The 131,740-nt window shown below is 31.6% G+C and overlaps 3 protein-coding genes and 2 long non-coding RNA genes across 6 annotated transcripts; 2 read left to right on the forward strand and 3 right to left on the reverse strand.

Annotated features, from left to right (window-relative positions):
- Positions 1–31,810: 31,810 nt before the first annotated feature.
- Positions 31,811–57,384, reverse strand: LOC137819259 (MADS-box protein SOC1). 2 transcript variants are annotated; one of them, XM_068623053.1, is made up of 9 exons: positions 57,241–57,384; positions 56,618–56,691; positions 56,286–56,479; positions 42,874–42,958; positions 35,965–36,026; positions 35,756–35,855; positions 35,625–35,666; positions 32,641–32,682; positions 31,811–32,333 (listed from the first exon to the last, which is right to left on the reverse strand). In XM_068623053.1, the coding sequence occupies exons 3-9, from the start codon at positions 56,465–56,467 to the stop codon at positions 32,184–32,186; spliced, it is 663 nt and encodes a 220-aa protein (XP_068479154.1). In that variant the 5' UTR covers positions 56,468–56,479; positions 56,618–56,691; positions 57,241–57,384; the 3' UTR covers positions 31,811–32,183. The 2 variants fall into 2 exon arrangements, with proteins under 2 accessions (XP_068479154.1, XP_068479153.1); XM_068623052.1 differs by having other exon boundaries at positions 56,928–57,349.
- Positions 57,385–83,300: 25,916 nt separating this feature from the next.
- On the forward strand, positions 83,301–83,819 carry LOC137805614 (uncharacterized). The gene has a single exon (XM_090296140.1). The coding sequence runs from the start codon at positions 83,301–83,303 to the stop codon at positions 83,817–83,819; it is 519 nt and encodes a 172-aa protein (XP_090152266.1).
- Positions 83,820–87,177: 3,358 nt separating this feature from the next.
- LOC137819140 (uncharacterized) lies at positions 87,178–88,788 on the forward strand. The gene is made up of 3 exons (XR_011082235.2): positions 87,178–87,337; positions 87,489–87,563; positions 88,726–88,788. It is a non-coding gene; the product is annotated as an uncharacterized LOC137819140 (long non-coding RNA).
- Positions 88,789–92,714: 3,926 nt separating this feature from the next.
- Positions 92,715–93,377, reverse strand: LOC137817950 (uncharacterized). The gene has a single exon (XM_068621175.1). It carries the CDS (start codon positions 93,375–93,377, stop codon positions 92,715–92,717), a length of 663 nt encoding a protein of 220 aa, XP_068477276.1.
- Positions 93,378–95,372: 1,995 nt separating this feature from the next.
- LOC150024754 (uncharacterized) lies at positions 95,373–97,744 on the reverse strand. The gene is made up of 3 exons (XR_016516142.1): positions 97,570–97,744; positions 97,401–97,464; positions 95,373–95,710 (listed from the first exon to the last, which is right to left on the reverse strand). It is a non-coding gene; the product is annotated as an uncharacterized LOC150024754 (long non-coding RNA).
- Between the last annotated feature and the right edge of the window lie 33,996 nt (positions 97,745–131,740).

Raw genomic sequence — 131,740 nt, forward strand, 5'->3', positions numbered from 1 at the left:
TCTTTTCATGTTTGATATCGTGTTGCTTGCAATAAACTTCGAACAATCCACAATACTCACCACCATTGTCAGTACGCATTTCAGCTTCTTGCTTGACTGTATCTCAACCAAAACATGAAATTCTTTGAATTTTTCTAGAACTTGGTTCTTGTTCTTCAAAATATAAACCCAGTGGGCCACTAAATGAGTTTACCTTCAATGGGCCACAAACATCAGAATGCACCAATTCAAGCAACTTTGACTTCTTTGAGGGAGGATGCTTCTTGAAGGATATTCTGGTCTGCTTACTTATAAGTGTCTAATTTCAGTAATATTTCATATTAAAATATAGGCGCTTATGAGGATTTATTGCTAATATACATATAAAATAATCCTTAATTTATGAATTTATACCTTTTTACATTTTTATGAGCTTTATTTGAATAAGAGCATTTTATTCCCAAATTTGGTGTTAATTGCAGATTTCTAGGGAGGATTGGAGATTTGGAGTAAAGGAGAATAATTTGAGCTAAAAAGAGAAAGCTGGAAGGTCCCAAAATGGAAAAAGATGCAAAGAAAGATAGGGCATTTTTTATGTTTTATCATTTAGCCCATTAGCACGACACAGGAAGCAACCTAACCCTAGAAAACTAGGATAAATAGAGGGCTAGAGGTTTAACCCTAGGTGCCAGATTGAGAGGAAAACACCATAGAGTGAATTGTAACCCAATTGGGATAATCGAAGGTTCTACCCTTTGTGATTGGGAGTAATCTGCTCAAACTTGTTAGAATATATGGCCTTAAACGAGAGGGAGGGTGAATTGTTTAAGAAATATTTTCGCAGACTTTTAACCTTAGAATGAAAATACTTTGAAAGAACCTTGATTAAGGATTCAGTTTTTCCAAAACAAACAGCAAAAGCACAAAGCTGGAAAAACAATCGGTTGTTTTAGCGAAACAATCGGTTGTTTATACCAGTTCCAAAATAACAAAACTGAATTAAAGAGATAGGGATAGAGAAATTGTACATAGTTGTTTATACTGGTTCACTCCAAACAAGAGCTACGTCCAGTCTTCTCAGAAACCCTGAGGATATCCACTAAGCAATCACCACTTGATCACTTACACCACAACCAACACTAAGATTGCTGATCTTGAACACCTCAAGAACACACAGCCAATCTCAGCAACACACACAAACAAATTGTTCAGCAGTTTACAAAGATTACCCTTGTTACAGATGAATATCTGAAATCAATACAAGTAGAATCCCTATTCAGCACCTTGATCAATCTCTCAACTCTTTAGCAATCTCAGAATATTTTGAAAAACTCTTAGATCAAAAACTTTGTTTCAAGATTCTTCATATATCAAAACTGTTTTTCAGAATATATCTAAGAATATAGTTTGTTATCAAATCTTAACAAACTCTTAATTGCATTTAAAATTGATTGGTCAAAGCATTTAATGACTGGAGCGTATTCAGTTAAAGCATTTAAAGCTCAGTCAAAGAAAACAATTTTTCTGTTATGGTTTTAAAACAAACAATCGATTGTTTCCTCGAATCAATCGGTTGTTTTGTTACTTAACAAAATACACCATTCAAAAACAGTTTTCAAACTTTCTCAAAACACCTAAGTGTAAACAATCGGTTGTTTCGACAAAACAATCGGTTGTTTCAACTTAGTTTGAAAATCATTTTGCTTTGATAAAGTTGAGATGCTAATTGCTTTGAGATTTAATCTAAGTGTTGATTACAACATTGAACTACCCCAGAACAAGGCTAAAACCAGCACAGCAGCAACAAGCAAAGCAGAGGCTTCATCATCCTTCAAAGGATTTGGATTCTTCAAAACATTGAACACCACTTGGTTCAACAAAACTCTTATGTATTGAGGTGATATGTTATATATTAATATTCAATTCTTGATTGATTATTGATATTATTGTTTTACTTTTAACTTTTCGTGACAAATTGAGAATCCTAAATCTGACCGGGAGGTATTTTTAGGGTTTGGACCTAAACAATAATACTTAACATATTTGAGTGTTAGGAATAGACTTGAAATGTTAATTGCTATTAACGTCTGAGCTTCGTTCTAAGTTGTTCTTATAATTATGCGAGAGATCGATAGTTAGGGAACATTCTTAAGGATTTTATATGCGAGGAATCGATATAAATGATTTTTATACGGGCATCAATTTCAATCAAAAAACTTAATATTGACATGCTAATCAAAATACATGAGAGTGAGAGAGATGAAACCTAATCCCTATGTTTCCAACTTGAAGCAACCAACTCTTTGTCTATTTTCTTATTGATTATCACCAACACAACCACTTTCAATACACTTTTAATTGTTTTGTTTTATATTTAGCGATTATTGTACTTGATAATTCACTGTTCCTTGTGGGATCGATATTCGTCCTTAGGGACAATTATTACTTCTGACAAACGCGGTGCACTTGTCGTAAAAAGTCATCACTTACCAGCCACGCAATGAGAACATTTCTCTAACTCTTCACTATTCAATCCCAGAAGCACATCCTTTTTAGCTAAACAATCCATCCCCTTCTCCCTGATATGAGTAAGCCTTCGGTATCACAAAGAAGCATCCATGTCCATGGCGTTCACATTGTCTTTAGAAACAAATGCTTTTTTCCAATACAGTTTACAAATTCTCTCTCCTTTGGCCATAATTCGATTACCTTTGGAGAGTTTCCACTTTCCTGAACCAAAGTGATTTTCATAACTGTTGGAGATGGATGAAGCTTCTTCTCAGCAAGTCTTAGTATGTGTTTGATGTAGAAAATTGTATTGTTTGATTTGAAGTTAGTAATGATGTTATTAGTGGTCATAATAGGTTAGAGTTAGTTTAAGGTGATCTTTTGTTGCATGACCTACTTCATGCCCCTAACCAAGGTGGTAAGATGAAGCACAAAAAGTTTTTTTCAAATTTCTTCTATCAACTACCTTAAGTTTTCTCAAAATCAGGTTACTGCACAAAAATAAATCTGTTGATTTATAAAACAATAGATTTATTTATGCACTGGTGCTATTTTATTAAAGCTTTTTCAAAATTTTGTTAGGGCACCAAAAAGTTTGTTGTTGTCCTTTATTACTGATTAAGATGAGTTGAAAGTGGATTGAAAGTCATCTTATGCTTTTTCAAAAACAAATCATTTATTTTAACTTCAACTTGTTGTTTTTATAACAACTTTCAACTAGTTTTTGAAAAACTATTATAAATTGTTTTCTATATAAAGAGAGGCACATCTCACATGAAAAATGATTGAGTGATCACGTTTTTTTAACACATATCAAAGAGTTTTCATTGAGAGTAAAAGCTTTGAATATTTTCTTAAAAGGTTTTCTTAAAGGAATTCAAGTGTGTCTGTTCATTGGGTGCACCTTGGTCAAGGTTGAGGTGTTGTCACTGTTGTGCTGCAAAAAAGTGGTTGTTGTTTTCGGGTTCTTGTACACTCTTTTCAGGTGTTTTCTTTTCTCATTCATTCTCATGTAAAGGTGGTTGTATAGAGACTTCTTGATAGGGTTTCTTGGAGTGTTTTTGCGGTTGAAATAGAGTTTTTAAGCTCTGTGTGTGCCTTGTTCTTAAAGGGTTCAAGAACCACAAGGATTTAGTAATTTGTTTTGAATTGTTTAGTGGATTTCACCTTAGTGTGAGGTGAGATTGGATGTAGCTCTTGATGAGTGAATCAATATAAACTGTGTGTCCATCTTTCTTCTCAATCCCTACACTCGTTTTTTGCATAATTTGATAATCTTTCAGAAAATAAATTTGTTCTTTCCGGACTTGTTCATACAGTTCTTGAAAGATTCTGAATAAATTCTTTGTTGTTTGTGAATATCTCAATCTGTGTGTTGGTTGTTTAAAGAGAGTAATAAAACTTTAAACTAACTTTGTTCAAGATTCATATTCTCTTCAAGATTGCTTGTTAAAGATTCAAAGTTTAATTTCTGAATATAAATCTTGCTGCAGCAAAAGAGCCTACACTGTTATGAAAAAACTATCTTTTAATCTCAAGCTAATCTGATTAAGGTTCTGGATTTCAAAAAGTAATCGGAAAATAAATATATTCTTTTTAAAATAAATCTATTCTTTTTAAAATCAATCTATTCTTTTTCTCAGGATTACTGGAAAACAGTTTCTGTTTGTGAAAATTTTTAAAAGTTCAATTCACCCCCCTTTTGAACTTAGACACTAATAGACCCAACAATAACCACTATCATCAAACATATGCACAAAGATCAAATTAAAGCGAATATCTGGAGCATGTTTGACTCCTCTAAGCAATAACTACATTTCCATATTGGTCTGCAAGCAAACATCACCAATACCAACTACTTTAGACACACCATCATTACCCAACTTCAACACTCCAAAATCACAATAAGTGTAAGAGGAGAAGAACTCATTCCTTGGTGTAACATGCAGTGTAGCACCACTATCAATTATCCACATGCTCTCATCTGATACAAAATTAATTGAGTCATGGTCACGGAGAATAATAATATCATCATCACAGGTAGCAGTAGTAACACGATCATCATTGTCATGATGTTTCTCCTTCTTCTTCCCTTTCTTATCCTTGTTCTCTCTTTTCCATAGAAAACAATTTCTCTGAATATGCCTTGTTTTGTGACAATAATGACACTCCACATTTTTGTATCTAGACTTGGACTTACTTCTGTTGTTTTGTCTACTCCATTTCAGTTCCTTTCTCTGACTTCTCCCCCTATTTTCAGTGACAAGTACCTCAGAATGAGAAGAAGTACCATGGGCCTTCCTTCTCATCTTTTAATTAAGAACACTACTCTTGACATTTTCCAAGGAGAAAACACCATCAGGGGATGAATTTGTAATTGAAACCTGAAATGTTTCCCAAGAATTTGGTAGAGTATTCAATAGCCATAATCTCAACTCTGTTGAATCAAGTGTGTTCAAGCTTTGAAGAATCCAAATCCTTGGAGTTTGATGGAAGGCTGGATGTGCTTGTTGTTGTTGAGGTGTATTAGAATAGGATATGGGGTAGATTATTTGTGTTAATCCACTCTTGATTGAATCCAAAGCTTAAGCGTTCTCAAACCTTTTTAATTGAAAGTGTTTTTCAAACTAAGTGAAAAACAACCTGTTGTTTTGTCGAAACAACCGATTGTTTTATACTTAGGTGTTTTAAGAAAGGTTGAAAATTGTTTTTGATGGTTGACTTGCTATCAACCCAAAACAACCGATTGATTCGAGCATTCAACCGATTGTTTGTTTTGGGATCATAACAGAAAATTATTTTGTGTTTTGACTGAGCTTTAAATGATTTTATAACTGAATACGCTCCAATTTTAAATGCTTTGACCAGTCTTTGAAAGCAATAAATAGTTTGTTAAGCTTTTATAACAAACAACTAAGATTAAATCATAGAAAAACAGATTTGAGTTTTTTCACTGATTTAGTTTTTGAAGAGTTGAAAGATTGCTTGAGATTGTTTTTGATCAAGAGAGAGTGGAATAGGATTTTCATCTTGTATTGATTTCAGATCATTCTGTAACAAGTGTAATCCTTGAATACTTTGTGTAAAATCTGTTGTGTAAGGCTGAGAAGTGTTGTGTGTTCTTGAGGTTGTCAAGATCAGCATTCTTGGTAGTGTATGTGATGGAAGAGGCCCAAGCACAAGCCCACATGCAAGCCCACCAAAGGGTAGATTTGGGCCAACCATAGAGTTATGGCCAAGAGAATCCAAGAAGACGTTCTTTTACATGTTCAAATGCCATAAACTCTAGTGTAGAGTAGACTTTAATTTCTTGTCAAAATTAGCATAGGAACTTTATTTGTAACTTTCTTAGAATTAATTTTGGCACCTAAAACACCAACCTAGGTAAACTTAGAGTTTCTAAAAAAACCTCTAAATTTACCAAGGCCGGTCTAGAAAGCCCATGGAGGGGGTGAGCATAAAAACTAGACACACCTCTCCCCATGTGCTCATTTGTGCACCCATGTGCCATGTGCACCCATGTGCTTCACATTTACATTTCATTTGGCTAGCATTAGGGTTGCATTATGGTCCTCCTTAGCCTATAAAAGGAGGAGCCTACACCTTGTATTTTCAAGTTTAATTGAGTAAGGTTATGCTGCCATTTTTGTGCACAAGCTTTACTTCTCCTAGAAATCTAGGCTCTAAACTTCAATCCTTTCACCTTCTCCCTTGAGCTGGCCGAACCACTCAAACACCATACTCATCATGCACCTACAAGACCAACACAACTCCTAGGAGGGTCTTGATCATCTCACCCATTGCTTCCGCACCTTATTTTCTACTTTGATTCAAGAAGAACACATGAAAATGCCATCATTTGGTATCATGAGCTTTGGTTCTTCAAGATGAGTAGCTCCTTGTCTTTTAAATTTTCAGTTCTTCTTTATTTCATATTGTCATTTAAATTCCATACTTGTCTTGCTGTTTTTTACTTTTAAATTGTTCTTGGTGTGCTTATGGAAGATCCAACCGAAGCACAATTGTTCAATTGATCTTGAACAAATTCTGTGCAGCTTGTGATAGGATTCCTTACACCATTGAGTGGCTGTTTTCTTTTAGGAATTTGAGTCCTTATTGCTTTCTTAATTTTGCTTCATTTTATGCTTTGAGTCTTTATTTTCTGAATCTATAAATGTTGTGTCAAGTCATGTGAATCCATATTTGTCAACAATTCTTAGTAGTCCTATTATTGGCTTGATTGTTTCTTGCTTTTGGGTCTCTTTAAATTGTTTGAATCTGCTGTTCTTTGCTCCTTTGGTGCCTTTTTAATTTTTAGTTTGAGTTCATATTGTGTTTAGATCATACACAATTCTATTTCACAAATTTCCATTGTGTCTAAACTTTGGTATCTTGCTGTTTTTGTTTCCAGTTTTCAGATTCCCCTGTTTACACCTTCTCTGTTTTGGCTGTTTTAACCCAGAAAAATATTTCCACCCATAGGAAAATTCTAATTTTCTGGAAAATGCAAGTTTAAAGAGTTATAGAAAAGACAAAAAAAGAATTAGGTCAAAAGAAGCAACAGAAAAAAAATGATAAATCTTTTAAGATCAGAGTGCAAATCTGAAGCGCTCCAGCTGGCCTAACCGAACACCAATTTTGCAAAATTTATTAAAAAAAAATGGTGCATCCGTTTTGAGTGAATCCAAAGCCAGATTTTAGATAAGATCCTGAATATCTTTCATAACAAATTTCAGAGCCAAATTCTAAAAATACAGCTCAGCATAAATCGGGGAACAAACACGTTTTCTGGCCCACAACATTTTCCAGTGGTGCTGTTTTTTTATTTGGTCATCTAATCTAGTGCTTTTCTTTAGGAATTCTTTTGTGTGCCAACCTTTAATTGAGTACCTTTATTTGTTTGCTTTACTTAATTGACTCTCTTTCTAGTTGTCACAATCTAAATCCTTTTGGTGGTACTGTTTTATTCAATTAAATTTGTTTCTTGCTTTTGTTCTTTGACCTCTAATTTGGGTGCTGGAATTTAATTCTTCTTTGGTGCTTATGTGAATGGGAACTTGATTTGGTTAAGGTTTAGCCCTTTGCTAGGTGCTGGAAATTGGAGGATTAAAGGCCATCATTCTAAGGAGAAGACAAGGCCAAAGCCGAAACAAGCATTCTTGAGAAAACACTACAAACACTTGGAAGATCAACAAGCAAAGACAATAAGGAAGTGCACTAACCAAAAGAGGATCAACAAAGGGAGTTCTCTTATTTCCTTTGCAACTTGGTTTATTGTTAATTACCTTGTTAATTACGTTTAGACGGTGAGTGTGTCTTCAAGGGCTCAAAGTGTCCAAGAAGCCTCACCTAGGGCCGAATAGTATAGCATTCTTGATTAGTAATTGTTACTTGTTTGTAATTGCCTTTTCTTTTGCTTAGTTAGTGACGCTTTGCATGGTTATTTTGTTAAGTTTGTGTTAAACCGACTAGCTTTGTTGATTAGTAGCTTGCATTGTTTTCTTTCATTGAAAATTTGATTTCTCAACTTAATTGTGTTCTAAGTGGTTTACTAAGAGAAAGTTTTGTGTGAAGACATTGAGGGATAGTTTTTGGCTAAGGCAAAGGCTTGGTATTTAAGTAGTCCTTTGTGACTCACCTCCCTTACCTGGAAAACTACCTTCTTTGACTTTCCTAAGTTTTCTCAAGGTAAAATACTTGTATACACAAAGCTTTAGCCATGTCTTCTTCTTCTCATTCTACAAAGTCTATTGGAAGTGAATTAAAATCTTTAAAAACTCTTTTGAAAGAAGTTTCACAAATTGTGCAATCAATTGCTTATAGACAATTAGAGAGTGAGACTAAACTTAATGTTTTGACTAAAGCAAAGGATGAGAAGTCTCACATTCTAAAAAAATTACCTTCTCATGCATATATCTCTAAAGATCAAGATTCTTTTGGGGAGGGAAGCATTAGAGTAAATGATTATTATCAAGCACCCCCTAGAAGACATAGAAGAGATAGAAAAGAACAAGAAAACCCAAGAGGGGTTAGGGTAGACCAACCCCATTTCCATGGAAAAGAAAATATAGAAGCATGCGTAGATTGGGAAATGAGGGTAGAAAAATTGTTTGCTTCCCATAAAGAAAGAAAGGAAAGAAAAACACAAAAGAAGAGAGGGGAAGTCGAAAGGGAAGCTAAAGAAAAAGAAGAAAAAGAAAAGCATGAGAAGACCCTTGAAGAACAAAAGGCGTGGGAGAAGAGTGTTCCTTCCCACAAGGTCATTCCACAAGACCAAAGATTTAAAAATACCTTTGAAAATATGTGTCTTGTTGAACAACCTCAAAGCCTTACCTTTTGTAAAGGAACACTTGCAAGCCTAAGTGAAAAAGAAGAGTCTTTAAAAGAAGCTTGCATAGATAAAAATGAAATAGATTATTTCTCATATGTGCTAGGATATCACCAAGTGAATGTCAAGTTTTTTATAAGCATCTACAAAAACAATTTTTTATGTGAAGTAGTGCCTAAAGAAACTTGTCATGTCTTATTGAGACAACCATTGCAAAGTGTACAAATCCTTATAAACAATGGTTGTCACAACGAGACTATCCTTACACATAAGAGAAAAAGTCTTCATGAAGGAGAACTCATGGGACAAATTAGAGTTGATAAAACTCTAGAGCTCTTAAAAGGAAAACTTTTGTCCCCCATGAGAAAAGAAGTTCAAAGACATTACCTTAGGTACAATTCTTGTTTTCAAAATACGCCCAAGGCAATGTCTCATAAACTCTATACTCCTTCACCTTTTGCAAATGATCCTTGGGAAGATATAAATTTCCTATTAAAACTCCCTAGGACAACAAAAGGTTGTGATTCAATCTTCATGGTTATGGATAAACTCTTCTCTAGAGAAGTGATACATCTTCATGGTTTATCTTCAAGCATAGTGTTGAATAGAGTTCCAAATTTCGCAAACCATGATTTGAGGATTTCCTTTGGAAAACTTGCAACTAAATTGCACACTTTAAATTCTTATCATCCTCAAACGCATGGTCAAAATATATTTGAAAATCTAGCTCTTTCTACTATGCCTAGAATAATCATGAAGTGCACACACAACTCTAGAGGTGAGCAAACATACCATAAAGTAGTTCACAAAACTACTTATATTTCTACTTTTAAAGTTATGTGTGGGTTCAATCATCTTTCTCCTTTTAAGTTGTTACCATCTTCTATAGGATTTATGCCTAAAGAGAAAGTAACCACAAATGAACATTTTAAAATACATAAGATGATTAGAGACCACACACAACCATTAAAAGAGAAACTTTGTCCAAGGTTGCCAAAACCAAAACAAAAACAAAAATGGCAACTAGTAAAATTAATTTGCAAACTAACACCTATGCCTTATTTGATTATTTCTATAGGTGGACGTTTGATCCAGGAGGACAAGCTTTGGCGAAGCAAAAGGTTGCTATCCGAGATCAAGTCTGTAGATCTGAGGATAGATCTTCTCAAGAAGGAGGAGATGATGGACACCATCCAGCCACATCCATTCCCCTAGCCATGAAGAAGAAGAAGCAATGGATTTGAGGACAAATCCTTTTCAAGAGGGAGGGGATGATGGAAGAGGCCCAAGCACAAGCCCACATGCAAGCCCACCAAAGGGTAGATTTGGGCCAACCATAGAGTTATGGCCAAGAGAATCCAAGAAGACGTTCTTTTACATGTTCAAATGCCATAAACTCTAGTGTAGAGTAGACTTTAATTTCTTGTCAAAATTAGCATAGGAACTTTATTTGTAACTTTCTTAGAATTAATTTTGGCACCTAAAACACCAACCTAGGTAAACTTAGAGTTTCTAAAAAAACCTCTAAATTTACCAAGGCCGGTCTAGAAAGCCCATGGAGGGGGTGAGCATAAAAACTAGACACACCCCTCCCCATGTGCTCATTTGTGCACCCATGTGCCATGTGCACCCATGTGCTTCACATTTACATTTCATTTGGCTAGCATTAGGGTTGCATTATGGTCCTCCTTAGCCTATAAAAGGAGGAGCCTACACCTTGTATTTTCAAGTTTAATTGAGTAAGGTTATGCTGCCATTTTTGTGCACAAGCTTTACTTCTCCTAGAAATCTAGGCTCTAAACTTCAATCCTTTCACCTTCTCCCTTGAGCTGGCCGAACCACTCAAACACCATACTCATCATGCACCTACAAGACCAACACAACTCCTAGGAGGGTCTTGATCATCTCACCCATTGCTTCCACACCTTATTTTCTACTTTGATTCAAGAAGAACACATGAAAATGCCATCAGTATGTGTTGAGCCAAAGGAAGTGTGTGTCTTGAGGGGATCAATGTCACTTCTTTGGTGGTGTTTGTAAGTAATCTAGGTTTGATTGCTTAGTGGATTCCCCTAGTGGTTTCTGGGAAGACTAGATGTAGCTCTTAGTTTAAGAGTGAACCAGTATAAACTGTGTGTGCAATCTCTCTATCCTTGAACTCTTTAATTTCAGTTTATATTTGTTAACTGGTATAAACAACCGATTGTTTCTGCGAAACAACCGATTATTTTTCTGGTGCTGTGCTAAATTGCTTTGTGTTTTTGGCAAACTGAATTTTGAATCAAGTTTTCTCAAAGTAATTTCATTCTAGACTAAAATGTTTACGAAAACACTCTTTAAACCATTCAACCCCCCTCTAGTTTAAAGCCATACATTCTAACAAACACTTCATCATCAAACTTTTTTTTTTATCAGCAAAGAATATAATAAAATAAAAGAGATACTTCAGGGGTATCTCAACCCGTATACAGAACCACGATACCCAAACCAACAAAGTTACAGGTTTCTTAAAAAATAAAAGCACTCATTCAGAGTCAATGAGCCAAAAGCCTACACATTAAGGTTCCCCGAATATCACAAAACAGCATTCATTATGGCACTTTTGCAATAAAACCAAGATATGAAAAGAAAGTTCATGTACCTACTACCTACGAATGCCCTTCCAGTAACACTTCAAACCTCCCTTTCTCACCATCATGATGCACCCAATTTGTTCCAAGCTTCTTTGACCATATCAATAACTCAAATCTAGCTTAGTGTCTCCCTTCCACATATAAGTTTACTGATATGCAGTATCTTGGCATTGTTCAACTACCATGAACCAGCAACGGATTTAAGTGTCCAATCCTTTACATGGCCATCTTGATGCCCATTTCTGACAATTGATCTTGGAGCCCCTGAAAATCATTTAAGTGATCTGAAATAGAAATCCCTTCCTTGTACCTCAAATTCATCATGGAATTCAACAAATATAATTTATTGTTTCATGTACTAGAAGCATACAAAGTCTCAATTTTCTTCCACAAGGATTTTGCATCTTCCTCATTAGCAATGTAATTATAAACATTGTCTTCAAAATACTGACAAATAAAACCACAAACCTGTTGATGCTCAAACTTCCATTCCTCATCAGTCTTGTCTTTTGGCTTTTCAGTAGCAAACACAGGCAGATGCAATTTCTTCACAAATAACAAATCCTTCATTTTTCCCCTCCATAAGTGATGATTAGTGTCGTTCAAAGAGATCATCTTATTTATTTTCCTCCATCATTCAAGCAATCAAATAGCTCCAACCAAGGAGCGCTAATACCACTCTGATGGGAAATTCAATACAGTAAAATAATAACTCAACCAGAACAATAAGTAGCGAATAATAATTTCCCTAACTTGCAAGAATCTGTGAGGAGTAATAACAAATAATGGCAGCAACAAAAACACACTGAAGGAAGACACACAAATTTAACGTGGAAAACCTTCTCAATGTGAGAAGTAAAAACCACGAGCACACGTCAATCAATCAAACTCCACTATGATCAAAATTAAGGTTACAAGAGAATCTCAAATCACAACACAAATTATGCTCAATAATTAGTTAAATAGCAGGACAACAGAAATGAAATAGGGAACAAGAAACCAGAAAATTCACAAAATTGCAGCTACTGTATGCGGCCTATAGGCCACTGTTCCGATGACTTTTCAACAATCCGAACGGTCAAATTGAAGCACCACAAGTTACAAACCTGCTGACAAAATCGCAAAATCGCATCCCGATCCAACGGTGGACGAAAGTGAAGCGGCGATCGGAAAAAAGTTTATGTCCTAAAAAAATGATGTTACCTTGTGAGACGAATTTCTCATTGCTCAAACAACTTCTCAAAGATCTGAACATTCAAATTGAAGTACAACAAGTTATGAACCTAGTGACAAAATCATCATATTTATTATTTAAGCGGTTAAATATATTTTTTGGTTTCTGGTTCAAATTTTAAAGCATTCAAATATTTAAAAATATTGAAATATGTATAAAATAATTGTTAATTTTTTAAAAATATTATTAGTTTTGTTTGAAAAATTATTATTGTTTTGATTGAATACTGATATAACTAAGTTGATGAAGTGAAATCTTATTTCATACTGATACAATTTTATTTTAATTATTTTCATACTACAAGACTTTTTTTATGATCTAAAATTAAAAAAAAAATTATATTATAATACAACGATAAAAATATATTTAACCGTCTTATTTTACTTATGCAGTATATATGCTTTTGATATGAGTTGCATTCGAGGTCTTTAAAATTAATTTCTTAGTCAACTCCTAAAATCTATAAACACACATAATGTTTGGTCCATCCCAATTTCACACCAGTTTGTCTTTTATTTAATGTTTTTTCCTTCGACACGACTCTTAATTGAGGTGACTCGATATTTGATTTTAAGTTGCTAAAGAAGTTTTTGGAATCCTTTATCATTAAATTTTCTACCATTGTTAATGATAAATCATGTAACAAATTACATGTTTATAAAGAACTTTCGAATTTATTTAGTAGTGATTATGAATGAGATTTACCCTAAATTCTATGATAAAGTTTTAGTTACCACTATTTTAGATTCTAAAAGTTGATAACTAAAATTGTGACTAATTAAATATTAATTTTAAAATTATTTAATAAATTTTTATTAATAATAAATATTATTTTAAATACTAATAAATTTTTAATTTATAAAATAATATTCAATTAAGTTGTAACTAAATTTTTTTTAATTAATTTTTATTTAATAATTTTGTTGTATTGATATTTAGTTTTCGAAACTTATTATGAGATAATGTGATTATTGACAATAAATTATTTATACTCTTAAAAAAATAAAAAATATCATTAAAAATTCACAACAAACATCATTGGGCTAAAGAATTAAGATATTGAAAATAGGTCCATCATGAAACATACCCACATTCTGGCCACTATGGGCCAATGGGCTGGATTAACATGAGTTCAAATTCTACCAGCATTGAGAGAGGGGCATTTCATTCTGGGTAAATGCTTCCTACACCAAATCATTTTTAACCTGCACCCAACATATTTTTTAATTTTCAAAAATATCCTTAATTCCGGAAATAAAAATCCAGAATTGAAAATAATATATTCCAGAAAAATAAATTCAGAAGTGGTTATTGAGTTTCGGAAATAAAAATTCAGAAACAAAAATTAAAATTCTATTTTGGATAAAAAAATCCAGAATTGAAAATAATACATTTCGAAAAAAAAAATCCAGAAAAGAGATTATTATGTTTCAAAAATGAAAATTCGGAAACAAAAATGAAAAACCCATTCCGAATAAAAAAATCCTTAATATAAAATTTCGTTCTAGAAAAAATAATCTGGAACACATTTCGGAAAAAAATTTTAAGGACAGTTTCGTCTTTTCCGCTGGAATCGGGTGCAGTGATATGGTGCAGGAAGCAATTGCCTTCATTCTGCAATCCCATTATTTGAATATGCACCACATAAGGGTTATGGCCAAAATAGCCCAAGTCAATTTATATACAATTTTACTTTCATTTTTCTCTCACCTTTCATGATCTAGTTTATTATGTTCTTCCTCTCAAACTCTTTAAAGTGTAATATACAGTTAAAACATTTTAAACTGTAATATTAAATAATATACATATTAACTTTTTTAGAATAAAATGATTGAGAGAAAAATAATAATAAATACTAGTACTAAATTTTCGTAAACGGAAAAGATGATGATGAAACTTAATAAATATTTCACAAAAAATGAAATATAAAAAAGTTGATTGAAATAACATTCTAAAGTCAAAACTTATGAATAAACTAATTTTAATTTGTAGACAAATTAATTTAACATTTCTTCATATTTCTTTCCTATAAGTGTTATAAAAAAAAAACTCGTTCAAAAGTCACAGCTCATATTGTATAACCTGACTTATTTTTATTCCTCTGAATAACTATGATACTTTTTAAGAATCCATCATCGATAATTTATTTCTTAATTTCTATCTATAACTCATAAAAAATTAAGAATAATTTTAAATTTAACTAAATATTTATTAATCTGTAATTTTTTATAATTTTTTTATAAAATATATGTCAATAGCTATAGTAGTATAACAAAACATACTTATATATACATACTGATTTATTTCTTGATTTTATACTTAGTTAATATTTAATAAAATCTTATAAATTACTTAAATTTAATTATGTGTTTATAAAATATTAGTAATTACTATTCATTAATAAATTATAAACCAATGTTAAATATATATTTTGATGAAAGAGCATAAAATTAATATAATAATTAATGGTATTAATCAACCAGATACAAAAATGACACTTACTATTTTATTTTAACTTAATAAAAATAAAAAATAAGATTAATATATAGTATAATTTATAATATAAAAAATAATAATTGAGACTTCGAATGAATTCAAATAAAGAACTACGAGGCTATGTAATTAATGAAAAACTAAATTAATAATTACCCTAAAATATATTTTATCAATAAAAAAAGTTAAAATATAAAAAAAAAAATCATACAAACTCGTTGATATTTATTAACAAATAATCTTATTAAACATTTTTAAATTAATAGGTTGACTTTATGTTTAGCATTTAATTAATTGTTTTCAAATATCATCTAGCTTTTTAATTACTTTACTTGTGTTTCAACTTTTATCTAACTTTTGTATTACTATGATATGGTTCAAGGTAGTTTTAATTTTTTTAACTACTATCATGGAGCATAGCCAAATTGATAAGAAGAGGTAGAAGCTAATTAAAATCACTTCTTCATGCAACAATAAAAGAATGTTACAAAGTATTAAAGATTAAACCCTATAAACTAATTGAAGATGTTTGTCAAATATTCTATAATTAGATATAGTCTCAACTAATATAATTTTTTTTTTATAAAGCTCTCATATTAGGCATTACTATGAAAATTGACATCTCAACTAAGCTAACAACTCAAGTAACAACAATCATCTGTCATCACATGAAAAAATTATTATTAAAGAAAAAAAGAAAATAAATACAAGTAAATATGAAAGACTAGACCAAAACTCATATATTAACAAAATCGGTACATAAATAGTCTATATTTATTCATAAATAGGGGATCGAATGAGCAAAAGGGATTTGTTGGTGGCCCTTTTGATATGTCATTAGTCAGTTATGCTATCATGCCACTTTATGAATTTAGAAGGGTGAGGATTGAAGCAAATTGACGTAAGTTAAATAAGTTTGGAATCCTTCATCCCCAAATTGAGTGTGTCATGCTTAACATCGAATTGTTGCCAGTATGCAACATTAGTTATAAGACTTTGCTCGCGTGTAAAATACGATCATCACATAATGTTAAAAATAACAAACATCCCAAGAAAACACACTTTGGGTCTAGCTTTGTTAAGCCAATATGATCCATCTTTATCAGCTTCTTCCATCCCAGTATAGACAACAACAAACTTACCCAAAATCCCTATCTTGTACCCCAAACTTCAAAGAGCACCACTGTGATGCATAACACATTGCTCCATATATTCCTAAATCAAATAAAATGATGCTTACAAGAGACCGACGCTGCCACACAATTATAAACTTATCAAATAAGTACTGCAGCAACTAGCATCAAGCACCACAACGAACCCAAACCGCACACCTATGATTTCTTAATCTTCCTTCTTATTCCAAGCATCAAAGCCTTCTGTGCAACTCTTTAAAACACCTTTAACAATTGAGCATCATCATTCCCCTCAACTCTAAAGGATTTTAACAGGGCCAAACTGTAACAGCATTAGAAAACTATCTTACCACCAATCCTTCCTTGAAAACCAAAGGGGAGTCATAGTCTAGGAGGTAGCTAAAAGAGAGAAAACAGCCACAAGAGGCACCCCCACCGATCCTGCAAAGAAAAACCAGGACTATATATATATATATATATATATATATATATATATATATATATATATAAGCTTAACCACACTGACCACCGAGACTCCCCTTGACAGCACCAAAGCACCGCCCCATATAACACCAAAGACAGAGGCCTTCACGGCATTAACGCCTTAGAAAAACCTTAACATGCTTCAACAAGCTATGAAAGTTGTGATGGCCTTCAGGGACCAGATTTCATATTTGCAAGAGGCAGATAATTGACATCTTTGTCATCATAATTTCATCATAAAGACATTACAACTGAGGGGACAGAGAGTTAACTACTATGGAGACTAAACAACTGCAAACTCCATTAAGGAAAACAACTCAAGAACTGGATCTTCAGCCCGAACAAATCCAATGTAAGGATCCTTAAGGCAGATTTTACCTCTCATAAGCTAAAAGAAGAGCCAGATTCCTTTAACTTCAGCTGCTCCATGTCCATCTACAACCATCTCCAGCACTCCAAACCTTTACCAAACAGTCCATGGTTATTCACAACCGAGGCTCGTGTGTTCCCAATCGATATTCCACTCTAGCATACAATTCTACATAGCAACATTACAACATTCATAACAACACACCATACCAGCATCAAGTTACAGCTTTCCCTTGGATACACTCCATAACCGCATTCCACTTTGATCTTTGTAGACTAGCAAGCTTACAAGTGACTTGGCACTTGACCACACCACAAATACTCCAGAGATGCATGTACCTACAACTTCAAAACTGATACTCTTACTCCCCTGCACCAGCACACCTAACATGATAAAGACTAAAATCATCTATAAACTTTAGTGTCATTGCTTTAGGGTCCCAGGTGTTTCAGATGATTAACGGGGAATGCATATCAGAACCACCTTTTCATCCTGCATAAACAAAGAGAACATAACAGATTATCCATCATGACACCAACCACCACCCTTATAACACCTAAAGCATACTATGGCGCAACACTAGTGCCTTAGAATTTTGTGGTTGTCCCTAACAGAACCAGACCAAGGTATAGGTTCCAACCGCTGCCAAAACTACGTATACTTTCAAAGAGTGCACAAACGCTTTCCACACCCCTGCCTTTTAGGATTATGTTTGCAAATCAGATTGGGCTTCACTTTTCCACTGCTGGATTGATAAATTACTTCAACTAACAGAGCCTCCTAATCAAAATCTGCCTCTTAGACAGAGTCATTCAATACTGATTGTATCTATGAACTGCATCAAATGTTTCCTCATAAGGCACCAACATTTGCAGCCCATCAACACCAAATGATACACCTTTTATGACTCCCGATACAAATAGAGCATCCACAACTTTTGTTCTATAAAAACTCTACATCTGACTACCACAAACTAGTAGGAGATACCATCCCACATCAACATTCAACAACTCAAAACAGCACCTAACTATCTGGTAGCAACAGATTCCAACACCAGATGATGGTCCTCTTCATCTACAAACAGAATACCTCTCCAATCAGCATACATGTTCTACTGATCTTCACCTACCTTCACCTACAAACTTTAGAGGAGTATTAAGGAAATAATGATTATCAAATTATACGCAATTGTAATATGGTATTGTACGCTACTGTACGTAATTATTTGAAAAATGATAGAATTCATTATTAGTAGACCACTACATAATTGTAATATGGACAGAAAAAGTCTGCATTCACTTATATATATTTCCTATAGATGGACTGATGTAAATACACACAAGATAATAAAAATATCTAACCCAACCAATTTGAGTACAATCATGTGTGTTGTTTTAACTACAGAAACAGACCAAGGTATAGGTTCCAACCGCTGCCAAAACTACGTATACTTTGAAAGAGTGCACAAACGCTCCCTACACCCCTGCCTTTTAGGATTATATTTGCAAATCAGATTGGGCTTCACTTTTCCACTGTTGGATTGATAAATTACTTCAACTAACAGAGCCTCCTAATCAAAATCCACCTCTTAGACAAAGTCATTCAACAGTGATTGTATCTATGAACTGCATCAAATGTTTCCTCATAAGGCACCAACATTTACAGCCCATCAACACCAAATGATACACCTTTTATGACTCTCGATACAAATAGAGTAGCCACAACTTTTGTTCTATAAAAGCTCTACATCTGACTACCATAAACCAGTAGGAGATACCATCCCACATTAACATTCAACAACTCAAAACAGTACCTAACTATCTGGCAACAACAGATTCCAGCACCAGATGATGGTCCTTTTCATCTACAAACAGAATACCTCTCCAATCAGCATACATGTTCTACTGATCTTCACCTACTTTCACCTACCAACTTTAGGGGAGTATTAAGGAAATAATGATTATCAAATTATACGCAATTATTGTACGCACTTGTAATATGGTATTGTACTTTACTGTACGTAATTAATTTGAAAAATGATAGAATTCATTATTTGTGGACCACTACATAATTGTATTTTGGAGAGAAAAAGTCTGCATTCACTTATATATTTCCTATAGATGGACTGATGTAAATACACACAAGATAATAAAAATATCTAACCCAACCAATTTGAGTACAATCATGTGTGTTGTTTTAACTACAGAAACAGACCAAGGTATAGGTTCCAACCGTTGCCAAAACTACGTATACTTTCAAAGAGTGCACAAACGCTCCTCACACCCCTGCCTTTCAGGATTATGTTTGCAAATCAGATTGAGCTTCACTTTTCCACTACAGAATTGATAAATTACTTCAACTAACAGAGCCTCCTAATCAAAATCCGCCTTACACAGAGTCATTCAATACTGATTGTATCTATGAACTGCATCAAATGTTTCCTCATAAGGCACCAACATTTACAGCCCATCAACACCAAATGATACACCTTTTATGACTCTCGATACAAATAGAGTAGCCACAACTTTTGTTCTATAAAAACTCTACATCTAACTACCATAAACCAGTAGGAGATACCATCCCACATTAACATTCAACAACTCAAAACAGTACCTAACTATGTGGCAGCAATAGATTCCAGCACCAGATGATGGTCTTCTTCATCTACAAACAGAATACCTCTCCAATCAGCATACCTGTTCTACTGATCTTCACCTACTTTCACCTACCAACTTTAGGGGAGTATTAAAGAAATAATGATTATCAAATTATACGCAATTATTGTACGCAATTGTAATATAGTATTGTACGTTATTGTACGTAATTAATTTGAAAAATGATATAATTAATTATTAATGGACCACTACATAATTGTAATTTGGAGAGAAAAAGTGTACATTCACTTATATATATTTATTTTCTATAGATGGACCGATGTAAATACACACAAGATAATAAAAATATCTAACCCAACCAATTTGAGTACAATCATGTGTGTTTTTTTAACTACATGGTTAATTTTGGATAATGGCCCTAATAGCCCCGCATCATGAGCAAAATCTTCTTGTACAAGCTATAGGATAATCTCTTATAGAGAAAAATTTAACTGAAGGAGTCCATGTACCATATCCTAACTCAATCTCATTAATCAGGTCATTCAATTTCCATTTATCATACCAACAAAAAATATAAAGTCTTCTAATTTCAGAATTCCCTTTGTAAGGATAAGAGAATGAGTGCTCATACAGAGAAGATTAAAGAAGATTATTATTGAAAAATTATTTACAAAGAGGAGATAAAACATAATATATAAAAGAGAGAAAGACCCACTAAAACAAACTAACAGCTCTATCGCTTAATATCCCCCCTTAAACTTATGGTGGAAATAAGTTCAACCATGAGTTTATTTCTGAATTTCAGAAACATAGCACCAGATACTGGTTTTGTCAACAAATCAGCAATCTGATATTGAGAAGGAAGATGAACAACAGAGAGGCGTTGTTGTTGAACATGATCACGCACAAAAAAGAGATCAAGCTCAAAGTGCTTCGTTTTAGAGTGGAAAACTGGATTAGAGGCAAGGAGAATAGCTCCAGCATTGTCACAATATATCTGTGGTATGGAATCTGGAAGGTGAAGCTCAGTGAATAAGGACTGAAGCCAAGTGATATCAGCAAGAGCATCTGCAACACTTCTGTATTCTGCTTCAGTGCTACTTCTAGAGACAACCTTTTGTTTTTGAGACAACCACGAAACCAGATTGCGACCAATATAAATACAGTAACCTGATGTTGACTTCCTGTCATCGAGATCAGAGCCCCAATCAGAGTCACTAAAGGCGATGATGGAGAAGTCAGTGATGGGACGAAGGAGAGTGCATAAATTGACAAACTTTGTTAACTGAAAAAGAAAGTTCAAGACGAGTTAGAGTGATATACTGAAGAGCTTCGACAATGGAACGATACAGAGTTGGATTTTCAACCGCTCCATCAATGGTTAACCGTGAAGTGGACACCATTGGTGTAGGTTGTTGGTTGGCGTCCAGCATTGCAGCACGTTGGAGAAGATCTCGTATGTATTTTGTTTGAGACAAATGGAGAGATCCATCAGCAAGCCAAGCTACCTCAATACCCAGAAAATAGTGAAGTTTTCCTAGATCTTTCAAAGCAAAGTTGTCACTTAACTGTGCAATGAAACAGTCAATTAAATTAGATGAGGTGCCAGTAACGATGATATCATCAACATAAATAAGAATAATGAGAGTTCCATTAGGTGTAAAACGAAGAAAAAGAGAAGAATCACTTTTAGAGGAATGAAAACCCAAACTAATAAGAGTGTGTGAGAGTTTAAGAAACCAAGACCGTGGGGCTTGTTTTAAGCCATAAATCGCCTTATGAAGCTTGCAAACAAGAGTGGAGTCAGGGGAGGAGAAACCGGGAGGTTGTTGCATGTAGACATCTTCAGCAAGATCTCCCCATTCAAGAAAGCATTATTTATATCAAGTTGATGTATAGGCCAGCGTGCAGACAAAACCATAGTGAGAACAACTCTTATAGTAGTTGGCTTGACAACAGGACTGAATGTGTCAGTGAAATCAAAACCTTCAGTTTGATGAAAACCCTTGGCAACCAGTCTTGCTTTATGCCTTTGTAGGGTACCATTAGCATTAAACTTACGTTTAAAAACCCACTTACAACCAATAAGATTTGCTCCAGCAGGTAAGGGAGTAAGCGTCCAGGTTTTGTTGTCTAGAAGGGCTGCATACTCTACTTTCATGGCATGTAAACATGGAGGTTGTTGCATTGCTTGTTTGTATGTGGTTGGTTCTAGATCTGATTGAGTAGTTGAGGTGGAAAGAACTTTGGGTTTGTAGATGCCAGCCTTAGCATGAGTTGTCATCAGATGCATATTAGTACTAGTTGGAGGTGGTGCAGATGAAGAAGGGACAGTGCTTGTAGAGAAAGGTGAAGAACTAGCAGAAACATGTGAAGTACTAGCAGAAAGATTATCAAGAGTAGTACTAGTAACATTATCATGAGCAATGTCAGTTACAGAAGGAGAAAGGGAAACAACAGTTAAAGGATTAGTGAAGGAAACATGAGGAGAAGAAGCAGGAGAAATAGTAGGAAGAAAAGGATTATCAGATAAAGAATAAGGAAACAAGTACTCATTAAAAAGCTCATGACGAGATAAAATAAGTTTTCCAAAAGGTTGTAAACAAATATAGCCTTTTTTACGAGTACTATAACCTAAGAACAAACACAAGGAAGAGCGAAAATCAAACTTAAGCTGATTATATGGTCTTAAAAGCAGATAGCAAGCACAACCGAAAACCTTTAAAAAAGTGTAATCTGGTTTATGTAAAAACAACGTTTCGTAAGGGCTTTTATTGAGTAAAACAGGTGTAGGTAGATTGTTAATAATGTGAACAGCAAAAGAGAAAGATTCTCCCCAAAATTTGAGAGGCAAAGATGCACCAGCAAGTAAAGAAAGACCCATGTCAACAATATGTCTGTGTTTGCACTCAATTGAGCCATTTTTTTCATGTGAGTGTGGACAAATGAGACGATGATGAATACCATGAGATGCAAGGTAAGTTTTAAGAGATAAGAATTCTTTTGCATTATCAGTCTGAATTGATTTTAAAATGTGACCAGTTTGAGTTTCAACATACAACTTAAATTGAATAAAGACATTCATAACTTGGGATTTTGAGTGCAAAAGATAAAGCCATGTATAACGTGAAAAAGCATCAAGAAAGGCAATATAATATTTGGATCCATTAGAAGAGGAAACAGGAGAAGGTCCCCAAATGTCAATAAAAACCAATTGAAGCGGTATAGTGCAAATGGTAAGAGAATCAGTAAAAGGAAGCTGATGAGATTTAGCTATAGCACATGTTTGACAAAAGAAATCACGTTTGTGGCCAGTAACATTACATAGTTTCATCACATTATGAACAATTCTAGAGGAAGCATGTCCTAGCCTAGAGTGCCACAACTGAAAAGTAGAAGATGTAGGATTGAAAGTGGTATTGGAAACAGAGGGTTTGAGAGAACATTGCATTGTGGGAAACACATATAAGCCATCTTTAACTTTTCCTTGGAGGATTATTTCCTTGGTGTCCTGATTTTTAACAAAACAGTGGTTAGGATAAAACTCAAAATAGACACTATTATCTTTTGCAAATTGAGAGACACTCATGAGATTCTTATTTATAGAAGGTACATGCAGCAAATTATGTAAGCGTAATGTGGTCATAGTGGTAGGATTAGTAAATTATGCAGAGCCAATGTGATTTATATGCATACCTGTGCCATTACCCAGTTGAACCATTTCAAATCTAGTGTAAGGAGTTTTGGAAGAGAAGATATTACTGTCATGGGTTATATGATGTGTAGCACCACTGTCCGGGTACCAAAGAGGGTCACTAAGGGTAGAGAGAGTACCCAACAAAGATGGCTCACCAGAGTCATTATCTGAAGAATAAAATTGAGAAGAATTAGCACTAATATGGGAAGAAAGATTAGTGTCAAACCGATGCCAACACTCCAGAGCCGTATGTCCAAACTTCTGACATAGTTGGCACTGAATGCGAGCAGAGAAAGACGAATTGGGCACGAAAGTAGCAGTCCAAGAATTCTTGAGAGGAGGACGAGGGCCATTAAAACGTTTATTGTTGTTGTGTCTGAAAGGTGGACGTGAACCACGATTCTGAGAAAAATGGAACCCATTCATGGGTCTAGAAATAGGGTTGGATGAAGACCGAGTAGTCGCAAGATGAGCTTGAGGCAAAATGTGATCTTGAGTTTTATACCGTTCAAGGCGTTCTTCATGAGCCATCAACAAAGCTTCAATATCTTCCACCGTGTAGGGATCAAGACGAGAAGTGACCGCGGTGATGAAGGATTCATACTCCTCGGATAAACCGTAAAAAATGGCTTCAAGATGTTCTTCATTAGTGAGAGAGGAGCCAGTAGCAGCAAGGGTATCTACAATCTTCTTGATGTCAAGAAGATATGTAGAGATGGATCGGTCACGCTTGGGAGCCTTCAATTGCGTCTTTAATTTGACAATTTTAGCACAGGTCTAAGATGCATAATAAACCTGTAATTTCCCCCAAATTTCGGATGCGGAGCATAACCCTACCATTTTGGTCAAGATCGGTGTGGTCATGGAGCCAAAAAGCCACGCAACCAGAAGATGGTCTTGTTGTTGATAAACCAGAAACGCGGGATTAACCTTTTTGGCGGTAGCATCGTCGGTGGTGAGAAAACGCGGTGGAGGAGGAGCAGATCCGTCAAGAAAATGAAAAGGTTGAAGTCCACTGACATGAGCAAGAATTTGTTGTTTCCATATGAGATAGTTATCATCGTCGAGTTTTAAGAAGAGAGGAACCGGAAAGGTATGCCATTGTGTGGAGGAAAAAGAATAAGGAGGCATGGTGGTTTGAGAAGAGGCAGCAGAAGAAGATGTTACGGACATGGTGATGAGGACGAAAACAGAGGAAGAAAAAGAGGGGTAGAGGGAAAAAAAATCAATGCTCTTGATACCATGTAAGGATAAGAGAATGAGTGCTCATACAGAGAAGATTATTATTGAAAAAGTATTTACAAAGAGGAGATAAAACATAATATATAAAAGAGAGAAAGACCCACTAAAACAAACTAACGGCTCTATTAACAAACTAACAACTCTATTGCTTAATACCTTTAATCACAAAAAATGCACCTTCATCCAAGTTATTATTGAATCCAACCTATATTCCTGAAGTTAATTCTTGAAATCCTGAAAACTTAATCTTCTCTTATGTCTTCAATAAATCGATATTTGCTGCAGAAGGTCCCCAAAATATAAGGAAGAGTCGTAAAGATTGGTCAACATATCATTCTTTGTGCCTTTTATTTTTCTAAATTCTCTGTCGGTTTAATATGATTCCACAACACCCTTCTTCATGTTTAGTTCCTACTCTTAGAAGCAAAACAACATTTCTTTCAAAACAAATATCATCATCCCCATTTCAGTGGTTAAAAATGTATAAATTTACAAATTAAGAATTATTTGATATGTAAATTAGCAATAAATCATCATAAGTGTCTATATTAGAAACCTTGTAAAAACAGTTACTCATTTTCCTTCCTCGTGAAATGTCAAATTTTCTTATATATTTGACTATACAAAGAAAAAGTAAATGCATTTTATATATTCAAGATACTAAATGTCCATATTTTTGAATTAAGCAAAATGATTGTTGCAACTACAAATGAAATGAAGATGTAAAGGAGTTAGTCGTTATGAACTATTTTGTTGTGCGGCCAAGTATTATGGGCCTCTTGCTTTTTGGATTAGCTTCTCAAGTAAGGGTGTTATATAAAGGTGTCTTAAATTTCTTGAGCAGCAATGTTTATTTATTTTTTTATATGGATTGGAGTATCCATAAATACTCCATTAATTATTTTTCATTACCCATAAAAAAAATGAAATATGAAGAAAAGATAGAACATTGGGCAGTGCTAAAGTATCTTAAAAGAAGGAAATAAAGTTAGAGTATTCAAGCAATTATGATGCTGATAAAAAATAAAAAAAACAATTATGAAACAAGAAAACTTTACTGTCATTATTTAATAGTCTTCCCTTTTTATTTCTTATTTTCTTTCCTTTCAATTTTATTTCATCACCACCTTCATATTCCACCTATCAAACTCCCTATCGTTTCTCCCTTTCTTTCAATGAAAATGTGCCACAATTTCTACATCAACTTTCACTACAATAATAATAATAAAATAAAAATTAATTTTAGAAACCAAAATAATAATTATTATACTAACTAAATCTTATAAACTAAAAAATTATTAATATCTCACATAGTTTCTATTATTAATAAGAATTTATAAAATAGTTTCTAAATTAATATTTAACTATTAACTATTAAGGTTTTAATTACTAACTACTTTATATTTTAAATTAATTTTATTAATCTTTTAGATACTAATTTAAAATCTAAAATATTAATAACTAAAATCTTGATAACTAATTTAGAAATTAATTTATAAATTTTTATTAATAATAAAAATGATTTTAGATATCAATAATATTTTAGGATATGAATTAATGTCTAATTTAGTTAATATAATAATTAATTATTTTTTTATTTAAATTTGATTGTTATTTGATTCTCTTGTAGTTGTTATGTTTTGTGTGTATAATATGTTAAGAAGTTACTTGTGACCAATAAATAGTTAAGCTAAAGTTTCAAAAACTTTGAGTTTCTCACATTGTTGTTTTCTGCCAAATCTATATGGTGGTAAAAAAATTGCATGGTGATGTTCATGTTAGAGTAACCTTCATATTGGTGGTTGCAAGTTACTCTCTTGGTATGCGTATGCTTCTTCTTCTCTTCCTTCATTTCATTCATACCATTTTGGTTATTTGGTTGAATGGTTGTGTCACTTTCAAGTTTTTTTTTTTTTTCGAAAATAAATCAATTTTTCTTGTTTCTTAACATGCTGTATTTGATGGTTGTGACTGTTCAATATTTTTATTGCTGAGTTCAATAATTAGTCTCTCATTTTCTTCATTTCTAGACCTCCCTTCAAAATCTTAGGTTTATATTATTACAATTCTTTTATCAAATAAAAATAAATAAATAAATATGAAATATTTTAAATATGTTTCAACTTTTTATTACAAGGAAACAAATTATGTAACTCTAAAATAATAATAAAATCATAAAAAAAAACATGACTTAGCAGCCATAAAAAAACTCCTGCATGACCATCAACCTGCCCTACTAGATGCATATTTTAGGTTTTAATTATATTATCACAATGTTTAGTTTCTTTATTGCCAAAACTTGTTATTTTCTCAATAATTAATTACTCCTCTTAACATTCTTGTCCTTGTTTGGACATTCTTGAAAATTAGGAAGATATAAATTATTTTTTTACTGAAAAATCACAACTTATTAAAAATACGGATGCTGTGAATTCCAACCAAAGGAAATAAAACTACATAGTTCATACAGTTAATAATCCAACTTATTGTACATAAATTTAAAAAACAAAATTGTACTTTATTTTGACGGAAAATATCAATACATCATGAGTTCATATTTATTGCACCTTGATACTTCAATCGATGCAATTTAATTTGAAGGAGGATTATAAGAGAAAAAGAAATTGTAGATTTTTTATAAGGGTTGGTGTTCCGTTTTATTTAATTCATTGTTGAAAAAAAAGAGAAAAATAAATATGAAAAAATAAAATTTAAAATAATAGATTAAAAAAAGTTAAATTATTCAACTTTATAGAAATTAAAAAATGTGAAAATACTTATTCTAATGATTTGAATGAAAGAAAGTTAATAAGGAAAAATAAATAATATTATCGCAGTGTAAACAAAGTTTTTTAAGTCCATTATGCTTTAAAAAATTTACTATATTTTTATTATCAAAATTATTTAAAAAATTAAAACAAAAAGTGAAATGGGTACATCGCACTTGTTTTATAAACTCTTGGAAAATTGTTTTACAACACACAGAATCTCTCCAACTATTTTTTTAAAGTAAAGGATAATAGTTTATATATTATTTTTCCTTCACTAAAAAAAATCATTAAATATAAACTATTTTTAAAGATAAAAAATACATATTTATTATTTTAATTAAATTAAATATTATTTTATAAACTATTTTTTTTAATATTTAAAGAAATTTTTATTATTTATAAAAATTATAAATTAATTATTAAATTAATATCTAATTAACTAAACCACTTTTAACTACCAATTACAATTTTGTTACAAAATCCATTATGTGACATTGATTTTCATCATCAACTGTGATCACAATATTTTCTTTTTTAAATAGGGTGAATACATCTTCATTCTTCTAAAATCTTTTATCATAATGAGGTTTAGTTGAATAAAATCTTCTAAATCTTATTTCTGAAATAAATTTTGAAGCTTTATTATATAAACAGAGGAAAGAAAACTTGTAACGACAAAGTTTCTCAAGTTTGTCAAAAAGCATGTAACAAGGAGGGTTTTCGAAGTTTGTATAGAAAACTTGTGATGTATTCCAGTGAAATTCTTTTTGAAACGGTTGTTGGAAAGACCAAAGGTAAAGAACTATATAAATTCATGTCTTTAGTTATGTGTGATCATGGGTGATTTTTTTACCCACACAACACAGTTTTTTTATAGAAGAATAACTTCTTCTTTTTTACCAACAAATAACAATAAAATTAAATAAGTTTATTTCAGAATAATCCAACCCTTATAAAAAGAAATTGAATTTTTCAAAAATATCTTTTCATATACTTATCAATCAGCCCATTATTCCTACCGTGAAAAGCTTCTCTTGTATGGATTTCTTAACTATTGTATATGGATTGGTGTCCCATTTTCAATTTTATTTATTTTTTGCTGATAAAAAAAATACCTCCTACTACTTTTTTTTATAATAATGAGGAAGCATACCAAGGTTGGTCCAATTGCTAAATCTTGTATTCTGTAACAGTGTTAGTTCAAATTTAATGTTCGGTGTGAGGATTTTAATCATACATTTCTAACTATCCCTCTAAGCACTTTTGGAGTCATTAAATTTGTTCTAATATGGTGACTCTTCCAAATTGATGCTTAACCTTCATATTGTTTTTTTCCTGTAATTCCATAGTTTCTACGGATATCATGGATATAATAGAGATCCGAAAATAAAACCATTTTATTCTTAAAAAATAAATTCCTAAATTCTACAATTTAATTTTTTTTTCTATTTACACCTATTAATCGTGGAATTCGAAATCTAATTTAAAATATTCTTTTATTTAAAAAAAAATACATTCTAGTTATAGAAAATGGAAAGTATTTTCAAATTCAAAAATACCTTCTACAATCCATAATCTAAAATGTATTTTTAAAAAAGAAAATTATTGCTGATAAAAAAAAATTATTATAAATTATAGAATCAAAAAACTATTTGTAATCTACTAGTTGTATAATTCAGAGTTTATCCAGGTCATCCATTTCAAAATATAAAAATATTAATATAAAGTATTTCTAGTATTTTAAGAAGTATAAGGATACAACCTCATTGGGATAAAATATAGATATTTTGCAATTAGGCAGCATTTGATTGTTAGTCTAGCCTGTTTTTGACTCATAATCACATATTGAATTAGTATCAAATTATCATGCAGGGCAAATGCTATATGGCTGTTAAAAAACATTGTAACTTCTTTTTTAAATGGATTGGAATACCCTAATGCTTCTTTTTACTGATTAAAAAAAACTATCAGTCATAACTCGAAGGTCAAATCTCATAACTTTATCAGTATTATGATTTCAAAAAGGGCATTAGTTAACCAACAACCTTAACATAGAATTCCAGTTAAGAACAAAAATTTCTTAGGATTTGTGTATAGAATCAACTAAGTCTTTCATTGATAACTTATGCTCAGCATTCAGTTCTAGTATCTTATAGTCTTTTAGAAAAAACTAGGTTAGCAGTAAGCATGTGGAATACTTTCCACCACTTTGATTTTTATTTTTTTTATCAGTAAAGAATAAATAAAATAAAATGAGATACTTTAGGGGTATCCCAACCCTTATACAAAACTCCAAAAACAAGTTTTCTAGCACTCTACCAACTAAGGATCTAACAAACATTGCACTACAGATCAAGATAAAATCCCAGTACAAGATATAGAAACCCAACTAATACAGTTACATCAACCTCCAAAGAGGTCACACCCTCAATCAAAGACATACATCCAACAACTAAACAAGGTTTTTGCCATCATGAAACACCATAATCAAGTGTCAAACTCGACAAACCAATACAAGACACAACATCTAACAATTAAACCACTTGATAAAAAACCAGATCTCCAATTATGTTAAATGTAACTATTATTATTAGAAAATCAATAAATAAAAATAATTTTAAAAATAAAAAATAATTAATTATTATATTAATTATTTTAAAAATTAAAAAAATTATTAATATCTAAATTAATTTTTATTATTGATAAATAATTTTTAAATTGATATCTAATTAGTTATTAATTATTTAAATTGTAAAGTTAGTAACTAAAACATTAGTAATTAATTAGATAATAATTTAAAAATTAATTTAAATACTAATATTTTTTTTTAATTTTTAAAATAATATTTAATCTAGTCGTATACTACTTATTTATATCGTTAAGCTACATGTTTTGGTATACGTACTCATTATTTTTTAAATAATTGGTAACAGACGAAGAAATTTTATTCTTGACTGAAGGCAATGATGCTTTAAAAGGAAAAATATGATGATAAACAAAATTCACTACTTAAATACCAATACAAAAATTGAAGGAAAAATACTTTTTCTGTTTGGTGAATGAGGGCTGTAAATACTTGTGGAAGGCTTCCTCCATGAATAAAAAACCTAAAATGTAACTTCATTTGTTCTTACCATGTAAATCCTTTAAAATGTAGAACTGCTTCAGAAATGAAACTAAGACTAGGGATTCAGATGGAGGTGGAATCAAATAGTAAAAACTGGAGTAAAGGATTCCTTTGTGGGTGGAATCTTGAAAGTATGCACAAAGTGATAACTATTAACTAAATTACTATTTCATTTGCAGTTAGGGTTGGATTATAGGTAATTCCTCAAATTTGATCTGTCAGAGTACTGCATAGATTTTATATGATGAGAGAAACATGTGAATGAGTGTGAATCCTTAATTTTCATCAAACTGGGAAACAAAAAACAAGCAATGAAAAGATGAAAAGAGAAAAATACATGCAGAAAAATTTTAATTTCTTCTTTAGCATTATGAAAACTACCAAATGAATATGCAAAGCGAAAAATACTGAAAGGAGGTGAAATTTGGGATACAAATTAGGTTAGGCTGGTAGGAGATTTTGCTGGAGCTGAAACAAGCATTGGACCAAAAAATAAAATGGTTTTGAGGCAATAAAGAAAAAACCCTGTAACCCAAACTAAATCATTTAAGGTTTTAGGACAACTCTGATGCAACTTATATTTTTAAATTAGATATCTTATACGTAAAAATAAAATAAAAAAGTTCTATAATGAGTCATTGAATTTGCATTTTTTTAAAGTTTTTTTTATGGAGCTGAATTGTTTTGAAGACTCAATGATAAGTTGTTGCACATATTTAGGAAGTTTTCCTGATTTGAAAATTTAATAGATTGAACTCAAGAAGAAATTAAAAATTAATGTATTCGACAAACATATAAGGGATTGTCTAAAATGTGTACATAATCTATCTTTGACCTCGATTTTTAAATCCATTGAGATAGCATCATTAGGTCACCACATCCAAAGTATTATTTGCAGCTTTGTCAAAAAATTTTCCATAAAATATGTTTCAAAAGGTTAAAAAAGAAAGGTGTATATAACTTATCTTTGACATCACCTCTTAAACAATATGAGTCTAATATGAGACTATATTAGACGTATTGGACAAGTCCTATAATCATAATCAGTACATATTACTTAAAGTTAGAGTTCCTACTGAGAACCAATAGAAAAGAAACTTAGTATTCAACTTACTTTATCTTCATATAAGGATTCTTTTGCTAATTTTACTACATTATACCTTACCAGAACTTGTACCATAGCTATAAGAAAACTCATGAATGAAGGAAAGTCATATATAAGTATCAATACAAAGTAGACCATAGGTTTGAGGATACTGTGAAGTAACACAAATCACTCCCACACTACAATTACCACTATCACTTCAAATTATATATCATCCTACAACATCCTCCCAATAATTTTCTTGAGACTTCATAAAGAAAGTATTAAATAAAAATGCAAAAACATTTAACACTTTCGAAACAGAAAAAATATTTAATACTTTCCTCATTAGAAGGATTATCAGAAAGATATTGTAAGAAGATTTAGAATTATTCTATTATCTTTTCAAGAGCATGTAGGATACATATACATTGATGATACAATTAGACTTACCCTTTTCATAGCCAGGGATTAAACAATCTTCTGCTAAACCTGATGAGAGAGGCGTCTTGTTCTTGTATCTGGAAGTCCAATGAATAATTCAGTCTCCACATCTGAACTTGGGCTACTTTCTGCACAGTATTGGGGTTGAGTTTCATTCTGATCCTTTGTTGGTAGCTGTAGATGGATGCCATGCTGCAGAGAATTTCTGTTTTAAGTTACTGAAATATTTGTGAAGCAATTATCCAACAAGATATGCAAACTATGGTGGATTGTTTCATGTATTTGACATCAAAACTCATAAGTTCAACATTTCCACAGGGACGACTAAGAGCATATTTGAATTGAGAAAATATTTTATTTTTCATGGATAATCACACAAAAATCATGTTATTCTATTATTGTTACAATTTTAAGAATAGAAAAAAAATACATTTTCTCAAATAAAACCAGTTTTAAAATATTCTCCAAATGAACTAATTCCAAATTGCAGTAACTTTACCTCCTCAGAGAGCCTGGCATTTTCATCAATTAGGGCTTTTTCCTGAATTAAATTACAAACACTTTAGTCAGAATCTCTTTGATGTAATTCTTGCAGGGTATTTTTTCAACTATCAGAACTTATGGAAAAGGAATTGAAGCTTGATAAACAGAATGATGCAGAAGTAGCCAATCACAACCTCACAACCTCTTGATCAAAGGATGGAAAGATAGTGATGCTTCTAAGACAAACCTTCAGGTTGATAATTGGTCACAAAATATAGGTATATGAATATGACCAAAAATACTTCTTTTACATGTAGAAATATCTTTCTATCAAGTGCATCATTCCAGCAGTCTAAGACACGCAGATCACATTGTGGACTTTTGCACTAAAATAATGTAATTTTTATCCATTATTTATAAGAATAACCAAAATAATTTAAAATTACATTAGTAAGTTGTGTTTCAGTAAAGAAACTTCATACATAAAGTCATGTTCCAAAGTCATGTTCCAGTTCCACGATTTCTGAGAGAGAATTTTTTCAACTAAAATCATGGTTCAACTACATGACTTTGTTGTTCATTGGACTTATGAAGAAGTCCTGCACCATGAGCACGAGTTTAATTATCAGTGTGAAAGATAACATTGAACATAAAAGTTGTGATGCTAAACCATGATTTTAGTTCAAAATCATTCTGAATCAGAAGTTGTGAAGCTAGAACATCTTTTTATAGTATGTAGTCATTCTATTGAAACACGACCTATCCAAATCCATAATTTTTAAAAATTGTCAGATAAAATTGTACTGTTTTGGTGCAAAAGTCCACATTGTGTACGATCAACTTATGATGTATAACATTATCTAGGATAACTTAGAGCATGAGTTTGACATATCTGTTTTTACGTAATAGGTGTATGAGTAGCTGTTGAGAAGGGAGGATTTTTGAGATGGCATATCCATGGAAAATACCACCAAATGTAAGGGTGGGAACCTTGGAGGTGCAATCATAGTTCTTGTATTTTGTTTTCTTCATTTTTTTTTTCAGCAATAAACAATATATACATATGAACCATCTCAAGGGTGATCCAACCTATTTTAAAAAAAAACAAAGACAACCTAACAACACAACACCTTACAGACAACTACTCAAAATGAACCTTGCAAAAAAAATTGCCGCAAACAAGCTAAACCAAAAAAAGACAGACCAAAGGATCAAGACACCAATCAAAAAAAGAAAAACAAACCGAGGGGAATTTAGAAGTTGAATTTAGAAGTGGTCCAAGATCAAATCTTCAATTGAGCCAAAAAAAAAAATCTCAGAATAATCCAAAACTCTACCTTTAAAAATAATCTTATTCCTATAATTTCAAATCTCACTAACCACCGCAACCCAAATATTCCACATCCCTAAGTTGACTGACTCAGGAGCATTACACAACCTGAACTACAAAAAATGAGAGTAAGCGTAAAGGGGGGCAATCGAAAAAATGCCTAACCTCGCATAACAAAGATTTCACACTAGCCAGGTTATTCTACAGTCAAAAGACAAATTATTTAACTCTTCCTCTTTTACCCCACAAAAGCAATAGAAAACGCTTCCGACCGCAATCGCGCGTCTATTTAAATTAACCTTAGTGGCAATTTTATTTTCCAGTACCCTCCAAGCGGTAACCTGAACTGAAGGCAAAGCCTTAATCCTCCCAAACAATTTAAACATCCTCGACCAGTCCCCATCATGAACACCTATTAGAATCCCATAAGCCAAATTAACTGAGAACTCTTGAAACTTATCGTCTTTCCAAACCCACCTATCAACTTTCTCCAAGACAAGGCACGAGCCATGCACTACCTTGAGAAGTTGTTTAACCCGAACCTTCTCCCAATCAAAAAGACTTTTTCTCCACGCCAAGGACCACTCCCAAACATTGTTTGTCCGAAACCCACAACATTCCAACAACACATCTTTCTCGACACATAGAGAAAAAAGCCTTGGGAACTTATTCTTCAAGGAATCATTACCTACCCACTGATCCTACCAGAACTTGATAAACTTCCCATTGCCAACTTCCCACTTTAAGCAGTCTCCGAAGTTACTACCCCATTTCTCCAGCTTCCAAATCATCTTCAAATCTTTCCACCAAAGGGAAGCATTGTAGTTACACATGTCCTCCTTCAAATTTCTTGAGCCTCCATATTTAAATTCTAAAACCTCATTCCACAAACCTCCCTCATTAGACCCCAACCGCCAAATCCATTTACTCAGCAAAGCCGAGTTGAAATCCTTAATGTTAACTACTCCAAACCCGCCACCTTTTTGAAATTTGCAAACCTTTTTCCATGAAATCCAAGTGATCTTCCTCTCTTTAGAACCCACCCCGATAAAGTTCTTCTAAATACATACAATCTTTTTTATCACAACCGCAGGCAAGATAAACATTGACTTGTATAATCTATAAGTGTATACGGCATCCTAAGTATTCCTATTTCAATGCATTATTTTTTGCCAGTAAAAAAAGTGCATGTTTATTTAAATATGCAGAACTACTTTCTGAATTACAATACAAAATTACATGTTTTAAAACATAAATTGAGAAGAAAAAAACTGTAGAAGTACTTATAATCTCTCAATCTTAATCTAAACATTTGTTTTTATCCATGCACTAACTCTTACAACAGTGCCTTGTGCTGCACTAACTTTTAAGGCCAACTTTCCAGTAGCATACACCATAATTTCCCAAACCATACCTAAATCCATTTTCCCCCTTCACTAAGCTGTAATTACAAATGTACTGAGTTCTACTCTTATCAGTATTTTTTTTATCAGCAAAAGAAATATAATAAATAATACTAAGGATTATCTAATTCTTTTACAAAATAAAGAAAAGAAAAAGAAAAATATTAGACAAAACCTCTACCATATGAGGAAAAACCCCTCTACCCTTCTCAGTGAGTCAAAACAGGCTATAACTTGCAACATTTTGAAGAAATGCAGACATCTTACCTTTTCTTTCAGTTGCTGAATTTGTTCCATGAAAACCTGGAGCTGAAGAACGAAAGTTGAGATTTAAATATCAATTTACATAGAAATTTTAATAGTAAAAATGGTACACTCTTGTTAATCATTGTTCTAACCTTTCTTGCTCGAACATTAATTAAACTCCTCTCCAACTGTTGTTCTATTCGTTGCAATTCCTCAATGGAGCCAGACCCTAAACCTTCTCCCAAGAATTTCCTGAAGGAATGAAATTACAAATGCACCATATTTTTCCATTGTGAGTGAGTGAAAATAAACATTGAATATAAACAATTCGTCAAGGTGAATAGAATTTAAAACTTTTAACCGTTTTGCAGCTTCAAGAAGTTCAATCTTCTTCATCATGTTTGCTGCTTCTTGCTTCAGATGCTGCAACATATTAGCCAATTCATTCAAATCTCAGGACTTATACAGTCAGCAAGTAGAATTAACGAACTTCAGTTAACCAGTTTAATGTTTTTTATTACTTCTCATGAATCTAAGTAAATTAATTTAGAAATCAATGCATCAAGAGAATTTAGGATATGAGATTTAACTAATCTTTTAATAAAAGTAGGTAGAAATTATAATCTACTTATATAAACTATGTTGAACACAATAGTTATTTAGCAACGAATCTCATAAACCTAACAACTGTTATGATAAATTTTAGTACTATGTTAGAACTAAGGTTATCATCTAATTCAATTTCACAGAACCAATTGATAGATGAAAATTTTACTGTCATTATAATTGTGACTTTTTATTCATTGTCACTCACAACCTCCAATTCCATTGAAGACAAACTGGAATATAATTAGGTAAAGCTTCCTACCATATTCTACAAGAATCAGAGGCAATTTTTAATAGGGGTCTAGGCATTATGATTTCTATTCTCAGTATAAGTTTTTTTATCAGTAAAAAAAATAAAATATGAAGCATTTACGAAATGTATCAATCCTATTACACAAGAAAAAGGATTATGAATCCTGCATAAGTCAAAAAAACAGCTTCAAAGCCAAACATCAAGCAATGTTGGTGTGAACCACCCAAAAGTAGAACTAAATTTGCAAAAGCCCTTTTACTAACTAATATATTTATTTTATTAACAATGAATAAATAAATCAAAGGGGGAAATGCTAAATGGTTAGTGTTATTCACCTATCTCACCAACACCAGTCCCAGGCACTGTCCCCCTAACCATGCTTGAAATGTCACAGAATCCCTCCAACATAAACAATAAACTAAGCATACACTTCTTGTAAGGGCAAAGGAACAAACACCCTTTGAAAATGAGCTCACACAACTTCAACTGCCACGATTGTTTTGCATTTTTATCCATTTCTAAAACATTTATATGATGTCACTAGAAATAGCATTTTGGTTAAAAATACAAAAAAGCATTAGCCCTTAACAAAAACAACAAATGTCATCAATACCAAGCTTCCTAACAGGTAACAATTTCTAACCGTCTCAAACAAAGGTGATACAAACTAGATCTGCACATTGGTTATATATTTTTTATCAAAAAAATAATGAATAAATGTGCAGTATTTTGAGGATGTTCCAACTCCATTACTTTTATGATTTATACATAACCTCCAAAAAGTCTTACATACACCAATGGAGATTTATCTAATCTCCTAAAAGCTACCAGCTAACCAAGTCCCTTCTCAATTCTTAACAAAACAAGCATATTTGCTGAGATACCAACACATAGATTAATCCAAAAACAAATACAGAGACTTGGACTGTTGCCTGCAGTGAAGACCATAGTATTATGCAGACATAGCAGCAAACACACACTGCTGTTTTACAGCAGGCCCCTCATCCTGGCTGTACACATTGAAGAAATATGTGGGAACAATTTTGTACTTTTATCTAAAAAAATGCTTTATCTCTTCAACAATAAGGCAGTGAACTTTGAAAAGTAAAGTATAATATTAACCATTAATTAAAAATTAGTTATTGATTTTTTTAACTAATTTTCTCAACTATATATATATATATATATATATATATATAAAGCATTTATTGATTTTAATGATGACTAATGTATATTGAAGAAGTAATTAATTGTTTAGGTTTAGTTGAATCTTCTTTTTTTTTCACCACAAAACTCTATTTTTTTTTTTTTTTTTGCTTAAAGTACAATTTGTACTTCCTTTAGTATTAGAGGAAGAAATCGCCTAAAAAAGGGAAAAAGTAAAGACTCGAATTTTTTAAAAGAAACCCACAACCCTCATTGTCTCTTCCTTTCCCTCTGTTGCAAAATCTCCTCACTTGTGCATTTTCTCTTTCATTATGTGTCTTCAACTTCTACATCATCTGGTTGCACCAACTGGTAATCAAGTTTAAGGTGAGGTGTTATTCTTCGCTTTATGTTTCTTTTATCCTCTTTGCTGATAAAAAAATGTTTCCTTTATCCTAAATCCATTTTCTACCTTCAAAATGATTGGTGGGTAACTGTATTTTTAAAATTTGTTTTGAGTACAGAAGTAGAGATTTTTAGTAGTGGGTATGTAAGCAAATGATAATAAGAAGAAGAATGTGTTCTAGATTTTCTGATGGGTTCTTATAATTTTTAGAGGATTTTATTTAATTAACCTCATCATTTCTTCTTTCTAATGTTTAGACGAATAGGGTTTCCAAAGTTGTAAGTGCATAACTTACATTTAGTGTCCATTTCATTTATTATTTCTTTTATAGGAGGAACAAACTTCTTAAAATATGAAATATTATTATTATTATTATTATTATTATTATTATTATTAAGTGGGCTATCGATAATTATGTTAACTAATATCACTTTTCTATTGAAGTTGGAGTTCTATAGCTTTTATCTATTTTCAATGTGTGGAATAATTTTATTATGAAGGGATTACCTTCTGGGTATACTATTGTTTTAAATTATAGGTTTTATTGGCTGGTCTTTGAAGGACTTGTAATAGTTGGATTGTCTTTTGAAAAACATGGTTGAGACCTCAGGAATATTTTGAAAATGATGGATTCAACTTCATGGTTATTTTAAGGAAATCCATGATGATTTATATGTTATGTTTTCCATCATCGAGTGATTTAAGGGCTCATATATGTAAAGAATTTATTCATTTTGCACTATTGAATGAAAATATCCTTTGGCTTTCTAGTGAATTAGTAATTTGAAAGACCCTAAGTACATCAATGGACATTGCAGGAGGCATTCCCCTGGTTTAAGAATTCCTACCTGTGAATGTACTTTAATTAAGGTCCTATTTGGTTGAGTGAGAAGAGAGGAGGAGATGAATTTTTTATATATTTTGTTTGGTTAGAAAAAGGAATGTGAGGAGAAATAATTTTATCCTTATTTAGTTCCCAAAGGGAGATGCTTTGGTGAAACTTACAAAAAGGAATTACATAATATGTATTGTTGTGTCGAGATTATTCCCAATTAGGGCTTGAATAGTTTTTCATGTAAAACCTATTATTATTATTATTATATTATGTTTCATAAATAAATCTTAGTTTCATATTATTTTTTGGGAATTATGAGTAAGATTTGAAAAATGGAAGCTTTCATTTTTGTGGAATGAATTGTTTTAGGTTTAGGTTTTTTTCAATTAACTTGTCTTTATGTTATGCCAGTTCTTGCACTTAGTTGTTTCACCCTCTGTGTGTTTTATTTATTTTAGTCTCACTGAATCTCTTTTTTTTTTTTTTTTTATCAGCAGTCTCACTGAATCTCTATGGCAAGTGGTATTACTCTTTCCTCCAAATTCACTGGTTCCTAACTAGAATTTTCTCCAGATTTGCAAACTCACTCAGAATTTAGTTCTTTTTTGTAGGTTTTCATTTTTTATTACAACTAGTATGTGGTTAACTTTAGTGTATTGTTATGCAAGATTTAGATAACAATAAACCTCTAAAAAACGTGACAGATACATGAAGGTGGAAAGGTGATCAAGATGTGTTATTATGTCAAATCAACATATGAATTTATCAATAAAAATTATAGAGGGGAAAACACTATTTTTTATGCTATGATTTGGAAAATTAAAGTGACCCCTAAAGCTGCACACGGTCTGTGGAGGGTGTGTTTGAATAGGATTGCCTCAAGAGAAGAGTTGTACCAAAGGGTGTTGTGTGATGTGTGAAGTGGAAGAAGAATCCATCAATCACTTTTTTTTTTATTGACAAGAATGAATATAATAAAATGAGTATTTTAGGATTCTTCAATTTTTATAAAAAAATAAAAGGACTAGTGAGTCACCATTCACAAAATACACTATATTTCCTATATACTTTTTACAATATACTTGTGCAAAAAGACTACACTGCACAAACCAGGGTCTAACAAAAGAAGCTAATCTCATCAAGAATCCTTCACAGCCCCACTTGTTAATTGGAACTTCAAAATATCTATATGAACAAAAGGATTCAACAGATGTGTTGTCCTAGAGATGCCTAACATAAAAGAGAATCCTCACAAGGTAAAGCCTTGCATCAGTGGGTTCCAACCCTCTGAGCTATGCTCCAACAGAGCTAGTTTATCTAAAAGAGAATTTATAATTTAACATCATAGAAACTCATCATCTACGCCTATGCTTAGAGATATGACTTATGCATCAATTGTGTTTTCCTTCAAAATAGCAAAACCACACCTTCCCCTAGCCATGATACTAGATTAAAGCAATAAATAAGTCATATATATAGCAGTAATAAAAAGACAATTATGAAAAACTTATTTTCAAAATGATATGACTCCCACATATCAACCACTTGTTTTTTGAGTGCAAAAGAGCCTGGTCTGTTTTGGAATAGGTGTAGTAGATGGAAATGAATTTCAACAGTGAATCATAATCAGGTAGAACAAAACTTTCTCCATTTTAGTTTGACCTTGTTGTTAGGTAGAACAAAAAATATGACCTGGAAGATTATGTGAATGGTAGTGGTGCAAGGTATTTTGGGAACAAAGGAATAAGTTTATATTTGATAATGAAACAATTGACAATGAGAATATTTTCAGACAATCACAATTGAAAGCTTGAGTCTGGATTACAAACAAAATTTCATGGGTATCCTTCTTATACTCGTTTGAGTATTAGAAAGTAGATTTAAGTCTAATTCTATAAAAATTATTTGTAAAATAAGGTTTTCATTCACATATATACTATAATTTGATCATATTTCTAATCAATTTAGATTTTCAACACTCTCCCTCACGCTAAGAATTTGACATCTTGATATACTCATCAGTGGTTAAATAGTGGGTGACACGATAAGTCCAACAAATCATATTAGAATTAGTTATTACAAAGTGATTTAGACCTAACTCAATTCTACAAAATCAGTTTGAAAAGTGAGGATTCCACTCATTTATGTACTATAATTTGGTTGCATATCTACTAGATATAAGATATGCAATAACTTAGAAAGTGAATTTTAAATCTAAATCAACTTCACAAAATCAAAATATAAGATGAGATTTGCACTCAATTATATATTTTATTTTAATCATATCTCTAAACAATGTAAATCTCTAATACATCTCTCACATCGAGGATTGGACATTTTGAGCATGAGATTAAGTATTTGCAAGTAGAATAATAGTTGTTTAGTAGCAAATGACATTATACACCTACTAACTTCTTAGGATAAAGTCTATTTTAACATATCACTAATTAATTTCAAATATCAAACATATCCCCTTTGTGTGGAGAATAAGTGACTTAATATCGAGTGATATGATAAACTCAATAAACTTTATTAAAATAGATTTTAATAACATATTAAAAAAAGTATATGAGGACACTAGTTATGAGGACATTCCAACATAAAACATGTTTTGCTTTGATTTGATGATATGTATTCAATCTTAGAATGTTAATATACTCTTTTGCTTCCTTCCTTTAGCTATTGTGTTTATCATTGATCAATGTTAACTTAGAAGTGAAGTTTGCATGATGCTTCTACTTATTTAGATATATATTTTTGAACTGGTTATATTGAAGTAGGTTTTACTCATTTTAGGAGAGATTTCACCAAAAGTTTGTATGCTCTCATCTTTAGATTGAAATTGTATTTCTAGTAGAATCTCAATGTTAGGCTTGCCAGACCGTTGTTGAAGCTTTTGTATTGGCCACATCCTAAAGAGAGAGTCACTTCAAAACAGCCATTTTGTTTAGATTCAGCATCCCATTATTTTTTTTTTGTTTAAGTAGCAGAACACATAATCGCCCCCAATAGTAATGGTATGGTGTCAATAGCACCACTTATTAGCAAGGAAAGAAAAATCAGTTAGTTTGATTGTTTTTAATAGGCAAAAATAATATTATAAATGATAACAAAAGTACATAGTGTACTCTAACCTTTATAAAAAAAACTATACATATAGATAAAACGTTCTCCTAATATTGTTGTTGTCAGTACTAAAGCTTATTATACAAAATTATAGACTAACAACATATTTCATGCATGGACAAGAGGAAGTCATTTTAACATAAAAAAAAATGACCTCTAAGATAATTTGAGCATTGAAATTTGTTCGGTTATTTCATTATTAGAAAATCATTAAATAGAAATCAACTTTAGATACTACAAATAATTAGTTGTTATATCGATAAAATTAGATACTATTTAAGAGACTAAAAGAATTATTGGTATCTAAATTATTTTCTACTATTGATAAATAGTTTCTAAATTGATATCTAGTTATTTATCAAGATTTTAGCTACCAATTATTTAGATTCTGAAGTTGGCAGTTTTTTTTTTTTTTTATCAGCCATAAAAAATCAATAAAACTTTGATAATTAGATACCAATTTAGAAACTATCTATCAATAATAGAAACTAATTTAGATATCAATAGTTTTCTTAGTCTCTAAAATAATCTAATTTAGTTAATATAGTAACTAATTATTTTTTGTCTCTAAAATTAGTTTCTATTTAATAATTTTTTTGAACTTATCCATTAATTTTTGGCAGTGATATGATTTTGGGTAAATAAGTTAGCTTGGTATGGTACACCAAAGGCTTCTATGTTTTAGTCTTAAAACCTATTTGGATAAAAGCTAGAAGTGGTTTCAAAAGTTGTTCTAGAAGAAATGTAGAACTTTTTAACTCAAAAGGGATTCTTAGAAGAAATCCAACAACCGAAAACACATTGTTGAAAGCTAAAACTAAAAGCATACAGATTTTATGAACATGAGTGGAATCATATGACAAAATGTAAATAGCAGATAAGGAATAGGTTAATGAACCTGCACATTTTGTTCAACTGATCTGAATGTAGTTGAGGTTTCACTTTTTGTATGCCTGCGATATCGTTCAATTGTCTCCTGCACGCTGTATCATTAAAGCCAAAAATTGAAAAAATAGATTAGCACATAATCATTATCTTCCAAGGCTAAATTCTCTTTGATAACAATCTAAGAAAATGAAAAGAGTAAAGGAAAAGTTATAGATTTAGTAGTTATAATTTCAATGTAATTTAAATAGGAGAAACAAAATAAAGATCAAACAGAAAAGTGGTAAATTCATATTGACTTTCATTGATATAATATTTCATGTAAGCTTTTCTATTCTTTAAAAATTAATTATCTTCCTGTCTCCCTCGCCAATTTTTCTCAATAACTTGGTAGCAAGAAAATCTATTGATTGTGATTTAAGAGATTAAATAAATTATTTGATATTTAAAATCATACAAATTTTAGTAGATTATTTCTGTGACACTATCTCACCTAAATATAAGATTTTTCCACATTTATTGAGGCTTTTTTTAATCTTAGATATGATAATAATAGAATTTTTGTCCTATTTTTAAACATTTTTTGAAAACATAAACCCTAATTATTTAGGATAATTTGACACTAATGAATTCTTTTGTTGTGACCTATTTTATGTATGATTTATGGATTTTTGTAGGTCTTTATAGTTTTATGGATTTTTGTAGGTTAGTGTTAAGTTCTGACATTTTTTATATAAGAATTGAGATACCTCTCATTTTATTTTATTTATTCTTTGTTGATAAAAAAAATTAAAGTTTAATGTCTATGGTTTTGTTGAATTTCCATAAACTTAATTATTCTTGTGAATGGTATGGATTTCTATTTAAAAACTTCTGCAGTTTTTTTTATATCCATGTGTGTCAACAAGTATCCACAAATGTTTTTAAAACAGGTTATAAAATAAATAAATAAAACAAATTATTTTGTATTCTTTGAACAAACAAAAGCAAATATCATTATGGATTTGTGTAGATTAAAAAGCTGTTAAAAATAATTAATTTAACCACTTTTATTATGTTTTGTCACAGTAATAAGTTTCCTATTAAATCAGTATACAAATATTTATATTCAAAGTTATCGATTAATGAAGATTATAACTTTAAATATATTGTTTAAATGTAAAGACAGGAACAAGAAAATACTAATACATGAGACTACTATAAGATATGTACATAAATACAATACAAGAATATAATAAACTAAAATCAATTAGTTATAATAATTTGTATTGGCTTTACTCTTTTGAATTCAAACTTTATCATTTATAGTTTTTATTAATTGCAGTAGTTATTTTGAATTTTCTTATTCAATAAATTCAGTTTACTTTTTCTGAATTCAAACCTTATCATTTATTTGCATTAATTCTTATTGATTGTTGTAGTTATTATGTAATTTCTTATTTAACAATCCTCTTCTTACATATACTTAATTTTTTTCATTAAATATTTAACATTTTAGCTACATTATAGAACAACTTATTATTTTCATTAATGGCCTATAAAACTAGAATTAAACTTTGTTTGTATCTCGGACCATTTAACATAATATCAACAGTAATTGTGAGAACACACTTTGCTTTATGGAATTTTACATAATAGAATAATAGATAAAAATAAATTTCACGGGAAAAACTAAAAAATAAAAAATTGCTTTTAGTTTTTTAAGTATATAAAATCCTTTAATTGTTACTAATTTCATAAAATCCTTTCAAATCTCATATTCTATAAATCCTTTAAAATCCAAAATATAAAATATTTTTAATATTTAAAAAATTTGTTATATTCTTATAAAATCTCTTAAAATTTAAATGAATTATTTTTTGTTAAAAAAGTCTTTTTTTTAAATCTCAGTTAAAGTACAACCTAAATTTGAAGTGCTGTATTGTTAATTCAACTTTTTCTTGTAGACCGTACTCTAAGACATGTCAGCAACTTCTAAATATTTTAAACTTTTTTTCTTTTTTTGTCTTTTATGTAGCATATTAATTCTCTCACCTCATCCTTAACATTAATCTTCTTTATTATTCATTTGTTTAAGACTCCTTTATTTTCATCTTCTGAAGAAGCTAGGTAATATAGTTTCGTTAAACAATGTCAAGACATGATGCTTCTTTTTTTTGTGTATTTGCATTGTAAGTGTCAATTAATAGTGTGATAATAACTATTTAATATTAGTTGGATGTTAATCTAGTTAGGATTTCAATTAGTATAGTGATGCACATTTTACTTTTAGGAAAAAGAAAGTGGATTTTTTACAACAGTAGTTACTATAGGATTTTTTTTACTTCATATATTAATGAACTCACATTAGAAATACTGATTTATTATAAGAAATAAATGTGTAATAAGGTTATACAGGAATCATAACTTTTTGTGTAATAAGATTGGAACATTCCTATAATGCTCCACATTTATTTATTCTTTTTTCTTATAAAAAAAAATATATAACTCCTTTAATGGAGTATCTTCAAGTCTTACATCTATTGGAATTAAAAGCTAAGGTTTGTAACGTTTGATTAGAAAGACTGGATGTTACCTAGTCAAATATTTTAATGCATTTCAAACCTAAAATAATGACTTAAAAAAAAATTATTTTTGTGAAGCATGAAGAGTTCTTGTTTAGTAGGTGGAGAGAGGATGACTATTTTTCTTTTAAAGCTACCAAAATATTCATCAATCAACAATTACAAGTCCCACCTTGGACCAAAACCTCTTTTAGGTATGGAGATGGAGATTAGCTATGGAAAAGGGGGGATTGTGAAAAACAATGTAGAGGAAAAATATGAATCATGGAGAGATTTCAATAGTAGGTCAAATATTACGCAAGAATCAAGGTGGTGAAAGGATATTAGATTAGCAACGAGGGATAGGTAGTTTGAGAGCAACATAGAATGGAAGATAAGATAGATGGATATAGGTGATGGTACTCTCAAAGAAAGTTATCCAATACTTTATAACAATTCCACAAAATAAAAAAGTTAAAATTGCATAAATGGGAAGATGAAATAATCATAGATGGGAATGGAATTTGGGATGGAGAAGATGGTGGTTTTAATCGGACGAAACCCAATTAAATGTTGTGTTTGAACAAATTGAACATACTCTTCTGGATAAGGGAAGTGAGGACAAATAGGAGTGGAAATGAGTGGTTGATTTAAAGGTGAAGTGGTTGATCATATTGAAGTGTTTTTCCTAACACAGGTTAAGGTTTGGTCTTGGATCGCTTCAAAGATACCGTCAGCGAGCTTCTCATTCTCTGACTGGTGTCTAGAACCCTTGGTATGTATGTATTCAATTTAATGTCTCTTTAAGGGTTGATTCTTGATCTTTTGTTGTATAAGGAAATGCACTATTTGTCCCTTTTCACTTTGTATGAGGGTTAGATCACCCCTTAAGTGACCGATTTAATTTATGTGCTTCTTGCTGATAAAAAAGAAATAGTGGAAAGGAGTAGAAACAAGATATATACAATTAGATTATCTTATGACAAATTAAATCAAAGCATTGATGGTGATATGGAGGATGACTTTTCTGAATTTTGGAAAACTAAGATCTTACCATCATCTCAACATGGAAGCTTATACAAAATAGGATGCCCATAAAGGGCAATGTGAGCATGAGAGGGGTAGAACTAACCAATAGGCTTTGTGTGATGTGTGAATTGGAGGATGAAAATGTAAATAATTTATTTTTCACATGTAAAGTCTCATGGAGGGTCTAGAAGCTATGTAACATGGCTTGGGGTGAGTATGGTCCAGCATGTGAAACCAAAAGAAAATTTCCATCAATTTTATCTAATGCAGTTAAATAGAAAACATAATAGAGCATGGAGGTGCATATGGATGGCAGTAGCATGGGTTATATGGAATCATAAAAATAAGATAAATTTTATGAATGGGAAAGGTTGATATGTTGGAAATATTTACTTTGTCACAATTAAAGACATTGGGTTGGATAATCAACAAATACCCATGAGTGCAATGTAGCTACTCAGATTGGTGTTTAAATCATAATGATTGTCTACGTTTAAGTTAGCCTAATTGTTTCAAATCTCTAATTGTTTAAGTTAGCCTAACATTGGGATTGTTGAAAGATATAGAGGTTTCAGAGGGATATATGGAACATAAGGGAGGAAACGGGCTAAAAAGATCAGGGTTATAAAAGATCAAGGGATATTAGTCAGATTATGGAGTCAAGTTTAGTATAATACTAACCTTGTAGGTCATGAATGGTGGCATAAAAGGTCATTAAATAATGACTTAAGCATGAAGGAATAGAGTGCAAGAAGGCCAACGACATTTGGTGGTTGGTACAAGGGTACAAATTTCAATGTGGATGGAATTGATAATAGGATAAATGACAAGCAGAATGGAGATTGGAAGCTTCCAGCAAAATATTTACATATGGAATGATCAAGCACTAAAGTAGCAAGAACAAATGCTCAATTTGCAACCAAATAACACATAAAATGCAAAATTCATATTGATCGATATGACAACAAAATGTAACATAGGAAACTATGTTAGACCGATTTTGTGGAATGTTTGTATGTTGATTAGGAATTGAATTGATTTGATGAGATATATGAATGAACAAAGATGAATGACCCATGTATGGAAGAAGGGGCTGACTAGTTCACAAACTTTTTTGTATACAGATTGGAGCATCCCTTAAATGCTCCATTTTATTAAATTTATTTTTTGTTGATAAAAAAACATCATAAGGACTAGTTACATTCCACCTTGGTGACCTGGAAATATCTTCATAACAGTGTGCCAATGGATTCAATGCTACAACAATATGGGATTAACCTATACTCTATATGCACTTTTTGCAAATCTTCTCTTGAAACTTTAAACCATCTTTTCTTCTCCTGTTAGCATGACTGCAAAATTCTAGACTTGGTCACGTTCCAATCTAATTCTATTTGTTCTTCCATGGAGAATTATCAATTTTATGCAGATAGTATGCAACCCACAACTAGAGGGCAACATGTATCAATATCACGTGGATGATTTGGAAGATACACAACAATGTTAAACATAATCCCATTAAATTTTGTTTAACTATGCTTTGACTATTGTGGAAACTAGATGCACGTTTGCATGTAACCTAGAGCTTGTATGTTTTCGATAAAGTGAGTTTATATAAGAGTTACTCCTTCGGTTGGGTTGTTTCTTGTTCTAAGTTTCTGTTGTTCTTTTTGCCCCTTGTTGTGGGTGCAAAGAGATTGTATTGGGTTTGATTTTGAGTCTGTTTGGGTTTGTACAGGTTAAATTTGATTTTGTACGGGTTAGTTCTGATTTTGTAAGTTTTTGAAATTGTACGAGCTGTACGGGTTTTTAGTGGTAAATCTGTTTGTGTCTCTATTTGTTGGTTTGGGAGACCAAAGAAATTGTCTCATTTTTTTTAGGTATGTATAAGGGTTGAATCACCTCTTAAGTGGTTCCTGTTATTCAATCTTTATTGCTGATAAAAAAAAAAAATGTTTGCATGTAACCTATCAAGGGGGATTATGGGAAACAACATATAGGAATTCATCTTGAAAAGGCAACTAAGGTCACAAGGTGATCAAATGTAACATCGATGGAGTTGCAAGAGGAGCACCTAGACCTATTATACTTTTACTGCTATTTACGGTGGCAACAATGGCGAATACATAATAGGATCCAATACTTTTATTGGCAATGTGTTTTCCTTCATAGCTAAACTAATGGCAGTCATCCTCGCCATTGAATCAACTCTTAACAGAGGTTGGTTCTATCTTTGGATTGAAGCATACTCTACATTAGTCACTCGAGCATTTAAGAATCAAAACATTGTGCCTTAGGGTATTAGAAACAAATTATTATAGGGATACATCTTACAATCACACACACATATATAGAAAAGAAAACAAGTGCACAGATAGATTGGCTAACATTGATATTGATGCTCAAGTTAAGTTTTTTTGGATTCCCTCATTTATCTCCTTCCAGTGGAATTGATTTATTTAAAAATATGTTTGGTTCACTGAAATTTAGATTTTCTTAAATTGTTGTTGCTTGAATTATGTGTTCACATTGGTATAGTCCTCTCATACTTTCTTGTTTCTTCTTTTTCTTTATTTAATATATCACCATCTTAATTTCTGAGCATTAAGCTCAAAGATGAAATATTATATTAGAAAAAACATAGGTGTAAGATTACTCACAACTTAACTTAGAATAAATTTACTAAATAGTTTCAAATTATCAAACAAAGGAAATATACTTTATCAATATATTAATAGGGTGAATAGTCTGAGACTTGTCTTATTCTTATCCCTTCTTTGGTTCAACTAAGTGTTTGGTTTTAATGTTATAAAAAGCATAAACAATGAATCAAACAATGTTTAAAAGAAAACAAATACAAAAAGCAAACACACTATAACAAAAAAAGTACTTAACAAAAAAGTACTTGAAGACAAATTAAAGTTAAAATGAGTCCAACTATTTCTATATGACAAAATCACTTATACATGTCTACGTTTAAAGAAAAACAATGATTTTTTAACATTTCATTTTTCTCTGACATCTAATATTTATCATTTCTCTCTTTCTCTTCTTCTATCATTTCATAATACTGGTGTTCGAATATTATTTTTGTTTAAGTACTTTGAATTTTGAAGTTTGAAGATGATTTTGTTTTTACATTATTTTAAAAGAAGTTATTAAATGAATTAGCATTTGAGTCCACTAAAATAGAGTGTTGTAAAAGGTATATATTATATATTAGAAATTTACATATGTAACTTTCATAATCTTGGTGGTTAATATTGGATACTAATTTAAAAATTACTTTATAAATTTTCATTAATAATAAAAACTACTTTAAATACTAATAGTATTTTAGTTTATAAAATAGTATCAAGTAAATTTAATATTAAATTATTTTTTGTCTCTAAAATTATTTATACGAGATCAACCCTAAGATGTGGTATAACTATATCACAATGAAGATGCTACTCATAGCATTGCTAATTAAATTTAGATAAAATTTGAAAAACCATACAATTTGGTAAGTGTTGATTATATCTAGAAGATGAGCTAGTAAGATAGAAGTAGAGGTGTTGTGGCATGGTATTATAATCAAGTTGTCCATACCCATGGAAGGTTTGAATTTCAGCTTAATTTGAGAGTTATTAAGACTCAAATAGTCTTAGAACCAAATACAAATACATTGACTTAAATACTTGATCATAAATTCTTTAACTTCAAACTAATTATTATATTACCTTACAAGAAGAACTAATTATTGTTATATTTAGATATTTCTCTAGTCCTTATAATGCATATCTGCTTTTAATTTTAGTCTAATACCTTTTTAATAGCTTTTGTACTGTTCACTTTTTTAATGTTATTTTAATGACTTTGAGAAAATCACCCAAAACGTATTTTTTTTTAAGTTAATAGATATACTGAAGCATCATTGTCCATAATTTACCTATCATGTGCTACATATAAAGATATTTAAAAAGAGAAAAAGAAGTATAAACCCATACGAGTGAAGAATTTTAAGTTAAACCAAGGATTAATTGCATAAGTCATCCAAATAATCAAAGCTTGTGAAAATACCTTCATATTGAAAGTCAGAAACCCTAATTATAAATATAGAAGGAGAAGGGGAACATAGTTTATTTAACCATATCACAATTTTTTTCAATTTGTAAAATTGCAAAAGTCATATGTTTTTAGTAGTTTTATTTTTTGGAAGAGTTTGATTCAACTTTAACACATCATTTCATATGTGAGCAAGCCATGAGCATATCACACCAAATTTTGTTATGAAACACATAATAATAGCTACTAAACTCAGAACTTAGGTTCTGAAAGTCAGATTATAACTCAAATTTCTCTCTAGATCTTTCTAGTGAAACAATTTTATTGGAATCATGTTGCAAAGTTCATCAACGTCTAATGGAACACTTGATCTCTTTTCTTATTCTTGATCCTCCTTCTATGAGTAACTAAACATTTGTATTTAGGGAATGAGGAGTCCCAACCCTAACTTGTGTAATCTGAAGTTTTGTTACTGATTCAAGTTCACTTACTTTTGTTGGTTACTTATTTCTAGTTCCAATTTTCCTATAAATTGATTATTCATGGGAGACATGGTAAATTTAGGAATAGAGATTAGCAATTATGGGATCATTTGGATTCTCAAACTTAATACCTGCTTAATTAGGATTTTGTAAGGAATTAAGGTTTCTAATTGAAAGAAAGTGTAGATGTATCAAGAACTTAAACTTTAATCACATTTAATGTAATCTTCAATTTAATTATTTTAATTTGAATTGGAATGAATGTTAAGGGTCCTTAGGTGAAGGTTAGGGAAAATCATATCCTAATGCCTCATTTTTTTTTAAAGGTTGGAGTGCTAATTCCCAAAAGAAAACTGAAAAGTAAGGTAAAAGAGATCTCTATAAGAATTCATTCTCATTCTTGAGTTTTGCTAGTGAATCTATTATTGCTTTGTGTGGATAACTATTATTTACTTTGTTGTTCATAATAATGATTAAATTTAATCTTTCAAGGTTTAGCTCAAATAAAATTAAGTTTGTTTCTTGGATATTAATCGATTTTTTTTCTTGTAGTTTATCACTTTATACTATAACGACTGGTACACCTTTAATATGTTCATGTTGAACCAGAGTTGAATCCAAAGTAAAATATTTCTAAAAACTACTATATGATCAACAACACAAACAATGACGCTTTAAATTCTGTTAATCTTTATGCATTCAAATAAATTAATGTTATGATTGGGTGAAAAACAAAAGCTTCCCCTTGTTAAAAGGAAACTATGCTTGCTAAATGGCAAGAAAGGTTAATTTCTAGAAAATAATTCAAAAAAAATCTTTTTTTTTACTTTTCTTTTAATTTTTAATTTTATTTTTGGAGTGTCTTGTGGCAGTTTTATTAGGGTTCTTCATGATAGGCAAAAACCCTAGACTGATCAAGGATGGTTCAAGAACTTCATTGAAGCTATTCTAACCAAGGTTTCATACTTACAACTAATTCCCTTTAAATCATAGTTCATAATGTCTTCATATCAACCCAAATGTGTCAAGACTTAGAAGAAATCAACTTAATTCTAACCAAATATAATTTCAAACTTTCAACTTTATTTCATTTTATATTAAAAAGAGATTAAATTTAACAAAATAAATAAATACTAAAGTAAAAACCTCTTTCTTTCTTATTAATTAATCACTATTCAAATACAATTAACATATATTACTAAAAAAATAATCAAAGGGCATATTTATAATCTTTATTACATTATAATTTCTACAAATTCTTTTACTGATAAAAAGAATAACTTTAACAAATTTTTTATCATATAATCCAATTCACTACCACTTTTCGCACACTTTCTTTTATATTTAAACAATTTCATTTTTCACTTAAGATGTTAACTTTTGTGAAGGTGAAGGACAATTACATCTGACAAATTGTAATGGCTGTAAGGGAACCCTGTGGTAGTGCAGTTTAGGGCAGTGTTGTAGTGGAAGGATTAAGTGTTAAAGCTGAACTATTGCATTTAATTAAATACTTCATTGTATCAGAGGTGATATCATGACAAAGAAAGAAAATAACGGCCAGTTTCATTTCAGAATACTGTTTTTTATTCTTTCACGTATATATTTAGTTTACAAGAAAAGAAACAGAAAGAGTAAAAATGGAGAATGAATAAATTAAATTTTAGTTTTTTAAGTAGAATAGAGATAAGTAAAAAATAAAGAGAAATGTTTTAAAATTTAGGTAGTTTAATAGAAAGTAAAAAATAAAGAGAAAGTAAAAAATAATAGAAATATGTATTTTTCTCCTATCTTATCTCTTTCTGTCCTCTCCTCTCTACAAACTAAAGGATCGTATGCCAAATTTTTTAAGAGAATTATCAAACAATTATACAAAAGAAATTATGAAGATATCTTCTTTGGCTATTTACTTTAGCAATTCTTTTTTATAATCAAAGTAAAAATAAAGTAAACTTTTTATAAGATACAAATATAAAAATTTCCTTTAATTTTGAATATAGTGCTAGAGTCTTAGTACATTTAAAACCCTTTAATAATTTTCATGAGAGAAAAATGTTGTTATTCTTTTAGTCAATAAATATTATTAAATCCATGCATCAAAATAGAAGACTAAAAGAAAATGCATTGGACCCCTTATTTTCTTAATTATAGGGTTAAAAGAAACCCTAGTCTTTTGAGTTAAGTTGAAGACATTAAATTGTACTTTAGTTTATTCTATTTTTATTAATATTGTTTACCAATTTCAACTTGTTTAGAGAAGAAGGGAGTTTATTTACTAGTACTGGGTAACCAAAGAGCAAACTGCATATAAAAAAAACAACACATAAGCCTATTTATAATTTTTCGCCATATCTAAATTTTGAAATGCTGCAAAAAGAAGACAGAAGCAGAAAATAAAATTCAAAGTCTTGACGTTTTAAGGAAAAAAAAAAGATGGTTGGAAGTCTAACAGTAAAGAAAATGTAAAACAAATGGTTGTAAACAATTAAAGGACCACAGAAACATAAAAGAGAATGTAAGCTTTAAGTAAACAAATAGTTTAATGAAAACATTTTTAGTATTTGAGCATTTTTATGAAATCGACCTTTAATAAGATATTCTTTCTTGCTCCCAAATGAATGTGGTAAAGTATTTTACTTGGAAAAGAGTATAATCAACTAAAATCCTTAATCTACAATAAAAGAGGTTGAACTATGCATGCTATCTAGAGAGTTTATGTTATATGCTCATTAATAGTATAGTTTGCAAGGTGTTATAGAAGCTTTTTTTTGTTTGGAGTGGATACTAACACCATGATAATTTAAAATTTCGTGATGAAAACTTGCAACTTCAAGTGACTGTGGGTTAGGTAATCTATGGAGTGTTAATGTGCATGAAGTTTGGTGGTATATTTTTGTACTGTTTTATTTGACTTGACTAAGAGGAAGAGGAAGTGGAGGTACATTGGTGCAGATATGGTTGGAGATATGATCTGATTTTCTATGGCATCGAAATTAGGAGTTAATGACCAAAAGTAGAATCATTCTTAATCAGAGCTTTTGCTCGATCAGAGATCTTGTTATGGAGGAGTATTGTGAATCTCTAAAGAAATTTCTCTTAATTTTTCAAATACTTCTAATGTTAGAATTTTATATATCTAATCGATGGATTTTCTGGTGTTAGTCATACTGTTCCACTTGTTAACTTGTGTAGGATGGATAATGTTGTGGATGGTTTTTTTTGAATAACTTTTATGATTTTTTGCTGAGTTTTTCTATTTTTTTGGGTTATGTAGATATATAATTTGTCTTTTTTAATAGGATTGATGTATTCTTAAAATATTCCTTATTTATTTTCTCATACAAAAATTAGAATTTCAATTTCAGTGGAAAAAAGAAGAAGTGATCCAAACATATTATAAAGATACATGAACACGCCTCGTTTTTTCTTGTGCCAAAAGATGTAAAATTTGTTATTTAGGTATAAGAAGTGCCGTTTTCAATTGATTTTCTCATTCTTCCTGTAAGAAGGAACAGAAGAAATATTGATAGGTTCACTTGAATGCATGTCTTCTCACATCATTTTGTGTTTCGGTCCGTTTTTTAATTTCCTTAATTAGCTTTTCAAAAAGGGTTAATTAAGGGAGACCACCACCACCACCCCCCTCTGCCCTCTCAAAAAAACGAAAACAGACACAATTGAAATTAAAAAACAAGTAAATTTCAGAAAACCACAATTTGTAGGAACAAGCATAGCAAAGTTTTATATTCATATTCAAGTTTTTTCGTGTTGTTTGTTAACTCTTTCTCCAAAGACAGTTTGCAGACAATTCAATTATTTTATGCAGCATTTCATTATGCTTTTTAAGCATACACTCCTTAACTTAGTTTATTAGGAAATGTTCGAACTTACACAAAACTATACATATATTGCTCCAAAGCTGGCAGCACAATTTTCAAGTGCTCCAACAAAGACTAGAAAACCTTCTTGTCTATCCATACTAAGGGAAAACAAAATTTTCTATATCCCTTAAGGTTGTATGCTCAAAACACTGTCACTTCAAAGTTGTTATACCAAACCTCACATATGAGTCTTAGTTACATTGTTGTCTGCTACTTGATTACTAAATAAACTAGATCTTAAGTTGAACATTTGCAGTTTCAAATAAACAAATATATATATATATATATATGAGGGCTATGATAATTCATATATAAAAGGAATTGTAGTATTTAATGTTATGAATGCACCCGCATGATGATTCTTACAAAAAACCTTTCTATACATTGATTCTTCGACCAATAAGAATAATAATATACACCTTAGAATGTGTGAACTCGTTATAATAAATCACACTGCACATTATTTCATGGAGCAACACTAGCTCCAAGCAGATAGAGTTACATTTTCCTTTTTATTTTATCTTTGGAACATCACATTAAGGTTTTCCTCACTTTGTTCGATGATAAAAAAGTGGGGTCTCCGACCCTACTAATTAATTCTAAATAAAATACTTATTGATCAGTCGATATTACAAGAGGAATCAAATCATCCTGCACAAGAATATCTTTATCTCTCTCTCTCCATCCCATGAACATTGTAAATGTCAGTTTTCAGTACATATGAAACATCACTAATCACTAACCTACATGTACAAGCTCCTTCTTTGCCCGTTACTGAGGGAACAAGGTTCCTTTATTCATTCCACCCTTTCATCATAGTGTTTGGTTGAGGAGGTGTGAACTATTGCTTAATTATGTTAAAATTACTCATCAAGGTATATATAACCTCCTCATTGGTTCGATTTTAACTTAGAAAATACCTGCAGCCTAATAGAAGCCATATATAAAGTTCCATTCATCTAAAAATTTGTTAAGATCTAAACAAGGACATGAGATTAGGAATGATTATTAGGTTCATTGCAGATGTAAAACATTGTCAACTACAATCAAATTTGTCTTTTAATGTCAAGTAATTATATCTGTACAATAACCAGTTAGTATAGACTGTCAATGACACTTACCATCTCTCTTTATCTTCTTTTTTATCATATTAGGGTGTGTATTAGCATGTTGGTTCATGCATTATTTCAAGTTCCATAAAAATCTCTTTGCTTGGCTCACTGGTGTATTCGTGTTTAGAACAGCTACATAACAGTATATATGGTGTAAAAGAACATACATGCATATGTATTTTATAGGTATGCATGAAATTTACAAGGTCACAGATCAAAAGGAACTGGTCTTGGTTTCAAGAGGGGTGCTAAAATTACTGGAAGCAGAAGCATTCACACATTAATTTAAGAAGAAGAAAAGGGAAAGTTGAAGGAGGAGAAATAATGGTACCTGGAGCTAGCAAATTCATAGAGCTTCCCTCTTGGAGAGAAGATGATGAGAGCAACCTCAGCATCACACAGAACTGATAGCTCAAAAGCCTTCTTCAGCAACCCATTTCGCCTCTTCGAGAAAGTTACTTGCCGGCTTGTGGCGTTCTCTATACGCTTCATTTGAGTCTTTCCTCTCACCATCTCTTCTACTTTCTGCTCATAGAATCATTAGTACCCCAAAATAGATATGAAACTATAAAATTACTTTCATTCACACTCACATACATAAAACAAAATTAGTTTATCCACACACATGTTATATTATATCCATATAAGGTAAAGAAATTAAACCTTGCGATGATGGGGAAATGGAAAGATTTGCAGCAAATATGAGCCCTCCAAGTTGGCCTTGAAGACACAGATAGCTATAGCAGATAGAAAAAATGCAACAGATCAGAAGTGCTATTAGTCAAAGGGTTCATCAAATTCCAAAAAAAATTATGAAGGATGGAGGTTACAAAGAAATGGGAAGTGAAAGAAAAAGTAGAAGAACACAAACTATAAAATGAAAGAAAAATGAGTATATTTAAGCTTCTTCCCAGCAAAGGATCTAAACACCCCAATAAGGAAAAGCTTTTTTTTTTTCTGCTTAGATACTTACCAGCAAGAAAAGCAAGTTGGAACACAAGAAGGTCTCTCTGGGTAAGTAAAGGAAAAAGTTGAGGTACCAAAAAGAAGAAGATTTGCACCAAATTGGCAAAATTAAGGGAAATATTTTTAGCCAAGTGAGGGTGCTAGGAATAGTAAAGGCTTGAGCCTAGAAAAGGAAAGGGGAAGAAGAGAGAAAATGGAGGCAAGAAGCCAAAGAAAGTAAGAAGCCCAAAAGAGAAAGCACAGAAACTGCAGATAAATAATAGAAAGAGAAGAAAAGTGAGTGCTACATAATTGAGATACGTTGAAGAGTTGGATTTGACCTATCTTTAGCCAAGAGAGAAAGCACAGAGACAGACCAGCTTTCCTTATTCATCCACCTTGTGTTCCCAACACCATATTAAGAAACAAATTATTTTATAGATGCTTATTGAAAACCAAAAACTTCATCCCTTCCTTGTTTTAGTAAAACAAGACGCCAACTTCCCCAAAAAGAAATTTCCACATCAATGAAAAATATATGAAAATGATGCTGCAATTTTTCTATAAAAGGACATGTAAAATATATGCATATAAAGGACGACAGGGAACAAAAAATAATATATTTATATCATCACCCTTTCCAAATCATCTCTCCCTAATGCAAGGTTCAAATTGCTTCATTGGTCATCATGTTTGTACGTATATGCATAATAAAAAATAAAGTGCACAAGAAAAAAAATTATTCGATACCTTCAAAAAAAGTGGCTTATACTTTTCACAGCTTGTTATTGTCAAGCTTATCGAGGCATTTTCATTTAATAAATAGTTAAATATAAAGAAAATTATTTTTTTTCTCTGATCTAAACTTTAGATCATTCAGATGTTTATAGTACAAAAATTATTATAATGAGTTTTTTTATATATAAAATTGGTTCAATTTGTGATTTTACTTCATCAACCCATTGAGGTGTTAACGGTGGTTCAAAGAAAAATTTATGCTTGGTTAACCAGTTAAGAAAATGATGCAAATTTCTTTTACTCTGATTGGTGTTTGGAACATCGGGTATGTATGAAAATTGTGAATTAAATTTGTTCACTTTCCTTTGGTTAGACTCTTTTTTTATCAGCAATAAAGATTAAATAAATAAGAAACCTTTATACAAAATTATACTTATCTCGTGACAAAGATCTAAGCCAAAATCCAACCAAACATCCTTTGGATTGACTCTCTAGCCCCTTCTAAGAAGGAAAGAGTTGTGTGTTTTGCATATTGGTCTTTAGCTTTGTTTGAAGGTTTCGTCCTAGTTTTTGGTTTAAGTAACTCTAAGGAGAAGCTTTTGTTTTTCTCTTTGGTTTTTGGGTTGATGGAATGGGATACACTGTTGTTGTGTTAGTGTAAAGACGGGCTGTTAAGATCTTTAAATTCCTCTATTTGTTGGAGTTTTGAGTTTGCAATTTGTTTATGGTTTTGTTCTTTTGAATTTTGATGTGTTGGTATACTCTGACGATTGCCAATGATGGGTTCCTATTTAGGCTATATTCTTGGGTTTTTTGTTATAGTTCACAGATTTTGTTGGGAGATTGATTTAGATTGTGATGTAAAAGTTTATCATTTCTTTTATACAAGGGTTGAATTACCTCTGAAGTGATCTATATTTATTTATTATTTCTTATTGATAAAAAAAACTTCATGCATCCATTGGAAGTAGTTATAGTGTGCATCCATCTGCCATTAAAACAACAATAAATTTTAAAAAAAGTTAACAATCTTTAGAAAAAATTAACAATCATTTTACATACATAATTATCCATTTCAATCATTTTTATACTACAACTATTTAGATAATCTAAAGTTTAAAGCAGAAAAAAAAAATCAATGTCATGTTATATACTACAGGACAAAAACATATTTAGTCATTTAATAAAAAAATTAAATAATTACTCGTTTACATTCCAACCCCACCAGAAACATGTTCACACATTCTTTTTATAATGAAAAATGAACTCGTATTTACGTAAACATTCTGATAATACTGGGTAGTCAGTCATAAAGAAACACTCACCATGAATGCTAAAAGAATGAAAATTGTTCTGATATTTATAAATTATAGTTATGTTGATTGATATTTAGGAAGTGTGAAATGAAAAGGAAAGTGGGGTGGTGGTTGAAGGAACTGTGGTGGCACAGCATCACAGTTAAAAATAGGGAAAACGGTACAATGTTAGAAACACGTCAACTTCGTCCGTACAACATGGTACACAAACTGACCAATAAGACCTCGAAAACTAAGAAACCTGTCATCAAATGTAATTATTACCATTATGTTGCATTGACACACTACTCGTGTGGTTTTTTTTCTCTCTCCTTTTTTCTTATCAAAACCTTTCTTTAATTATATACATAAATGACTGCTTCCTTCATTGTAACTGCTATAAATACTTATATAAACTCGGGTTCAAAACTCCAACTGAATACGACATGTTTAAACAAAATTTGTTTTAGTCGTACATAATTCCATTCATCTCAAAATTCTAAACGGCGTTTTCATTCGTTATTTTAAATATTTTTTTTATCTTTATATTGTTTTAAGTAACATTTAATTAGTCAAAAAAAAAGTATATATTTAATATTTATTTTCTAAACGACGTTTTCATTCGTTATTTTAAATATTTTTTATCTTTATATTGTTTTAAGTAACATTTAATTAGTCAAGAAAAAGTATATATTTAATATTTAATTTTTTTTTAACTTCATGAATGTTCCAATCCTTATATTTAATATTTAAAATAATTTTTAAGTATATAAATTGAATGGTAATGATTTAATTATATACATATTTTATTAGTTTTTAATTGCAAATAGATTCTAAATTAGTTTTAAATTAAATTAATTATTGAATTTAAAGTAATTAGTAGCTAAAACCTAAGAGTTAATATTAGATATCAATTTAGAAATTATTTTATAAATTTTTATTAATAATATAAACTACTTTAAATATAAAAAAATAGTTTATAAAATAGTATCTAACTTTGTTAATATAATGACTAATTATTTTTTTATTTGAATTAGTTAATATTTAATGATTTTCTTGTATTGTTTCTTTTCTTTCAAAATTTGATCACACCATACAACAGTTGATGACTTAGGGATCACTTCTATCCAATCAAATTTTCAAACAAACTAAGTTTGTATATATTATAAAAATTCTTGTTCTCCTTGTTTTCATATGATTATGTCATTAACCTAGGTGAGGTCAATTGAGAAAAGTGATTCTCTCAACTTGTGTTACCATATACGGAAGTTTAGTGATGTTTGGATACCTTGTTTTAGGTCCATAGATCTTGGAATAATCTTGTTGCTTTGTTTTGCGAATAAGCATTTCAGGTAAGGGAAGCTAGTTTTAACTTTTCAATAGTACCCTAGGCTAGAGAACCAAGATGTGAAGGTGACATGGTAACAAGTTCAAAATTTCTTGTGTAGGGTTTATTTTGTTAAGTGATATAGATGTTATTTGATGAAAATGATTTAAATTTTAAACAATTTGAGAAGTGGTTGACTATTTAGATTGATTATGATATGCATTTTGAATTTTAAATCTTGGTTTTATTTTTCAAATTGTGATTTACATGAGATATATTTATGTATATATAAATCAAGACATTATAAATATGAGATAACTTTCTTTTTTGAAGTGTTTCTACCTCAAATTCACTCGGCGCCAGCTGCTTGCGCTCAAGCGCATCTCCCTGACTCAAGCTCCAAATTCCTACGCTCAAGTGCATCTCCCTAAGCTCCAGGTCTAGCTCTCTATGCTCAACGTTAGCTCTCTAGGCTCAAGCCAAATTCTCAACACTAGCCTTTTTTACTCAGCTACCTCTTGTTTCTTTTATATAGCTCATAACATTTTATTGAATCTTCTGAAAATGTATCATTTTGTAAATTGTAAATGATTACAACTTTCTATATGGTAAAAAATGATTCAACTCATTCAATTTAAGTGTTTAGAACAAGTAAATTTGACACCATCAAAATGTAAAATGAATATTAGCTTGTATATTTAATTGATTTGTGAAATTTTAAATGTTATGTATTGTATGAAAATGGTTATTGAGATTGATGGAATTGGTATGGAGTTTAGGTCATACATTTGGGATAATCTGTAAGTCATTGTTTGATTTGTGTTTTAACTATGAACGTTAATGTTGTAACAAAGATCTTCTAACTTTACTGATGGTCTGTGTCACATATACTAAGATATCAGGTGGTAAGAAGCTGATAAGGGAGTTCTTAGACCACATGTAGATACACAGTGTTGGATGTGATGAATTTACCATAATATCATGATTTTTGGATTCACTTGTAAATTTAAGTATTGGACTGGATGAGATGTTAGTCTTTAGTTGGGCATACTTAATACGAATCTTTCAGAATACAACATTAATAAGAGACATGCAAATATGTTAAGTAGTTTTAATGAGACATTTGCTTTTGTTAGTAACTACTTTAAAGAAGTGCATGCAAAGCGGGTCAGCATTAATGAGGTCGCACAAACGTGTAGCAGAGTTAATGAAGTGCAAATTCTTTGCCAACTGGAAATTAATGAAGGGTCCTTTGTTGGGCACAAGGGTTGGGCCGAATTTGATGAGTCCCACCAGGCCCATTTGAGCGACGTGGGTAGGGTTGAAACGGGTAGTGATGCAAGCCTAGGTTTCTTTTTCATTTGTAGATCTTCTTCTTCATTGTGAGGAGGTTAGGCCAACACTTAGTTTCTAGAGTGAGGTTAGGCCAACCCTATTAGAAGGACTCTAGAAATTTTTCTAGCAAGAATACAACTTTAGAGAGAACTTTAAACAAGTAAAAGTGTCTCAATTGGAAAACATTTCATTACTCAAATCAAAGTTAAAAATCATGTACAAGAGACTCCAATTTATAGGAAAAAGTCTCTCACAACCTCTCAAATGAGAGTGTGACAAGTGTCACCACCTTATTGGTGCAAATCCTCTCCATTGAGAAGAAGACATGTGGAGTATCATGCCTTCCTTGCATACATTTCTATTTGCACCCCTATTTTACTATTTTACATTGTACTTTCTTTTCTATTTACATATTTCTCTACTTTGGCCCAAAATATAAGACTCAGAACTTCCTAACTACTCTATAAGATTTTTACAATGCCAAGAAGAAGAAAAAGACTTTACAATATCTTCAATAAGTCTCGATCTTCATCTATCTTCTTAACCGAAAGTTTCGAGACCGGATAGTTTTCATCAGGTAGGGTTGGTGCATCTGCTAGCCCATCTTTGGAGGTTGAGGTCGTGGCACACGACGGTCAGTGCAGTGTCTCTTCGAGTTTCTACTGACAGATCGAAACACGTCGATAGAGTAGTGTGCGACGAAGCGGACAAGAGCAGGGCCTGGGCGGCGGGAAGAGTGGAAGTTACGAAGGAGATGAAGGGCGAGGTGCGAGAGGGTGGTGGCTCGATGGGCTGTGGTGGAGATTGTTCAAGTGTGAGGGTTTAAGCAAGTTTCGCTTTCAAGGTCAGGGATCTTGCATGTGTTATGAAGGCCAACAAAGATAAACATGCCTTGTGTTTTTATGCAAGGAAGGTGGCTGATATGGATGGAGAAGTTCATAGTCTAGCGGCTTCTTTGTTCGAAGGCAAATTTCACGTAGATGTGAGGGTGGAGAAATTTGTCTCTCCAGTTCAACACACTGATCCAAGGTTAGAGGCTTTGTTCATAAATTCTTTAACTTCGGATAGTGTAATGGAGAATTGTAACAAGCTTTTCCGGATGAAAAATTAAATTGTTGAGGCATCTAGAATTTGGAAAATTGGCAAGGAACTTGGTTTTACTTTCTCTCACAAAGAGGATATAGTTCTAAGCAGTTTAATTTCTATGGAGAACCGTTTTAGTGACAAGGTGAGGGATCAAAGAAGGGAGCATCTTGTATCAGATGACAAAGATAATTAGTATGAATGTTAGGAGGCTAGGAGGTAGCGTTAAGAGGAGGTATTTAAAGGATTTGATTAGGAAGGAACAGGTAGACATGGTATGTTTACAAGAGACTAAATGCGCAATTCTTAGCAAGGAGACTTGTTACTCTCTTTGGGGGACTAATGAGATAGACTGGGTTGAAATTGGTGCTAGTAATAATGTTGGTGCAATTATTATGATGTGGAGAAAGAGCGGCTTTCAAATGTCCAGAGTTTTTAATGGTGTTAATTTTTCCATTATAGAAGGGATTGGAGGGTTGGGATTGGGGTACATGTTACCATTGTAAATGTTTATTAAACGTTGAGGGAAAAGAGGTCAGTTTGGGAGGAGATGAGTGAGTACAGGAAGAATCAAATTTTTAAGGCTTGGTGTGTTTTTCGGAACTTTAATTCTATAAGAAGACAAGAGGAGAGGAAGAGTTTGATGTCCGTGTCTGATTACAGCAGAGAGAAAAAAGGGTTTAACGCATTCATAGAAAAGTCTGAATTGGTTGATGTACCGATGTTCGACAGAAAATTCACTTGGTACAAGACGAATGGGTTAGTAAAGAGCAGGATTGACAGGGTTCTTATTTAATAGGAATGGCTAGAAGTTTGGCCACATAGCAAACAATTTGTTTTAAGTAGAGTTGTGTCTGACCATTGTGCCATTGTTCTAAAAAATTTGAGCGAGATTGGGGTCCGAAACCATTTAGGTGTTTGGCAAAGTGATAACAGGTTCAAAGAATTTATTAGAACTAAATGGTCCAGTTATGAGGTGTTGAGAGGAGGGTTGTTTGTATTCAAGGAAAAATTCAAAAAGCTTAAAGCGGATTTAAAAGTTTGGAACAAAGAAGTGTTTGGGAATATTCTCAAAGTTGGAGTAGAACTACAAAAGAGAATTAGTGAGCTAGATGAAAGAGACGAGGAAGACGAGTTAGATGAATTGGGGAGGGAAGAGATGAGGATTCTCTTGGCAGAACAAAACGGGAATTCTTTCAAACATGAGGCGATTATGCATCAGAAAGCTCGACTTAAGTGGATGAAACAGGGCTACCTCAATACAAAAAAATTTCACTCAATAGAAAAGTGGAGGTGGTTCGGGAACAATTTACACGGTCTTGTGGAGAATGGCCAATGGTGTGCCGATAAGGATGTGGTGAAGGACAAGGTCCGAGAATTTTTTTTGTTCTATGTTTGCCAGGGATGAAGCTTTTCAGGTTAAGATGGAAAATGTCATTTTTAATGGCATTTATGGGGAAGACAACGAGATGTTGGTTGGGGAGTTTTCCAAAGATGAAATAAAGGACGTTGTTTGGAATTGTGACAATTCGAAGAGTCTGGGTCCGGATGGTTTTAATTTTGGGTTCTTAAAGTTTAGTTGGAATTTCATTAAGGAGGATATTATGTCAGCAATGAATGACTTTGCAACCAAAGGTGTTTGGCCTAGGGGGTCAAATGCGTCTTTCTTATGCCTGATTCCTAAAGTTGACAACCCTCAGCAGCTCAATGACTTTAGACCTATTTCTTTGGTTGGATGTTTGTATAAAATTATTTCGAAAGCACTATCTCTCATATTGAAAAAGGGTGATTTGCAAAGTTATTGATGTTAGGCAGTTCGCTTTCCTTGAAGGACAGGGTTTATTGGATGGTGTGCTTGTGGACAATGAAGTCCTTGAGGAAATGAAGAAAAAGAAAAGAAGTTGTGCTTTCTTAAAGGTTGATTACGAGAAGGCCTATGACTCTATTAGTTGGGAGTTTATTATTATATGTTGGGAAGAGTTGGGTTCTATGATAAATGGATTAATTGGATTAAGTCTTGTTTAGAATTTGTCTTAGTGTCAATTCTCGTCAATGGGAGCCCCACTAAGGAGTTTATTCTGAGAAAGGGGTTGCGACAAGGGGATTTGTTAGCACTTTTTTGTTCCTTATTGCGGCTGAAGGCTTGGCTGGTGTGTTGAGGATGGCAGACGATAAATGTTTGATTAACAACTTGGAAATTGGGGATAAGAAAGTTAAGGTTAATTTGCTGTAGTATGCAGATGATACTTTGTTTTTCTGTGAAGGTAACACTAAGAGTGTTTTCAACATTAAGGCGACATTAAATTGTTTCGAATTGTGTTTGAGGCTTAAAGTGAATTTTATGAAGAGTAGAGTTGGAGGGTTGAGGGTTGATCATACTACGATGCAACAATTCACGACTATTATTAATTGTGAGGTAATGACAACACCTTTTAAATACTTGGGAATGGTGGTTGGGGGATGTCACAAGAAGGGTGTTTTCTGGGTGGGGTGATTGAGAGATTGAAGACTAGGTTGGGAAGATGGAAAAGCAGGATCCTTTCTTTGGCTAGGAGGATCTGCCTTATTAGGTTTGTGTTGTCATCAATTCCACTATTTTACCTATCCCTATATAAAGTGCCTATAGTAGTGTTAAAGGAGTTAGAAAGAATTCAGAGGCAATTCCTTTAGGGGTGGGGGCCGGAGGAGAGGAAAATTGCTTGGGCTTCGTGGAAGAAAGTCTGTTAGTCTCGAGAGCCCGACGGTCTTGGTATTATTGATTTGAAAGCTTTCAATATTGCACTTTTAGGGAAATGGATTTGGCGTCTGGGGACAGACAAAGGCAACTTGTGGAAGGATGTTATTGAGTCTTGATACGGAGGGTGGATAAGTCTGAGAGAACAAAGGAGTCCTACTAAGGTATCCCTTTGATGGAAAGATTTGAAGGAGGTTTGGGCTTTGGAGAGTTAGGAAAGGAGGGTTGAAGATCGTTTCAAGTGGAAGATTGGTAATGGGAAGTCAATCAGTTTTTAGAAGACAATTGGGCGGGGCGTGGCAACTTGAAGAGTGTTTTTCCAAGATTGTGTTCTTTGAGCATTCTGCCTAAGTCTAACTTGGTTGAGTTTGGGAATTGGGTTGATGGAGTCTAGAAGTGGAATTTAGTTTGGAGAAGGAACCTGTTTGAGTGGGAAAAGACTTTGGAGAGGCAACTTCTTCAGGAGCTCCAAGGTCTGAGGTTGGAATTGGATCTGGATGATGGTTGGGTCTGGAAGAACAATGAGTTTTCTTTGTACATGGATAATTGTGCTTATGTTTTCTTAAGGGGCGAGCCTAAAGGGGGGATCAATACCGAGTTTGTTAAGTTTCGGAAGACTACGGCTTTGCCTTCGGCCTAAGTCACGTTTATAGGGTATTGGTAAATAAGTTAGCCACCAAGGGAAATTTGGTAAGGATAGGGGTAGAGCTCGAGAATGTTTTATGTATTATGTGTGGGGTGGAAGAGGACTCATGCCACCATTTGTTTTTCGAGTGCAGAATAGCTTGGCTTGTCTAGAGTCAGTGTTACACTTGGTTAGGTTTGATGTCCGTAGACCATTTTGATTCTTTCTTTCATTTCTTACAATTTAGGATGTGTAATGCATCTGAATCTGTTAATGCGATTTGGGGAACTATCTGGACCGCTGCAGTAAGTGAGATTTGGAGGCTGAGGAATAAGGTAATTTTTAAAGGAGGAGTGGTGGATGTTTCAAAAGTGTTTGCACTTATTCAATAAAGGCTTGGTCTTCGGTTGCCTCCAAGGTACCTTCAACGTGTTTTTCTTATTCTAACTGGTGTATTGATCCTTTAGTTTGCATGTATCAGATTTAGAGTTGTTCTTGAGTTTTGCCTTCCTTAGTTGGATGTTGACTGGTGTGCTCCCCACTGTTGTTAGGAGTTTTTGGTTTTTTGTTTGGTTTGTGTTATTGTTTTGTATAAGGGTTTAACCACCCTTGACGTGGTTCATATTTATTTATTATTTCTTATTAATAAAAAAATATAATAAATAATAATATTTGAAGGATTACATAAACTAACTTTCAAATTAATTAGATAATAAGTATATTTAATTCTCTTTCAGAAATTCATTAATAACAAATTCTCTCTCTTTTCTCTTATTTTAATATACAAAAGAGTAATAAGAAAATAAACAGCCCACACAAAACAAAATATTTTAATATATATATATATATATATATATATATATTACATAAATTTACATTATAATAATATTATAATTAAATATGTTCATAATATTAATATTATAATGGATATTATTTAAAATGATTAAATATAAAATATAATATAACATCACGAGTTTATTTATTAATTTTTATTGTATTTATTCATATTTTAAATATTTTTTAATGATATAAAATTTAATATTTTGATAGTATACATGTTACTTCTTTAAAATAATAATTAATTTTTATAGATAAATATGTAATAAATAATAAAATTTATATTTCTACCATTAATTTTAAATGCATAACTTTAATTTCTATTCAGCATGTATTCTAAATAGTATAATTATATCTAAATATTTATTTAAATTTTGATTTTAATCAAAATATAGATTTATTTAGTATTTTTTATAGCTTCAAACTTATAATAGAAATATATTTAACTTTTTATTTATTCGAATTGAATAGGAATATATTTAATTTTTATTTATTTCAATTGAAAATATAAGGTATTGTTGTTTTGATTAATATTTTTAATGCTAAATAAATATAATACTTTTTATTCATAGTCTTTTCTTTTTTGTAAAAGCTTACTATACCTGTAAAAAATTAAGTAAAAAAGTTATATAAACATATGTTTTATTATTTTACATAATTATCTATAAAAATTACTATTTGAAAGAATTTAATTTTAAATATTAAAATATAAATAAATATTAAAGACGTTAATAATTTAAATAAACTTATAATATTATTTTTTAAACAACAGATTATCTGTCATAGCCCGTGAGATTAAATAAGTCTTCAACACGATCGATGAATCACTAAATTCAAATCATCTCTTGAAACGTGTCAGCATATGAATATTTTAACTTGTATAAAATTAGGAAAAGTTGTGTTAGATAGGAAAAATAAAATGTTGTTTCTGTGATGGTGATAATGTATAGATAAGTATACTCTGATTAAATATACTAAATAAATGACATCTGATAATTTCACTAAACAAATAAGGTGATACATAGGAATGTTGCTTCAAATAATCCTCATTTTGTTATTCAGCTATCACCTATACAAGAATAAACTAATGCAATTTTAAACATAAAATACATATATATCATATATATAAATATATCAATTTTATCATACTAACAACATATATTATAATATATTGTTCATTAACAAAATGTAGGAATCTTTATCAATCATCCTTATTGTAGAGTATAAAATTGTACATTATCAACAAAATACATTCTTAATGCATAGCATAAAATTTGTTACTTACATCTTCTGAAACACTTATATTAAGCATTTTTCATTATAGACTAACATTTGACCCATAAAAAACACAACCAATAAAAAGTAGTCTTGATTTTTTAATGTCAAGATAATACACCTTCTACCAAGTTAGATGTGCAATTTTGTTCAATTTCTCTTCATTTGATGTTTTAATCTATCTGATCCATTATTAATGATGTAGACCCTTAGGATTTAAGATCATCCTAGTTTATCCCTCACCACACGTCACCACTTCCAAGTTTGAGTACTCATTACTTAAATTATCTTGTAATGTTTGAGTGATATGTTTGATGGAAACATTAAATTCATTGTTTCTTCATTGTTTGGGTGATCAACCATTGTTTGAGCACCCTACCATGGTTACATTATTTTCAAGATTACAAAACTCATGCAACACACATGTTTAATTTAACATACAATCACATGTATACTATGTTAAATCAATCCCAAATTACAACTATAAGAAAAATCATTAAATAGAAACCAATTTTAGAGACAACAAATAATTAGTTACTATATTGGATAAATTAAATATTATTTTAGAGACTAAAAAAATTATTAATACCTTAAGCAGTTTATATTATTAATAAAATTTTAGAAACTAATTTCTAAATTGATATCTAATTAGTTACCAAGGTTTTAACTATCAATTAATTTAGATTCTAAAGTTGGTAGTTAATTAGAATCAATTTAGATTATAAATTTTATTAATAATAGATACAATTTTAGATATCCATAATTTTTTAATCTCTATAAAATATCTAATTTAATTAATATAGTAAGTAATTATGTTTTATCTCGAAATGATTTTTTCTATTGAATGATTTTCCCGTAGTATACTAGTTTAATTTCAATAATCAACATGTTTTTCAATATTTTATTCAATTAATATAAATATATTCCAATCATATAATTATACTCAATTCCAACATAGTCTTACATAATCAGTACTCAATCAGTGAAAATAGAAACATTAACTTATCTAAGAGTACTCTTTGTATTAGTAAAAGTTTTGTTTAATACTTTAAGAAATCCAATATCGCTAGGTAAAGTACTAAGTATCGACATTCTCTCAATAACATCTAGAAAGTTAAAATTTTAAATAAACACAAAGAATAATAATCTATACTTTATTTATAATTTTTTTTTATATTTTATCTATTTAAATTTTATTTTTAATAAAACTCAAATTTTGCCTATTAGTCTAATCTAATTTTGTAAATCTTATATTTGATTCAATATTAATATTAAATTATTTCCTTCATTAACTTTTCACAGTAAAAATATTACAATTAATCTATATTAATATTTAAAATATTTTCTAAATTAATTTCTTCCATTCCAAACATTTTTTTAGGCCAAGTTGTTTGTACAAATAACTGTCCTTATGAGCAATGTGAGGTTATTTTTAGTGATTGTGTTTACAAATTATACATAAATTTATATCTTTTTAATCAATTCATTGAGATTTCTACAGCGAACGAATTGAAGAATTTTCAACTTTAATATATTTATGTCCTAAGTTCTTACAAAAAATAATTATAATTAGCATGACTTGGATCCTTGTACATTATTTGTATTAAACCTTATCTTTAAATATGAACAGATCGTTGTTTAAAATTTATTTAATTTTAAGAAATAACTACTATGAACTCACTTATTAATGCTTGTCAGGGAGATTAGAATTTAATTCAAAGATACTGAATATATAACATTTATTTATAATATTCTTTAGTTATTTCTTTTATAATAAGTTTATTGAGATTTGACTATTAAAAAAATTTAAATAAAAGGATATAAAGTGAAATACGGCATCATGAATCAATATAAATCAAAAGAAGAAAATTCCATTAAATAGGTCCACATGTCTAGGTACACATATTTATTTACTCACGAAAAGTTATAAAAATAAACATGCATTTTATATAAATTAAAAATTAAACAATAGTATATTCAATTGTCTTCTTTTAACAATAGTACTTTTAGAAGATTTTCTTTAATAGTGAAGTTTTTAGAAATTTTTTTCTTAACCTCTTACGTCTTTCAACTTATCATTTTTAATGTTTTTAGTTGTAAATTTAACAATAATTTAAAAATATTGTATTTTAATGAATTTTTACATAAAAAAAATATTATGAATTTTAATGATAACATGATTTATAATTCATAAGCATTTATTTATTATAAATTTTAATTATATAAATAAATATTTATTATGTAGAATTCATGGAGTAAAAATAGTATTTGTATTTAATTAATGCTATACTTGCATATTATTTAATGTTATAAATTTAAAATAAAATGAAACCATTTGTTACTACAAGAATATTCTTACAAATCAAAATCTAATTGCAAATTTCTTAACTATAAAATTAGCATAATTATCTTTTCTTAACTATGTTTGATTGCTTCTATGAAGTTGTTTTTCAAGTCAAGGTGCTTATGTGATTAGTTTCTCAACAATTTTATGTTTTTTTAACTAGACACATGGACCAAGGATTAACTTGCAATCACATGCTTAAAAGAAAAAAAATTATTTACTAATCGTATCATAGTTTTCTACAATTAATGATGTGAAAAACGACTTCCTTCTTAAAATTGGAATATAAAATAATACTTTACTATTTAACAAAGATATGGATAGTGAATAGTAAAGTTATCGTTTTCTTCCTCTCTCCCTTCTCCTTTAAAATCTTTTCACATGCTTCTTCACCCTATAAGAGATTTTGGTGATCTCTTCCTTATCTCTTGAGCTAACAGATAAGGTGGCTTTATCTTTTTTTTTTTTAAAAAATTAACTTTATTTTTTAGACTCTTTTTAGTAATGGGTCTTATATTATTATAATAAAATAACAAAATATTTAAATTATTTAATTTTAAATACATTTATTTTTAAATAAACTCAAATTTTGCTAGTAGTATAATTTAATTTTGTAAATCTTATATTAGAATTCAATATTGTGAATGTTTATTGACGGAAAACAAGTTCACTTGCAATAGAACATATTATCTTGAGAATCTAGTAAAATCTTATGAATTCTAGAGTCATCTTCTTATATATTCTCCTTACACCAATGAATGGTGTAATTTAAAAAAAAAAAATCATTTTCACCAAGAGAGAAATTTAATGGTATTCTTCTTTTGATGTGTATATGATTTCTACTTACTTAAAGATGTTTTTCAACTATCATAGTTTTGAAGATTGAACTCACTATCACTGATAACTGAAGTGAAGGGAAATACTCTAAGTTTTTGCTTAACCAACTTTCTTTCTGGGGATGTCAAACTATGTTAACATACTTCTTAGCCGTTATTTGTTCGACCTTTGATTTTTTACGGATAAATGAGTAGCTACATACTTGACTATATCTTTTTATGTACCATGTCACCAAATAAACTTCTTGAAATCTTGATACCTTTGGGCCATACTTAAATGTAATTGATCTTGCTTTCATGACTCTTAGATAACACATATGCTTTAATTCATTATTCTCTTACACATTTATTTTGTTTAATCTTGAGATACCATTATTTTCCCTCAAAGAAATTTTTAGTCTTTATCCACAATTAATAGACTCATAATATTCTTCAAATTCAAATTCATCAATTTCCTTACTCTCACTTTTTTTCTAGAAACTCATTAGTTATAACAAATATATTACAATTAATGTGATTTGAAGATACTACAACTTTTAAATTCAAACTGTTGAAACTTCCACTCAACTCCAACCATCTAATATGAAGTATTGATACTTATATCTCCTTGTGACTTTAAGCATCTGCAACAACATTTCATTTTCTAGGATAGTCTTATAGCTAAAAAAATCATAATATTTCAAAACATTGTCCATCTTCTTGGAAAGAAATTATGGATCCTTCATTACTCAATCTACCAGAATCCAGATTCTATTATGTACTCTCATTGCCTGTGGAAAAGGAACCACATGTATAACAATACTACTTCATTTCTACTTAGCCACGTCCAATTTTTATAACATTATTCGAGGTCTTTGATACCCCACTTCAGTCTCTAACAAGTCAGACAAATAAGAACATAGTCAACCACTTCCTCCTTTTTGTGAACCATTAAAATAATTTCTTCAAATATTGATATATATTAGTTATTCCTTATGCACATTAAATCATTCTTGTAATTATTATACTAGACTATATTCTCCAACTTCTTATTTTTCAAGTACAAAATCTTATCCTAAACCTCATAATTCTCATTTACTTCCATCATGCAATTTTAGTCATTTTAGTTCTTGACATTCCATTAATTTGAGTCCTTAACCCTTACATGTGAAACTTGAAAATGTCTCCTTTCTCATGGTTTTTTTAACCTGACCGAAAGATACACAAACTCAAAATCTTAATCTTATAACAAATTCATTAATCTCTTTTGTCTCGTGTGTAGTCCCTTATGACCAGACAAGTAGTTAAGGTTCTTACGATATTGAATATGTGAAACTAAGTACCATTAAGTCAGTGCCTCCATATATTCAAGGAAACACCACTAGCATTATCTCTATGCCACGAGTAGAGTAATTATTCTCATAAAATTTTAGTTCCTTCCAAACACAATTTATCGCTATCAATCTTACATCCACACACGACATAACCTATGATGTGATACCTTATACTCAAAAAAAATTTCTATGCAAATAATTGTTAATACTAGAAACTAATCAATTTTCACCATAACTTTAGAAAATTTTGCTCTTATATATACATTCAAGCAAAAAGCTCACTCTTTGCAACTCAGTTGTGTTGACAACATTACTATCTTAGAAAACTCTCATACCAACCTCCTGTAACATTCAATTAAATCCACATAACTTTTGGTCTCTATGCCAGCCTTGGGACATTCCACTAAAACATTGTATTTCCTTTGGTTGGGATCCACTAGATTTTTTTTGAGTTGTAATGACATACACTAAAATTTGCATATTCGCCAATAAAAAATCTCACTTATTCCATTTTTCTTCAATAATATTGTCATTACTCCTAGGTGTTCTTCATGCACCCCAAAAGTACAGGATAGATAGACATGTCATTTATATATAAACTACGATAAACTTTTCTAAGAAGATATGAAAGGTCATATCATGAATATGTATAGGAAGTTCATCACTTTAAACGACATTATTATTCACTCTTACTGATCATATTTGGTTCTATAAGTTTCCTTATACACATCTTCACTTTTTACTTAAAGTTTTGGATACCTGAATCTCATGTCTACTTGGAAAACATTGATGTTTCATGCAACTTGATCCATCATACTATCATCCCTCAACAATATTCTATATCTTTCGATAATATACACATAATCTAGATTCCTCGTCCTTCATCTTTACCAACAATATTGATATTCCTCATGGTAACATACATGACCCAATAACCTATTTTAGGAATGGCAAAACGGGTCAGCCTAGTCCATTTTGGCTCGACCCGCCACTGGCCCACCAAAAGTGGAGAGGGTCGGGTTGGCCTGCCAAGGTTATATGGGCTAAAATTAGTAACCCGCTAGCCCGCCACTTTTCAATTTATTACTCTAAATTGAATATACATCTAACATCAAATTATACATAAAATATGAATAATCATTCAAAACATATATTTTAAATGTTCTTTAAACATATAGAATTAAGATAGAAAATCATCTCAATTTAGTCATGAGTGTACATCATCACCACTTTATCAAGATTGTTTTCATTCTTAATACTTTCATTTTCATTCATAACATTATTTAACTCGAGCATAACAAGATTTTAAAAATCCATTTTCAAACATCCAACTGAAAATATTTTGTCTATGTCTCTAAATTAAACTTTAACAAAAATATACACGCAAAAGAAATATAATAAACCCACCATCCTCAGGTCATCCTAAGGATGAACCACTCTAATATCATAAATGTAACACCCTAAAATATATAAATTTTTACAAAAGGAATAAAATAAAACAATGCTTTTCACTCTTTTCCCAAAGTTCCTCCTGCACCTGCACACACAAACGCGCGCACACACACACACATGCTCGTGAGTCATAGCAGTTCATACACAAACAACACATGCAAGGGTAAGCTATCAAAAGTAAAATTCTAACATATGAAAATAGAAGTAAAAAAAAAATTAATTAGATTAATCATTCATATATATAATTTTATTTTTATTTTTCCATTAATCATAGTCATATAATACTCAATACCAATCACCACAATCCAACTACATTCCATTACCATCATCAACACTCATATGGATCAAATTATCAAACACATTCATTTTCATTTCATTCATACTGACTACTCATAGATTCATTTGTCTCATAGTACCTTGATTTACTTTCAGTCCCCAGTACTTTTGATTTCATTTCAATCATAGTGATTGCATATGGATTTATCGTCTTCTAGAAGACTCATTAAGTATTCCTTACCAAAGCCTAACATCTAATTTACACCTCTAGGACCAGGGTAGGTCCAAACATCCAATATCGTGTGTCTCTATAGGTCGATGTGTGTATGAAATATTTCTTCAACTTCTCACCACCTGATACTTTAGTATATGTGACTTAGATCATCAAATAAGATAGATGATCTCTATTAAAACATAGAGTTTTCATACTTAATGTAAATTACATAACATCTCATACATTATAAAAAAATGTATGGCATCTTGTTCATACAAGCTTTGATAGTACAATATCACTAATTTATATTACATACCATTCAATGACATAACAATTAAAAATTCACAAATCAATTCAATATACAAACAAATGTCTATTTTGCATAAAAAAAATCATGCATAATTCAAATGATTGAAAAAACATTAATTAAAGAAAAGAATGAATGAAAAAAAGTCTTTTTTAGGCTAGCTTGAGCGAGAATGGACCCCCTCGAGAAAAACATTTCTCACTTGAGCGAAAATAAGGTTGAAACGACTGATTTTTCAATGTGATTTTCGCTTGAGCGAGAATAGGCTCGTGAGAGAACAAAGTTGAAGAGCAAGTCAAGTGCAATGATATTTTCGCTTGAGCTAGAATCATCTCGTTTGAGCAAAAATATCAGTAAATTAGCCTCAACAATCAGACTCAATTACATCTTCAAGGATCTTTTCACAGATATTTTAATACTAATACTTCTAAATTATTAATGTAAACTATTATTTGCTTAAGCATCTTTGTTCAATCAATTACATACACTCAAAATCATTCAAATTCAATTTAACTAACTATATACTTAACATGCATAATATAATTTCCAAATTAAATTATTATCTAAATCAACTATCCTAAGGTTATATTCAACACACATATAGCTTCCGTTACTTGAACTTTGTTATTATAGTAGAAATTTTAGCTCAAACAAGGAAACCACTTTAGAATCTAAAGACTTAAAACATGTTATCGAAAGATCACCAAATTCCAATATATGGTAAAAAAAAGTTGAGATGAAGACTTTTATCAATTGTCCTCATCAATATTGATGGCTAAATGATAAGAAAATGAAATAAGAAGAAACCTTTAGAGTAAATATGAACTTACTCTAAACATACCATAAAATCAATATATACCTTAAAACAATATATAAAAAATAGAACAAACAAACATGGGGGACTAGATCAAATCCATGCAAAGACATACAAAGACCTCCCAAGAGCAGCCTAAGCAAAATGATACAATGAGAATTTATACCTATTATGGAAAAAATCTAAGTAAAGACTAGAAAGTAAACAACCATACCAAACAAACTCAAGTCAATGAAGCAACCTTAAAAAGGAAAACGTATCAGCACAATGATTATTGTTCTCGCCAAAACTCGAGGTCGCATGCTTGGAGGTGCTCTCTGAGGTGATCCTTTGTAATCGCAGCCTTTGGTTGCTTGGAGATCACTGTGAGATGTCGGGAGCTTCACCTGTTAACATACTCTGACGATGAAGTCAGTGAGAGCATAAAAAAATTGTATCATATGTCTAGTATAGAATAGAACTTACTTTTTGTTGGGGACTCGTACACCTTTTGTAGGGGGTTGTCAATCCCCCTTTCTTTGAAAAATCGTAATAAACCTCTTAATTGTTTTTTGAATCCTTGGCTTTTCAAGGGTAGTTGGGCATAAATATCTCATTTCCTACTTTTGGTCAAACATGTGATCAAATGAACAAATAATTAAACAGACACAAATACAACAAATAACATATACTTTAATCAGAATTTTAATGATCAGACCTGACCTATATGGGTTTAATTATCCAAGCATAATTATCAGGCGTTAACCCGATCTTAACCGGACTGTACAATTACCCTCTCTGAACATATGTCAAAGTTTAAACTCAATCTCCTTGCAGAAAGACAAACATTTATTCCATCTACTACGTCTAGACCAAGGAATAAGATGTGAGGAAGAGAAACCAACACATACCAGGGTATAATCACTTTCTAGTCACAAACGCCTATAACCAACTTCTTGTGCCTTCTCAATAGCAATGATAACTCCCATAAGCTCAACAAAGAGGAACAATTGAACCTAAGAAATGAAGAAAAATCTTCAATAAACTCCCCCACGACACAAGCACAAGCCATAATAATCTCTAGCAGCACCTTCAATGTTAACTTTAATTTAACCAACCAAGGGAAAACTCCAAATAACATAGAGGGGCTATAACACTTTTCTAGACCTCGTTTTAATTCCAAAGAATTTCAAAATCGAAAAGTTAGATACATCATTACTCATGGATTTATTATAAGAACTTCTTGACAATCTGATGTAGGTCTTTATAAAATCAATGGTTGTAATCATACTAATTTTTTTTTTCTTGAAATCTAACATGATTTATTATCCTCCAAATCATCCAGACCAAAAAAGTAACAACAACAAGCCTAATATGCTTAATCAAGGGACTCCTTGGGAACTTTAGGGAAAAGATAAAATCAACAGAGGAAGAAATAGTCACCCTAGGGAAAACATACTAGAGTCAAGAACAAATTTGTAGAGCAACAAGACATTTGAAAAAATGAATGAGAAATAGACTACTCATGATTATTACATAAAGTAAACATCGAACAAAGATAAACCCCACTATGTTGCACCTCATTATCCATAAGCAACCTATTCTGTAAAAATTTCCAAAGAATAACAATCTTAGTCAACGATATAGTAGAGGACAATTTAAAAGTATCCTAGACAAGAGAGACCTCAGAAAAGGAGAAAAAACACTGTGGAAATTTATGATTTAAAAACCCACAATCCTCAAGCATCCAATTAGGAACATCCTTTTCACCATAAATAACAACATTTTTCTCATTCTGAATATTAGGCATAATGGACAAAGGAAAAGGTATAACCCAAGAAGAACCAACCCAAGCTTGTTAAACCTTGTAAGATAGCTTAATTCTTTCATTATAGAGAACACCCACAATAATAGAAAATATCTAAAAGAGCACCACATGTCATTCCAGAAATTAATATTGGCACCAGATTCCACAGTTCAGGAAGTATGCTTAAGAGTCACATCATATAAATATATGATACTCCACCAAATAGAAGAAGAGGGATATAAGATCTTTTTTTTATCTTAAGAACCTAGTCTTCATAAGGAGAGTCCAAGATTTGTAACTATACGCAAAGTTCCTTGCAGGCTTCAAAAGATAAGCTTTATTCTCAACTTGGAAATTAATGACTTACAACCAATCTTCAGATTTGGAAGAAGAAGCTTACTCTAGTTAATTATGACAATACCCGTTTTCATAATGTCATCAGTCCATATAAAATTCATAACTCATTAGTCAACCTGTTTAAGCATAGAAATTGATACAATCCAAGTAAACAAGAAGATTATCAAGGCCTCAAGAGACCATTCACACTATGAGCAGTCATCTCAACAATCAAGTCAAGTCCCCACCAAAGATCTAGCAAACCTCACCAGAAGAAGAAGTGGGCATAGACAAGAACACCAAATGTTCTTTCTTCTGGTTTTCTTAAAAATAAAACATGTTGTAAATAATTTAGGCTCACTTTAGGGGTCCAAATAGCAAGATAGGCTAGAATAGGTGCTTTTAGAAAAATAAGGGGGTGTAGTTATCATTTTAGCTTGTGTCTAACCCTTTAGAAAGAAAAGTTGACCTAACTTCTAGAAGAACAAGCCTAAGGTGCGGTTTTGACTTAGTCAAACCCTAAAGACAACCCCTCACACATTTACCATCCTATCCTTGCTCATCTTGTTTCCCAAGGCACCCATTCCCATAAATAGGGTGCCTTACTCAATGTATTTTCATGTTGAAATTGGATATAGAAGAAAACCTCTGCACAAATTGTGTGAGGCTTGTATGCTCTAGCTTAAGTCTTATCTTGTGAGAGTTGAGAGCTCTTCAATTGGCGAACCTCTACACTCATCTTGTTGAATCCACACTCCAAGTGGCATGTTCAATCTCATCCCACACCATAAGTTTTCTTTCTTTCATCTCCTTCTTCCATTTTCCATATACCACTGATATTGTGTTTTGTGTTCTTGTTTGTGGTTCCATTGTTCAATTCGGTTCCATCTATCTCTTTTGTTACCTTTTCATATCTTTCCAATTCTGCAACTTGCATCATTGACACCTTATAATGTGTTTTTCCTTTTGTCTTTGGAAGTGAACATTCACACTTACTTAACTACTTGGGATTAGGTTCGTGTCCAGTGAGGATCTTCCCTAGGTCTTACCATATATTTGATAAAAATCAAAATCATAAATAGAGTGTCACCCCTAAAATAAATAAATCTAAAATCAACTCAAAAAAAAAATATCATTTATATACATTAATACATTAAAGCTAAATTCTTTCTATCATATTTAAAGTTGTTCCTTTCCAAAACGTCAATTTAAATATAACCCAATCAACAATAGCTAAAGAAATTGACTTTTAACAACATTCAAAAAAATATGAACACCAAAATAAAAGAAAGGAATAAAGTCATGATTACAATTAAGATAAGCTTTGACAAAAGAATTAGAGTTATCTATTGTAAAAAAAACTACTCTAGGCATGACCAACCTCTGAGAAAATTAATTATATGATTTTACATATGGCTAAACTAATGAAAAATTATAGTTGGCACGTTTCTTAAGAAACTTAAACTTGGAATTCTTACTAGATATGAAACAATTTCTAATATGTAACAAACATATGAAAAAAGTTACTTAAAATTACGTTAACTGTTATTTCAATATATTTCTCCAGAATCCAATAGCAAATACAACTTGCATTATATACTATTTATTAATTATTTCATGCAATATTAATTACCTTGTTTTGTCCATAACTATTTACTTATATTATTGAGTTTTTATTTATTTCAAATTTCACTCTTACTCTCTAAACAAACAAAAAATGACTATTTTTTAATCATGATATTAGTACACATTATTGATAAAAAAAAACATTATTTATAGCAAAAAAATAAGGACTAATATCATCTCGAACCTTGAACATGTACCGAAGGTGAATATTTTTCTTCCTAATGATAGTCTATTTTGTACCTAAAGTATTTCATCAACAAAAACTACAAATAGTTAATACTTGTATTTAGCAATATTGATAAAATTCACAACTTTATATATATATATATATATATTCTTTATTATATATATATATATATATATATTCTTTATTGTTAGATACTATTGTTAAGGAATAATATAAGATTTAATTTTTTTATCAACAATAAAAATAAAATAAATAAAATGAAATAAATGAAAATACTAGAGGTATTCTAACCAGTATAAAAAAAACCTATAACAAATATACCAGGTATACTACATATTGTACCCATTCTCAATACGGAAACCACAATCGGCTAAAAATACACAATATTATTTCATGCACTCTCCAACAATATAAAATTCGTATAACTTATTTGATATGATAGTTACCTAATTAATATTTTTTATTGTATAACTTATTTGATATGATAGTTACTTAATTAATATTTTTTTATTGTTAGTCTTAGTACTTTGTATTTCATCAAATTAAATTCACCTTTACTCTCTAAATAGTTTTCTTATCAATCTTATAACTCTCAACTATTATTTATGTTACATAAAATATCGTCATTAATTAATTGATAAGCAGGTAGCCACATTATAACTTCATTACTTCTGACACAAATGACTACTTTAGCATAGTAGTAATGAGTTAAAATGTACTTGGTCTGAAACATTTTATAGTAGTTCCAAGAAACCACAAGAAAAGTTGCAACAGGGAAACTACATCAATAACAAAACCAAGAACGTGTTGAATGATTATTCATAGCATAATATTAATGGGTTAAATATATGTTTGATTTCTATATATAATACAAAACTAGTTTTTTTTTCCTAGTCCAAATCTTAGATCTTTTAGGTGCTCGTAGTAAGAAAACTATTAGAATGAGTCTTTATCAATTTTTTTTACATAATAAACCATTTTTTAACGTGACTATATTATAATATTTACGTTAATGATGTGTCAACGTGAAATATTTTAGCATCCTAGTACACATTGGAAATCTGTTTACCATGAAAAAAAATTTGATAAAAATTCATTCCAATAGTTTTCTTACTACAAATACCCAAGATGTAACGACACTTTTTTTTAAAAAAAAAAAGCACAGACAGTGTGCCCACACTATCACTTTCTTCTTCATTCTTCCAAATCACTTTCTCTCTCTACCAACTTCTCTCCTCTCCCTTCTCTCTTAATTTCTCACTTCATACCTCATCTATTTTAGAATCTGATCATACCACGCTGTAGCAGAGGAGTTAAGGAACATTTCTACCCGATCAGATTTTCAAACAGAGTAAGTTCATTTTTACTCTAAATATCCTTTGTTCTCTGTTTTTCCTTAGGATTTAGTCATCAATCTTGGTGGGGCCAGTTGAGAAGTTTAATCCTCTCAACTTATTCTATTATATACTGAAATTTTGTTTTGTTTGGATAATTTGCATTAGGCCCGTAAATCTTGAAGCTTATCCAAACGGTGGGGAATAAAATTTTAAAAGTTGCTTGGAAAGCAAGCAATTGAGGTAAAGGAAGCTAAATTTAATTTTTAATAGCACCCTAGGATAGAAGATCTGAATGCGGAAGGGACGTGGTCCCAATATTCAATTTTTCTTGCAGGGATGTTGTGTGTTTATATATATTGGGTTGTTTGTTTATATATTATTTAAATTTGTGGAAATATTCGGTTTTAATGATTTAATATTAAAGTGTTATTTTTTTTACGTCAAATAGACTTTTGAATATTTTGGATCACTTTTTGAATTATATTGTATGACGAAATGGTATGGAATTGAATTCATACATTTGGGATAATGTATGGACTGATGTTCATTGTGTATTAAATATTGATGTCGGGATAATGTATGGACTGATGTTTGTTGTGTATTAAGTATTGATGCCTATGTGGTAACAGAGATCTCCGAGCTTCACTGATGATCTAAGTCACATAGACTAAGATATCAGGTGGTGAGAAGCTGATGGGGGAGTTCATGCACACCGTGACATATGAGATGCACGGCTTGGGTTGAATTGAACTTACCTTGATCCTTTCTGTTGGATTCGCTGGTAATCTTTGGATCAGGTGTTAGTCTCTGGTAGGACTTACTTAATACGGGTCTTCCGGAAGACGTTGTTTGTTGAATATCTTGGATGTGTAGATCCATGTGAGATCTATGTGATTGTTTTAGTGTTGGGATTTGAAGAAGATTGTATAATTTGAGAAATTGATCATGTAACTTGGTTTTCTCTTTTGATTTAATTGCGTATATTATAAAATTCTATTTTCACTAGCTTACCCTTGCTTTTCTTGTTGTGTTTGAACTGCGATGACTGTATTACGTACACGAGCAGATGATCTTACAGGTGTCTGAGGATCAGAAGAGTTTTAAGGCGTTGATTTTGAAACTTATATTGTAAATATTTGTATTTCTATATGTCCTAATCACGTATTAGGAATGTTTTGAAAAACTGTAAGTTTGTATAGAAATATGTAGAACCGGTATTGTAATAGTTATATGTAAATTATGGGGTGTTACATTTAATGGTATCAGAGCGGTTCATCCTTAGGATAACCTGAGGGTAGTGGGTTTATTGTGTTTCTCATGTGTGTAGATTTTTGTTTAAGTCTAGCTTAAGACTAAGTTAAAAGTCTCTAATAGGATGTTTAACAAAGTTGTTTTCTTGAAACTTTGTTTGTGCTTGAGTCAAATTAGTTGTTATGAATAAAGATGAAAGTAATAAGAATGAAAAGAATCTTGATAGAGTGGTGAGGGTGCACACTCATGACTGGATCAAGATTATTTTCTATCTTAATTGTAAGTAGCTAGAGTACATTTCAGAGATAAGTTTTGATTGGTGTTTTTTTACCTGTTTCGTGTGATTATTTCTTTGAAGTTAATTTGTCTTAAAGATGTTGTTGGAAATTTTTAGTAATTTCTAATCCAATTCTTTATGTGCTTAGAAGATGGCACGTAGACCACCTACTCCTCCTCCACCAGTAGATATGCCCAACTTAGCTCGGGCAATAGAGATGATGGCAACAACCTTGCAACAACAGAGTGCTACTATGGCACAATAGCATCAGGCCGCCCTTCATCAATTAGAAACTACTAGATTAGCAGTTGATGCATCTCAGCTTCATCAACAACCCCATACCTCTAGTCTGGAGGATTTTCTGAGACACAATCCACCCAAGTTTAATGGGAAGGTAAATCCAGATGGAGCAGACCAGTGGGTGAGAGACATAGAAAGAATCTTTAAAGCTACTCAATGCCCTGAAGAGAGAAAGTTATCTTATGCCATCTATATGCTTATTGAAGAAGCTGAGTTTTGGTGGATAGGCATGAAGCAAATGATGGAAGACAAAGGTGAAGATGCTACTTGGGAGAACTTCAAAGTAAGATTCCTAGAGGAGTATTTTCCTGATAGTGTCAGATATGCAAAAGAAATTGAATTCATGCAGCTGGAACAAGGAAATTTTTCAGTCACTGAATATGCTACTAGGTTCAAACACCTAGCTAGATTCTACACCCAGACCAGGACTGAGGCTTGGAGATGTAGAAAATTTGAGTTTGGGTTGAAGCAAGAGCTTAAAGAAGTGGTAATTCCTATGTCTATTAGAGATTTCCCTGCTCTAATGGAGAAAGCAAAAGTAGTGGAGAGTTTGAAAAGTAGTAGCACACTTGCTAAGCCTCAAGTGGGAGGACCTTCTAGAAGCACACCCAAATATGAAGATAAAAATAAGCCTTATTCCAGACCTCAATCCTTCAGGAGTGGAGGACCTACTTCTCAGTTGTTACCAAATGTCAGATGTTTTAGATGTGGTGGGGAACACATAGTTAAATTTTGTCCTCATCCAGTGCCAAACGTTACATGTGATAGATGTCATAGATATGGGTATGCTACAAAAGACTGTCGTGTCCAATTGGGAGCTCCAAATTCTGGCGGAGTGCAGCAAGTACAACAAAATAGTAATCAAAAACCCAAAGCTACTAGTAGAGTTTTTGCCATTAGTGGAGCTAAACCTTCGCAGTTTGATAGCCTTGTTAGAGGTATTTGTCTTATCCTTGGAACACATTTATCTGTATTGTTTGATTCTGGGGCAACCCATTCTTTTATATTTTTTTGATTATGCTAAGAAACTTAAGTTGCTAGTCCAAGAATTATAATTTGAGTTGGTGGTCTCTACACCAACAGAAGGTATTATAGTAACTTTTTCCATGTGTGCTGAGTGTCTAGTAATTATAAATGGGCAGAGATACAAGATCAACATGATTTGTATACCTCTAAAAGATTTGGAGGTTATATTGGGAATGGATTGGTTGTCTGTTAATCATATCCTTATAGATTGTGGTCGGAAGAAGTTAATTTTCCCTAAATTAGAAGGAATGCAGGTTATCTCAGCTCATCAGTTTGAGAGAGAGATACGAGAAGGTGCAGAATGTTTTATGCTCTTGGCTTGTTCTATAGTTACTGATAAAGTACAAAAAGATATGTTTGTAGTTCAGGAGTTTATGGATGTATTTCCTGATGAGATTCTTGGACTTCCACCTAAAAGAGAGATAGAGTTTGCAATAGACTTGATTCCCGGAGCAGGCCCTGTGTCAATTTCCCCATACCGAATGACACCAGCAGAGTTAGTTGAATTGAAGAAACAACTAGAAGACTTATTGGAGAAGCAATTCATTTGACCTAGTGTTTCTCCATGGGGAGCTCCAATGCTATTAGTGAAGAAGAAAGATTGTTCGTCACGTCTATGCATAGATTACAGACAATTAAACAAGTTGACAATAAAGAATAAATATCCTCTTCCTAGAATTGATGACTTGATGGATCAGTTGCATGGGGCAGTTGTCTTTTCTAAGATAGATCTGCGCTCAGGTTATCACCAAATTTCAGTGAAAGCGGAAGATGTTCAGAAGACTACTTTTAGATCAAGGTATGGTCACTATGAATTTTTGGTCATGCCATTTGGTGTGACTAATGCTCCAGCTATTTTTATGGATTATATGAATCGGATATTCAGACCTTTTCTTGATAAGTTTGTGGTAGTGTTCATAGATGACATCTTGATCTATTCTCGTACAAGGGAAGAACATGCAGAACATCTTAGAATCGTCCTGAACATTTTGAGAGAAAAACAGTTATATGCTAAACTTTCAAAATGTGACTTCTGGATGTCAGAAATACAATTTTTAGGACATGTCATCTCTGCACAGGGAATATCAGTAGATCCTTCTAAAGTGGAGGTTGTACTTCAGTGGGAACGTCCTAAAACAGTTACAGAAATTAGAAGTTTTGTCGGGTTAGCAGGATATTACAGGAGATTTATAGAAGGCTTTTCTAAAGTAGTGGCTCCTTTGACCCAATTGACTAGAAAGGATCATCCTTTTGCATGGACTGAACAATGTGAGAAAAGCTTTGAAGAGTTGAAAAGAAGGTTGACTAATGCTCATGTATTGACAATCCCTGATACCAATCAGTCTTTTGAAGTTTTCTGTGATGCTTCCTATCAGGGATTGGGTTGTGTTCTGATGCAGAATAAGAAAGTTGTTGCCTACGCTTCTCGTCAGTTAAAGGTGCATGAAAGAAATTATCCAACTCATGATCTAGAATTGGCAGCAATTGTCTTTGCTTTAAAAATATGGAGACATTTTCTTTACGGAGTTAGTTTTAATGTGTTTAGTGATCATAAAAGCTTGAAGTATTTGTTTGATCAGAAGGAGTTAAATATGAGGCAGAGGAGATGGATTGAATTTTTAAAAGACTATGATTTCCAGCTGATATACCATCCTGGGAAGGAAAATGTTGTTGCAGATGCGTTGAGTCGTAAAAAGATACAAATGTCTTCGCTTATGATTAGAGAGTTAGCATTGATTGAAGATTTTAGGAGTATGAATTTGGAGGTTTCCATGTCTTCAAATTGCATTAGTTGTAATACCCTTGTTATAACTAATGAATTTCTGGAGAAGGTGAAGGAGAAGCAGTTGGAAGATTCAAAATTGAAGAACATCATGGGCTTATTAAATACTGACAAAGCTAAAGACTTCTCTTTAGAACTGGATGGTATTTTGAGATTCAAAAATAGAATATGCATACTAGAGGATAATGAACTAAAGCAAACAGTGTTATCTGAAGGTCATAAAAGCAAACTCAGTTTACACCCAGGGATGACCAAGATGTATCAAGATCTCAAGAAGTCTTATTGGTGGCATGGCATGAAGAATGATGTAGCCAAGTTTGTAGCTGCTTGCTTGACTTGTCAGAAATCAAAGATTGAACATCAACGACCTGGAGGCATGTTAACTCAGTTAGACATTCCTGTGTGGAAGTGGGATAGTATCTCAATGGATTTTGTTATCCACTTACCACGTACTTTGAGGAAACATGACTCTGTTTGGGTCATAGTGGACAGGTTGACAAAGACGACACACTTCCTACCTATAGACTTGAGAATCTCTATGCGGAAGTTGGCCCAGATTTACATAGATGAAATAGTCAGATTGCATGGTGTACCCTCCAACATAGTTTCAGATAGAGATCCCAGATTCACCTCCAGATTCTGGCAAACGCTTCAAGAAGCTTTGGGGACTAAACTCAGACTTAGTTCATCATATCATCCTCAGACTAATGGACAATCAGAGAGAACTATCCAGTCCTTAGAGGATTTGCTTAGGACTTGTGTGTTAGATCATTTGGGCAGTTGGGATGAAATTCTACCATTGGTAGAGTTCACTTACAATAACAGTTACCAAGCTAGCATAGGAATGGCTCCTTTCGAGGCATTATACGGAAGAAAGTGTAGGACACCTCTGTGCTGGTTTCAGGATGGTGAGAGTGTGTTAATTGGACCATAATTAATACAACAAACCAATGAGAAAGTGAAAATGATTCAGGAAAGATTAAAAACATCTCTCAGAAGGCAAAAATCTTATGCAGATCAAAGAAGAAGACCTTTAGAATTCTCTGTGGACGAGCATGTTTTTTTGAGAGTTACACCGTTCACTGGTGTAGGAAGAACACTCAAATCCATGAAATTGACTCCTAAGTTCATAGGACCTTATCAAATTCTCAAGAGAATAGGTCCTGTGGCTTATGAAATTGCTTTGCCTCCTTCTTTAGCTAACATTCACAATATTTTCCATGTATCCCAGCTAAGAAAGTATGTACCTGATCCTAGCCACATTCTAGAGTCTGATTCCATCCAGGTCAAAGAAAATTTGTCGTTTGAAGTGAAGCCAATCATAATTTTAGATTCACAAGTGAAACAACTTCGTGGAAGAAGTATTCCCATGGTGAAAGTATTGTGGGATCTCACCTCTGGAGATTCCACTTGGGAAATTGAAGAGGTGATACGAGCATCATACCCTAATCTTTTTCTTGGTAAGTTCATTTTCAAGGACGAAAATTTTTGTAGTTGGAGATAATGTAACGGCACTTTTTTTAAAAAAAAAAGCAGAAACAGTGTGCCCACACTATCACTTTCTTCTTCATTCTTCCAAATCACTTTCTCTCTCTACCAACTTCTCTCCTCTCCCTTCTCTCTTAATTTCTCACTTCATACCTCATCTATTTTAGAATCTGATCATACCACGCTGTAGCAGAGGAGTTAAGGAACATTTCTACCCGATCAGATTTTCAAACAGAGTAAGTTCATTTTTACTCTAAATATCCTTTGTTCTCTGTTTTTCCTTAGGATTTAGTCATCAATCTTGGTGGGGTCAGTTGAGAAGTTTAATCCTCTCAACTTATTCTATTATATACTGAAATTTTGTTTTGTTTGGATAATTTGCATTAGGCCCGTAAATCTTGAAGCTTATCCAAACGGTGGGGAATAAAATTTTAAAAGTTGCTTGGAAAGCAAGCAATTGAGGTAAAGGAAGCTAAATTTAATTTTTAATAGCACCCTAGGATAGAAGATCTGAATGCGGAAGGGACGTGGTCCCAATATTCAATTTTTCTTGCAGGGATGTTGTGTGTTTATATATATTGGGTTGTTTGTTTATATATTATTTAAATTTGTGGAAATATTCGGTTTTAATGATTTAATATTAAAGTGTTATTTTTTTTACGTCAAATAGACTTTTGAATATTTTGGATCACTTTTTGAATTATATTGTATGACGAAATGGTATGGAATTGAATTCATACATTTGGGATAATGTATGGACTGATGTTCGTTGTGTATTAAATATTGATGTCGGGATAATGTATGGACTGATGTTTGTTGTGTATTAAGTATTGATGCCTATGTGGTAACAGAGATCTCCGAGTTTCACTGATGATCTAAGTCACGTAGACTAAAATATCAGGTGGTGAGAAGCTGATGTGGGAGTTCATGCACACCGTGACATATGAGATGCACGGCTTGGGTTGTATTGAACTTACCCTGATCCTTTCTGTTGGATTCGCTGGTAATCTTTGGATCAGGTGTTAGTCTCTGGTAGGACTTACTTAATACGGGTCTTCCGGAAGACGTTGTTTGTTGAATATCTTGGATGTGTAGATCCATGTGAGATCTATGTGATTGTTTTAGTGTTGGCATTTGAAGAAGATTGTATAATTTGAGAAATTGATCATGTAACTTGGTTTTCTCTTTTGATTTAATTGCGTATATTATAAAATTCTATTTTCACTAGCTTACTCTTGCTTTTCTTGTTGTGTTTGAACTGCGATGACTGTACTACGTACACGAGCAGATGATCTTACAAGTGTCTGAGGATCAGAAGAGTTTTAAGGCGTTGATTTTGAAACTTATATAGTAAATATTTGTATTTCTATATGTCCTAATCACGTATTAGGAATGTTTTGAAAAACTGTAAGTTTGTATAGAAATATGTAGAACCGGTATTGTAATAGTTATATGTAAATTATGGGGTGTTACACAAGAGATCTAAAATTTGGTTTAAAAACATAAACCAAGTTCACGTTAAAGTACATGGACGAAAAAAATATTTAATCTAAACTTAATAAAGCAGAAAATGATAATATGAAGAAGATAAAACAACGAATCTCTAACACTGTATTTGGATCAGGTGTGCATTATTGATGCAAATGGAAGTGAGGATGCACCCCGTGTTTGCTTCTGTGAATGTGGAGGGATGGGAGCAAAGTGGTTCTACTCACTTTTGCAAAAATTTATGAAGGAATGAAGAGAAAGTCACGTGTGCATCGTTAGATTACATATGAGCCCCTCATTTTCTTTCACTTTTTTACATCTGAGGTATGTTTTACATATTCCACAATACATAAATGATTAACCATATGAAAATACATAATCCATAATTGATTAACCCATAAACAATAGTCCATAACCGATCTTTCTTTTTTTTTAGCATAATCGATTATGTTTTGTGTTAATGGAAGCATAATTGATTATATTATTATATTATATCCATTTTTGAACACAAAACATAATCGGTTATGCTGCTGAAAACTATGAATAATCGATTATGTCTGTTTTTTTTAAGTTATCTTTTATTTTCTTCAGATTTTCCAATTTCAAAATTTTTTTTTATCATGATTTTATACCAATCAAGTTCAAGTAAAGAATGATACATAAAATATAAAATATTATTTTTTTATGTTATTAATTCATATATCATACTACTTTTAAATTTTAAACATAAAAAAAACTTATGTTAGTCAAATTTTAAATGCTCATTTACTTTTAAAATATATTAACATTTTCATAATAATAATAAAAATCATCATTAATATTAATATTCTTATATAAATAAAATATATATATATACTTAATTAATATATATATATATAATAACATAAATTTAACTAAAAAAATTATTTAATTATATTCTTAAAAAAAATATTAATTAACAAAACAAATAATAATAAAAATTTAATATAACACAAAAATATTTAAAATATTTTATTTTTTATTTAAATTAATTTTACATTATTTAATTATTTTTATTTATAACTTTAATTTTACATTATTTTAATTAACTAAAATCTATAAAAAACAATTCATATTTTAATTTTTAATTTTTTTATACACAAACTTCTAATCTCACATTTTACATCATTAAAAATAATTTAAAATATTTTCAAAACCATAACATCGTTCACATACATACTTTATTAGTTTTTCCTTTCTAAAATACCCTCAATTCAAATATATAAATTTTCTCACATTTTCTTTTCTAATCTAATAAAATTATTTTACAACCCTCAATGAAAAGAGGAGTAGTGGATGAGGGCATGTGAATGTGTGGAGTATTTATGTGGTAGTGGTTGCGTTGTGACATGTGACAGGATGAGATATGCCATTGATGTCAAAGTACTTAGGTTTATAAGGCAACAAAACGTGTGTGGACACTGACACAACACGTGCCAATGTAAGAAAGAACAAACCAAAGAAGGGGACCACTCACCGTGCTGCGCTGTCGCACACGCAGATGCATTTATTGTCCATCATCCAACGGCCACAAAAATCATCTCATTTTTTTAACCCTAACCCTAATGCTACATCACATTTCTCTTCCTTTTATTTCGTGCCATACAATATTTTACTATTTAGATGAGTTCCTATGTAAGAATCTTCTTTCCGAATGTAATAATTATCTGTATAATTAAAAATAAATTTTAAAATTACATAAATGAGGAAATTGAAAATTGGTTTGCAATATTTTTTTTAACATGATTTATTTTTACATTTTTACGTTTACATTTCCCTAATATTTTTTATTTATTTATAAATAAATAGTTATCAGTATTACATTTTTTATTTTTTATTTTTAAAACAGATATTTTTCTAAATTTCTTTCAAAAATATTTATTTTTTAAGATAATATTTTTTATTTTAAAATCTTAATATCCTCTTCGTTTTGTTTTTAAATAAAAAACAAAAAAAAAATTAAAAACTACCTAGTATTCGAGTCAAACTTCATCCAATGTAGAATTCAATTTCCTATTGGGGTAAAAAAAATCTAAAATGTAGCCTTGCTTTTATTTTCTTGTTAATGTGCATATTTCGATCTTTTTGGATTTTCATTATTATATTTATACAACTAAATATTGCATATATATTTTCTGAATTTTACTTTATATTTATTAAACTATTTTTTAATTATAAATTAAATATTATATATTTATAATATTTTTAAGAGGGTGATTGGATTGGGTGGGTTCGAGTGTATTTGTAAACTTTTTTATTAAAGTTCCTAAGTGATTTGATGATTATGAGATATTTTTAATTATTTTAAAAAGTATAAAATGTAACTTTATAAATATATTTTTACTTTTAAGAATATGAAATATTTTTTGTATTATTTAAATTAAATAAAATTTTATATTATTTTTTAACTGTTAGAATAATTATTTTAAAAATTACGAGTTTTTTATTATTCTCGGAATATGGCCAATTAATTAATTTACTCTTATCTTTAAAAATAATTTTAAAAAATTAATTAATTTATTTATATATATATATATATTAATAATATTATTATCATAAAAAATTTATTTAAACAACTAGATTATTTTTATTATATTATAATTTTATTTTTACTTTTATTATTAATTAATATTTATTTTATTAATAATATTATAAAATATTTAATACAAAGAAAATTAAAAAATATTATTAATATTATTATTATTTAATAAATTTATTTAAGTATTATTTTTTAATTTATATTTATTATCATTATTTTAAAATTTATTTTAATTAATATTATTATTTTAATTTTATTATTATTTTATAAATAAATTTTAAATATTATTGTTATCTTACTATTTAAGTATTTATAGTTTTAGTATTAATAATATTTTTTTATTATAGGTATATAGATATATTTATATTATTATTATTATTTATTTTAGTATTTTATTATTATAATTAATTATATTATAAAATTTATTTATATAATCAATTATGTAAAACATATAATCGATTATATAATGTTATCATAATCGATTATCTTATAGAACTATATATTATAGATAATCGTTTATGTATTTAAATTTTATAATATAATTAAATATTTTTATTAATATATAATACTTTTTATTTTATTATAAATTTATATATATAATATTTTATTATTATTATAATACACTTAATATTTTTACCTTGATGCAAATATGAGAAATCCTGCAAATTCATCGTTGAAAAGAATAATATTACCTTATAAAAGAATAATAAACTTGATCCTTCCGATATAGTGACTCGTATCTTGGAAACAACACTTATTTAAGGTAAAAATTTGATTTTGACAAGATTTACTATCCCATTATCTTTTTTTTTTCCTTCCTGATAGGGAGATAAAATTTAGAAAACTATTGAAGGTTTCATCTTCTTTCTTCTTTTGGGCAGGTTGTTAAAGTTTCCCTGTAATCCTTCTAACTTTCGTGCTACTCCTTCGGTTCTTGGTCTCTCAGTTTCGGGTGAATGCCAAATGGGGAACGTACCTGCAGAAGAGACTCTGATACTCAAGTCAGTAAAGAGGGTATTCGGCACTCGGGAGTGTATAGTGATAATGACGTACCTTTCTTCTTAAAATGTGTGCTATTTATATTATTTTAATGGACTTACTTTATTGGGCCTGATTAGTGGAATGAATCACACTTACGGTCGTATTACCTAATTCTTAATGATAGCTTAGCTTCACTGACCTTGGTTTGAGCGTTAATGGATTAAGTGTGTCGGTCGGTCTAACCGTCCGTGAGGGTCTCGGTCAACTTGGTCAGGGAGACCGAGTCATGTTAGTGATCGGTCGGTCCATGGCAGTACACTTGCCCCCAGGCTCAAGGATGGATGGATCCGATGAGTCTTTGATGATAGGTGTCGGGCTTGAATGAGCTCCTCGATCTTGTCCTTTAAAGCCTGACATTCCTCGGTGGAGTGTCTGCTATTCTGATGATACCGACACTACTTCCTTCGGTCGACATTGTTAGGGCTGACCATCTTCCTGAGAGGAGGGATCAACTCAGCATTGAGTGCCTCGTCCAGGATTCTCCCACTCTCGGCTCTTAGGGGGGTGTATCTTGAGAACTGACTCCCTCAGTACCTATTATCTTTGCACCTGTCACCCCGTTGACCTAATCGGCCTTGACGGTCCTTCTCTTCCTTGCTCTTCTCTTCGTTGGCCTCGGCACGGGCCTGGTTGCGGAACTCCCTGAGTTCTTCCAGCTGCATGAACTTAGCAGTTCTCTTCCTGAGTTCGTCTAGGCTGGTGGCTGGCTGCATACACAAATTATCAGCAAACGGTCCTTGGCATAGGGCTGTCAGCATATGATGCATAACAACGTTAGGGCTGAGATTCCGAATACTCATTGCCACTTTATTGAACCTGTCAACAAAGGTTCTCAGTGACTCTCCCTTCTCCTGGTGGATGCCCACCAGGGCGATGGATGTCAGGTGATGCGGCCTGCTGGTGGCAAACTGAGTCTCAAACTTCACCACAAGTGTGGCGAAACTATCAATGGAATTGGGTGGGAGCTTGGTAAACCAGCTAAGGGTTGCTCCCTTTAGCGATGTAGGGAACACTCGACACAACACTGCCTCGTCCGAGGTGTAGAGACTCGTGTGGGTAGTGTAGGCGTCCATATGCTCGTCTGGGTCAGTAGACTCGTCGTACCGGTCTCTGTTGAAACCTTTCCACTTGTTGGACAACGGAACTTCAATGATAGCGTTAGTGAAAGGGTGTCGATGGGTCGAGTCCATCGTGGCAGTCGTTTTGGCTGACTTGTTCAGACAGGATTCGCCATCCATCTCATGGGTGGGGACCTTGTCTCTTGTCTCCTCTACCGGTCTCGGGTTGGGAGGGGAGATGTAGGACCTGTTGACAACATTGGTCAATCCAACAGAAGGATCCCTCCATCAGCTTCTTCTTCATTTCTTCATTCTCCCTTCAAAGAGCCTGGATCTCTTGTTCGTTATTCTGGGTAGCTTCTTCTGTCTTCCTCTTCATCTCGACCATCTCTCTCTGCAGAGATAGCAGCAACATTGCCTTATCGGCTTCAGTCATCCTCTCCATGCTTCTGGTTGAGACCTTCTACTTTCTTTCTTCGGCTAGTTTCTTTCAGCCTCACGGTGGGCGCCAATTATTCGTGCTAGGGAGATGAGACCTAGAGAACTATTGAAGACTTCGTCTTCTTCCTTCCTTCGGGCAGGTTACTAAAGCTTCGCTACGATCCTTCTTGATTTCGCGCTACTCCTTCGACTCTTAGTTTCTTAGTCTCGGGTGAATGCCAAATGGGGGAGGTACTTGCAGAAGACATTCACTACTGTATATATTTTTAAATTCATGAATTTAGTCTTGTGATTTTAAAAATATGTGCTATAGTATTTTTTTATATCTAAATTTAGTTAATTTTTTATTATTATAAAGTTAATAAAATCATATATATATATATATATATTATTTTAATCTCATTTTGTATTTAAGTTTAATATTTATTGTTACAAAATTGATGAAATAATTAAACTTCTGTACTTTTTAAAGTTTGAAAGTTTAAAAACTAACTAATCAATTTTTAAATATAGAAAAAACTCAGTTTGACGAAAAAAATTGACTAATAAGAAATAACTGATATCGTAGCAATAGAATATATGTCGGGTTACGACATATGAAAACTTTGGGTCTAGTTAACAAGTATGCATAGAATACTTGCTAATGAATTAACAAATTATTAAAAATTATAGAAAAGTATATTAAAATCTAGAGGGAAATATATTTTCATGTATCTTAATAAAAAATTATATTTTTAAATTCTTAATAAATGTCATAATAAAGATACTGATTGATCAACATTTAGTATTTAATATTTGAATGTGGGTATTTTTTTTTTGTCTTATATATGTTTCCTTTATGATGGCCTTTTTTCGTGCATTTATGTGTTCTTCAGATGTAGAATAGATTGCTTATCATCTAGTTTTTGGGTTATTTAAATTTGTCTCCAAGGTCTTTCAATTTATCGTATTTATATAACTTCAATATTTTATAAATTAATAGTTATTAATAGATTAATTCGTAATTAGTTTAAGAAAAAGTATATTAATTTAACTATATTTTATTACATGTCTAATATAATGTTTTTATATTAATATAAGACGTTATATAATTAATGTAAGACTTAATATCATCATATAATTAGTCAATGATGATTTTAAATAAGAAAAAAAATATCATCATATAATTAATATAAGAGAATAGGTTATTAAAATTTATGTAAGAACTAGTACAAAATCATAAAAATACAATCTCTCAATACTAATAATTATTTGTTTAATTTTTATTAAATTGAGTGTCAAAGTATATATATCATTTACTCGTGAACTTCCATTATTTCATTCTTTTTCATTTCTTATTAGAGAAGTATTCATTTTTTATTTTTATTTTTTTTACATTTTTACTCGTGACCTTTTGAAAGATCATCTCAACTCAGATTTGCATTTAATGAAATGTTTCCTAAATTTGTTGCTGCCAAACAGATTACATCTAAAATTGTTTCTCATGATTTGTTCTTGCAAAATTGTTTGAATCTCTTCAGGTGACTCATGAGTTATGTTTGACCATCTTGGCAATGAATATAGTTGCATCTAATCCTACTGATATTTTCTTAAAAGAAGTAAATTTGGTCGCTAAATTCTGGGTTGGAGAAATGGATAAAGATGAATCATTAAGTAAAGAAGAGGAACAAGTACAAACCTCTAGGAGACTGAGACATCCTTCTAAAACTAGAGTAAAAGCCAATAACAAAACCTCAAAAGCATGTCAAGGAAAGCAAAGAAATCACCAATGAACTCCCTCATACTCCCACGAAAAATACTACCACAAGCAACAAGGTCAAGATAACCCCTAGCAGCTCAATCAATAATAATCTTAACCCAACCAAGGGAAATCCCATCTAATAGGAATAGGATGAAGGACTTTGCTACTTCGTGTATTGATGTCAAAGAAATTAAGCATAGAGAAGTCAAACATATCATTCCTCATGGAGCTTTTAGACGAATTACCCACCAAACAAATGAAGTCTTTAATAGTGGAAATGGCCCTGAAAAGTCAAACTTAACTTGAGATCTAGCATAATTTCGCATACGCCATATCATTCAAATAGAGAAAGTAATCACAACAAGTTTAATCAAATTAACCAAATGACTACCATAACTTTTAACAAAAAAAATGAGATCATCGACATTAGAGAAATGAGAAATGAGATCATCGACATTAGAGAAATGAGAAATGAGATCATCGACATTAGAGAAATGAGAATTAGAGAAAAATTGTTGTATCTAGCTCTAAATATGCAAAGCACGAGGACATTCAAAAAATAAGTGTTGAATGGATTCTTCCTTATTTTCGCAAAGAGTACACATAGAGTATATATGCAAACCTTTGTGTTGAATGTGCTGGTCAATAGAAAGTTGCCCATAAAAAACTTTTATAAAGGACCAGAGTTTTGGAAACAGGAATATATTGAGACCAGTTAAGCTTACAAAAATATATAAAGGTAGTTAACTATTATAGGAGATTATATTATTGTTATAACTATTACCACCGTAAGATGAGTCATATAGATTCTTTAATATCAACATTCATCAAATATATTTGTGTTATTAGAACATTATTGTTATTTTACCACTATTTCGACATACATTTTTTATTCATTTCATTGTTGATACATAATATTATATTAACATTTAATTTCCATAGGAGGAATAAGATAGATTAGATTTAGTGGAGGTTTCTTCTTTAATTTTTTTTGTTTCTAAAGATAAACCACTAATGCAAAAAAGATTTTTTATGACGATTCTACGGGACTTTTTATGACGATTTTGATGGCGACATAGAATCAGAAGTCATAAAAACTCTGCACTTTCTATGTTGGTTGAAAAACTGACATAGTAAGTTGACTTACTGTGATTGTTGTGTGTGAACCGTCATAAAATGTAGAAAATACCTGTCATAATATGTTTATCGAAAACTTTCAATGACTGGTATTTCTAGAACCGTCATAGAAAATACGACTTATTATGATGGTTCTTATCGGAATCATCATAGTAAGTGGTTTTCTATGACAAATATTCAAACCCTCGTTGTAGTAAATACGTTTTTTTATGTCATCTATTGCAATAACCATCATAGTAAATTTGTTTATTTTTAAAAACGATTGCTTTATAAATTTTTCAGCATTCATTAATAACAATCATTTACATATAAATTTCAGACAAACTTATTCATTGATCGATTTTCTTCCATTTATTAATAACAATCACCTACATATTAATTTACAGAAAAACTCATTCATTGATCACATTTTCCCCATTCATTAATAACAATCACTTGCATATTAATATTATCCAAACAAACCCTTTCATTGATTAATTTTCTTCCATTCATTAATAACAATCACCTGCATATCAATGTTAAAAAAGTATTCAGATTATCTAAATAAAACTCTAAAAACTTCAATTTGATTGAAAGATGAACTGCTCCACCTCTGAATATAAGTTTTTATCCTATTATTTTGTATTGCTTGAGTATATTTGGTGTTTTTTTTAAACTTGAGTTTTTTTGCTGTAAAATATGACAATAGAAACCTATTCACTTCTAAATCTATTTTCGTATGCAATTAAAGTACCAATTCGAAAATTTCATATGCAAACCAACAAAGCACATTCTCAGTTTCAAAAAATTGCAAATGCATTTGTAACATAAGCAAAATGCATCAAACCTCATCAAACCTGAAACCACCGCACGAAGCTGCAAGGAGAAGGAGAATGAACTAATATAAACGCACCATGAACACTGCACGAAGGGGAAAAAGTGGAAAACTCAAGTTTTGGAACCAAACAAGTTTTGGAAAAATGGCAAACGCATCAAATTTTCGTTTATAAGTTTCGATTGACCTACCTCAGTGGTGGAAGGAGAAGCTTCGACGCGGAAGGGTTTTGTTTGAGAGGAGAAAGTGAAGATGGTGGAAGGAGAAGCGCTTCAGCCGCGGAAGGGGGTACCACTGTAGGGTTCAAAAACCGTTGAGGAAGGAGAAGTGCTTCAGTTGCAGAAGGGGTACCATCATAGGGTTTCAAAAAATGTTGAGGAAGGAGAAGCTTCAATGTGCGTCGAGAAGGGTTACTGTAGGGTTCAAAAAACGTTGAGGAAGGACGCGTGTAGAGGGGTACAGTAGTATTAAATTTTTATTATTATTTTAGGTTAAATACTTATTATGTCAGGTATAATAAAATATGACATAGTAAAACTTTATTATGACGGTTCTACCCTGAACAGACATAGTAAATACTTACTATGTTAGTTCTAATTTTAATCGTCATAATAAATTTCATAATAATTACAAAAATGTCACCGCACTATTTTTATGACAGGTAAACTACACCCGTCATAGTAAGCTATCATTGATTGTTATTTTTGCACTAGTGAACAAATTATACTATCATAAAATAAAAGTTGGTATTATAAAATAACGTAAGAACTCATATAAAATTAATTTGTAAGGAGATGTTTGTTTGCTTTATTTTTAATTGATATGAGATCTTTAATACTATCTTCTCATTAAGAAATTGACATCTCATGCATGAGACTATTAATGATCCAACAATAGCTCAATAGTCATCATTAAATAAAAACCAACTTTAGGGACAAAATATAGTTTGTCACTATATTGACTAAATTAGATATTATTTTAAAGATTTAAAAATTTATTGGCATCTAAAGTAGTTTCTATTATTAATAAAATTTATGAACTAATTTCTAAATTAGCATATAATTAACTATCACCAAAATTTTAGTTACCAACTTTAGATATAAAGTAATTGGTAGTTAAAACTTTGGTGATAACTAATTAAATATCAATTTAGAAACTATAGCTTATAAATTTTATTAATAAAAAAACTATTTTAGATATAAATTATTTTAGTCTCTAAAATAGTATCTAATTTAGTCAACGTAATAACTAATTTCTTGTGGAGATAGACTCTCCATATTAAAAGTGAGTTTAAATTTAACTTATTATCACATAAAACCGACTTATAATGTGAGATTGTCCTCTACTGTAATTTGACTTTAAATTTAATCGATGTGAGATTTAAAAAAAATTTATACTTTCTATCCAAAATCACTAATAATTAGCAATCATAGACACTAACCTGTCACATGATATTAAGAATAATTGAGAAAACAACAAAATAAAAAGAAACAGAAAAATGAAATGGAAACAGATAATTATTTGTTGTTTTTTGAGTGAAGGTATATAGAATGTAAGAGAAGATCATTTGCATGTAAACATGGGTCCTCCCTTGTTGAGGATAAGATAAGAGATTCAGATGAAGGAAACAAACACAAATATATATGAATAAGTCAAACTGTTAGAGGATGTCATCTATGAAATGCCCACTCACACCCTTCTGTACTGTTACCCCCACCTGTACATGCAATAACAATCATATATCTATTTATATCTATATATCTATATATCTATATTAATTATATCATGAATGTGGTACTAATGTTAATGATGTTCTTAGTACTTTAAGAAAGAAACAAGTCCTAAATACATATCTGTCCCTTAATCTTTTTCCATTTTGCAATTTTGAAAATCTTCATGTGTGTGCATTACATTTCTTGATTTTCTTATATATTTTTAGCTTGCATTACATATTCTTGAATAAAATGATGAATATAAATTTGATAATTTTGGAAAAATAGCTTACTTTGGCATTTACTACACTGTTTGTGAAAGCGAAGTGCGAGAGTATAAGATAACGTTTTTGCAGATATGATAACGTTTTTGCAGATATGATAGGCTGTTCAATGTTTGTCGGCTGGCGGGTCCTTGTTACTCTCTTGAATTCAAATAAATAATATTATTTCAAAAAAAATCTGCAAAAGACCCACTCTCAACTTGAATTCTTACAGAGGAAATTGAATTATCGAAGAGTTTTATTTTAAAGGGGAGGAGTGAAACAAATAAAAAAATAGAAAACAAGAAAAGAAAATTATATTAAGTTAAAATAATTAATTAAAATGTGGAGAATAAATTTTAATTAGTTTAAGAAAGAGAAAAAACAAAAACTTATTTAAAAGTGAATTAAATTTGAATTTGTAACATTTTCTAGAATTATTACATTTGTAATTATCAGTTTGTTGAATAATATTATGCCGATAAAAAAAAGTTTATTGAATAATAAAAGAATAATGATATAAAATATAATTATAACTTTGGACTTCTACGTTGAAAAATCAATATAATGGTTTAAATAAAATAAATATTATTATTGATGGTGTACAAAATTAGAAATAAAAGTTAATCAATTTATTAATTTTTATTGTTCTGTCTATGACGATAAATCATTTTGAGATATTAAAAAATTAAATAAAATTTTAAAATGTTTAATATTACATTGGAAATGTGAAAATATTTGAAATGATTATTAAAAACTATATTTAATATTATAAAATTGGCGATAACAATCGAAAACTAATAATAATAATTATAAAATTGATATTATAATTTTAAAATGTGAAATTAAGAAATAATTTATAATTGGAATGCAATTTTTAAATTTGTGAAAACAGTTATATAAAGAAAATATAAAGAAAATTTGAATATTTAGTAATAACTAATTGAAAGATAATATAAAGTGCATAATAGAAAATACATGAAATTGATAGAATATAATTATGATTATAACTAGGGATGGTAAAGTAAGTCGGGATTCGACCGGACGGGTCAACCTTTTGAATCCATCAATCTGTATTGAGCTGGCAGGTCAAGGGTGAGACAGATGCACAGCGGGGTGGGCTAGTTCTTCAGGCCACTCTTATTTATTTTTGAAATTTTTAAGAGGAATCTTATGTTTTTGGAATTAAAATTGGTGGTGGTCAATATCTAAAATAGAACTTTATTTACATTAATTTTTTTATATATCATTTGATTCATTGAAGTATTGTTAATATTTATTTTATTTTGTTAGACATTAAACCTTTTTTTGATTAAAATATTCAAATTTGATTCAATTTTATTGTTCTTTTTTACATTTTTATTGTCCAAAAAGTTATATCAATGACTACAACACAACAAAAAGATTCAAAACATAAAAAATTACAAAAGTAGAAACAAATTGAAAAGTGGTGGGCCGCCAGCCCGTCAACCCACCCTATGGTGAGACGGACTAATAATTTAAGCTTGTATAACCTTGATAGACCAATCCGCCCACCTCACTTTCGAAAGGTTAGGTCAAAATGGGTTGGGCTAACCTTCTTCAAAGTTGTCTGATAGGAAAGTTCCAAAAGCACCACATCTTTTGTAATGCTTTTTTTAATATAGTTTGATTATTAATTAATTTAAATATATTTTGAGAGTTAATTATTTTCTATTAAATCTTACAAAAGTAAGATATGAGATAAAAGTTTATATTATATATACCCATATATGTAATTTTTAATTTTTACATTATATTTTCTTTTTCTTCTACCTCACATGTAGATTTACTTATTACTTATTATTATTTAGAGAGAAATGAGTAGTTTTAATTATCTATAATTCCTTACTTTCTTTGTATTATAATTTTCTTTACATAGTTGGTAAAAACATTTTGATTAATGGGTTGATATGGATAGTATAACACATATAAAAAGTGACAATTATTGGTCCTTCTATAATAACTAGGATTTCCATGTAAAAAAAAATGAAAACGAATATCATGTAAAATAATATCGTATAAAAAAAATATAATATTACCTTTACAATTTCATCACTATATTCTAATTTATTTTTTATTAGAAAGATTTAAATTAGTTTTGTAGTAGCTAGTAAGGATAAATAAATTTTATCATGGTTAACAAAATAACACAATATTATTTTCTCGAGTAATATTTACTCATTTGAATCCTCATTGTCAAACCTCTAAGTGTCATCAAATCTTTATTTGTTAATAATCTTATTATCATTTTATTTTATTTAGATTATTTATATCATATTTAATGTCAACTAAAGAAAAATAATGAATGCTAAAATTAAGAAATATAAGTATATTAGTGAAATAACATAAAATAATTAAATAAGATGATTTTGAAACATCCCAATAAGAAATGATAATTAGTAAGTAAATGAGGTTAGAGACATAAGTGAGAAAATATAATTATAAAATAAACCAAATAAAAAATAAGATAATCTTAGAGACACTTTAATGATAAAATATAAATTAAAATATTAAAAATAAATTAAATAATATAAATATAAAGGAATAAAGAGGATTAATAAAAATTAATTAACATAAATATAAATTAATAAAAAAATTTATTTTATAACTATAGATAAATTAAATGACATAAATATAAATTAAAAAAAATTAATATATAATTGTAGATAAATAAAATAAAATAAATATAAATTAATAAAAAGAATTAGTACATAATTAAAGATAACTTAAAATATACAAATATACTAATTTTACCCATTTATTTAACTCTTCGTAGTTATCTCTTCATACGAAGAGATAAGCTACCTTTTATCTCTTTTTTTTAAAAATTTTTTTTAATAAATCTTATATTATTTTTAAGAAATAGTAACATATATAATTTAATATGTTGTGTATGAAAAATATTGTATAAATTTTGAAATGTTATATTTCTCTCTTACATTGTATTCTTAAAATTTTTATGAACTAAAATAGATGAGGATAACTTTATCTTATTTTCTCTTCTAAATCCCACATAGCATCTCCAATGACTCCATTCCAAATGACTTTTATTAGTGGATTTTTTTTGTCTCTCAAGTGTCTAGTCTTTTTTTTCTATAATTTGTACAAACATTGTTTCAAATATAAGGTTAACTTTTAATTGTATTCCATTAGGCATTTTTATTTTTATATGAGAAAGATTAGAAATAGATTTTTTTATTGAGATACTTGAAAGACATTACAAAGATTAGAAAGAAAAGGAAGAAAAAAAATTGATAAGCTATAAGCATATTGTTATGAGATTTTGATAAGGTACAATAAATTGGGGAGTGAATTTATTTCATTTCATTACTCTACCAATATAAGTTATTTATGTGACTTTCAAGAATACATTATTACCTTTTTGGAATTCAAGTGGTCATATTTTCTTATCAGCATAAATTTTCTGTTTACTTCGAGTTGTTATCAAATTTTCCCTGATCATCTCGATTTTCTTTGTAGTTTGTTGAACCATGTTAGAACCAAAGATTTAATTCTCTCCAGACTCAAACCAATACAAAAGGATTCTACATTTTTTCTAATAGAGTCCCTTATAGGGTGTCATACCTAGGCTAGAATGGAAATTGTTGTTGTGAGTGAACTCAATAAATGATAAATATCAATCCCAACCACTAGAATCCTCTAGCACACATGCTCTCAATAAATCTTCCAAGAATTGGATGATCCTTTATGACTGTTCATTTATTTGGAGATTGTATCGGTGAGGATATCCCAACCATAAACGATAAATATCAATCCCAACCACTAGAATCCTCTAGCACACAGGCTCTCAATAAATCTTCCAAGATTTGGATGATCCTTTATGACTGTTCATTTATTTGGAGATTGTATCGGTGAAGATCGTACGACTGATCACATGTCTCAGTCCCTATCACTGGGCCAACTAAGGATAAGCTCTCCATTAGTGGGTCGACCGACATCTCAAATCCAATTACGCTTAAGCAAAGTCAGTGAAGCTAATCCATGATTAAGAGCTAGGTAATGTTTTCCTAAACATGGTCCAACTCCCTAATCGGGCCTAATAAGAAAGACCCATTAAAATAATATAAATATCACACATTCCAAGATCCAGGTACGTCAACATATACAATGCTCTAACAACCGAGCGTTGAATACCTTTACTAACATAAGCGTCAGAGTGCCTTCTGTAGGTACCATCCGAGTTTGGACTACGAGAAGACCGAGAGGTGTAAGGAGGAGTAAAGAGCTTGCAAGGAAGGAAGTTGAAGTGCAATCCGACTGACCGACTAAGGAAGGAGAAGAGTGATCTCAATAGTTCTCTGGGCCCCAACCCCGTTCGAGAACAATTGGCCCCTATCGTGTGGTCGAGAGAATTCGTTTGAAGAGCGTTAGTAGATGGTATCAACCTGTAACATGGCAAGTGAGAGGATGACTGTCGAGGAAGTTCGTCGAGGAGGGACCGTCTACTGTACCGACAAACCTCGTCGATAAGTCGTTCACCTCGCCTCCCAACCCAAAAATAGCTGAGGAGACCAAGGACAAGGTCCTCACTTAAGAGATGGATGGTGAGTCCCATCTAAAAAAGTTGGTCTGCACGATTGGGACCTCGGATTAGGTGCACCGACATCCCTTTACTGATTCTATAATCGGGGTACCACTGTCGGATAAGTGGAAAGACTTCAATAGTGATTGCTATGACGACATGATCGACCCAGACGAGCACATGGATGTGTACACTACGCACATGAGCTTATATACCTCAGAGGATGCGGCCCTGTGCCGAGTGTTTCCTACATCACTGAAGGGAGGAGCCCAGAGTTGGTTCACAAAGCTCCCTCCCAACTCCGTCGATAGCTTTGCGATGTCAATGTCCAAGTTTGAAACGTAGTTTGCCACTAGCCAACTGCACCACCTGACCTCTATCGCTCTGATTGGCATTCACCAGGAGAAGGGAGAGTCATTGAGGACCTTCATCGATATGTTCAGGAAGGTGGTAATGAGCATCCAAAACATTAGCCCGGACGTGGCCATGCACCACATGCTGACAGCCTTACAACTGGGACCGTTTGCTGACAACCTCTGCATGCAATCGGTCGCTAGCTTGGACGAGCTGAGGAGAAGAGCTGCCAAGTTCATGAAATTGGAGGAGCTGAGAGAGCTTCACAACCAGGACCGAGTGGAGGCCATCAGGGAGAAAGGAAAGGATAAGAAGGAATGCCAAGACCAATAAATTGTTCAAGGAGATGGACATAGAGATAACTAGAGCAGCCGCCCCTTGACGACCGAGAGGGGAAGAATTCTGGACGAGGCCTAATGTCGAGTTGATCCCTCCAGCCAGAAAGGCGTCAAGCCCAAAAAATGTCAACCAAACTCGCATGTGTCGGTATCACAAAAACAACACACTCCACTGAAGAATGTCAGGCTCATTAGGATAAGATAGAAGAACTTATCCAGGTCGGATTCCTACGATAGTTTTTTCAAGGAAGCTGAAGCATAAAATGGTCCCCCAGAAGGGACGAGCCAGCGAGACGGAGGAAGTACTCCCCTCCAAGGAAGCATCGGGACGATCGCCGACCTAAACGTCGGTCGAGGAGGGATGACCCTCCCCAAGAAGAGAAGATTCCCCGAGGAAGAATGAGAGAAGAGGTGACCGAGAGATCATCAACATGATAGTCGAAGGGTTTGCCGGCGGAGGAAGCTCTAATATTGCCCAAAAGAAGCACTTTAGAGCGGTGCACTAGGTGAACGCGATGTCATTCTGACCGAGGATGCCATCCATCACCTTCACAGACGACGACTTCAAGGGTGTCGATCCCTCACAGGACGACCCCATGGTGATATCGGTCAACATCGATAAGTTCACCATTATGAAAACAATGGTGGATCAGGGAAGTCCTGTAGATATCCTCTACTGGAAAACTTTCAAAGCAATGAGGATACCCAAGGCAGAGATGATGTCGTACAACGACCATGTTGTCGGCTTCTCAGGCGAGAGGATCGATACTAAAGGCTACATCGAACTTTATACCACCTTCTACGAAGGAAAGTCCAGCAAAACGATAAAGATCCAGTACATGGTTATTGATGCCAACACCTTGTACAATATCCTCTTAGGACGACCGTCTATCAGCCGGCTGATGGCGATCGTCTCAACACCCCACCTGGCAATGAAGTTCCAATCAATTTCGGGAGACATTCTCATAGTGCATGTGGACCAGAAGCTTGCATGCCAATGTTACGCCGAAAGCCTTAGGGTGGAACCAATGCGGTACGACCGGTCCCCTAACTGGAAATCCTCTTGGAGACAAAAGTGTCCTCGGAGAAAAGCTTAACTAGCACCGAGGGAGCACACAGTCGCTTTGGTGGATATAGATCCTCGAACGACCGAAGATAGGCTGGAAGCGAAGGAAGAATTGCATCGAGTTCCCCTTCTCGACGAATAGTAGAACACCTGTGTTGGCACGACCATAACATCCGCTGAGGCCGAGCTGGTGCACTAGACACTAAAGAAGAATGTTGATCTCTTCGCCTGGACGACATTTGATATGTCGGGGGTAAGCTCGTATATTATCACCCACAAATTCTCGGTGTTCAAGGAGGCGCGCCAGGTCACGCAGAAGAAAAGGAACCTTGGTGAAGAGAACCTTGGTTAAGACCACCAATAACCTTGGTTAAGACCTTGGTTAAGACCACCAATAAGAAGAAAAGGAACCTTGGTTAAGACCACCAATAACCAAGCTGAGTATGAGGCTATCCTCGATGGACTAAACCTTACGTACGACATGGGAGCTCGTTGTTAGAGTATATGGCTTTAAACTAGAGGGGGGGTGAATGGTTTAAAGAGATATTTCGAAAACTTTTAAGCCTTGAATGAAATTACTTCGAGAATATCTTGATTAAGAAATCAATTTTTCAAAACACAAAGCTAAATGCACAACGCCAACAAAACTATCGGTTGTTTCGTAGAAATAATCGGTTGTTTATACCAGTCTACAAATATAAAAACAGAATTTAAAGAGTTAAGGGATAGAGAAAATGCACACAGAGATTTATATTGGTTCACTCTAAACCCAGACCTACATCCAGTCTTCTCAGAAACCACTAAGGAACACCACTAAGCAATCAAACCTAGATCACTTACAACACAACCAAGAAAGTGACCTTGATCCCCTCAAGACACACACTTCTCTTGGCCAACACACCAACACTAAGAATCCTGATCTTGATCCCCTCAAGAACACACAACACTTCTCAGCAAACACACAAAGATTCTTTCAATAGATACAAGGATTACACTTGTTACAAAAGCAAATCTGAAATCAATACAAGCAGAAATCCTATCTCACACTCTTTGATCAATCTCAATCTCTAAGCAATCTCAACTCTTTGAAAATCTCAAAACTTGTGTAAGTGTTATTCTTTCTTAAAACTCAAATATGTTTTTCTGAATATATCAAAGATGTTGTTTGTTATCAAATCTTAACAAACTTTTCATTGCATTTAAAGATTGGTCAAAACATTAAAAACTGGAGCGTAAACAGTTGGAAAAACATTTAATGCTCAATCAAAGCACAAACCATTTTTATGTTATGGTACCAAAACAAACAATCGGTTGTTTCCTCGAATCAATTGGTTGTTTTGGTTTTAACAGCTCAACCATTTGAAAAACAGTTTTCAATCTTTTCTAAAAGCGCCTAAGTATAAAACAATTAGTTGTTTTGACAAAACAACAGGTTGTTTTTCACTTAGCTTGAAAAACACTTTTCTTTTAAAAAGATTGAGAATGCCTATGCTTTGGATTCAATCAAGAGTGGATTACATAAACAATCTACCCCAGATCCTATCTAAGACAGCTCAGCAACAGCAAGCACAACCTAGCCTTCAATATCCTTCAAAGGGTTTGGATTCTTCAAAGCTTGAACACCACTTGGTTCAACACTCGTGAGGTAACTTGCAAAAACGCCTCCCAAGTAATGATCGGCCAAATCAAAGGAGAGTTCGAAGTAATGAACCCTTGCTCTAGAGATATTATCATAAAGTCGGGATCAACATAGCCCGGTTTCAGAAAGTGACAATGGAGCACATCCGCTGGTAGGAAAACAAGAGGTCGATGTGTTGTCTCGGCTAGCAACGACCAAGAAGAAGAGATACCACAAGTCTGTCATGCAAATTTGGCTAAGACAACCTAGTGTGGCAAAGGTCGAGTGCTTAATTGTTACCGAGACCAAAACTTGGATGATCGCGATCATCCGGTACCTTGAGCATGGCACATGTCCAAAGGAGAAAAAGGCGATGAAGCGACAATGTTCAAGGTACACTATGATCAACCAGGATCTCTACCGTAGAGGCTACTCAAGGCCATTGCTAAAGTGCATCACTGAAGAGCAAGCAGAGTATGTCCTCAAGGAAATCCATGAAGGAGTCTGCGGAAACCATTCGAAAGCACAAACGATGGCTGCCAAAGTTCTTAGGGTCGATTATTACTTGTCGACCGTCCAGGGTGACTGCGTATAATTTGTGAAGAAATGCGCCAAGTGCCAAGAGTTCGGTCCCCTGCACCACCTCAAGCCAGAAGCGCTGCATAGTATAATATCCCCTTGACCATTCACCATCTAGGGAATGGACATCATTGGTCCCTTCGCCCCAAGGAAGGGGCAGGCAAAATTCCTCCTAGTCGGAGTGGACTACTTCACCAAATGGATCAAGGTCGAACCGCTCGCATCCATCTCGACGAAGAACGTGCAAAACTTTATATGGAGAAGTATTGTGTGTCGGTTCAGAGTGTTGCACACTATAATAACTGATAATGGCCGACAGTTCATCGACCGATGACTCTAGTCTTTTTATGAGGACCTCGGTATCAAGTCAATAACCAACTCGGTCGAGTATTCCTAGATCAACGGGCAGGCCGAAGTTGAAAACAAGGTCGTTCTGAACGAATTGAAGAAGCGGCTCGGCAAAACGAATGGTCGATGGACCGAGGAGCTACTGGAAGTCCTGTAGGCATATCGTTGCACCCCCTAAGCGTTCACACAAGAAACACCCTATAGCCTAACGTATGGAACTGAAGTTATGATCTTGGTCAAGGTAGACGAGCCTACCATTCGAAAGCAATTGTTTGATCTGACTCTGAATCAAGAGAGTCTTTCGGTCGACCTTGATCTGCTAAATGAGCTATGCGACAAGAGCAAAATTCATGAGGCCGCGTGCAAGCTTCGGTCGGCAAGGCAGTACAATACAAAGGTCCGACTGAGGAGCTTTCAGAAGGGAGATTTTGTATGGAGAATGAGAAGCAAAGCAAGGAAAAATGATGGCAAGTTCTCATCTAATTGGGAAGGCTCTTTCCGGGTCCGAAAGGTTGAAGCTGGGGGACGTACCACGTTGAGTGGCTATCGGGAAAAATTGAATCGAGGACGTTGAATACCACGCACCTCAAGTTTTATTGCAGTTAAACAAACAATAAAGCTTACACACTCTTTCCTCACCTGACTGTTTTTCCCTAGCCCTAACTAGCATACCCTACTGATACCTAGAAGACTTGGTTCGGTTAATGATGTAGCCCTAATTGGAACACCCTACTGATACCTAGAAGACTCAATTCGATCAAGGATGTAACCCTAATCGGTATATCCTGCCCACACCATAAAGACTTGTTGTGGTCAAGGATGCAACCTTAACTGGCATACCCTACTGACATCTTGAAGCCTTGGTTCAGCCAAGGACGTAGCCTTAACCGGCATACCCTGCCGAAATCCTAAAACATTTACAAAAAAACACAGTCGGATCAATGACTTGTTCAATTTATTTGTTCAATTAAGTTACTCTAACCGATCACTTATGTTGTTCAATTTATTTGTTCAATTAAATTACTCCGACCGGTCGCTTAACTTGTTCAATTTGTTCAATTAAGATAACATATATGAAGGAACGACTGGTTCATTGAAAAGCGAACAAGGAGGAGGCCACACCCGGGCCTCAAAGGAAAGTAGTAAAGGATTAGATCTCGACTGAATGAAAAAAAAAAACTAAAGCCTAAGACTCACTGGTCTTCGTCTTTAGCACCCTTGGTCGGCGCAAGTTGAGCTACACTCTTCAAGCCCTGTACCTCACTGCTCGACAAGATTCGACCCTCGAACATGTCTATGTTTGTGTCAAATTCGCCGGACGGTGGACCGTTGTAGAGGACATGGGCCTGGCGAACGACCTAGAAGAAGCTTTGGCTCAGCATTACCAAAATATCATCAATGTTTTTGTCCAGGTCCGCAACGACCACCTTCTTCTCGGTATGTAACTCAAATTCTCGGTCTCTAGTATCAAGTTCTTGGTTCTAATTACTTCCAAGGCCTTATTCAATTGGGCAATCTCATTCGCCCTGTCCCGATCCCTCCGCTCAAGTTCACCTACTCGACCTTCAGTGATCTCCCGCTCGACAATCTCCTTAGCGAGTCTCTCCTCATAAGCGTTGTTCGCCTTAAGAGATTGCCTCAAGTTGCCCGAAGCCTCAGCCAATAGTGCTCGAGCCGAGAGATCTCCTCGACTCGATGGCCCCGGACGGTTGCACCCAGCCAAGCCAAGACAAGTCCTCGACAAATCATCTCGATACTGCCTTGGTTCAATTCGTCATCGGGGACAGCCCGGATCAGCTCCTGCGTGAATGGGGTCAAACCGATCTTGACCCCCTTAGCGAATTGCAAGTCACCCCCAACACTGACAGGTGCGACCTCGAGACATCTAGGGTAGCCTCGGCAACGACAAAGGGGATTGGTCGATTGAAGTCATCAGTTGGCGAAGAGTCGATGTTAATGGGGGAGTGGCGTAGAGGAGGGGTGTCGGCATTTGTTAGAAATGTAGGGCTAAACAAGAGGGTGGTGAATTGCTTTTGAAGGATTTTTGCAAATACTAGATAAGAATGAAAGTAAATGAAGAATTACAGATAAAGCAATCAGATCAGTGAACAAACATAATGTATTTAAAATTATTCTAGAAAAACAATTGATTGTTTCTGCAAATCAATCGATTATTCTTACCAGCACTTCAACAAGAACAAATTTAAAATAGATTTAAAAACAGAGAGGGAGAGAGATATTTACACACAATGTTTTATATTGGTTCACCCATAACCTGAGCTACATTCAGTCCCAAAACAACCTCTGGAAAATCCACTATGTAATCAACAACAGATTACAAAAACAAACACATCAAAAAGCCTATCTTGATACCTTCAAGACTACACACCCTCTTTGGTGCACCACCACCACACACAGTCAAAACATCCTCTGACTTGAAATACAAAACACTTTAAAATATTCAAAAGTAAATAGAAATACAAGAATGAATAGGAAAGATTACACCTGATACAAGAAAAAAAACACAGGTCCTATTTCACTCTTTTGACCAAGGCAAAACATATAACAATCTTGCAATCTCTTTGAAAAAATCTCAAACTATTTTTTGTAATATGATTTTTGTATTTAATTGAGATTCAAAACCTAGTTATAAGCCCACAAAAATAGTTGTTTGATTCAGTTAGGCAAAGCACAAAATAAATGCATATCAAGCCAAAACAATTTTGATAGTTAAAACAGAATTTGTTATGTCTTCAAAAAACAATCGATTGAAACCTCGATTCAATCAATTGATTTGGCTATGACTTGTAAACTCAGTCAATTTTAGCTTTTCAAAATCCTTTTCAAAACACAAGTGTAAAACAACTGATTGAAACGTAGAAACAACATGTTGTTTTTCACTTACTTTGAAAAACAGTTTTATTTAAAAGATCTTGATTGTTTTAGCTTTGGATTGAACAAAGAGTGATTTAACAAACTTTAAATACACAGAACAAAAGCCCCACAAGCAGCAACCCAACTTTAAGCATCCTTCTTGGATTTGGAATCATCAAAGCTTCATCTTCAACAACATTGTGCCTGGGGAGCAGGTAGTCATCGCTATGTTACCCCCCTCCCTCGCCTTCTTCTTGCTCTTGCCGAAGGGACCGGTACGAGCGGCCGACGGTTGGCCAACAGCCAGAGCCTCCATGCTCGGACGACCTCTCCTTTGTGCTGCCCTCTCCTTGAAGGCATCGACTAGGTCATTGGACTGAGGGACTTCCTTGTTCATGATTTTTGCAACAATAATAAAAGCGTTAGTTTAATACTTGATATCTAACCGAGGTTAAAGAAAACTAGCATACCCTTTAAGGTCGCCCGGTGTGATGACACATACACGACCAACAGCTTCTGTGTAGGAAGTTTTCTTGGGAGCTTATCAAAGAGAGAAAAAATCTCTTGCTCCTTGGCACTCGGGGTCGGACGAGGCCACTCCTTAAACTTTAGAGGCTTCCTAGTCCAAAACATAGGAAACCTCAACCGACCGACTTCATCAAAGAAATATGACATGCCCTCCGGTCGGATTAAAATCTTAAAAAAATTCTTTGAAGTTTTGTATGAGGTGGTGTATGAGTTGAACAAAATATTACTCGCCCATTGATCAACGAATATCAGATCACAGGCTCGGACGGGTAGGAGGTATAAAAACTTAGAAAAGACGGAGGGGAAGGATACATGCGAAAAATGTCACATATCAGGCGAAAGGCCTGGATGGACGCTCATGTATTTGGGTGAAGCTGCGAAGAAGCCAACGTTGAGCGCCTGAAGGACGCACATCATGAAATTATCAAAAGGTAGGAAACATGTAAGTTTGTGAATAAACAGGAATACATATAGAAGAAAGGTGGCTCAGTAGGAGACCGACCCAGACATATGGTCTCGATCGGCAAGCAAGGTTTAACAGTCAGAAGATCAAGGCTAGTATATTCCTTCAAAATCGGGACCCTTTCCAAATATTCTGAAACAGAGGTCCCAGTCTTAAAGGCAGAGGTGATCCTTGTCACCTTAGGGTCCACCCAGTCAAGCTTCGGAGGGGAGATGACTTGCTCAAGGGAACCCGACCTATCGACAACACCTCCTGATTCGTCCCCCCTAGCCACATTCTCCATAGGGTGCAACACTTGAATTGCACCGACTGACACTGGCTCGGTCGTGGAGGAGTTGGAAGCAGAAGAAGAAAGGGACGAAGAAGACGAAGGACTCAAAGGACGAGGAGAAGGAGGAACCGAAGAAGAAGAGGTAGGACGAGACAAAGAAGATATAACTAACCTTTTAAAAAGACGAAGGGAGCGGCTCAGAAGGACGAGGAGTGTTCGTGTCTCAGAGAAAATATCAAAACAGTAGTGCAGTGTCTTGAGACTGTTGGGACCACTATTTATAGCCCTTGAGGGTCTCGGGAGACGAAGCGTGACAACCATCTCAACCGTTAGATCTCCCTCGATCCAACGATCCTCGTCGATTGGTGCCCAAAAACCCCTCATTAATGCATGACACATCATCCATTCACACGCCGTCAGACATCACGTCAGCCCTCGGGAAGCCCAATCGTCATGTCGTACCTTGGGAAGCCCGACCGCCATATAATTCTCGTACTCTATGCATTAATCATCCTCGAGCATGGGGGGAAGTGTACCGGTGAGGATCGTATGATTGATCACATGTCTCGGTCCTCATCATTGGGCCGACCGAGGATAAGCTCCCCATCAGTGGGCCGATCGACATCTCAAAACAGTTACGCTTAAGCAGAGTTGATGAAGCTAATCCACAATTGAGAGCTAGATAATGTTTTCCTAAACATGGTCCAACACCCTAATCTGGCCCAATAAGAAAGACCCATTAAAATAATATAGATAGCATACATTCCAAGATCTAGGTATGTCATCATATACAGTGCTTAGACAACCGAGTGTCGAATACCTTTACTGACTTGAGCGTCAGAGTGCCTTCTGCAGGTACCATCCAAGTCTGAACTACTTGAAGACTGAGAGGTGAGACGAGTAAGGAGGAGTAAGGAGCTTGCAAGGAGGGAAGTTGAAGTGCAATCTGACCGACCAACTAAAGAAAGAGAAGAGTGATCTCAATAATTCTCTAGGCCCCAACCCCGTCTGAGAACAAAGATGATAAGTTGAGTTAAGGTGAAGTTTGGTCCTAAGCCTTGAAGTAAACTCCCTCAGAAATTACAAGTAAACATATGATCCCTATTAGATACAATACTTAACGAAATCCCTATTAGTTACCAACCTTAGTTGGTAGCTAAATTTTTTGTAACTTATTATATACCAATTTAGAAACTATTTATTAAAAGTAAAAATTAATATAGATACCAATAATTTTTTTAGTCTTTAAAATAGTATCTAATTTAGTTAATATAGTGACTAATTATTTTTTTATCTTTAAAATTAGTCTTTATCTAATAATTTTCTTGTAGTGAGTCATTTTCATTTGAGAGCTCCCTAGACTCATATTTAATAGAACCATCAACCATCATTATAGGTAGACTGTAATACAACTTCTTCAGTTCTAAATCATGATCAAGCTCTATAGCACTACATACCTTTTGTTTCATAGTTAACAATAAATAATTATAAGGAATTATAAAAAATTTAGCACTTTTCACCACCACTATGACTTAACACATGGGTTTAGAGCTTTGAGAAGAGCGTCACCCGACATGAAACGACCAAAATTGCATCTACCCCTATCCACGCGCATGAATCACCCAACACATTACTTGATGTACTGTTATGACCTAAACATGGGCTCAGAGCCTTGAGTCGAACACATATCCACATGCAACGACCTATACTGAATCTATCGCTATGAACTCTCAAAATTCAACCACAACCCTTTGCAAGCCACTGTTCACCGCCATTATTTCCTAAACATTGTCTCAAAGGTTTGAGCAAAGTGTCACCCATATTCTGTTAGAATATTTGGCCTTAAACGAGAGGGGGAGGGGGGGGGGGGAATTGTTTAAGAGACATTTTTTTAAACTTTTTCAAGTTTAACAAAATTCTTTGTGTGAATCCAGAACAGGAATCAAGTTTGCCAAGAATTTAAGCAATAAAACAAAAAAAAAAAAAACAATCGGTTGTTTATATCAACAAATCTTAAAATAGAATGTAAATGAGTTCAGAGTAAGAGAGAGATACACCAACAGTTTATACTGGTTCACTCTTAAGCCAAGAGCTACATCCAGTCCCCAGAATACCACTAGGTAATCCACTAAGCAATCAAACTAGATTACAAAACACATACCACCAAAGTAGTAACCTTGAACCCTTCAAGAAACACACTACCTTTGGCAAAACACACCAAAAGTATTGATCTTGACCACCTTAAGAAGACACAACACTCCTTGGCAACACAACACCAAAAATATAGTAGGTTTAGAAGGGATTACACTTGTTCACAGTACAAACTGAAAACAATACAATTGCAATCCTATTCCAATCTCTTTGAAAACCCAAAGCTTGATGTGAATGTTCAAATCTTAGAATCAACTTTGTCACAATTGAAAAACTCAAAACTATTTCTCTTGCTTGTTTGAAAACATAAACAAACCATTTATATTTTCCAAAGATTGGTCAAAGCAATTAATGAAGGAGCGTATTCAGTTAAAAAAACATTTAAAGCAGATTCAACATTCAAAACTGAATTCTGTTAGGATTTTCAAAGAAACAATCGGTTGAAACCACGAAACAACCGATTGTTTTGCTTGACAGTTAAGTCAACCAAACTAAAAGAGTTTTCAACCTTTTCAAAACTCCTAAGAGTAAAACGACCGGTTGATTTGACAAAACAACAGGTTGTTTTTCACTTAGTTGGGAAAACACTTGATTTCAAAAAGGTTTTAAATCACATCAGTTTTAGATTCAACAAAGGAGTGGATCGCATTCTTTTCTACCCAGATCCTACCCAACAACAACAACAACCCCAACCTTTCAACAAACATCTTGGATTTGGATTCTTCAAAGCACTTGATCACTCTTGATCAACATATTCAACAAGCTAGATTGCATGTGTACCCATCGATGCTCCAGATTCACCCACCACTATCTATAAATACATCTTCAACAAATTCTAGCAATTGCATAATTTTGATACAAAACTTGTCTTCATTATAAAACTACTTTACTACCCTTTTATCCCTTACGAAGTTACCTTCGTTCACAAAAAATGTTATTTTTAAATCAACAACAACACAATCTACCTTCATTGCTACTAAGATGATGCAATCATTTTCTCCTTAACATTTTTTTCTATAATCACCTTTTCAATGTATGATAGTTTCTTCATTCTTGCAAGACACTAAAGATGATGTTGTAGTCTTATTGTCGTTTAATGTCAAAGACACACTCTTTAATAATTCCAATATTTGAGGAAATGAGATTTGCTAAAATTTCTAAACTAAGACATTTAAAAGTGGTTCATGCCTTAGTCACCACTTTGGTTAGGAGATGGAGACCTAGAATTGTCATTTCACATTCCAATTACGGAGTGTACCATCACATTATAGGACATTGCACTTCAACTAGGTCTTAGAGTTGATGGACCAACAATAGTTTTCCCACAATGTTTGATTGAGAGAAAATGTGTGACACTTATTTGAGTGTCACACCAGTCAACGGTCAATCACTAATCGACTCACAAGTCAAAAGAATATGGCATAGAGAAAATATGTTCCCACTGCGTGACGATCCCATACAATAACGATTAACCTCCATTGTAAGACGTACATACTATATTTGATTGGTAGAGTTCTCATGCTTGAGAAAAGAGACAACAATGTTCATTTGTAGTTACCTTTCTTGATGGTTTACATAAAATTAGTATACAGTTGGGGTTCATCTTGTTTAGTCGGGTTGTAAAGGAAAATTTTCAGGACAACAGATGCAAATGCAAAAACAATAGGTGGATGTGCATTAATTCTATCATCATGGGTGTGATATCACATGTCATATATCTCCCCAATTTCCACCCAACAACCATTGTACCCTCTAGTTTGTAGATAGAGCGATGAAAAAGTTCTAAAATTCATAAACATCCTTCACAATGACCTTTTGGGATATAGGTATATGATTAATCACATTCAAGATAATCAGGTAATAAAATAAACCACTAAGTTCATGTTCATTCAACTTCTTTAAAGTTTCTCACATACATCCATTTACTGTAGTTTAAATGAAATCCATATAGAGACTTAGAGGTGTCCACTCTAGTCAACTTTGAACATGCACTCTCATAATTTCTTTGCAGTAGTTGAATGACACCAATATGACAAAGTGAAGTTATGATTTGGTTTATTTCAAGAGGTCTTTGTCCCACCTAACAACTTGGACAATCTCTACAACATAACATGCAGGGACGACTAGACGAAAATTGACAAAGAAAGCATGTCAAGTGGATTAAGATCCACCACCGTAAACTAATGTTGTCTAGTATTCCAATGCAGAGGACCTTTGTTCAACACTTTGATTACATGGAATGGTATATGGTCAATTATATATATTTTTTTTCAATGTCGCAATTACTGTAAGATCCACGAACACCACAAAATCCACCACTCAATCCGACATTCCCAACTAATATTTCTTAGTAACTGAAAAATTCATAACGTCTGCATCACAACCTACTATGGACTATAAAAGACACTTATTTAAGTCTAGTTCAACAAATTTTTTTCTCTAACTTATTTGAAGTTGATTTTACAACACAACATTCTGTCAACACTTACATGCAACATATGCATCCGACACACTTCAATAATCAAGTTGGTAGTTCTTCTGCTCCTATCCAAATGATTCCACAACTACCACACTTTGATTTCAATGTCGAGGCACAACTACAACACCCATAATCACCACAACAGAAACCACCATATAACAAACATCTTCGTTATTACAAAATTATTACAAACACTGAGATCTTATAATCGCATTTTAATTATTGTGTACAAAAAATTCCAGCTTTGGAATTCAAGTTTTCACTCCAATATTTCAATTCTTCAAAATTCCTTCCAAAACAAAATTCTAAGTTAAAAAAAATTATAATATTTTACTCACTCCTAATTAAATTAATATTATATTTATAAAAATTTAATTTTTTCTTTAATATAAATGTAATAATTGAACTTTATATTTTTAATTGTTTTTTTTTAAACGTGAAAAGAGTTATATCATCAATAAGAATAATAACAATAATATTGTTGTAAACTTTTTTATTTGTCTTCTATATTTCATTCAATTTGTGTACACATTATTATAATAATAACAAAATTAAATTCTCAATTATATTACAAAGCCAAAAAAATTTCTTCCTTAAGTTTTTTTCTATTTTTTTTTCCTTCTCAAACCAATTAAAATTTAATTTGAATGTTTTTAATAAATTATTTTAAATTTATTTTCCATATAATAATTTTATCTTTAATATAAATATAAAAAAAATCACTTTATATTTCCTATTCCTAAAAATACATTTTTTAGTAAATATAAAAATTATGAGAAATTTTAATTATCAAAGTCAACACATATAAGATTGAATTTAAAGGGATATAATTGTTTGTATATTATATGCTCAAAATATAATAAGTATAACATGTTGAATTTAAAATTAATATTCTCTTAAACACTTCATAAATGATAAATATAAATAATAAACATAAAATAAAATGAAATGAAAAATTATATAGATAATCGTAAAACTAACATATTATAACTATGTTTTATATTGTTTGAAAAAAAACTATTTGTTATAAAAAGGTACCAAAAATTAGAAAAAATAATATTAGTTTTATTCAAGTGTAAGTTTTTAAGGATCAAATAGTTCGTTCACTCGCACTCGCAAAATTAATGTTTTCATTAGGGGTGGCAATGCGGGCTGGTCTGCCCCGCATAGGTCCGCACCGTATTTGGTCCGTAAAAAGTGGACCGAGTTGGCCTGTCCCGCATAGAAATTGTGGACTGATTTTTCTATCCCGTCCCGCATAAGGGTTGGTCCGCAGACCCGTGGATCAGTCTGTATAAGAAATATTTATTAAAAAAATAATTTTTTAAATAAAAATTTTGAATTTTTTTTATTTAGATGCATTAGGTAAATGGTCTCATAATATTATTTTTATGGAACATGCGTAGTAAGATGTTATTAAGAATTTCGGAATGTAAAATATGAAGCTACATGAAAAAAATATGGGGATGTAGAAAAAATAATTATACATTTTAAAGTTATGCGGGCCAACTTGTTCCGTCCCGCACTTGACCCACGCAGATTACGGGTTATACAGAACAGATCTAAGCAGACCAACTATTGAAATAAGTAACCCGCCCCGCATTTTTTTCAGCAAGCCACGGACCGATCCGCCCCACTTTATCACCCCTAATTTTCACCGATCAATTTGTTTTGTTAGCTATTTGAAATGTTTAAATACAATTAGCAACATAAATAATTTCCATCACAAATTCAATTTAATATTAAATCATAAAACAGTTGTAGATATAGTAAATTTGAGAACATACAGCCACCAGTTAGGACCAATATTTTGCGATTGAAAAAGTTAATCATTTTTTCTGTGATTAAAATATCAATATAGAACTAAAATGGTATTTAGTAGCTGTGTTGATGAATTGCAATTGAAATAATACAATCACTAATGTCTATTTAAACTTTCTTTTGAGTTAATTAAATTAAAGTATTGAAAAGTTTTCATCAACTATAAATAAAATTAACTTAAAGTATATAAATAGAAATAATACTCAATCATATAAGTTAATTTTATAAGATGAATTAAACATAAATTTACTTTTTAAATAATATCAAGTTTATCCTAATTTATTGAATCTACAAAAAAGGACCAATTTTCATAAGTTTATTTTATAAAAAATAAATTAGACAACTCACTTCTTAATACAAAATTTATTATAAAATTATTTGATCAATAATTTAATTATTTATTTATATAATATTTCAGACTTTAAAATACTTCTTATTATTGAATGGCCGACACATCAAACCAAAATTTCTAGACTTTAACTTATTCAAATTTTATTATAAAATAAAATTTCAATATTATCATAATACACTACAAGAAAATCAAATCATGAAATAGAAACTAATTTTTAGTAACAAAAAATAATTAGTTGTTATAGTAACTAAATTAGATATAATTTTAGATACTACAAAATTTTTTGTTTCTAAATTAGTTTCTACTATTATTAAATTGATATCTAATTAGTAACCAAGGTTTTTCTACTAAATTTAGAAATTAAATAATTGGTAGTTAAAACTTTGGTTGCTAATTAAATATCAATTTAGAAACCATTTAATAATAATAGAAACTAATTTAAAAACCATTTTTTTTAAGTTTCTAAAATGGTATCTAATTTAATTATTATAGCAACTATTTTTTTTTTCTAAAATTGATTTTTATTTCATGTTTTTCTTGTAGTGGTAGATATACAACATATTTCTATTTAGTAATATATGGGGGAAATAATAGTTTTTAAGTTTAAAATTGAAATTTTAGAAATCTTAAACAATTTTCTTGGCCCTTTTGTGATAGTAACTGAGAGATACATATGGAAAAATTAATCCATTGTTGCTTTTACATGACATATCGACACATCATACATACACTTCAATCAACCATAAGCATCGTTCACATCTTTCAAATCATTCTAAAATATCCAAATCATAAACTATAGTTCATAATGTAATCAACCATTTTTATAATCTATAAAAAAATAAATTTGAGATTATTTAAACGATACTCCAACTATTATGCAGAAAAAGTTATTGAAAGTGGTCCATAAAAAAATCTGATCTTACTGCATATATCTTCATGTATATCCACATGATTTGAAATAAATATTATTCCAAGAAATTATATAATTAAAAAAACTATCACAAATTTTTGCTCAAGTAATATAATTATGAAATTAAGTATGTCACTCCCCTTACCTTTTTTTAGAGATCCAACATTAGGAAGAGGGAAAAAGGAGCTTTTTTTTCTTGTATACCGCTAAAGAAAATAATGAAATAGAAATTAATTTTAAAAATAAAAAACAATTAATTGTTATAATGATTAAATTAAAGATCATTTTAGACACTAAAAACATTTTTGGTTTTTACATTAATTTCTATTATTTTTAAATGATTTCTAAATTGGTATCTAATTAGCAACCAAAGTTTTTGCTACCAAATTTAGAATCTAAATAATTGGTAGTTAAAACTTTGGTAGCTAACTAGATCCAATTTAGAAACTATTTAACAATAATAAAAAGTAATTTAGAAACCATTTTTTCTTTTAGTTTCTAAAATGGTCTCTAATTTAGTCACTATAACAACTAATTATTTTTTATCTTTAAAATTGATTTCTATTTCATGATTTTTTTTGTAGTGTAGGTCTTGGTTGAGAGAAACCAAAGGAAAAGAAAACACCACTTTCAAAGCTTATTCTTCCTTTGGAGAACTTTTGGGAAGAAAAAAGGAGGTGAAAAAGTGAGTGAGTGTGATAATAGGAATTATTTTCACTTTTATAAGGGAGATAATAGTTAAGTGGTTGGTAATTAATCAAACCACATGAAACATATGTTTTCAATTTAATTACCAATATATATTATGACAAAAGTAAGGCATTTGTGTATGTGTTTGTTCACATTAGAATTTTAGGATGAGGGTATTGGTTTAGTTTATTTAATAGTTAGGGGTGATTTGTGTGATCAAAATTTATACACATCATTTTATGAATGAATGGTTGTTATGATAAGTTGAAGATACCTTACTTTAACTCAATTAGATGGATAATCCATCTAATTGAGGAGGATGTGTAGTTGAAAAGAGAGACAAGATTCATGTCAATTTTGTGGTTAGATAATGGTCCATGTATCAATTACAATATATGGTTACAAATGATACAAATCATTTAAGGAATTTAAATTTTTTTAAAAATGCAATGTTTGATAATTCTCATGTAGCAATTACCATGTGGGTTTGAAAATTGAATTGTTTTAATTTAAAACATTATTTTTAAATATCATAGATAAATTTGTATTCAAATTTTTAGGTTGGGTACAACAATTTAGTTTTTACTATATGGAAATTTTAATATTAAATTTATGAAAATAACTAATATTTAGATTTTAGAATCCTATTATAAAACTACACACAAATCATCAAATAACAATCAAATTTTGACATAAAAATAATTAGTCACTGTATTAATAAATTAGATATTATTTAAAAATTAAAATATTATTGATATTTATATTGATTTTCATTATTAATAAAAATTTATAAAATAATTTTTAAATTGATATCTAAATTAGTTACAAAGGTTTTAACTACTAATATATTATAGTTTAAATTAGTTTCTAAAAACTAATAGAGACTAATTTAATATATTAAGTAATTAGTAGTTAAAATATCGATAGCTAATGGTTAAATATCAATTTATAGACTATTTTATAAATTTTTATTAATAATAAAAATTATTTTAGATATGAATGAAATTTTTAATTTAATTAATTTAATAAATAATTATTTTAATCTATAAAATAAATTTTTATTTAATAACTTTTTAAAGTGTAATATGATTAAGATTATTAACAAAGATACTTAATTAGATTTTTTATGGGGATTTTTTTTTTTTTTTATAAAAGTTCTCATGTTAGGCATCACAATGCAACTTGTAGGCTGACACCTCAAGTAACAACAATCATCTGCCATCACATGAAAATGTATTATTAAAAAAAAAGAAAAAGAAAGAAAATACAAAAATATGGAGATTATATATGGGGATTTATTATGTGCAAAATTGATGGAGATTCTGCACCAATGTATGATAATCCAAAATAAAACTTTTATGAAAATAAATAATCATATTTTTCTCACAAATTTTTTTCTATCTCCATTTGTCCTTCATTTCTTTTTGTCTCGTGCTTTTATATATATCTTCGGTCTCTCTTTATTTGCTTTCTTTCTTCTATTATTCTATTATCTCAACTTTTTTTTTATCTATTACTCTTGATATGAATTGTAACAATAGTTATACTAATTCATTAAATGTTTAAAATTGATACGAAGATAAGAGACATAGAAAAGAAAAATTTTAAATTATTATTTATTCTGATAAATTTAAAAATTTATAATTTTAGGTAATCAAAATATTTTTTATAAATTTTTTCTACATTTCATTTTTAAATATTTGATAAAAAAACCTCTTTTAAATTTTTTATGTATATTATAATTTAAAATTAATTAATTTATATAAAAAATTTATATAGTCATATTTGAGTTTAATTTAACTTTATGTGATCGGTGAAGTTTACATATTTCTATATATTATAATTTGTTTCCTTCATTAATCAATGTAGGATCTTCAACTTACTTCTCACGTCATTTACTTGATATCTCGAATGTGAGATAAGAAAGAATCTAATAACGGATTACATGATAAACTCAATAAACTTAATTAAAATAAATTTTGAATAACTCTCATATTATCTTAAGAAAATAAAATTTAAATTTAACTCAACTTATCACAATCAACTTATAAAATAAGATCAATTATATATTATAATTATTTAACTTTATCTTTTAATCCATATCACTTTGAACAAATTGTATTAGAAATGAATCATTTAATACATATTATGCATTGATAATTTTTGTAAGTATTATCATTTTAATTAAAAAATTTTGATATGAATTTCTTTTTTCAATAAATTGTGGGTTTGTTGCTAAAATAAACGGTGAGGTGGCTTAATTTTTTTTATGGAAATTACTTAATGACGTATAAATAAAACATTGTTTTAAGATGGGTTCTACATCCAATGGTTTAGAGTTTAAGAAAAAATGTTTATTAAATATATAGATTTGTTTATATAAACAAATTTCTTCAATTTATAAACTACTTTCTTTAAATTTAAACAACTCATGAAGGTAGATTTTATATTAAAATAATAATTTTGCTTTATAAATAAATTTTATTGAACATACTCTTACTTTTTAGATATTTTTCAAATTTTATCCTATCAACTTTATTAACTAACTAATTAACACTCATTAAGTTCACACTTTTTTTTAACAGTTGGAATTTTTGAAGAGAAATGGATTCTTATATAATACCAAATTTTGTGGTAAAAAACTTACATTTAATAATCAAATTCAATTACAAAACTTACTATAGGAGTGTGGCCCAAATATACATCTTGGCGAAAAATGTGTTAATCAATGTTGTTAAAACACAAACTAACTTTTTTTTAAATCATTAAAAATAATGCTTTTAATGTACCTTTGCATTTTCAATACATTTCTTACACAATTGACAATAAATTTTTCTTCTTTAAATTTCTTAACTAATTTAAATATAAGTAGTTTTCATTTATATTATTTTATTAAAATTTATCTAAAGTTAATTTTAAATCTAATTCAGTCCTATAAATTTTGATTTGTAAAATAAGAATTACAATCATTTATATATTATTTATGTGGATATAGACGGTTTTTTAGACACTTAAATGCACCAGTTTTTTCTAATTATTTGCTTTAATATTTAATTATGTTGCAACATAATTTTGTAAAAATTCTGAAATAATTTAAATAATTAAATAAATTTTGAAAATTACACTTACATAACGCTATAAATAAAATTTTCCATCTACAAATATCCTATAGATAAATTATATTGGTTGAAACTTTATAACCAATCGGTGGTATTTTGATAATCTTGCAGAAGATTTTCAAATAATTCTCGAAAAATTTCAAAAAATATATATTGCATCATCATAATTATTATCCTAAACTTAAAATTATATTTTCAACATTTTAAATATTTTTATTTATTAAATTATTTCTTAATTTTAAAAACAAAGTATTATTCTTTTATATATACAATCTTAGAGAAAAGATTAAAATTAATAACCAGGCAATAGTGGTTATTGAGAACCTCATTTGTTTGTCTAGAAATAAATACAAAATAAATGAATAAATAAATGAGAAATCATAAACAAAAAAATGTGGATGTTAAACGTGTCATTCGATCATAATTTTTTTCATGTAAATAAAAATTATGTATAAATCTTTTTCTTTGTTTCCGTATCTTTCTATCAATCTCGACAAAAGATCATTTACTTCGATAATATAAAGTATAAGATTGAGTTTGATTATTTTTCACTTTTTTTCTCTTCTTTTAATTTATACTTGATAACTTTGTTCACAACTAGTAATATTTTTTATGATTATAAATTTGTTATTAGACTTAAATATAGTTTTTTTTTATCTATATTGTTCAAAAAGAATTATCCACTATGTTATAAAGCAATAGATTACGAGGATAATGTATTTTAAAATATAACTTAAACAAAATTTATATATATTATATAATAATAAAAAAATATATAATTTTTATTGCTCTTCTTATATCTATTTTAATTTGTGTATATAATACAATCATCATAATTTATAATACAAACAAGACATATAAGAATACATTTTTAACATACAAAAATATATAAAATAATACATTTTAATCAATATATCTCAATTATTCAATATATCACATGACTTAACAAAACACAATTGGATTTCAAAATCAAAATCACTCAAATCAACATCATATGAACCAATTAAAATTGCAAAAATAACTCAAACAAAGCAAAAACAGAACAACCCCACAATTAGGAACCTAAAAACAGTTTGTAAATGGAAACTCAAGAACAATTTGAGCCAAATGCACCGATTAAAATTGTTCAAACATCATCATGAACCAAAAACGAAATTAAAACAGCAAGACATGTAAGGAATATGATAAACAACTCGGAATCAAGAAGAACACAAAATTAAAATCAAGATAAGGCACTTATCTCTTGAAAACCATAGCTCATGATACCAAATGATGGAAGAAGTGCCTTCATGAGTGACGAAACTTGAATGATGGTGGCAGAAGCATATGAAAGAGGCGTGTAAGGATCTTCTAAGAGGTATGGTATCCTTGAAGGTGCATGAGATGTATGGTGAGTGATAGGTGAGGCCTAATCACTTGGAGGTGAAGAATGAAGATCAAACGTCTATCCTAGGGAGAGTAGGAGACAAGAGTGTAATTGGCACAAATTTGGCAGCAATTCACTCATATGATTAATCTTACATTTACATGAGCCAAGCCCTCTTATTTATAGTGTTTAGAGGGCTGAAAATTCAAATGAAAGTGCAGGGAAATTCAAATGAGAAGAATTTGAATTTGGCGCCAATTCCTAGTCACAAGGGAAGTGTGACTTGGTTTCTTTCTTTGGCACCTCCTAAATCTACACCTACGCCTTCTTTTTATGTCACATGGAAGGTGTGACTTATCTTTATACATTTGCACCTTTTATATCTATATCTACACCTCCCTTTATGTTCTACTAAAAACTACTCAAAATTAATTACAAGAAGAGACATCCAATGATGCTTAGTTGGCCCAGATCTTCTATTTGTTGGGCTTGAGCTGAAGCTTGAACTTGTATTTGGGCTTGGGCTTGGGCTTCTTCTATCATGGGCTTGGGCCTCTTCCATCAACAATACTTAGATTTACAAGTGAATCTAAGAAAATAGATCATGGTAAGTCCATTACAATCTTATTTGTGCATCTACATATAGTCACAGTGTGCAAGAACTTCCTCCCTCAACTTCTCATCACTTGATATATTAATTTATGTGACTTAAACCTTAAGTGATGATGAGAATCAAATAAAGGAGGCTTTTATTAATGAAGGAAGAGGGCATTCACCCTCACATTTGAAGTTCTTCCTTCTAGTCTTCTCAAAATTAAAAGAAGACATAAAATAAAGAGAGGATCAAGCCTAAAGCCAAAGAAGTCTACAAGCTTTCAAGAATGGGCTTCAATTAAATATCTCTCTTTATAGTTTCTTTTAAATTGTAAATAATATAGAATAGTGTTTAGAAAGATGCTTAGAGGGAAACATTAGACACCTCTTTTGTAAAAACATCTCTAGGCTTTAGTTTAGAAAATTCTAGAAGCTTGGGGAGTGAGCTTAGTAAGGGGGGCGTAAGCTTAGTTGCATTTTGGGTAGCTTAGGGAATAAGCTATGTAAATGACCAGCCCTTGCTCCTATAAAAGGAGGGCTTAGGTCCTTCATAATGCAGATTGGAAATTAGTATTAGAGAAACTCTACTCAATTTGAGAGAGAATTTGTGAGAGCTTGTTTCTCCTTCACCTTGTCTTATCTTGAGTGTGTTTGGTTCTCTCAAGTGGCGGCATTAGCTCACTCATCTTGGAGTCTTCATCCTCTAAGTGGCGTGATCATCAAACCAAAGCATCCATCTCCATAAGTTCTTCTTTCTTTCATCTCCATATTCATATGCAATTCCTAAAACATGCTTAGCTTCCTTTTTGGTTCGGCATTTCAGCCTATTTTCCAGTTTTGTTTCGGTTCTTAGTTCTTTGGTTGTTCTTAGTTGTTTCTTCTTCAATTCTAGCTTAATTGTTCGGTGCATTTCTGTTCTTGAGCATTTCAATCGGTGCAATTGCATTTTTACACATTTTGTTTAGTTCAATTGACAATAGATGGCTCCTCCATATGAGTTTGGTGTTTGGTGCAAGTCTTGGTGAGTTCTTGAAATATAGAACCTTGATCCAATTCTATTATAAGTGCCTAAGCTATCTCCAACTCAAGTTGAGTCCATAGAATGTCAAAGAATCATCTCTTCTTTGCTATTGGATTCATAACAAGTGAAGTTAGAAAATATCTATTACAACATAGGTGTTAATACTTAAGACATAAATCAAACAACAATTCACACATTAATTATCCCAAATTATAACCTCAAATTCATACATACATATCATTATCAACAACTTATTCTACACACATATTCCACTTGACAAAAGACCACAATTCAATTATTAATACTATCATTCATTCATCATTTATCATATTTACTCAACCAAATATATTGATTAGCAATACAATAATATGGTGAAAGATAAACAACATTTACCATTTAGAAACATTTAAAAACATGTTTGTTAAATACTCTCTTATCTACCCAATAATTGATTTGTCTAGTAATTCGCTTTAGGGTTTAGAGTTTAACATGACCAATTAATTTTTAGTTGCCTAGCAAAACTTGTGCTCACCAACCAAAGTATTTGCACAAAGTTTTTGTTATCTTATTGTACTCCAATTAAATTTTAGTAGTCGTTAAAAGTAAATTATTAATAAATAAATAATGTTATATTATAATTACAAATTTCACTATATAATGATATGTATATAAATGTTTGTAATATGGTATAATTTTAGTGATTATATAAAACAAACATATATCACATTGAAAGTATAAGCTAAAAGCTTGAAAATGTTGCATATAAGTGGCTTTTCTTGGAACTTTCCTTATAGCAACAGACTTTGGTCTTTTCTCCTGAAAGCTAGGGTTCTTAAATCAAAATACGAGTTTAGAATGGTTTATAAATCCTCATCTCTTTGGCATGGAATTAAGCAGTTTTATTCTACTATACTTGATTATACTTCTTAGTACAGGTACTTTTATTAATTTATGGAATGATAAATGTTAGTTAGAGTGTTTTTATTTATTTTGGGTTAGTTATTTTCTGTTTGGCCTTGGGCCTTCTTTACTCTTTGTCACCATGTATTTTAGGTCCAGTTTTAATTTTACATTTAGACTTCTGTAATTCATTAATCTGATTCAATTATGGAATATACTTTCACCTTTTCCTTTTTCTCTGGTCTCATTCTTTCAACACTCTTAGGGTTTATCTTGCATTCATATATTCGTCTTTCTCACCATAGGACCTCATTCACTACTCACGGTGTTCTTTCGCTCAATTAACACATAGATTTTTCCTATTATGGTATCAGAGCTCTTCTTTGAAGAGCTCTCTTGTGAACTCTGAATTCCATCTTTTTCTATGGTTTTCGTTATTCTCGGTTTCTTGTTCTAAATCTTGATTCTTTATTTCTCTTTCATATATGGCTGAAATCAATGGAACCGAAGAAACCACAACGCAATCTTCTCAATCGAACCCAACAAATCAATCGGTGGAACAATCGAACCAAATGAGCAACTACCTTTATCTCCATCCCAATGAGAACCCTGTCGCCCTTTGGTCTCGCTGGTGTTGGACTCCACAAACTATCACTCTTGGAGTAAGTCAATGATAACGACATTGAGCGCAAAAAATAAAGTGGATTTTGTCCTTGGCACGTGCCCATGTTCGCCCAAGAACCATCCCACTTACATAGCTTGGTACATATGTAACAATATGGTCGTTTCCTGGTTAGTCCATTATGTTAGAGTTAAACAGTATCTAAGTTCAAGAGGGGAGGGGTGAATTGAACTTATCAAATTTTCGCAAGCACAAATTGTTTTCAGTATATCAGAGGTAAAAAGAATAGATTGATTCTAAATGAAACAGATTGATTTTCCAAATGACTTTAGCACAAACAAAACTTGATCAACAAGATTTAGATCAACCAGCAAGAATAGCAGAGACAAATTGATTAACTTTTACAGCTTACAAAGTTGCGGATTATATCACAAGACTAATCAATTTTACTTAACATAAAGCATCTAGGGGAATGATCAAATGCCACAGTTCAGTCAAGAAAACCAATTCACACTTTAGCGATATTACAGATTCACACAGCAACTTGATTTATGTTTAGAAGATTGATTAACAAGCTAGAATGGCAGATTTTATCAGGTCCAGAATTAACAAATTTAGATTCAAAAGAACAGATTCCTTTCTTGACAGATTATGTGAAAACTTATAAATAAGTGCAGGGATGAGAAGAGAAACACAAGAGAATTTTTATACTGGTTCACTCATCAAGAGCTACGTCCAGTTCACCTTACTCCAAGGTGGAATTCACTAAAACACATGCAATCAATTACAACATACACAACAGTTCTTGAACCCTTCAAGAACTTCAACAAACAAGGCTGAAAAACACTATTCCAGCACACCTTGCACTCGAAGAAACACTATCAAAGAGTGACTAACACTTACACCTATTACAAGAATGAATAAGGGAATGATTACACCTGAAATTGTGAAGCAAGAACATAAACCAGTTGTTCTATTTGCTTCAAGACAGCATCAACACCTTCATCCAGCACAAGGTTCTTCAAGAACAAGCACACTTCTATTTTTCTTCTGAAAAACCTTTGCAAAACCTTTTTAATTCTGTTTCTCAAACACGAAAATGTTTTTCCTCTGTTAAAACTATGATTTCTCAGCACCATCCATGTGAGAAAGGCATTTTAGTTTATAGAGAACAGTTTCTAACCACTTTTCAAAATGTAGTTTCAGAGCAGTTGTAAAAACAACAGATTGATTCTAGAAACAACAGGTTAAATGTTAACAAAACTGCCAGCTCAGCTTAACTGAAATAATAGACTGAGCTTTACTTTTGGTGCCCTAACTGAATTTTGAAAAGCCTTTTAACAGAGCAAAAATAAACCTATTGTTTCTCAAGAAAACAGACTTATTTTTGTACTGAATCAAACTTTTTAAGAAACCTTTAAAAAAAACTTTTCAAAACCATTTAACCACATCATGTGCTTGATCTTCCTCCCTTGATTTGGCATCTAGGATGGGTCATGTAGAAAAAGGCAACCTTGATCACACACACACACCTAAAGTACAAGATCATCTAAGACACATTACAACCTTCAAAGCAAACTAGCTAAAATCTTCATCAAACACACTAAGGCTAGGTAGAGACAAGCTTCATCCATCTTCAACAATCTCCCCCTGTTTGATGGAGACAAATCCCCTTTGCTTTGCATACTTTGATGATCAATACCTGCACTGAACTAGCTTCCAGAAACTGCACAACAACATTTAGAAATAAAACAGAATATAGCAGAATTTGAGTTTTGTGCTACCTCTCTGCAGCTTGAACCAAAACATCAACTTAGGTGAGCTGTCCTTCTCCCCCTTTGGATTTATCAAACAACATAGAACATGGGACAAAGACATACCATAGACATTCATAACAGTTCAAACTAAAAGCCAGTATAAAGTTCTATTACAAACCCAAAAAAACAGAATGAAACCAGTGCAGAACAGAAAAAAACAGAAAACCCAATTGTTCAACAAGATATAAAAGATAAAGACTTCGAAATAGGATCACTTGTTATAGTGGTAAAGCTCAGCTAGTTGCTCTTGGACACCTTCAATTTGGTCATCTAAGTGTTGAAACCTAGCTTGAGTCATTTCATAATATGCCTTTTGATCATATGTGAGAGTATCCAGCCTGTTCAGAACTTGCTTTTCGAACATGGATAGAGGTTCACCTCTATATTCAGGTGCATGATATTCAACCAATGCATTATGGCTTGTAGCAGCAACATCCTCATTCATAAAAGAATGACCTGGTAACTCATCCATGTGTTGCACACCATAAACATTTTCTTCTTCATCATCTACAGGATTAGCTGCTACATTTTCAGCTCTATTTGTAGCATTCCTTCTAAAAATCCAGCTATCTTCCTCCTTTTGGAACCCCATTTTCATGAGAGTGGAGTTGTTTATTTCACTTGCAGCCTTAATAGTATCATTTCTTTCATTTATAGTATCCACTTCAAAATAGTCAATTAGTTTGGATACAAATATTGCATATGGAAAGCGATAATCAGGAAGTCTTGTGGATTTGAGCATGTGTTCTACCATTGTACTTACCCAATTTACCTTGAGCTGATTCATTATACAATACAACAGTATCAAATCCTCTTCATGAAGAGTAGCATGATTGCTTCCTCTAGGAGTAAGTTGCCAAGCAATCATGTAAGCTAGGAGTCTTGGAATTAAGGTCAGATTACCTGCATGAAATCTAGCTACTGGTTCAGTAGGATTTCTAACACAGCTCCTATAAAACTGCATCTTGTTGAACCCTTGAATTCCAGCAGTATTCCCTTTGCTCACTTTCATTCCTGAGTATTTGATTCCACCCACATTGCTCCAGATTTCTCTAGTAATTTTCAGCTTCACTCCTTTCACATGGGAAACAAGATTCTTGCCATCTTGAACAAGGTTGTTGTAGAACACTTTCACTAGGTCTGGATAGACATTTCCAGTCATTTCCAAGAAGCTTTTCAACTTTTGATGCTTGAGCAGGGTTTTCGCTTCAGTCAGATTTTCTTCCCTCAACCATGAGAATTCCAACACCTTGGGCACATTGACTTGCTTTCTTCTTGTCTCATGGATGAACCTTGTCATAGCTTCAGAATCTCCAGCAAACCAATTTTCTAGAATGCCTTAACTGCTGTTAGGCTGCTCTTTGGACTTCTTCTTTCTGTGTGATGAGGATGCCATGCTTGATCTATTGTTACCTGCACCTATTCACCAAAAGACAATCCCAGCTAGAAAGAGGATCAGTAACAGTTCACATGATCATTTGAAAATAGAAATTAAAACAGTAAATGGTTTGAACCTGGACAGCTTGTAGTAGGAATGAGAAA

Source organism: Phaseolus vulgaris, chromosome 10 (assembly GCF_051622355.1).
Source record: "Phaseolus vulgaris cultivar YP4 chromosome 10, ASM5162235v1, whole genome shotgun sequence".
NCBI classification, from domain to species: domain Eukaryota; kingdom Viridiplantae; phylum Streptophyta; class Magnoliopsida; order Fabales; family Fabaceae; genus Phaseolus; species Phaseolus vulgaris.

Coding starts and splice junctions, on each gene's coding strand:
- LOC137819259 (XM_068623053.1), bottom strand. CDS start 56,467: ATGGTGAGAGGAAAGACTCAAATGAAGCGTATAGAGAACGCCACAAGC. Junction 35,667..35,755: donor TTAATGTTCGAGCAAGAAAG/GTTAGAACAATG, acceptor TTCGTTCTTCAG/CTCCAGGTTTTCATGGAACA. Junction 32,334..32,640: donor ATGCCAGGCTCTCTGAGGAG/GTAAAGTTACTG, acceptor AATTCTCTGCAG/CATGGCATCCATCTACAGCT.
- LOC137805614 (XM_090296140.1), top strand. CDS start 83,301: ATGTCTATTAGAGATTTCCCTGCTCTAATGGAGAAAGCAAAAGTAGTG.
- LOC137817950 (XM_068621175.1), bottom strand. CDS start 93,377: ATGGACTCGACCCATCGACACCCTTTCACTAACGCTATCATTGAAGTT.